The sequence below is a fragment of the Scyliorhinus canicula genome, chromosome 2, assembly GCF_902713615.1.
Source record: "Scyliorhinus canicula chromosome 2, sScyCan1.1, whole genome shotgun sequence".
NCBI classification, from domain to species: Eukaryota; Metazoa; Chordata; class Chondrichthyes; order Carcharhiniformes; family Scyliorhinidae; genus Scyliorhinus; species Scyliorhinus canicula.
The window spans coordinates 119,764,817-119,908,995 of record NC_052147.1 but is presented as its reverse complement, the minus strand read 5'-3'; the positions used below and the strand labels follow the sequence as shown (position 1 = coordinate 119,908,995).

The 144,179-nt window shown below is 47.1% G+C and overlaps 1 protein-coding gene across 2 annotated transcripts; it reads left to right on the top strand.

The window, feature by feature from the left end:
* Nucleotides 1–25,726: 25,726 nt before the first annotated feature.
* On the top strand, nt 25,727–89,901 carry LOC119957720 (rho GTPase-activating protein 11A-like). 2 transcript variants are annotated; one of them, XM_038785811.1, is made up of 14 exons: nt 25,782–25,904; nt 28,161–28,278; nt 35,315–35,403; nt 43,197–43,293; nt 48,580–48,833; nt 49,988–50,151; nt 60,768–60,914; nt 61,154–61,228; nt 62,578–62,674; nt 68,826–68,923; nt 73,813–73,975; nt 76,862–76,967; nt 85,267–85,414; nt 87,220–89,901. In XM_038785811.1, exons 5-14 carry the CDS (start codon nt 48,613–48,615, stop codon nt 88,944–88,946), a joined length of 2,946 nt encoding a protein of 981 aa, XP_038641739.1. In that variant the 5' UTR covers nt 25,782–25,904; nt 28,161–28,278; nt 35,315–35,403; nt 43,197–43,293; nt 48,580–48,612; the 3' UTR covers nt 88,947–89,901. The 2 variants fall into 2 exon arrangements, with proteins under 2 accessions (XP_038641731.1, XP_038641739.1); XM_038785803.1 differs by lacking the exon at nt 28,161–28,278 and having other exon boundaries at nt 25,727–25,904.
* The last annotated feature ends 54,278 nt before the right edge of the window (nt 89,902–144,179 follow it).

Sequence of the window (144,179 nt, the reverse complement as noted above, 5' to 3'; positions counted from 1 at the left end):
TGTGAGCGGGGCCACCTCCTGAGGCCCCCCCCCCCCCGCCACCGACGCTGCCATTCCTGGAGGCCCGCTCTGATCTCGACCAGGGTCTGCACATTCACAGCCGTGGAGTGCAAGCAGTGGCCCATCTCTGACTGGGACTGTGCCACCACACTGAGGGTGTCAAGCCACATCAGCCAGTGACTGGACCATGTCCCTCTGGGTGTGGGCCACGTCCCTCTGGGTCTGCGCCACATCAGCCAGTGTCTGGGTCATGTCCCTCTGGGTGTGGGCCTCATCCCTCTGGGTGTGGGGACCACCTCCTTCTGGGTCTGCTCCATGCCGGCCAGCACCTGGGCAATGCCGCCGATGTTCTCAGCCATGGCCTGCTGTGACTGGGCCATGCTGAGGAGCAACGCTGCGATATCCAGGTGGCTCTGGCATATGGCTGCCTGTGAGACGGCAGCCCTCTACTGGGCCTCGGCCCCCGCCTGCACAGAATGCCCCAGGCTTTGCACACACTGACCCATATCCAACACTGTTGCCCCCATAGCCTCCACCGGGGACGGTCGGGGCAGGTGTCATGCGGTGTCAGCCTGGGTGGCATGCATGACTGGCACCATGCCCTGCTCCTGCACTTGGATGGACTCCTCAACCTGCGCCTTCAGGTGCTGGAAGCCGGCCGCCATCTCCTCCTGTAGTCCCTGGGTCTCTGACTGCACCTCCACTATGGGCAGGACTGGATGTTCCAGGAGCCTGGGACTCGACTGGGTGGCAGCTGGTTCCTAGGGTCGGCCTGCCCTACGCCCATCCAGCCCCTCGGCTGCTCCTACCTCCACCTGCTGTACTGGACCGATTGTGTGGTGCGCGCCAGATAGTGTCCCAGGAGCCTCTTCACTAAAGTGCCCAACCGAGGTGATAGTCTCTAAGATGGAGGAGGGTGTTGGAGACAGCTGTGATGGAACGTCCAAGTCCTCTGGCCGGAGATTCAGGGTTTCCTGAGACTCAGGCAGAGGGCTGGTGTTCAGGCTGCTCTCCCCATCAGTGCTCGGCCACCTGGGGCTCAACGGCTCCGGCATTGGCTGGGGTCTCTGGATGGACCGGCCCCATCTCTGACAGGTCCTCTAAGACACAAGACAACATATATGGTTAGACAGTGGGACAGGGGGGGGAGGGGTTGGAAGGGTGGTGGGTTGGGGGGGTGTAGGATGAGGGGGGAAGGGGAGTGAGGGTGGTGTGGAGTTGGTCACACATATGGCATGGAGATGCGCAACAACTCAGGATCTCACTTGCTCACCAGCCACTGACCTTTTTGTCTACGATCTCCCTTTCCTCCGGGCCCCGACCATGTCCAGTGGTCTTCCCCCGCTCCCGGCGGTTGTGCGCGGCCTTTTCCTGGGACGGGCAAACACAAACAACAACAACGACATTCCGACGCATGCAGTCCAGGGATTGGGTAGATGATAGCATCAGTGGCCACGGCAGCCGATCATTGCCTCTGGCGTGGGTGCTGACATGTGGGTCAGGGTATGGGTTCGGCCGTTCCCCCGGGGGTGGGGGGTTCCAGGATACATGTGTGGGGGGGGGGGGGGGGGGGGGGGGGGAGGGGGGTTGGTGCCAGGGGCACAGCATTGCCTACTCACCCTGGCTGCTCTGAGGAGGCACTGGATGCCAGTCTGAATGATGTATCCAACGACGCTGACCGCCTCTGCCACCTGCGCCCAGGCATGGCGAACAGTGGTGCCTGATGGCATTCCTTCTCTCCTCCACGGCATCCAGGAGGGTCTCCACCTCAGCATCCCTGATCCCTGACGCTGCTCTCCTTCCAGCCATCTTGTTGACCGGGACGGTGTGGGTGGAGGGAAGGATCGGTTAAGTGCGGCTGCAGCGTATGAGTCTCATTTACGGCAATCCAGGGCTGTTTTCCTTGGAATCGGTTGTGTTCCCATGGCGAAGGTGCTAGCCCATTTAGAATTGCTGAATCGGTGCACCTGTTGAACTGTCGTAAAACACCACTGTTTCCATGCCGGCGTCAGCACTTAGTCTCAAAATGGGAGAATCCAGCCCCATATTCGGGGTATCAGATCGGCCGGGGTTGGAAGCGGGTGCGGAGGCAGATGTCTTAGTCTTTGCCTCATTGATCGCCCAAAGACGGCTCCTGTTGGGGTGGAGGTCAGCTTTTCCACCCCGTACCCTAGCGTGGCGGGGGGATCTGCGGCAGTTTTTAATACTCGAGAAAGTGAAGTTCGAGCTGAGGGGAAGGATTCTACACTTCATGGGCTTTGTTTGTTATGCACTTTCAAGAATTGAATGACATCAAACATTAGGGGAGGGGGATTGTGGGAGGGGGATTTGGAGTGTATATGTTGTTGGTGACTGTATGGGGTTATGGTGCATTCCTGATTCTTTTTCTTTGGTGTTTTGTATTTAAAATGTTGTTTGGGGGTTGGTGCGATGAAGGGATTGCTGGCAGGGGATTGCCATTGTATTTGTTACTGTTGATTATATTGAAAAATTCTCGCAATGTATGTTGTTTATTTCTTTTGTCTTAACATGGACATCATTAGTCTTGCACGAGCCACCACAGAACATGTTTACATTACTACTTGAAAGTGAGTTAACAGAAAACTCTACTCCATCGTAACAGGAAGAAATCAGATAATCCAAAAAACACTAAAAATAATTTAAAAGAAGGAAGCCACTAAGAAAAACAAGGCCATGTTTAACAAATGTTATGTTTCTTACCTTTCATCCATCAAGCATTTCAATCTTTGTTCTACTAACTTTGAATACTTGCAGCAGAAAACTAGTCAGGTGCTCAGTCTGTGGTCAGGCAATGCATTTTTCAGTGGTTTAAAACCTGCGACTAATAGGTCAATGAAACTGTAAAGTTTCTCACTATTGCTTTCTACTCCAATTGCAATTAAACAGAATCTAATCTTGAACTGAGTATTACTTTTAACACGTGGAATTTGAGGACTACATCTTTGCTTTCCCCATGGTTCACTGCAGTTGCACCTTAATTCTGAGTCTATTGTTACCAAATGTTCTAGCTGTGCAACATGCCATGTTGCTGGTAAACACGTCAGTATATAATTGTTCCCTCTTGATACATTAACATCTTTATTAAGGAAAAACCACCAGTTCAAACTGTCAATGTAAACAATGACAGTTTTATTGAGGAATGTGTCTTTTCTCACACAAATACATATATATTTATGTGTCATATATATATTGCATTGGATTAGGCAGACTAAATTCAGAAAGAATGTTCCCAATGGCAGGGGAGTCCAGAACTAGGGGGTCGTAGTTTGATGATAAGGGGTAAACTTTTTAGGACTGAGGTGAGGAGGAATTTCTTCACCCAGAGAATGGTGAATCTGTGGAATTCACTCCCACAGAAAATAGTTCGGCCAACACGTTGTGTGATTTCAAGAAAGAATTAGATATAGCTCTTGGGGCTAAAGGGGTCTGGGGGAAAGGCAGGATAGGGGTGTTGAGCTTGATGATGAGCCATGATCATAATGAATGGCAGAGCAGGCTTGAGGGCCGAATGACCTCCTCCTGCTTCTATTTTCTAACATGTATGTTTCTACGTATTGTCATTAAAACTAAATCCAAAAATGAATTAAACAATTCTCACTTTAAAATACTGTCGTTGTAAAATGATTCATTTATTTTTTGCAGGAAGCCAGAATAGACTGGTGGTCTCTACCATTTACCACAGGTGCAATGGAAGATTTAAATAACAGGGTGCATTTTGAATAAGTCAGTGAAACAGTAGCTAGAAGCCTGCAGTTGCTGTTTCCGATGCTTTTATGTGCTTTTCCTACATTGGTGTAGAGAGAGTTTTTTGATGAAACTATATCACTCTGAGAAACATTTGCCACAAGTAATGATGATCGTGCTGTGCATTGTTGATATAAAATATAAACATAAATTAAAAATAACTTGCATTCCACACCGACATTGATTGACCATCACTTACATGGTATCTCCAATACTTATTCGCTTTTTGTTTGTTAGCAGATATTCAAAATCAGAACCTGGTATGTGCACAGCAATGGTAATGGCACCTCTAAACCACTGCAGACTTCTAGATGTCAATTAATTCTGTACAAAATTATATTTTTGAGGTACCATATGAGAATAGTGAAGTAGCAGAATATAAAACATCAAAAGGCTATTTGGCTTATGTGCAACTTATGCTGTCAGATGTTCCCTGGTCATAAGAACTAGGAGCAGGAGTAGGCCAAATGGCCTCTCGAGCCTGCTCTGCCATTCAATGAGATCATGGCTGATCTTTTGTGGACTCAGTTCCACTTTCCAGCCTGAACACCATAAGCCTTAATCCCTTTATTCTTCAAAAAACTATCTATCTTTATCTTAAAAACATTTAATGAAGGAGCCTCAACTGCTTCACTGGGCAAGGAATTCCATAGATTCACAACCCTTTGGGTGAAGACGTTCCTCCTAAACTCAGTCCTAAATCTACTTCCCCTTATTTTGAGGCTATGCCCCCTAGTTCTGCTTTCACCCGCCAGTGGAAACAACCTGCCCACATCTATCCTATCTATTACCTTCATAATTTTATATGTTTCTATAAGATCCCCCCCTCATCCTTCTAAATTCCAACGAGTACAGTCCCAGTCTACTCAACCTCTCCTCATAATCCAACCCCTTCAGCTCTGGGATTAATCTAGTGAATCTCCTCTGCACACACTCCAGCGCCAGTTCGTCCTTTCTCAGGTAAGGAGACCAAAACTGAACACAATACTCCAGGTGTGGCCTCACTAACACCTTATACAATTGCAGCATAACCTCCCTAGTCTTAAACTCCATCCCTCTAGCAATGAAGGACAAAATTCCATTCGCTTTCCTAATCACCTATTGCACCTGTAAAACCAACTTTTTGCGACTCATGCACGAGCACACCCAGGTCTCTCTACACAGCAGCATGTTTTAAAATTTTACCATTTAGATAATAATCCCTTTTGCTGTTATTCCTACCAAAATGGATAACCTCACATTTGTCAACATTGTATTCCATCTGCCAGACCCTAGCCCATTCACTTAACCTATCTAAATCCCTCTGCAGACTTCCGGTATCCTCTGCACTTTTTGCTTTACCACTGTAGCCACCTAAAATGGATGCTGAGCTACAAAATTAGGTCAAGCGCTAAGACTGCTGGGAAACAGACAGTTTAGCCAGAACAGCAGTCTGCAAAGAGCATTTTGCATTCTGCAGCAGCAGAAACCAGTTTGGGCTCAGGTGAGAAGACCTTAGCTAGGTGCAAATGGCAAAACGCTTTGCATGCTAATGAGGCCATCAGACTTGAACACCCACACAATAGATACATTTGGTTCTGAATGGACACATTCTAATCAAGGCCCAGACATCGAGGCACCAGAAACCTCCAAACAAAAGGACATAAGAAACGCCCCCCCCCATCACGGAGACCCCCTCGCATTGGGGAATTAATCCAGTATCGATAAGAAATTGATCCAATAGGTAGAGCCCGCCCGAGAAGAGGGAAGGACAATGGAACCCCTATAAAAGATAGGGACCTCGTGTTGTCCGGTCTGTTTTTTCCGTGCTCCGGCTCTGACCAAGAACTTGAAGATCCACTGACTCCAGCCGTTGAGCACCAGCCGCCGAACCGTAAGTGCCAGTATGACGCTCGCTACGCGAACTAAGCCCGCTAGAACCCCCAGTGACCAGAACGCTTGCTGGAGGTTGCAGCCCAAGACCAGGACGAAGGCCTCGCTCCCTGACCTTGCCTGTTCCTGTTAGATAAGTATTCTGATTACTTTAGTTTAGTCATAGCTTAGTCTCTTAGTGTGTGCATGAATATTTATTATTACTGTATAATAAATATTATCGTTTGGACCTTACTAATCGGTGTACCGTCTTTATTACTTTGAACTTGACCTTGGAATACTAGTGACGTTGTCTATACGGCAACTGGCGACTCCTAAAGCTGAATAAATACATACAACAGAGCCTAGCGGTGTTAAGCACTTGGAAGTTAATACACCCCAATAAACGCGTTTTACGCCCATAGTAAAACGTGCAACACCACTCATCTTAGTGTCGTCTGCAAACTTGGACACATTGCCCTTGGTCCCCAACTCCAAATCATCTATGTAAATTGTGAACAATTATGGGCCCAACACTGATCCCCGAGGGACACCACCAGCTACTGATTGCCAACCAGAGAAACCCCATTAATCCCCACTCTTTGCTTTCTATTAATTAACCAATCCTCTATCCATGCTACTACTTTACCCTTAATACCATGCATCTTTATCTTATGCAGCAACCTTTTGTGTGGCACCTTGTCAAAGGCTTTCTGGAGATGCAGATATACCACATCCATTGGCTCCCCGTTATCTACCGCTCTGGTAATGTCCTCAAAAACTTCCACTAGATTTGTTAGGCATGGCCTGCCCTTTACGAACTCCTGCTGCATCTGCCCAATGGGACAATTTCCATCCAGATGCCTCGCTATTTCTTCTTTGATGATAGATTCTAGCATCTTCCCTACTACCGAAGTTAAGCTCACTGGCCTATAATTACCCGCTTTCTGCCTACCTCCTTTATTAAACAGTGGTGTCACGTTTGCAAATTTCCAATCCGCCCGGGACCACCCCAGAGTCTAGTGAATTTTGGTAAATTATCACTAGTGCATTTGCAATTTCCCTAGCCATCTCTTTTAGCACTCTGGGATGCATTCCATCAGGGCCAGGAGACATGTCTACCTTTAGCCCCATTAGCTTGCCCATCACTACCTCCTTAGTGATAACAATCATCTCAAGGTCCTCACCTGTCACAGCCTCATTTCTATCAGTCACTGGCATGTTATTTGTGTCTTCCACTGTGAAGACCGACCCAAAAAACCTGTTCAGTTCCTCAACCATTTCCTCATCGCCCATATTAAATCTCCCTTCTCATCCTCTAAAGGACCAATATTTACCGCAGCCACTCTTTTTTGTTTTATATATTTGTAGAAACTTTTACTATCTGTTTTTATATTCTGAGCAAGTTTACTTTTTGATCTAAAAGCAGGTGGGGGAGGGGAGTCAACTCAGGCCAATTTAAAAGAGCAACTTGTAACTCACTCCCAGTGAGTTCTCCCAGTGAGCCAGAGAAGACACAGCCAGAGCGAGTTTGGGAATTTGAAGCTAGGTGGGAATTCAAAGCTGGGTGGGGAGGAGGTGCTTTTTAATCACTGGTAGGTGACTGGTACGTAGTTTTTCCTTTTTCTTTTTCTTTTCATTGGTATATTTATTTATTTTTTCTTCGTGTTTTTTTTTGAAATTGTAGTTGTTGAAGTTAACCAAAGGTTCAAGACATGGCAGGAGATCCCAGACCCGTGTCATGCTCTCGTGTGCGATGTGGGAGCTCAGGGACACGTCCACTGTCCCTGGCTCCTTCACGTGCAAGAAGTCATCTAAGGGAGATGTAGAATTATTTATTCTTATTGACAGATAATAACAAAGTATAATTCTGTTTAAAACAATACCCATTCATTTATTTATTGCCCAGAATTTCTGATTAAACTGGAATAAAAAGTCCACAAATAGTCAATTTTTACATTACAATACACAAAATGTAATCAGTCGCCTGTCAGACTGCATCCAAGGTGTTTTGAAATCTAAATGCTTCTGTGCATAATATAGGCTATTAAATTGCTTTTGCTGGGTTAGTTTAGATCAAAGTGTTGAATCAAAGTGTTGAATCAATGATTAAATTGGTGTGTTTAAAAATGAGCAATTTTGGTAATTCTGAAGCTTCTAGAAATTATGGTTTCAAGCATCTGTGTCATGAATTACTGTAAAAATAACCATGAAGCTAATGGTGGTCTGTGGAGAGAGAAACAGAGTTAACATTCCAGATTGTGACCTTTCATCAGAAAGGTTCTAGAGATCTAGAATCAGGGGCGGGATTCTCCGACCCCCCCGCCGGGTCGGAGAATCGCCCGGGGCTGGTGTCAATCCCGCCCCCGCCGTGTCCCGAATTCTCCGCCCCCCGAGATTTGGCTGGGGCGGGAATCGCGCCGAGCTGGTCGGTGGGCCCCCCGCGGCAATTCTCTGGCCCGCGATGGGCCAAAGTCCTGCCGCTGACAGGCCTCTCCCGCCGGCGTGGATTAAACCACCTACCTGACCGGCGGGATTGGCGGTGTGTGCGGGCTCCGGGGTCCTGGGGGGGGGGGGTCGCGGGTTGATCTGACCCCGGGGGGTGCCCCCACGGTGGCCTGGCCCGCGATCGGGGACCACCGATAGGCGGGCGGGCCTGTGCCGTGGGGGCACTCTTTTTCTTCCGCCTTCGCCATGGTCTTCACCATGGCAGAGGTGGAAGAGACCCCCTCCTCTGTGCATGAGCCGGTATGACGGCAGCAGCCGCTGACGGTCCGGCGCATGCGCGGACTTACGGCGGCCAGCGAAGTCCTTTCGGCCCCGGCTGGCGTGGCGCCAAAGGCCGTTCACGGCAGCCGGCGGAGTGGGAACCACTCCGGCGGGGGCCTAGCCCCTCAATGTGAGGGCTTGGCCCCTAAATGTGCGGAGAACATAGAACAGTACAGCACAGAACAGGCCCTTCGGCCCTCAATGTTGTGCCGAGCCATGATCACCCTACTCAAACCCATGTATCCACCCTATACCCGTAACCCAACAACCCCCTCTTAACCTTACTTTTATTAGGACACTACGGGAAATTTAGCATGGCCAATCCACCTAACCCGCACATCTTTGGACTGTGGGAGGAAACCGGAGCACCCGGAGGAAACCCACGCACACAGGGGGAGGACGTGCAGACTCCACACAGACAGTGACCCAGCCGGGAATCGAACCTGGGACCCTGGAGCTGTGAAGCATTTATGCTAACCACCATGCTACCCTGCTGCCCCTTTTTTTTTTATCAACTTAGAGTACCCAATTATTTTTTTCCAATTTTAAGGTGCAATTTAGCGTGGCCAATCCGCCTACCCTCACATCTTTTTGGGTTGTGGAGCGAGACCCACGCAGACACGGGGAGAATGTGCAAACTCCACATGGACAGTGACCCGGGGCCGGGATCGAACCAGTGTCCACGGTGCCGTGAGGCAGCAGTGCTAACCACTGTGCCGCCGTGCCGCACCTTTGGGGGCGGCCCGACGTCAGAGTGGTTCATGCCACTCCAACTCGCCAGGACCCCCCGCCGGGTAGGGGAGAATCCCGGCCCAGAAGTTGGTTGTTGCAGGAGTCAGAGCCGGCGAGCGAACAGTCCATTTCTGTGAAACTAATTTTTTTAAACGTTTTACCAATTAAGGGCCAATTTAGGGAGAATGTGCAGGTTTGCTGGTTTGAATGTGATGGGGCTGGTTTAGCAAGGGGATGGTTTAGCACACTGGGCTAAATCGCTGGCTTTTAAAGCAGACCCAGGCAGGCCAGCAGCACGGTTCAATTCCCGTACCAGCCTCCCTGAACAGGCGCCGGAATGTGACGACTAGGGGCTTTTCACAGTAACTTCATTGAAGCCTACTCGTGACAATAAGCGATTTTCATTTAATTTCATTTTCATTCAGACAGTGACCCGGGTCCTCAGCGCCTTCATGGAGCAATGCTAACCACTGTGCCACCGTGACGCCCTACTAAATTATTAAAAACTGGGAAACAAAGCTTAAAATTATTTGGAGAGAGGAAAATAATTTTTAAAAATGGAGACTAATTCGGTGGATACTGCAAGGGAAGAGAGAGAGAGCTCCAAAGGTATGATGCTACAAGCTGATGTTGGGCTAAAGTAAAATTTATAATCAGGATTATAGGATTTTATTTAGTCACGTGTAACAAGGTACAGTGAAAAGTATTGTTCTGCCTACAGTTCAGACAGATCGTTTCATACATGAGAAAACATAGGACATACATAAATACACAATGTAAATACATAGGCACAGGCATCATTTGAGAATAAGGATTGCAATACTACTCAATAGAGAAGATCTGTGAAGAGATCAGTTCAGTCCATAAGAGGGTCACTCAGGAGCCTTGTAACAGCGGGAAAGAAGCTGTTTATGAACTTGTTAGTGCGTGTTCTTAGACTTTTGTATCTCCTGCCTGAAGGAAGAGGCTAAAAGAGAGAATAAACCGGGTGGAAGGGGTCTTTGATTATGTTGTCCGTTTCCCAAGGCAGCAGGTGGTGCAGACAGAGTCAATGGATAGGAGGTGGGTTTGCGTGATGGACTGGGCTGTGTTCACGACTCGGTAGTTTCTTACGGTCTTGGGCTGAGAAGTTGCCATACCTGGCTGTGATGCAGCCAGATAGGATACTTTCCATGGTGCACCTATAAAAATTGGTAAGAGTCAATGTGGACATGCCGAATTTCCTTAGTTTCCTGAGGAAGTATAGGTGCTGCTGTGTTTTCCTGGTCTCAGCATCGACATGAGTGGACCAGGAGAGATTTTTGGTGATGTGTACACCTATGAATTTGAAGCTGTCAAATATCTCCACCTCTGCACGATTGGTGCAGACAGGGGTGTGCAGGATACTTTGCTTCCTGAAGTCAATTGAGGGAGAGGTTGTTGCTGTTACACCATGCCACTAGGTTCTCTATCTCCCTCCTGTGCTCTGACTCATCATTGTTTGAGATCCAACCCACTACGGCTGTGTCATCAATAAACTTGTGGATGGAGTTGGAGCCAAATTTTGCCACGCAGTCGTGTGTGTATAGGGAGTACAGTAGAGGGCTAAGTATGCAGCCTTGCGGGGTCCCGGTATAGAGGACTATCGTGGAGATGGTGTTGTTTATCCTTACTGATTGTGGAAGTTGAGAACATATGACAAGCTGGGCAGTAGATTAGTAGATAAAGACCAATTTTTCACTGATATATTTATATCAAAGTTTGCTTCAGTGGATTAGATTTTTAGCTTCCATCCAAATACTGAGGCACTGGAATAAAATGTTATGGGATTTGTGCATCGCCACTCAGTGGTTTTATTGTGCAATTGCATGCTGACTCTCAGGCAACAAACAGAACGACTAATGTTTTATGCAACTGGTATTATGACAATTATTTTAACATTACAATTACTGATCACATGCCACCTACAGGTGTACCTGGTGCTTCATCCAAATGTTGACACGTTTGCAATAAATTCTACCATAAATAGAGCCTGACCAATAAATTTAGAACTTAAATGTTCCAACACAATCAGCATATTTAATAAATAACTGATATATTAACATGGTGCAAGTAACAATGATATGCATGTCGCCTTGCGCTCACCCGGCAATTTAGGAGTGGCCTACATTAATAGGAACGGGTTCCACTCCCAGAACATTCAGCTTGTATGTGAGTAACACATGAAGATCATCCACATGTGTTCACGCTTCCCAGGTAGTGTCCACGACAGCTACATCTTGGGGTAGTCGGTCAGAATGGAGGAAAGAGACCAAAGTGGAGGCCCAGTACAATGGGACCCATGTTGCCACCCGGGCTGCATTGAGCAGTACATCAGACTGCTCAAAATGTGGTTTCATGCTTCGACTGCTTCAGTGGTGCCCTGCAGTACACGCCCCAGAGGGTCACCCGCTTTGTGGTGGTCTGCTGTGTTCTCCACAACCTGGCACAACAACCTGGAGGTTGCGGATGAGGAACATGTGGCCACCTCTGAGGAGGATGATGAGGCAGCACCGGACCATCACGGGCTGGGGGACGATCCAATGGAGGAACCAGAGGTCCAGCCGGAGGCTGCAGGGAAGATGGCAGCAGCGAGTATCCGGCAAGCCCCCAGGGCCAGGGAGGCCCTCATTCTTGCCTGATTCACTTAGGACGTGGCCTGGTCTGACATTGATACCTTACCCACCATGGTGAATTATAAACCTAGTAATTCACACTGTTATATGTATTGTGTCCTTGTGGGCTCTGTATACGAGCCGTTGTGCGGCTCTGCCCATAGGGGGAGATGAGGAGTTTGTATTGGGCTCCACCCTTGGCTCCGCCCATGGCCCCTCCCACTAACCAGAAGTATAAAGCTCTGCAGTCGTGAGCCTGCTGCCAGTTCATCTCGTCGCAGGCAGGCTCTGTTGTAAGATTATTAAAACCACTGTTCACTTCCAATCACGTGTCTTGTGAATTGATGGTTACATCAATTTAATAATCTTAGGAAATTTGAAGAAAACTACTTTGGAATCAACCCTCAAACCTGACCGACTAGAACTCGACCCGCAGGCTGCAGAGGCGAAATAAATCTTTCTACACTGGCTCAGATATTTCAAGGCCTACCTGGCTGAATCAAGCACTTCAGAAACTACGGAGGAGCAGAAACTCAGCCTACTGCACGCAAGGGTGAGCCACCGTATCTCTACTCAACTTAACAGTACTTCCTCGTATACGGAGGCCCTGGCCATGCTCGATCGAATGTATGTGAGGCCCATCAACGAGGTCTACGCGCGCCACGTTTTTACGACCCGCCGCCAGCGCCCCGCGGAGTCGCTGGAAGAATTCCTGCGCGATTTAAAAGCTTTAGCTCGGGACTGCAATTATCAAGCTGTATCAGCCGCCCAACATATGGAGCTCGCTGTCCGAGATGTATACGTGTCAGGGCTCAGGTCCAACTATGTGCGCCAGCGGTTGCTTGAAAAAGGGGCCCAAAACTTGGAGGACACTGTAGAGTTAGCTACAACTATGGAGGTCTCGTTCCGTAGCCTCACCTCGTTCCCCGCGGACCAAGCGACCCAATCATGGGCCCCCGACCAGCGACTGCCCCAGGCCTGTGCCACGCGGTCACCCACCCACTACGCAGCTCCAGTGTGCCATTTTTGTGGGCAGCCCCAACTCCCACGGCAGCACTGCCCGGCCCGCAACGCGACCTGCACCAGCTGCAGTCGCAAAGGACACTATGCTCGGGTCTGCCTGGCAAAGAAAACCCCCACTCCAAACTCTCCCTCAGTCCAAAGCACTCGCTTCCCAAACTCACAGGCCCGCAGGCCCCGAAATGCTGCAGCCTGTAAGCCGACTCCGCCCCCACCTGACACGTGCGACTCATGGGGGCCGCCATCTTGGCAATCCTCCTCCACACGGCCGGCCACGTGCGACTCATGGGGGCTGCCATCTTGGACGCCATCTTCCTCGCCGCCCACCACGTGCGGTCCACGGGGGTGGCCATCTTGGGATCCATCCTCTTCAAACTCTGAAACCTCACCTCAAAGGCTACGATCTCAGCGGACAGTTATCACGGGGCCACTCCAGCACAGCTGATTGAGCCGCCGACTACCCGCAACTCAGCGCGGTCACGTTGGACCAGTCGTGTCCGAAACACCTCCGCAACTCGATGATGACCGTTAAAATCAACGGGTACAGGACACCGTGCCTCTTCGACTCCGGGAGCACCGAGAGCTTTGTGCACCTGATCTGGTAAGACGCTGTTCGCACCCTATTTTCCCTGGACGGCAGACTATCTCACCTCCAAGGGCACACCGCCGTGACCCTAACGATTCAGGGCGCCAGCTACTCGAACTTCCAGCTATACGTACTCCCCGAACTCTGCGCCCCACTCTTACTGGGACTCAACTTCCAGTGCAACCTCAAAAGCCTCACACTCAGCTTCGGCGGGCCCCTACCTCCACTCACTATCTGCAGTCTAGCGACGCTAAAAATCGGCCCCCCTCCACTCTTTGCTAACCTCACTCCGGACTGCAAACCCGTAGCCACTCGCAGCAGGCGGTACAGCTGGCAGGACAGGGTGTTTCTCAGAACCGAGGTCCATAGGCTCTTACGTGAGGGGTCATAGAGACCAGTAATAGCCCCTGGAGAGATCAGGTGGTGGTCGTCAAGACCGGGGAAAAATTCCGAATGGTAGTGGACTATAGCCAAACCATTAATCGGTTCACACTCCTCGATGCGTACCCCCTTCCCAGGATTGCAGACATGGTGAATCAGATCGCCCAGTACTACATTTTCTCCCCGGTGGATCTGAAGTCTGCTTACCACCAGCTCCCAATCCGCCCGGAGGACCGCCACTACACGGCGTTCGAGGCAGATGGCCGCCTCTTCCATTTCCTCCGGGTTCCCTTTGGCGTCACGAATGGGGTCTCGGTGTTCCAACGAGCAATGGACCGAATGGTGGACCAGTACGGGCTGCGGGCCACGTTTCCGTACTTGGATAACGTCACCATCTGCGGCCATGATCAGCAGGACCACGACGCTAACCTCCATCAATTTCTCCAAACTGCCCAGAAACTTAACTTCACGTATAACACGGAGAAATGCGTTTTCCGCACCACCAGGCTAGCCATCCTCAGCTATGTCGTGGAAAACGGAGTCCTGGGCCCCGACCCGGACCGTTTGCGTCCCCTCTTACAACTCCCTCTCCCTCATTGTCCCAGGGCCCTCAAAAGGTGCCTGGGATTCTTCTCGTATTATGCCCAGTGGGTCCCTCAGTATGCGGACAAAGCCCTCCCACTATTTAAGGCAACACTTTTTGCTCTGTCAGATGAGGCTCGCCAGGCCTTCACCTGCATCAAGGACATCGCCAAAGCGGCCATGCGGGCGGTGGATGAATCCGTCCCCTTCTAGGTGGAGAGCGACGCCTCAGAGGTCGCTCTCGCAGCCACACTAAATCAGGCAGGGAGACCAGTCGCCTTTTTCTCCCGAAATCTCTCCGCTTCAGAACTTCGACACTCCTCAGTCGAAAAGGAAGCACAAGCCATCGTGGAAGCTATACGACACTGGAGGCACTACCTCACAGGTAGGAGGTTCACCCTCATCACTGACCAAAGATCGGTTGCCTTCATGTCACAAAGGGGCAAAATTAAAAATGATAAAATCCTGCGGGGGAGGATCGAAATCTCCACCTACAAGTACGATGTTATGTATCGACCGGGGAAGCTCAACGAGCCCCCAGATGCCTTGTCCCGCGGCATGTGCGCCAGCGCGCAAGACGACCGCCTGAAAGGTATCCACAATGACCTCTGCTACCCGGGGGTCACCCGGCTCGCCCACTACATCAAAGCCCGAAATCTGCCTTTCTCCACCGAGGAGGTAAAAGCCATCACCAGGGATTGCCCGATCTGCGCGGAGTGCAAACCGCACTTCTATAGACCAGACAGGGCCCACCTGGTAAAGGCATCCCGGCCCTTTGAACGCCTGAGCATCAATTTCAAAGGGCCACTCCCCTCGACTAATCGGAATGTGTACTTCCTGAACGTCATCGACGAGTTCTCCCGCTTCCCCTTTGCCATCCCGTGCCCCGATATGACCTCCCACACAGTCATCAGAGCTCTACACAGTATCTTCACCATGTTCGGGTTCCCCAGCTACGTACACACGACAGGGGTTTGTCCTTTATGAGCGACGAGCTGCGTCAGTACCTGCTCAACAAGGGCATCGCCTTGAGCAGGACTACCAGCTACAACCCCAGGGGGAATGGGCAGGTGGAGAGGGAGAACGCGACGGTCTGGAAGACCGTCCTACTGACCCTCCGATCCAGGAATCTCCCGACCTCCCATTGGCAGGAGGTCCTCCCCGACTCGCTCCATGCTATTAGGTCCCTCCTATGCACAGCCACCAACCAGACCCCTCACGAACGGCTATTTGTTTTTTCTAGGGGCACTACCACGGGGGTTTCGCTCCCAGGATGGTTGAAGACACCAGGCCCGGTTCTCCTCCGGAAGAACATCCGGGCACACAACCCTAACCTACTCGTAGAAAGAGTGCTCCTACTCCACTCCAACCCCCAATACACTTTCATCGAATACCCTGACGGCCGTCAGGACACTGTTTCCCTCGGGGACCTGGCGCCTGCAGGATCCAACTCCACCACCACGGCCGCCAAGGTACCCCTCACACTACACCCTACACAACCCTCCGCGCCCTACGCCCCCGCACCTACAGGTTCACGGCCTGTGCTCCGAGCCCCCGCGCCTATAGGTTTCCTGCACTCCCCGTCGCCGGACGAACCAGTCGAGTACAAAGCTTGGACCGAATCATCCCCGGAGTCCGCTATCGTACCCTCACCGACCGTCACCACCCAGCCACCCGAAGAGGCTGCAACCCCGGTGCTTCGCCGATCCCAAAGGACGACTCGGCCGCCGGACCGGCTCAATTTGTAGACCCATCACCCCCGCCGGACTTGGTTTTTTTACAGGGGGTGAATGTGGTGAATTATAAACCTAGTAATTCACACTGTGTTGTATTATATGTATGGTGTCCTTGTGGGCTCTGTATACGAGCCGTTGCGCGGCTCTGCCCATAGGGGGAGATGAGGAGTTTGTACTGGCTCCACCCTTGGTTCCGCCCATGGCTCCTCCCACTAACCGAAAGTATAAAGCTCTACAGTCGTGAGCCTGCTGCCAGTCCATCTCGTCGCAGGCAGGCTCTGTTGTAAGATTATTAAAACCACTGTTCACTTCCAATCACGTGTCTTGTGAATTGATGGTCACATCACCCACCCCCCACCCTCTCACGGTATGCTACGTCACTCCAGGGTGCTGGGACCGTGTCGGCATTGTTAACGGGTCACTGTCGAGGGCAGGGGAGTGATGATAACTCGCAGAGTGCTGAAAGCAAGTGCTCCTCAATCTATGGCATGGTCTGACCCCTGCCTATCTGCTGAGTGCTCGCTCACAGCCATCAACTGCACGCGATGTGCCCGAGTAGATGCCTAGAGAGATGGGCCAACGGTTTGGAGGTCGTCCCGCATAGCGGAAGAAAGTGACAGAGGCATCATACTGGTTGTACCCAAGGGTTTTTAATGTGTTGCAGGTGTCATACAATACCCCACTCTCCCGATGGTGCCGCCCCACTCACCCACCACCTCCTTACCCCCCCCCCCCTCCCCCGCCTTCACCCCCTGCCTATGCTGCGACATTGTGCACCAGGCACTCCATTGTGGTCACCATCCTAGTAGTGTTGGCCTCGGTGCCACACATTGCTACAGTAGACAGGACTAGGACTCCTCCAATCGGCAATGAACCTGCTGGAGTGTAACTGGCATCTCCCACTGAATGTCCTGGCTGCACCCTAACGTCTCGATCAGCTCCGGGTGACCCAGTACCACAGACCCAGCATCAGAGCATCAGGCTGGGACCCAGCTGGGTCCTGGGATCCAGTAGCCCTCTGACTGCTGTCTCGGAGAAACAGGGGGGGGGGCGGGAGGGACATTGGTGTCAACTCACCCGAGCTGGCCTTCTTACGACACTGGAGGCCAGTCCTCCTGTTCACACTCCCGAAGTTCTTACGCCCACTGCCACCTCATCCTTGGCAGCACTGGCTGCCCTGTGGCCCACTGTCCGGGACCCTCGGGGCAACAGGACAAAACTCATGGTCTCCACCGCATCGAGGAGGTTCCCCAGGTCTGCATCGCCGAATCTTGGGGTTGGTCTTCACGGTGCCATGGCTGTGCAAATGCTGCTTGATCTTGCTATCGGGAGACTGGCGAGCGCGGTCCGATGAATTAGCTGGTGAGCCTTCATTTGCGAGAAGCCCATGGGGCCTCACTAAGTGGGCCAATTAACGCTGAATAGTGTTCCCAGTCTCGCCGGGCTGAGCGCCAGGAAGCTCACGGCAGTTCCCGCTCGTTACCACACAGAATTCACTCAGGTAAATCACGCCCCAAGTGGTGACGCCAGAATAAAATCGGTGGACTTCTATGACAGCAAAATTGGCGCCGGTCCCAGCAATTCCGGAAACATTAATGGGCTAGCACCAGCGCCATGTGGAACACAAGCAATTCCAATGAGAAACGGTGTCAGATTTGCTGGGGTTGGGATTGGCACTCGAGGGGCTGACAAGCTACAGCCGCATATTAGCACTCCACTCCACACACACACCCATCCCAGCCACAACATGGCACTTGTTGCAGTGGAACGTGCCCATCCTGACGCATTGATGGGTCAGCTGGGGCCAACGGGGGGGGGGGTTGCCTGGGGGGGACATCAAAACGACCAATGGCACTAAGTTCACAGTGGGAAATCAGCGGCGTGTGCAGTCGCGCGGCTGCCTTGCAGGATGTGGCAATGGTGTTCCGTACCGTCCACCCCAACTCCACGGCCCACCACCTGGCTGCCCTCCACTAATCCCCCGGCCATGGCAGAAGGCCCCCAGCCAGCTACACAACTGTCAGCACACTATGGTTGGATACTTTTCATACCACTTTTCTCTCCCTCAGCAGTCACGGCGCCTGTTTCCCGTTTTCTAAAACCACAAGTGAAACTCGCCATCAGTAATTCCTCCCGGCGGAGGCAGAGCATCGTAGTGAGCCCGGAGAATAACGGGTCAGGCTTGCTCGTGATATGCAAACGGCATTTACCGTGGATGAAGAGTGGAACTCATTGCCAGTGTTTTCGAAGCACCGCAGCATGGCATTCTGTTGGTGCCTGCCGTCGGCCACGATTTTGTCCTCATGAGCGATTCTCCACCCAGTCACCTATCCCGATTCTGCTGTCGGCTATCGGAGAATCCTGCCCGATGTTTCTCAAAATATTTGCGACTTCATTGCTGTGGTAAACCACTGTTGCACTTGTATTAGGGCCTGTACTACAGGTTTGCAGTCTCTGCCTGCTGTATAAATATGCGTGTCCTCCAGCTAGCAGCCATTTCGCCAGCTGCTGTGGGAGGCCACACATCTTATAGCAATAAAACCTCAGTTGGATTCAACTATCGTCTTTGTCCAATTGATCGTGCCTCAATAGCAAAATAGTAATTTCAATAAGCAGATCTGCATCTCTGATAATTTGAAACTTACAACCATATTTTCTTCATGTGTGGAATAGCTTGATGCAAGCTAAAAATTAACAATTTGCTACAACGGTAAGGAGCAAAAGCCCATATGGCCACCAGTCGTCTACAAAAGGTGGAAAACATCCTCGTCCAAACTTAATTACTATTAATCTGTAAAAGAAAATATTGAGAACAACACTTGACTTACACAATATTTTCAATTGTCCTGAAGCAGTAAATCCAAGATTCGAGTTTCCTTTCAAAATGTTTTAACTGAATATTTGATCGAAATACTCCTTATGGGAGGCCCTCATGACTGAGAATAATTTGCTTCCATTTCAATTTGATGGGTACTGAGATGGCTGAGAGTCTAGTGTGCGACTGGCAGACATTTCTTGGAGTGTTGGGCAGGTGTGTTGCTTGGAGGACTGTGCACTCTCTCTGATGCCTCAACTTTCTCTGCATGTTCCCTATGAAATCTCTTGATCTGTTCACCATCTTCCATTTGGAAACTTCTCCATTTTGATTATTGACAAGTCAAGGCCTCCTATGAGTCAGCAGGAATGTCTGTTCTCTTCAAAGGATTCTTTGAGGACATCCTTAAAGAGTTGTCCTCGTGGGAGTCTTTTGCCACAAGTGAGTTGCAAGTAGAGCAATGGCTTTGGGAATCTGGTGTCACGCTTAAAAACACCATATCCAAACACAATCCAATACAGTAGAGCTTCGGAGAGGTGCTACTGTTTAGATGACTTTGTTACACCGTGCAAAGGCAATGTTGCCGATTTTTCTCCAGTGTTTTGAGTTGCCTGCTGTAAATTGTCCAAGTCTGTGAAGCACATCGGAGTGCAGGATGACTGCTGTCAGGTGAACCATGACCTTAGTCTCGGCTTTGAGATCCTGGTCCTCAGATACTCTTTTTCTCAGTCAGTCAAAGGCTAAGGTGGCATATCAGAGGCAATGATGAATTTCATTGTGCGGCCTGGTGATACAGTGGTTAGCACAGCTGCCTCACAGTCCCAGGGACCCAGGTTTGATCCTGGCGTTGGGTGACGCTATGGAGTTTGCCCATGTCTGCATGGATTTTCTCCAGGTGCTCTGATTTCCCCCCACAATCCAAAGTTGTGCAGGTTAGGTGGATTGGCCATGATCAATGCGTGGGGTGTTATGGATGCCTGGTCAGATCCCAACAGTGACTAAGATACTGAACCAGAATTGCAAAGTTTTTTGACTTTTAAGACTGTGCCGAACGATGTATTCGCTCCAGGAGTGATTACATAAGAAATAGGGCATAGTTATTTTTACAAATTAAACTTTATTAAAACAAAAGAAAAATTATATTAAAACTTTTAACTTCAAACCTAACAAGAACAGCCTACATGTATCTTTTAACCCTAACACAGGATTTCCCATTAAACAGCATGTAAAATGAACATACAGCTCTCAGCTCCACTTAGGCAGACAGGCAACAATGATACTTGCATTTATAGACCATGTCCGGGATTTTCCGTAGCCCTATGCCAAAATTGTGTTCGGCAATCGAGCGGAGAATGTATTTTCGCGCTGAAATCGGGGCCGGCTTTTCATGACCTCTGTTGTTACGAATGTGCAATTAACCTGCCATTTATGGACAAAAGAGGCCATCAGACTCTGTAATGGGTAAAAGCTGGTCAGATCCGAGTATCCCGGAGGACAATGGATCTTGAGTGAATCACCCTGGCTGAACAGAGGTATCCTGTTTATTCCCATTAACTAGTTTACGTCTGTTTAGGACAATTCAGGTCAGGTGTGGCATACATCTCTAACTCTGTGCTAGCAGTTTTACCCTCAGTCTGTTAACCCCTAAATTGCCCACTACATCTTTAATTCCATTTCTGGATCCAATTTCCTAACATTTCCCTATTGTAACAGGAGTTACATGGATCTGACGGGAGAGTGGGCGGGGTAGGGTGCTCTTTCGGAGGGTCAGTGCAGACCTGATGGGCTGAATGGCCTCCTGCTGCACTGCAGGGACTCTATGGATTCTGTTTGCAGACGTTGAGAGGAAGGTCCCAAGATACAGATAAGGATCCATATCCATTTGGATCTTAATGGATGGGGGAGCTGTACTGTGGGCATTAGTTCAAAGAGGACCTTAGTTTTCTGACTCGGCTGGTGGAGCAGATGAAGGGAGACTTTAAAAGTTGGAATGTGCAGTCGCTGGGTGCAGACAATAAAAACGAGGGTGCTGCCAAAGTTTCTGTTCGTGTTTCAGAACCTCCCAATCTTCGTCCCAAAGTCATTCTTCAAAAAAGTTAATGAGCTGATCTCTGGGTTTGTGTGGTTGGGGGAAGACCCCACGGGTTAGGAGGGCGTTCTTGGAGCGGGGGTGATGAGTGATGGGGGGGCTGGTATTGCCGAGCATGATGAACTCCAACTGCGCGGCAAACATTGCCATGGTTAGGAAATGGATCGTGGGGGACGGGTCGGTGTGAGGTCGATTGGAGGTGGCATCGTGTAGGTGAATAGGTTAACGGCTTTGTTGTCAGCGCCTCTGCCGTTCTCGCCGGCCAGGTACTGCGTAAGGCCAGTGGTGGTGTCAGCCGTAAGGGTGTGGGGCAGTTGGGACTGGAGGGTGCCTCTGTGTGGGCACCGATGTACGACAATCATAGGTTTGTGCCGGGGAGGTTGTACGCGAGGTTTCGTGGGTGGCAGCGAGCGGGGACAGAGCGATTTGGTGATGTGTTTATAGGGGGCAGGTTTACAAGGTTGGAGGTCCTGGAGGAAGTGTAAGAGCTGCCCAGGGTCTGAGGAGGGGGCCCTGGTGGGGGACATAAAGAGTAAGTGGGAGGAGGAGCAGGGAGGGAAGGTGGAGGCTGGTACGTGGGCTGAGGCCCTGCGGAGGATGAGTGTGTCCTCCTCGTTGTGTGAAGTTAAGCCTCGTTCAATTTAAAGTAGTTCATAGGGCACGTATGACGGTAACACCTATGAGTAGGTTTTTTGATGGGGTAGAGGATAGGTGCGGGTGATACACAGGGGGCCTGCAAACCACATCCACATGTTTTGGGCATGTTCGAAGCTGAAGATCTCTTTGCATGGGGTCACGGACATAATGTCTGGAATGTTGGGGATGAAGGTGGGGGGGACGGGGGGGGGGGGTGCGGCGGGGGGGATGTGCTGTGCACCAGCAGCACAGCTGGGGCAGAGTGGGTGTTGGTTGTTTATAACATTGTATGGTTGTTCTGCTTTTGTTGCTTATATGAAAATGCCTTGAATAAAACATTTCTTTAAAAAATCAGTGAATATCCACACTTATGGCAATACGATGGATGAAAGGTCATTGAAGTAGCTGAAAATGGTTGGGCCTAGGTCACTAACCTGAGGGAACTCCTGCAGTGATTTCCTGAATCTGGAATGACTGACCTCCAACAAATACAACCATCTTCCTTTATGCTAGATGTGACTCCAACCAATGGAGTTTTCTTCCCTATTCCCACAGTTTTGCTAGGCTTCTTGGTGCCAAACTTGGCTACATGGGGTCATACGTATGGCAGATTTCTTTCCCTAAAAGGCTTGAGTAAACCAGAGGAGCTTTTACGACTATCAGTTGTCATGGCCACCGTTACTGAGATTTGCTCTCAATTCCAAATTTATTAATTAATTGAATTTAAATTCCACCAGCTGCCATGTCACTAGAGAATTAGACTAGATTAATATTCCAGTGAAATTACCACTACACCATTGGCTCCCCCTCTAAATCGTTACTTATCAACTGAATCTCATCTGTTCACACCCAAAATTTACAGATTTTGAATGGAACTCTGTTTTGTAAGTCTAAATACATGATTTAAAATGTGCTTACCATAGTTGACACGCTATCCATTCCCAAAATAAGTTATATATCTTTCTTGTCCAAGTTGCTTTCAAATTTGCTTCTGATGATAAATGCCAATCCATGGTCTTCCCGATTTAGGTTGGACCAACCGGTAGTTCTGAAATCTAACAGTCTGCCAGAACAGTCATTGGGTGCAAACTATTTGGATAAACATTGAACAGGCTAACAACACATATCTATTTATTGTGTGAAACACAGCTTAGGCTGCTGCACAGCACATCCTCCAACCCCCGCTCCCCCAACATTATTTTCGAAAAAACAAAGGCCCCATTGCAGACTAGTTCATGATATAGTCCTGGATCCACTTATTTGGTTTAGTCAAATGCCTGAGCATGTGATTGTGCCAATTGGCTTTGCTGGAGATGCTTTCAGGTTGGTGTCTTCAGTGTGGATGGCATCAGTTGACCTTTCAGTGTGCCCAGGGGCTGCAGGAGTTGCTACATAAGCCTCTGGAGGAGCCTCTATTTCCATTGATGTAGGAGGCCTGGATTGTAGCTTGGATGGCTGGGGTCTGGTGCTGCATATGGGTCTAGTTCACGCAGCACTTGCCTATGCAGTATGTTACATTTGCTCCAGTATCAATCTTTACTTTGAGTTTAGCGCTGCCACAGACAATGTTCAAGGTGAAGAAGATTTTGGTCTTCTCTGTGACGGTGTCGACACTCCACATGTGTTATTGGAGGCTCAGTGGTTTGGTTGTTCCGATTGAGCTTGTTTGTTTAACTTGTTCGTGCTCTGGACCTTGGAGGAATGACCAGCTGCATTTTGGCTGGTGTCATCGGAAGGCTGTTGTGGTTTAGATCTGCAGCATTTTGCAAAATAGTTTAATTTGCCATTTATCGGGGCAGCACGGTGGCCTAGTGGTTAGCACAACCGCCTCATGGCGCTGAGGTCCCAGGTTCGATCCCGGCTCTGGATCACTGTCCGTGTGGAGTTTGCACGTTCTCCCCGTGTCTGCGTGGGTTTCGCCCCCACAACCCAAAAAAATGTGCAGAGTAGGCGGATTGGCCACGCTAAATTTCCCCTTAATTGGAAAAAATAATTGGCTAATCTAAATTTAAAAAAAAGAATTGCCATTTATCGCAGCGTTTACCGAGTGCAGAACATGCAGTTCTGTTCTGTGGGTGATGGCCACCACAGTTGGGGAGGGCATGTCTGTACCATGAAAATTTTGGTTTCCTACCTTAAATCCTGTCTACTTTTTTCTGACTGCTCATTCCATATGCAGATGCTGGTGGTTTATTGCAATACTAGATCTTTCTCACAAAGGAGCTGCTTGCAGGCTAGATCACTATGGACCCCACATACAACACGGTAGCATTGTGGATAACACAACTGCTTCACAGCTCCAGGGTCCCAGGTTTGATTCCAGCTTGGGTCACTGTCTGTGCAGAGTCTGCACATCCTCCCCGTGTGTGCGTGGGTTTCCTCTGGGTGCTCCGGTTTCCTCCCACAGTCCAAAGATGTGCAGATGTGGATTGGCCATGAAAAATTGCCCTTAGTGTCCAAAATGGCCCTTAGTGTTGGGTGTGGTTACTAGGTTATAGGGATAGGTGGAAGTGTTGACCTTGGGTAGGCTGCTCTTTCCAAGAGCCGGTGCAGACATGATGGGCCGAATGGCCTCCTTCTGCATTGTAAATTCTATGATAATCTATGAACACGAACCCTAATTGGTACAGATGCCAAACACATGTTTTTTCGAATAAGAGTCATGGTGTAGGACTGTATCCATTCATCGAATCTTTGGTTGGCAGTGTTAAACGTGTGTCTATCGAGTGTGATGTTCCTCACTGGCATGCAAATATTCTCCAACTTCTTTTAAGGGATTCTTTCTCCTTCTCCATTTGGAAAATGAAAGATTCAAATTTCTCATTTTCCTCGGGGTACGCTGAATGTAGTAAAATGTATGCCTGTACCCTTTCGGATTTGTATGACAAACCGGCACCGCAGTAGATGCACCACTCTTTTTCAAACATTGCCCAGATGTCGCAGTGTTTTAATCGAACACCAAGTTGCTCAATGCAGCAAAGTCTCTGTTGCTATTCCGCCAACTCCTGACACCATGCATAAAGTACTGGGTTCCAATGACCGGTGACCGAGGACTTGTGACAAGAAGTTTCTGAAGTACTCTGAGCAGTGATCTGCAAGCTCTAACTCTGCCCACGCACCAGGGAGACTCCCGTGCTGTCCATAGGTGACCCTTTATATCGTTGCACCGTCCAGGTATCCATGTGATCACCTGGTCCACACATGTAAAATGTAAAATGATTAAAGTACATTATAAATAAAAACAGAAAATATTGGATAAACTCAGCAGATCTGGTAGTATCTGCGGAGAGTACAACGGTTTTAGCGTGTCAAGTCTGTATAATCCCCCCCCCCCCCGAAGAGTGAATATCGAGTTTGATTAGCTTTTCATTTAAATGTATATCACTATAGCCTATCCCCCACCCCTCGGAATGATTGCCAATTCGGGTTTTGGTGAAGATTCACTGATGAAATCCCTCGTGGGTTCTCACCCTCTCCCCCGCTGAAACCTCCCCGCCGCCCCGCCCCCACTGACCGTTAGACTGCGCGCGCAGCCCGCATTTCAAATGGCTTGACCAATCAAAAGCGAGCACTTTAGGAGCGCCACCGTTTGAGTGGCGAGAGCTGGAGCTTGAGCGTGGAGGCAGAGGGGATAGAGGGGATAGAGGGGCCCGGAGGCTGAGGGAGGGGGGATTGAGGGGCCCGGAGGCTGAGGGAGGGGGGATTGAGGGGCCCGGAGGCTGAGGGAGGGGAGGCTGAGGGAAGGGGGATTGAGGGACCCGGAGGCTGAGGGAGGGGGGATAGAGGGGCCCGAGCGTGGAGGCTGAGGGAGGGGAGATTGAGGGGCCCGAGCGCGGAGGCTGAGGGAGGGGAGATTGAGGGGCCCGAGCGCGGAGGCTGAGGGAGGGGAGATTGAGGGGCCCGAGCGCGGAGGCTGAGGGAGGGGGGATTGAGGAGGCTGAGGGAGGGGGGATTGAGGAGGCTGAGGGAGGGGGGATTGAGGGGCCCGAGCGCGGAGGCTGAGGGAGGGGGGATTGAGGGGCGCGGAGGCTGAGGGAGGGGGGATTGAGGGGCCCGAGCGCGGAGGCTGAGGGAGGGGGGATTGAGGGGCGCGGAGGCTGAGGGAGGGGGATAGTGGTCCTGGGGAGGGGGGGTACAGAAACGGCCCCGATTGAAGAGCTGAAGGGATCTTGCCTCAATCGGACTCTCAGCCGACATGAAGGCCGACAGGAATATGCTGAGACTGGCTGCCGTGCAGCAGCTCCGATCGTATGGGATCAAAGTGAAAAACTGGAACAGGATCAACAGCAACAACCGGGCACAGAGCCGGGTAAGCGATCAGGGCCAGAAAGGAAATTGAGAGAGAGAGAGAGCATGGCCTGTTACACTGTTTACTTTGGGGGGCGGGGGGGAGTGAATGGCAATGTTTACAACAGAATGGAGGTAACCCCTCCGATCTATTGTAAATATTGTTCACTAACCCCCCCCAATACATTGTTCACTAACCATCCCTCCAATCTATTGTAAACATTGTTCACTAACCCCTCCAATCTATTGTAAACATTGTTCACTAACCCCCCCCCATCTATTGTAAACATTGTTCACTAACCCCTCCCCCAGTCTATTGTGAACATTGTTCACTAACCCCCCCAATCTATTGTAAACATTGCTCACCAGCCTTCCAGTCTGTTGTAAACATTGATCATTAATCCCCAAGTCTTTTGTAAACATTGTTCACTAACCCCCAGTCTATTGTAAATATTGTTCACCAACTGCACCCTCAGTCTGTTGTAAACATTATTCATTAACCCCCAGTCTATTGTAAATATTGTTCACTAACCCTCCCCCCAGTCTGTTGGAAAGATTGTTCACTAACTACCCCTGTCTATTGTAAACATTGTTCACTAACTCTTCCCCCCCCTCAGTTTCTTGTAAACATTGTTCACTAATGCCCCAGTCTGTTGTAAACATTGTTCACTAGGTAGACAACACCTGGTATACTGTGAACAGGTTTTGATGTCCGTATCGAAGGAAAGGCATTGGAGACAGTCCAGAGAAAGTTTGCTAGGTTGATTATGATTTGATTTATTGTCACATGTACCGAAGTACAGTGAAAAGTATTTTTCTGGGGCCGAGGGTAGTAGACAAAAGAATAATCAACAGAGAACATTGACAAATGGTACATCGGCAAACGGTGATTGGTTACAGTGCGAAACATGGGACCAAAGAAAGCAAATACATGAGGAGGAGCAGCATAGGGCGTTGTGAATAGTGTTCTTGCATTATGGAATTTTGCAGTCAGCAAGCAAGCTTAAATCCATCGGGAATACATGATGTGAGCGGCACAATGGTTAGCACTGCTGCCTCACAGTGCCACGGACCTGTCGTGTCTATGTGTGGAGTTTTCACTTTCTCTCCATGCCTGCGTATGTTTCTTCCCACAGTCCAAAGATCTGCAGGTTTGGGTGGGTTTACAGGGTTAGGGCGGGAGAGTGGGCCTGGGTAGCATGGCTCTTTCAGGAGGCCGGTGCAGACTCAATGGGCCGAATGGCCTCCTTCTGCACTGTAGAGATTCTATGGCGAGCGTGGGAGCAGTTGGTTTTTGTGAGCACCGGTTCTGCTTGTCTTTTAATCTGCTATTTGATCCTAATGCACATTTCATACTTGTTCTTTGAAGGGGGCTACATGACTTGTGCCATATCATTAGACCATTTTGGAAGGAAAGCCAAAATAAAATGGTAAAATCCTTATTTGCAAGTGGGCTGGCCCAGCTTGTAGAGGTGCGGTTGTTGCTGTGTGGCTCTCGCCTTGGCAGTATGGTGTGCATTGGATGATGGCCGCCGTTGAAGATGTTGCCTTGACTGAGATTTTCAACTGTGGGTGCAGGTCGTTAGAGCTCACTTAGAGGGATTGCAGGGTACCTTTTTTATTTTGTTTTTGTTTAGAGTACCCAATTTCTTTTTTATATTAAGGAACAATTTAGTATGGCCAATTCACCTATCCTGCACATCTTTTTGCATTGTGGGTGAAACCTACGCAGACACGGGGAGAATGCAAACTTCACACGGGCATTGACCCGGGGCCGGGATCGAACCAGGTCCTTGGTGCCATGATGCAGCAGTGCTAGCCATTGTGCTGCCCTGCAGGGTACCTTTAGAACAGAAGTGGAGGCACACAAGCGGGTTCTTGCACTCGTAAGAGCACTATCCCTGGATAGGGACTGCCTTCATGTCATTGATGTCCTGCTGCATGGTGCGTCGTTTATCCTGACCGATTCGAGAATGGGGACCAGGCGGAATGTCTCCATGAGCCCAATGTTATGATTGGTAGAGTTAGTTCAGTTCCCACTAAGATTGAGGAGAGCCTCCCCATTTAGAGCTATCAGTTTTGGATTTTTCTTTTGGATTTGGAACATACTGGGTGTTCCCTCTCTTATCCTTTTCTTCTCTTCATCCAGGTGAGCATTGTGTTGTTTCTTATCCTGATCAGGACCAGTGGTTTGGAGGGGTTTCTGTGTTTGTGTCGGGGGGATTCGGCCTTTCTTTTCAGGGCACCTAATTATTCCTTCTCTCTTTCTCTTGGGCAGGGTTCTGTGCCTTGGTGGATATCCTGTTGCTCCCCCTGGGAGGGTGGGACGCCGTATTGTTGATTGAGTAGCCTGTTCTCTTCACTGATGTGTATTGTCATTTGGTGGGATAGTTCTGGTAGGTCTGTTGTTTTTGCACTTCTGTTCTACATTGGGAGGCAGGATTGATCATAGACTGAACACGTTGTTACTGTCACCCCTAGATCCATAGAATCCCTACAGTGCAGAATGAGGCCATTTGACCATCAAGTCTGCACCAACCCTCTGACAGAGCACCCTGCCTACACCTACTCTCCCGCACGATGCCCGTAACCCCACCTCATCTGCACATCTTGGGAAACTAAGCAGCAATTTAGCATGGCCAATCCACCTAACCTGCACACCTTCGGACTGTGGAAGGAAACCGGAGCACCCAGAGGAAACACCGGGAGAATGTGCAAACTCCACACAGTCATCCAAGGCCAAAATTGAACCCGGGTCCCTGGCACTGTGAGGCAGCATTGCTAACCACTCTGCCACCGATCTGGGATCTCCGTGCATTTTCCTTTTTATTTTTCAAGGATGGGAATGACAAATCCATCCTGGCTCCTACATTGGTGCAGGTTATCTGAAATCTGGAAAGAGAAGGCTGTGTTGGGTCATTGGTGCCATTAGCACCACCGGCGTTGAGGGGGGTGTATGTTTGTGTGCACCCGATCATTAGTTTATCGTGCTCTCCATGATTAATGCAGGCTTTGCAGCATTAGAGGGCGTGTGCCCTTTTGTCTTTTGCCGTGGGGGGGGTGGTCACCTATACGATCCAGGGCACCAGGTTTAAATTGGGCTGTCCGAGCGGCATGTGCAGCTGCATGGCTGCCTTGCTGGCTGCAGTAATGGTATTGCATTCCTGTCCTCCCTGGTTTAGCTCACCAGGCTAAATCGCTGGCTTTTAAAGCAGACCAAGCAGGCCAGCAGCACGGTTCGATTCCCGTACCAGCCTCCCTGGACAGGCGCCGGAATGTGGCGACTAGGGGCTTTTCACAGTAACTTAATTGAAGCCTACTCGTGACAATAAGCGATTTTCATTCATTTCATTTCATTTCCCTGACCCCACAGCCCACCTCCTGGCTTCTCCCCATTACTCCCCCAGCCCTGACAGAAGCCCCCACGACTGTCGGTGAAGTATGGCAGTGCTCTCTCTCTCTTTCTCAGCAGCCATCATGCCAGGTTCACAATTTGTGAGAACACACGTGGACCACGCCTTCGGTAACTCGTCCTATCGGAAGCGGAGAATTGCGGGTGGGCCCACTAATGATATGCGAATGGTGTTTCAACTATGCGTGGCGTGCATCGTATTGTTGCTGTTTTCGGGAAGGCTGAGCATCATGATTCAGTGTCAAACTGCCGCGATTCCGGTGTCGGAGGCTATTCTCCACCTGATTGCACGCCCCGATTTTGGCATCGGCCAATGGAGAATCCCGTCCCATGTATTTGGAGAACTGTAGAATCGCAGTTAACACCATCCGGATGCCTGTGTTTAGTTGTGCCAATGCAGACTCCAGAGGTTGTTGTTAGTTTCAGTGGCATAGTGATGACTAATGCAAACAATTTTGTTGTTCCCATTGCAAAAGTAAGGCCCTTAAAACTTTTATATACCAAGCCTTGATGACATCTCTCTTTAGATGGGTTAGTTTCTACCACCGTGATCATTTATTTTTACTACAGAATCATCAACACTGTGGAAATTTAGTGATATGATTAAAAAGATGTGTTCAAATTTTACACCGATTCTAGTATAATAAGCTACTGTGTAGAAGTGTGGGACAGGGGGCATTTATTTGTCGCATTTCTCTTCTGGATCACCTGCTATTTACATACCCACATTCCGGAAACCACAATGTATGTCCTTTATCTGGCTGTGTTTCTTAGCTAGATCTTTTGATATGTTTGTGCTGTTGGTGTGAATTGTCTTCCTTTCCACACTGCTGACTTAAAATACTTGAGTGATATTTAGAATGTGATATGAATTTGTTAGGATCACATATTGTAGTTTATAGTTGTCGTGCTCTGTTGATACTCTAGGGTGGCTGTTTCAATAAGGACGGGAGCACATGTTCACAGTAGTTGAATGTACTGAAACGTCATAATGACATATTATAAAGCCTCATTGTATAATACTGCTTGTGCACTGATTGTCTGTAGCTCAGTATTAAGTTTACAATGGTATTTTGATTGACCTTAATCTCTGTTCGAAAACAGCGTAATATTTTGTGCATCCTGTGTTAAACTGTATTTCAGATTTCCAACATTCATCTTTGCATTTATTTTTTTAAAATATTTTTTTATTCTCCTTTTCACATTTTCTCCCACATTTACAACCAACAATAAACAATTATCAGTAACTAATATAATGCCAATCCCCATATCAATAACAATGATTCGACCCTTCCACCAAATCCCCAAACATTAGCCCGCATGTTAACATGAACAAATGACAAAGAGGAATCGGGAGTCACCCATAGTCACCATTAACACATACAGTCTCTTTCTCCCCCCCCCCCCCCCACCCCCAAAAAAAACCCTAATGTTCGATGTGATCCAATTCTCAAAAGTGCATAATGAATAACGCCCATGAATTGTAGAATCCCTCCATCCATCCCCTCGGTTCAAATTTGCATCTTTGCTTTTAAATGTGTATGTAACGGTGCTTTTTCTGTTTAAACATGATGTACCATATTGATTTGTTTCTGCTCCTGAATTGGCTTCCTGAGAATCTTAAAGAAGGCTGCAGGATTGGTATTTAAAAACTCCATGCTTCATTGAATCCCTACAGTGCAGAAGGAGGCCATTCGACCCATCAAGCTGACACCACTCTCCAAAAGGGCACCCTACCCAGGCCCACTCCCCTGTCTATTCCCGTAACCGCACCTAACCTGCACAGCTTTGAACATTTAGGGGCAATTTTAGCCTGGCCAATCCACCTAACCTGCACATGTTTGAACTGTGGGAGGAAACTGGAGCACCAGAAGGAAACCCACGGAGACATTGGGAGAACGTGCAAACTCCACAGTCACGGGCTAATACCACCAGCTTTAAATACTTCCAATTGCACAAGAGGTGCGAGACATTGATGCCCATGGTCCCAGCTGTTATTCGCCCTGGCAATTGAGCCATTGGCAATCAGCCTCAGATCGGCAAATGGCTGGAAGGGCATCGTTTGGGGGGGGGGGGGGGCGGTGCAGACAGCATCCGATCTCGCTCTATGCGGATGACCTGCCCCTCTACATCTCGGACCCACAAGCCAGCATGAAAGGAATTATGAAGCTCTTAAAGGACTTTGGAGCTTTCTCAGGCTACAAACTCAACCTGAGCAAAAGCGAGATCTTCCTGGTAAACCCGCAAGGGGCAGGGACAAAGCTGGTGAGACTACCATTCAGACAAATTCTGCTGCCTGGAGATCTTGCCCACGACTGGAAATGGATCCACAAATAGAACCTGGCATGTCTGGTGGAGGAAGTGGAAAGGACCTGCAAAGGTGGGACACACTCCCAGTCTCACTGGCAGGGAGAGTGCAAGCGATCAAAATGAACGTACTGCCCAGGTTCTTCCTCCTTTTCAGATTCTCCCCTACATCCCCACGGCCACCTTTAATATGGTGAACAAACTAATCATGGCTTTCTGTGAGCATCCAAGGATCCTACAAAGGAAAAGAAGTATGGGCGGCCTGGCCTTCCCAAACCTACAGTTCTACCACTGGGTGGCCACAGCAGAAAGTTTGAGGAAATGGATGAAGGAGCTGGAGGCGAAATGGGTGAAGATAGAGCAGAGTTCCTGCATAGGGACATCCCACCGAGCACTAGTCATGATGGCACTCCCAGCCCCTCCAACCAAATACCTAAGCAGCCCAGTGGTAGTGGCCACACTCCAAAAGTGGTATCAAATGAAACAGCATTTTGCCTTAACCAAAATGTTGGCTAGAGCCCCATCTGTTTTGTTTTTTTAAAAAAGACTTGAGAAAATTAAGTTTGTCCTGAGAGGGTCAACATTGGGGTTCATCCAGAGGTGGCAACTCTGCTGGCTTGTGGGTCCGAGATGTAGAGAAGCAGGTAATCCGCATGGAGTGAGATCCTATGCTGTCTGCACGCACCCTTCCCCCGCACCACCAATACCATTCAAGCTATTTGCAGATATGAGAGTGATGAGGATTTGCAGATCTGAGGGCCACCCTTGTTTTAAGTACCGTGGACATGCAAATCCCTGCCAGTATCCCCTAAGCTTTGGGCTGTATCAGGGCTTTGCCTGATACAGCAACTGAACCCAGTCAATAAAACCCTTCGCGAACCCGAACCGTCCCAACACCTCCCACAAATAATTCCACTCCACCCGGTCGAAGGCCTTTTCCACGTCCATAGCGACCACTACCTCCATCTCCCTCCCCTCGGAGGGCACCATGATCGCATTTAAGAGCCTTCTAACGTTGGCCGTTAGCTGCCTGCCTTTAACAAACCCGTATCACCTCCAGGACAAAATCTTCTATCCTTGAGACCAAGATTTAGCCAGCAGTTTGGCATCCACATTCAGTAGGGAGATTGACCTGTATGACCCACATAGCTCTGGGCCCTTCTCCCACTTCAGGATCAATGATATCGAAGCCTGTGACATTGTTGGGGGTAGGACACCCCGTTCCCTGGCTTCGGTAAATACCGTCGCCAGCAGCGGGCCCAGCATCCCAGAAAACTTCTTAGAAAATTCCACAGGGTATCCTTCCGGGGCCTTGCCCGACTGCATGGCCTCCAATCCCTCTACTACTTTTGCAGTCCTGATCGGGGCTCCCAACACTTCCTCCACCTTCGGAAACTCCAAACCCTCCAAGAATTGCCTCATCCCCTCCACCCCAGCTGGGGGTTCCGACTCATCCAGCCAACTACAAAACTTCTTAAACACCCCTGCTGGGTCCAAGACCGTATTCCCTCCTCCTTCACTCTTCCTATCTCCCTGTTCGCCTCCCTTTTCCTTAGCTCGTGTGCGAGCATCCTGCTGGCCTTCTTCCAATTCTTGTATATCGCCTCCCTAGCCTTCCACAGCTGCTCCACCGCCTTCCCTTTCCCTGTAGTAGATAACAAACCAAACTCCATCTGTAGCTTCTGCTGCTCCTTCAACAACCTCGCCTCCGGGCCCTCCGAATATCTCCTGTCCACCTGGAGTATTTCCCTAACCAGCCTATCTATCTCTGTTCGCTCCGCCTTCTCCTTATTGGCCCGTGCGAGTCCAGGTCCGCAATCTTCCCTAACACCCACCTCATAAACTCTGGATCGTACCAGTTCGGTGCGTATATATTTACTAACATAACTGGCATCCCCTCCAACTTCCCACTCACCATGATATACCTGCCCCCCCCTCCCCAAGTCCGCAAATATATTCCCTGTCTCAAATGACACCCGCTTATTCATCAGGATCGCGACCCACCCCTTCCTCAGTCTAGTCTGATCCCCGACCCTCGGGTGTGTTCGCTTGGAGCATTGCCATGTCTGCCTTCAACCTCCTCAAATGCGCGAACACGCGAGCCCTCTTGATCGGCCGATTTAGCCCTCTAATGTTCCATGTGATATGCCTCGTTCGGGATGGGGAGGGGGGCTGGCGGCCGATCAACCATGACCCTCCTCAGGCGCCCACAGTCCTCAACCTCCAATTTGTCTCCCAATAATAGCCCCTCCCCTGTCAGCAGAGCAATTCCCCCCCCCCCCACCCCCAATTTGGAGCCCTCATCTGCAACAACCACAGAGTCGTGCCTGCAGCAATAGACAAGGGGACACCGACAGTTAGCGACATGTAGTGATGACAGGTTAGTGACCCTGGACGAGTTCACCGAAAAGTTCCAACTACCCAAGGGGGTACGAGATGAGGTACATACAGGTCCGGAACTTCCTCTGCAGGGAGATGATGGTGTACCCCCAGATACTGAGATACGCACTGGTTGAGGAACTGTTGGAGGAGGTACGATTCTTTCCCCCCCCCCCCCCCCCCCCCCCCCCCCCCCCCCTTGGGGGGGGGGGGGGGGAAAGAGGAGATGAAATGGGAGGAGGAACTGGGCACCGAATTGGGGGGGGGCTTGCACCCAGAGTGGTGGGCTTCTGGGCAGCCTTTTTTTTGAGGCAATGTCCAAGTTAGTGGGGTGAGGGTGTTGCCAAACCCAAAAGTTGCAGTCTTGCGGGGGGGGTGTATCAGACCAGCCAAAACCCTTTATGCGGAGTGGGACAATGCCCCCGCCTTTGCCGCCGCTCTAATCGCCCGCTGAAGAATCCTGCTCGGCTGTTGATTGGTGGCACCACCCAGACTGGGTGGCCGACCTGGCGGAATTTCTCCAACTGGAGAAGATAAAATTTGCCACCCACGGGTCAGAAGAGGGCTTGCACAAGCCGTTCATCAACTTGTTCCAAGACCTGTTCGTAGATAGCACCAGTAGAGCAGAGGAGGAGGTACAGAGACACGGAGTATAAAGGGAGGGGGGGGGGGAACAAAGGCCTGCAGAAAAAGAACAGCCGCGGCACAAGCGCAGGAGATGGGGGCCCGAGGGCAGCAGAGAGCCAGCAGGAGCAGCAACACATGGGGCAACCCGGGCTAGGGCCAGCGACAGGATCGGTAGCCATGTCAGAACAACAGTATGGGGCCCACGACCATGGAAGGGGAAGAAATAAGTAGTTGTAAATGTTTCTAGTGATCTATGTTTGTATGTTCTCACGCATTAGTCTATATTTGTCGTGCTATGTCAGCCTTTCCTTGGTTGCCTCCCCAACACTGTGGCTATGAAACCTTTTAAACTAATTGTGCAAACTGAAATATGTAACATGAAAATTATGAAACCCAATACAAACATTTTTATAAAAAAAAGTATTTGGATTGATCTTGCTACACTTTGAAAAAGAATAGCCTGATTTCAAGAAGTGAAATGTTACTCCAAATTCAATAATGTAAATAAGACTAGCAGATTTATTGCATTCTTGTGTTTACAGAATAACCTGATAGCCTGATCATTTTATTTGATGCAGTGGGTGACTGAAGTTTCCCTCTCGTTTGTAAGATAAATGGCATTTCTTTGGGCTATTTTGGGAACATAAGTAATAATAATACTAATATCTAACTTGATGCAATTGTGCACTCTTTGCAAATTTTTTTAGGACAAGAAGATAACATGCAATGAAGTGTTTGGCACCCCCCTGCATGCTCTGCCACAATGCACTGCTCTTGAACATGCCACCGTTCCACAGTGAGTAGGAAAAGAGGTTGAATTGATTTTTCACATGTTTAAAAGACTGAGGGCGCAATCTACTGGCCGCGTTGCAATTGAAAGTCAGTGCACTGGGGTGCAATGTTGGGAGACGGTGCTTTAATGTTTTAATGTATTTTGTTCCGAACATATTCAAAAGTACAAAACATGAATCAAAAAACAATATCAACACCCCCACAGTTCACAGTTTGTGCAAATATCCCCACCCCCTCACCCCCCAGCGACAAACAGTTCCTCAAACATCGTCATGAACAGTCCTCACCGTGTCTCAAAGCCCTCCGCTAATCCCCTCAACTCAAACTTATATTTTCCATCCAGAGGAAATCGTACGGTTCCCCAGCCAGGCCGCCACCCCCGGTGGCGTTGCCAATCCAATAATAACCTTCACTGAGCAACAAGAGAGGCAAAGGCCACAACATTGGCCCTCCATCAACTTCGGCATTTCCGTTACCCCAAAAATCACCACCATATGGTCCGGCCTGGCCTCTACCCCCACAAGGAAGTTGAATTTACCCTATGCATCGCCTCACTCCACACTCCCCATCCTATCTCCATTCCCCCCCCCTATTTAGTCTTAATCCGCACCGCCTGCGCTTCCCCGTGCTCCCCCAGCCACCTATATTTTTCACCAATCCTGCCCTCCCCTTCCAAATTATGGAGCAGCAACTGGCAGCTTGGAAAACCCTCTCCATTCCTTCCACACACAGTCCTTCACTTGCATATACCTAAACTTGCTTCCCTTCGGCAGCTCCACCCTCTCCCGCAGCTCTTCCAGACCTGCGAACCTCTCCTCCAGGTACGAACACCTCGCCCTCACCAGCTTCACCTCCCTCCACTTCCTATACATGCCAACGTCTCCTCCCACTTAAATCCGTGGTTCCTCTGCGACCACCCCTGGAATGCATCCTTCCACCCTCCCTGGATCACTAACTTGGCCAACACTTTCACATCTGTGTTTAACAGTGAAATGGGCCTAAGGACCTAAATGTGCCAACTCCATTACTAATTCTACATAGGGCCGGACGGCTACCTAAGGCATTCCCCGACTTCATCCCCCTTATACGATCCATCACCTCTTTCAATCCAAGTGGTTCCTCCAGCCCTTGAATCCTCTCTTCCTCCATTCTAACCCCATTCCTTTCCACGTTTCACCTCCACATTCGCAGTAATGCAGCAGCTTTGGTAGTGTCAGCCCCCCTTTCTGCGTCTGTAACAAGGCCCTCTTTACCCCAAGTACCTTCCCCGCTCATATAAACTCTGAAATGTCTGCATCCAGTTTCATGAAAAGGGCCTTTGGGATGAAGATCGGGAGGGTCTTGAATACAAACAGGAACCTCAGCAAAACATTCATTTTAGCCACCTTACCAGTGGTTGCTTAGCAACTGGTGGGCCTTGTAAAGTAGAAAAGCTTCAAGTTTTAGTTTTAGCTGGATATATTGCAGTTGAAGAGAGACATCAGGGAGTGAACATCTCTCAATTCTGCCAGGCGAAAGACTGGTCAGGACGGGAGCTGCAAAGGCAGGCTTCAGTTACTGTTCAGATAACCAGGGAATTGGGGCACAAAAATGTCTTAAGGTGACTGAAATTAAGAGAACCGAGAGCAGGGTATTGTTCAGAAGAATTCAAGGAAGAGTAAACAAATAATGTTCTGAGTTAAAGAGACAATTGTAGTAATCAGATTTAAAGTGGGAAAGCAGACTTCAGAAATAAATCAAAAGCTTGATACCATTTTAATAGAGGTGGGAATCGAGAGTTGTACCAATTGTGAATAGTTTGTACTGCAATCGAGACAATTAAATCCTAATGGGGGTGATATAAAGCCTGTATGCTGGATCCACTTTTAAAAGTGGAGCGGATGCCTTGTTTAAAAGTCATTAGGGAAACCTAGGCTGGACATCTAAATGCAAAACACTAATGACAAGCATTGTTGTGAAAGAAGATTTCAATTTATTTTTTAAAAATATTTTTATTCCAGGCTTTTCAACAAAATATAAATATAGAAAATATCAAAGGAACAACCAAAGACAATCAGAAGAACATCACATCAACCCAACCAACAACCGCAACCCTCCAACCCATCTAACACCGACCACCCGCCTTCCCCCTTTTAACTCCCATTACCTCCTCTCCTGAACGCCCATCCCCCCACTGACCCCTCATTCCTCCCTGAAGAAATCGATGAACGGTTTCCACGTCTGAGTGGAACAGAGCGAACTTGATCTTCTCTAACTGCAGGAATTCTGCCAGGTCGCTCACCCACACCCCCACTTTGGGTGGCTCCGAGTCCCTCCAACATAACAAAATCCATCTCCCGGCTTTCAGCACCCTGCGGACCGCCCAAATGTGTCCTCCACCCTCACAAAAAACCCGCTCATTCTCGCCACCGTCATGTAGGCCCAATGCAACACTTTAAACTGGATGAGGCTTAACCTCACACATGACGATGACGCATTCACCCTTTGCAAAGCCTTAGCCCATGTCCCAGCCCCCGCCTCCTCTTCCAACTTCTCCTCCCATTTACGCTTAACATCATCCACCAGGGCACACTCCCTCTACACCAGTTCCTCGTAAATATCCGACACCTTCCCCTTCCTTATTTCATCCTCCGACAGAAGCTTATCTTGCAGCACCGGAGGCGGCAACCCCGGGAAAGACGACACCTCTCCTCACAAAGTCCCGAAGCTGCAGATATCTAAACCCATTCCCCTTAGGCAACGCAAACAATTACCCCAGCCCTACAAATTTGCCCACTATAAACAAGTCCCTGAAGTACTCAATCCCTGCCTGCCACTACCCTGTGAAGCTTCCATTCAGTCTCGCTGGCACAAACCTATGGTTATCGCAATCAGGCGCACACAATGACATGCCCTCTAGCCCCAAGTGCTGCCTACACTGCCCACACACCCTCAAAGCCAATACCACCACTGGACTAACGGAATACTTAGCTGGCGAACGGCAGAGGCACCATCAACAAAGCCCTGAAGCTTGTCCCGCTACATAATGCTGCCTCCACCTGTCCCCAAACCAACCTCTCCTCCACGACCAGTTTCCTCCCCCTCGCAATGTTTGCAGCCCAATAATAATTTATCAAATTGGCAACGCCAGCTCCCCACCAGCCCCCACTCCAGAAAAGCCCACCACATCTGCGGAGCCTTCCCCGCCTACGCAATCCTCGAGATCAGCTCATTAACTTTCCTGAAAAATGACTTGGAGACAAAGTTAGGGAGATTCTAAAACACAAACAGAAACGTAGGCAGCACCATCATTTCTACTGTCTGCACCAGCCCTACTAGTGACAACGGCAAAACATCCCACCTCTTAAAATCTATCTTCAACCTCTCTACCAAATGGGCCAACCTGTGCAGCTGGGCCCAGCCCCTTGCCAGCTGAGTACCGAGGTATCTAAAGCTCGTTCCCATCACCTGAATGGCGACTCCTTTAACCTCCTTTCCTACTCCCTAGCATTGATCGGAAATACCTCACTCCTTCCCATATTCAATTTATATCTCAAACTGACCAAATCCCCCCAAGAATCCACATAATCCCCCCAACGCAGCCCAATGGGTCTGAAACATATAACAGATCATCTGCGTACATGAAACCCTATGCTCAAACCCATTACAAAAAAGTAACGGGGAGAGCAGGCACCCCTGTCTCATCCCACGGTGTAACCCAAAGTATCCCAAGCTCACTCAGTTCGTGCGCACACTAGCCACTAATGCCTTTTACAGCAACAATCCACAAACCCCTGTCCAAACCTCCCCAACACCTCGAACAAATACGCGCCCACTCCACCCGATCAAAAGCCTCCGCATCCACCGCCATCACCTCCCGCAGCCCAATCGGGGCCTCCAGATCCTGCACTGTCCCCTCCTTCATCTTGGGGAAACTCCAACCCATCCAGAAAATGCCTCATCCACCACCTCCCCGGGCTCCGACTCATAAAGCCTCCTATAGAAGGCTTCAAATGTCCCCATTCACCCCCTCCGGATTCATCACCACCGCACATCCCTCACTCTACCGATCTCCCTTGCCGCTGCCTGTGCTTACTCAACTGATGGGCCAGCATCCTACTTGCCTTTTCCCCGTATTCAGACACTGACCATCTGCAACTGCCCCACCGCCTTCCCTGTCGGCACTAACCCACACTCCATCTGGAGTCTCTGTCTCCTTCAACTACCCCATCTCCAGCACCACTGAGTACCTCTGATCCACCCTCATCGACCGGCCTTGCCCTATCCTCCTGCTCCGCCCTCTCATTGTGCACCCAAATCGAAATAAACTCCATTTAATTACAGCCTCCCATAACGTGGTAGCTGTGACCCCCCCCCCCGCCCGCACCCGGGTCGGCCACAATGCACTTCACCTGAACAGCCACCCTCCTATTGAGCACCACAGTCACCTTGTCTTCATATCCAGCCTCGAGTAGAACATCTGCCCCACCCATCCTTTCCTCATCTGCTTACTCCCTTCCTGGTCTGCCTCACCCATTGCAAAATCTTTTCCTTGTCCAACAAAATATGCAGCAGCACCACCATCGCACTCGCCCCATCCACCTCGAGGGGCCAATCAAAGGCCCCCTCCCCCATCAACTGCTCCAACATCCTCACCGCATACTTGGCGGCATCTGCTCCCTCGCTCCCCTCAGGCATTCCGACTATCCTCAAATTTTGTCGCCTAGAACGGTTCTCCAGGTACTCCAACGTCTCTCTCTCGGCCTCTTCTGTCTGTCCACCGCCATCCCCAACTCTGCCGCCAATGAGGCCATCTACTCCTCATGTTTCCCCACCGCCTCCTCCACCTTCTGAATTGCCAAGCTCTGAGCCTCCAGCCTCTGTCCCACTTTCTCACTCGCCACCCTAAGCGGCACTACCACCTTAGCCAAATTCTCCAAGGCCTCCTTCCTCTGCTGCTGGAACTTGTTATTTAAAAACTCCACCAGTTGCTCCATCGACCACTGGGTGGGCAGCGCTGCTCCCTTGCCCTCCGCCATCTTGACCTGTGGCTCACCATGAAAAGTGCCCTGCTCCAGCTGCTCTCTCTTTTCCGTAGCACTTCTCATTCTCTGATCCATGCACCAGACTTAGCAGAGGAGTATTACCTTCTCTGGGCACTCGCACACCCCTCATCCTCAAAAGATCCCCATATGGGTGAGGAAGGACCAACAAAAACCACTGAGTGTGAGCCACCAAATGTACGACCACTCCATGGCCGCCACGGGAAGTCGTGAAAGAAGATTTTATAGCTTTCTTTTTTGGAGTGGAGTTTGTAAACTCGTGTGACAATGATTAGGGGGAATTTGAGGAGAAATCCACAGACACTAACTTTGGTTCAGAGCGGTTGTGTGTATTTGACCATGGGCAATCTGCACATAAAAGGACTTTGTGTTAATGAGACCATTGTGTCAATGAGACCATTGTAGTTTTAGATGTACTTTGTAATCCTGGTTCATCTTAAAATCTGTGTGTAACTGTTCAGCTGTATTTGAATACAGTTCGAATAAATTGCTTGTAGCATGCCACCAATGGTTGGATTTAAAAAAAAAAAAATGTTTTTATTCTCCATTTTCACATTTTCCTCCAAAATGCACACCCCACCCACAAACGGTAAACGGTAACAAATACAAAATGAATCCCCTTAACAATAACAATGATCCCATGCACCCACCACCCCAAACAACGGCCCCCCTGTCAATATATTCATCCAATAAAACAAACCCTGCCACGGTGGAAACAAAATACAAAGGAGAAAAAGAAAAAAGGAGTCCGGGACCACCCATGGTCACCCTAGAGTCAACTCTCACTCTCTCTCTCTCTCTCTCTCTCTCTCTCTCTCTGTCTCCTCCTCCTCCCCCCCCCCCCCCCCCCCCCCCACACTCAACACCGTCCAACCTCTGAAAGAGTACCGTACATGATACCCAAGAGTTGTAAACCACCCCGCCCCTCCTCCCGCCCACTGCCTCTTGTAAACCCCCCCCCCCCCCCCCCCCCCCCCCCCCCCCCCACCCTCTATTCCTTTCCCCCAACTTTCCACCCCGGATAGATCACTCGGACCCAGTTCTGCCAGGCTCCGATGGCCGCAGCCCCTCCCCCCACCTCACTCACGTTCACTGGCCGGCTTAAACCAGCCAGTGCGGAGGCCCCCACCTGGGTCCCTTTCCCCCTTGCCCGGCCCTAGGAAAACCCAGAAATCCCCTTTTAGCATACGCACCCCGCATATCCACGTACACCCCAAAGAGCCCTCACTTCTAGTGCAAGTCCCATCACTTCCCTTGTCCAAATATATACACCATTGGCTCCTTTAGCCCGTACACCCGCACGCAGTGAAACAAAAAAGAAGAAAATACAGTCCTGAGGTTACATCGACACATGGCCATTTCTCAGTTCTGCCACAGTTCTTTTGCCTTCGCAAACTCCTCCGTTGCTTCCGCCGTTCCAAAATAAAAGTCCTTGAGCTTATAAGTCACCCTCAGCTTCGCTGGATATACAATGCCACACTGCACCTTGCTAGTGTACAGTGCCTTCTTCACCCGGTTGAAAGCACCTCGCCAGATCCACTGTAAAGTCCTGGTATACACGTATACAAGCTTGGCCCAGCACAGGACCTTCTTCACACTGTACCTATGGAAGCACAAAGTCACTACTCTTGGCGGCTCACCCGCCTTTGGTACAGGCCCCCACGACCGATGAGCCCGATCCAGTTCATACCGGGAGGGATCCTCCCCCTGCCCCAATAGTTTCGCCAGCATAGCGGCAAAATACTCCATCGGCCTCGGCCTTTCAACTCCTTCGGGCAGCCCCACAATCCTCAAATTCTGTTGCCTGGATCTGTTTTCCAGGTCTTCCAATTTTCCTTGCAGATCCTTGTTCACCTCCATCACTTTGAGCATCTTCTTCCCCATCGAAGTAAGCTGATCACCGTGCTGCAACACCGTCTCCTTCAGCACCTCCCCTTGCACCCGCATCTTCGCCACTGCGCTCGCCACCGCTGTCGTCACCGGGGAAATTGTCTCCTCCACCACCGCACTCAAAACCTCCCTCATCTCCTTCCTCATTGCCTCCAAGTGTTTTGTAAACTGCCTTTCGAATTCTGCAGCCATCACCATGGTTATTTCTTCAGCCTTAAGCAATGCGGCCTCCTCTGGTGCTCCAGCCTCCTTTTTCCCTGGTGATCTCTCCACTCCCCGACGGGCCCTCAGCTCCTTTTGTAATGGCCGTTTTCTTACTGACCTTTGACAAATGCTTCTGCTGTGCCTCCTCTGCGCCTTCTCCGTGCCTTTGACGCCTCCGTGGACCCTGGGACCGGGCTTAAAGCCCCGAAGATGCCGTTCCCGAATGGGCCCAATGGTTGGATTTTGAGTTGTTGGAAAGTGGGGTCAGTGGCGAGCACAATTCCTGATCAATTAAGCACATCTGCACAGCAAAATCGTAGTGTGCCCGCCTTTCCACATCACGTGAGGTTGGGACTCAGAAGTCATCGCAACATTAGACCTTTGACCCACAATTGAAATCTTGCTCCAGAATTTAAAGCTTCCATGGTGCATTTGATAGCCCATTTTATTTCAATTTTTTGTGTATGAAATGGGAGCATTTCAATGAAAATTGCTTTGTTATGCAATTATCACTGTTCTGAAGCTCATTTAAATAAAGTGTGGTTTTTGTGTTAGCTGAAAAATGTATAACTTGAAAATATTCAAAGATATTAGAGATATCAACGGTAGTGAATTTTAACAGTTATTGTTTTGTAATGATCAGTCATGATCTGACTTTCAGGTTTTTAGTTGATGCCTGTGGCTATTTAGAAAAGCACATTCACACAGAGGGACTCTTCAGAAAATCAGGATCTGTGATTCGCCTTAAAGCTTTAAAGGTAATGAAGATTAAAGAAAAATACTACTTTTAAGGTCAAAAGCTAACTTTACACCTGAATTGCAATCAAATTTGAGTTTTTCTCAGTCCTTCAGGGGCACCTCCATTATTATGGAATATTGAGATTCCAATATACGTGTGGGCAGAATTCTCCCAAGCCCCTTCTGGTGCGTTTGATGGCAGACATGGTGAGAGGGCCAGAAATCGATTTCACGCTGACTTGAATTTACAGTATGATATTCTGCAGGTGCCTGCCATGGCGGGTCAGAAAGCCCGCCAGAGGCTGGTGCAAATCTCATTTGCGTTCCATTCGCATTGACGCAATGTGGCATGCGGATGTCTGGATTCATGTGAACAATGTCTCCAGAGTTCATGGTGGAGGCTGTCCTCTACCCTGGAACACCACTGCAGTGGGTTGAGGGAGCATCCAAATTAGATGTCCGGGAGGTATCCATTTTTCTGCCACGGAATGTTCCATATTCTTTTTCGGGGTCCACCTTGGTTCTTCAATAGAATTTACAGTGCAGAAGGAGGCCATTTGGCCTATCTAGTCTGCACCAGCCCTTGGAAAGAGCACACTACTTAAGCCAACACTTCCACCCCATCCCCATAAAACAGTAACCCCACCTAACCTTTGAGGACACTAACGGCAATTTATCACGGCCAATCCACCTAACGCACATCTTTGGACTGTGGGAGGAAACTGGAGCACCCGGTGGAACTCCAGGCAGACGGGGAGAATGTTCAGATTCTGCCCAGACAGTGGCCCAAACCAGGAATCGAACCTGAAACCTTAACGCTGTGAATCAACTGTGCTAACCACTGTGCTACCGTGTGCGCCTGGGCACCGTTTCAATATGCTATTGGATAGGCACATGGAGCACACCAGAATGACAGGGAGTGGGATAGCTTGATCTTGGTTTCGGACAATGCTCGGCACAATATCGAGGGCCGAAGAGCCTGTTCTGTGCTGTACTGTTCTATGTTCTATACCACTCGGACACAACAGTGGGCTAAAGGCACGCCTGCCCTGCCACTGAATACAGTGTGAAACACTCTATAGTTAATGAGGTTAAGGCCAGAAGATTTGGCGTGTTTCCCGCCGGCAACCACAGCGGGAAACGCCCCACGTTCCCGCCACGGCACCTAGTCTCAAAATGGGCGAATTCCACCCTGTGTCTGTCTTTGTAGTGTACAGTAGTCACTTCGGTGATTCTCCGAAGAATCTAGAAAGCTGAAATCTGTCCAGCTAGGGGTGCTAGAGTAAGCAGTGATGTTAACTTTGTTTATCAATTTATATTAAATTGTTTATATAGCCTGAAGATTACATGTTAATCTCCAGGTTCAGCAACATTTCAATTTTAAAATCCTCATCCTTGTTTTCAAATCCCTTCATCGCATTGCCTCCTACTATTTCTGTAACCTCCAGACCCACAACCCTTTTGAAATCTCAAAGCACCTATGATTCTAGCCTCTTGGGGCTGGTTTAGCTCACAAGGCTAAATCGCTGGCTTATAAAGCAGACCAAGCAGGCCAGCAGCACGGTTCAATTCCCGTACCAGCCTTCCCGGACAGGCGCCAGAATGTGGCGACTAGGGGCTTTTCACAGTAACTTCATTGAAGCCTACTCATGACAATAAGCGATTTTCATTTCATTTCATTTTTCATTCTTGCACTTCTCCAATTTTGCTTGTTTGACCATTAACAACCATATTACAGCTGTCTAGGCGTAAAACTCTGGAATTCTCTCCCCACGACTTTCTGCCTAGCTACCTCTCTCCTCCACTCTTAAGACACTTTTTAATATCTTCTTCTTTGACCATGCATTTGGTCATCTACCTGAATGGCACTAGCCATGGGCGCAAATCCTATAATGGCCGCTAAATCTCACCAGAATCCCGGACGCGATCTTTCTCACCCACCACCGATGATGCTATCAGGTTCATGCCCATGAAGGGAGCAAATGTGATTAGCATATTTAAATTGAATTTATGATTAATGGGCGAAACACTGCTACTTCCACCTCACTCCGTATATTTCCATCCACCTGGCGTGACGTCAGTACTGCCTGCTAAAAATTAAAGCCAGTTATGATGAGAATGACAGGGGGCCTACTGTGAGGTACAGCATCCGGGTCGTGCAGTACATGGCCAGGCACTGCCTTTGGCACTAACCTGGCTGTGCCAAGGTGGCATTACCAGGGGACAGTGCCAAGTGTGGACCCTCTGGCAAGCACCATGAGGAAGATCCCTGAAGGTATGGGGTGGGGATGGAGCGGCTAGTGGTGCCTGTATTGGGATGGGGGTGGGGGAAACTCAGTGCCTGTAAAGGGGAAAGGTTGATGTGGGAGATGGTACCAGTGACAAGGAGGAAGGGGATGAGTCGCCAGTAACGAGGAGGGAGGGCAGTGCCAGTGACTAAGAGGGAGGGTGGTCTCATTGAATGGGAGGGAGGGCCGACAGTGCCAGTGTCGAGGTGGGAGGGAGGGCCGGCTGTGCCAGTGTCGAGGTGTGAGGGAGGGCCGACGGTGCCACTGTCGAGGTGGGAGGGAGAGGCCGACTGTGCCACTGTCGAGGTGGGAGGGATGGGCCGACGGTGCCACTGTCTAGGTGGGAAGGAGGGGCCGACGGTGCCACTGTTGAGGTGGGAGGGAGGGGCCGACGGTGCCACTGTCGAGGTGGGAGGGAGGGCCGACGGTGCCACTGTCGAGGTGGGAGGGAGGGGCCGACGGTGCCACTGTCGAGGTGGGAGGGAGGGCCGACGGTGCCACTGTCGAGGTGGGAGGGAGGGGCCGACGGTGCCACTGTCGAGGTGGGAGGGAGGGGCCGACGGTGCCACTGTCGAGGTGGGAGGGAGGGCCGACGGTGCCACTGTCGAGGTGGGAGGGAGGGCCGACGGTGCCACTGATGGGAGAGGGTGGTGATCTCAGAATTCCAGCGTTTCCGGTGTATTTAGGCCTTGCCCTTCCAGCTGGCTGTGTGATCCTTGCCAGCATGTTGGAATTGCACTGAATGCTGTCAAATCTGGTGAGAAAATGCATCTGAACCTCGCGAGTTTCACACTGCTGCTCTCACCTGATTCAACATTCTGCAATTTTGGGAAAATTGCACCCTTGGTGTCAAATTCTGTTTGAATTTATGAGGACAGTTTGCCTCACTAAAGGCGGTGTATAAATCAAAGATGCCAAAAGACAGTACCGGATCAAGCTCGAGTCCCACACGGACCCCCGCCAACTATGGCAAGGTCTGCAAGACATAACAGGATTCAAGATGAAGGCATGTAAAATCACCGGCTCCAATGCACTCCTCCCTGATGAGCTCAATGCACGCTTTGAACAAGAGGTCCACGAGAGCAAACCCTCCACCCCAGGAACCTCGGATGAACTTGTATTTGAGATCACCATTGCAGACGTCAGAGCAGCCTCCTCGAAGGTCAACCCTCGAAAAGCCACTGGCCCGGATGGGCACTCGGGTCTTGCACGGATCAGCCGGCAGGGGTATTCGCAGACATCCTCACCCTCTCTTTACAACAATTTTGAGGTCCCTATCTGCTTCAAGAACACGACCATAATATCTGTACCAAAAAAAAAAGCCAAGCAGCGTGCCTTAATGACTATCGTCCAGTGGCTCTGACATCCATCATCATGAAGTGCTTCGAAAGGTTAGTCATGGCACGAATCAACTCCAGCCTCCCGGATTGCCTTGATTCACTACAGTTCGCCTACCGCTGCAACAGGTCCACAGCAGACGCCAACTCCATGGCCCTGCACTCTACCCTGGAACACCTAGGTCACAAAGACACCTATGTCGGACTCCTATTTATTGAAACAGCTCAGCCTTCAACGCCATCATTCCTACGAAACTCATCTCCAAACTCTGTGGCCTTGACCTCTGCGAGTGGATCCTGAACTTTCTAACCCACAGGCCTCAATCAGTAAGGATAGGCTACAAGAACTCCTCCACGATCATCCTCAACACCGGTGCCCCACAAGGCTGTATCCTCAGCCCCCTACTATACTCCTTGTACACCTATGACCGTGTGGCCAAATTCCCCTCCAACTCGATTTTCAAATTTGCTGATGACACCACAGTATTGGGTTGGATCTCAAACAATGACGAGACAGAGTACAGGAATGAGATAGATAATCTGGTGAACTAGTGGGATGACAATCATCTCTCCCTCAATGTCAACAAAATGAAGGAGATTGTCATCGACTTTAGGAAGCGTAGTGGAGATCATGCCCTTGTCTACATCAATGGGAACAAAGTAGAAAGGGTCAAGAGCTTCAAGTTCTTAGATTTCCAGATCACCAGCAACCTGTCCTGGTCCCCCCATGCCGACACTATAGTTAAGAAAGCCCACCAATGACTACTTTCTCAGAAGACTAAGGAAATTTGGCATGTCATCTACGACTCTACAGATGCACCATAGAAAGCATTCCATCTGGTCTGGTATGGATCCTGTTCTCTCCAAGACCGCAGGAAATTACAAAAGATCGTCAATGTAGCCCAATCCATCACACAAACCAGCCTCCCATCCATAGACTCTGTCTACAATTCCCGCTGCCTCGGAAAGGCAGCCAGCAAAATTAAGGACCTCGCGCACCCTGGACATACTCTCTTCCACCTTCTTCCGTCAGGAAAAAGATACCAAAGTTTGAGGTCACTTACCAACCACTTCTTCAGATTTTTGAATGCACCTACCTCGCATTAAGTTGATCTTTTCTGTACACCTTGCTATAACTAACATTATATTCTGCAGTTTCTCCTTCTTTCCCTATGTACGGTATGCATTGTTTGTACAGCATGCAAGAAACAATACTTTTCACTGTGTACTAATACATGTGACAATAATAAATCAAATCCAAAAAAATGCACATTGTTGCAAAAAAAATGCAAGTTGTTGCAAAGTGTATTTGTAAGTTTTGAATCATTAAAATGCATGTACGATGTTCCTTTCTATTTCTATGGCATTTTCCCTCACTTGTCATAATGATACTCTGCTGCTTGGTAATGAAAGAAATGGTGCTTTTGTGAAATAACAGGTGTGCACTGTTTTCTTTTGCTGGATATTTTCCCATGTGTTCAGGTTAAAGGAAATTGGCATTTAACAAAAATGTTGCTTATTTAAAATCCCCCACGGTAACTAGTGTGATTGTACTTCCAAAAAATATTTTAATGCAAAAAAAAGTATGGTGGGGGTTGGTCATGTGATATTATCCAATTGCCTTCCTATTCTATATTATATTGGTACATGTATGCAATGTTCTAATTGTTTGTCTCACCAGGCTAAAGTGGACCAAGGTGAAAAATGTATTACAATGGCGCCCCCTTGTGATGTTGCAGGGCTAGTGAAACAGTTTTTCAGGGAGCTACCTGAGCCTGTGCTTCCAGCAGAATTACATGAAGCATTCTTCAAGGCACAACAACTACAAAATGATGAGAACATTACTGCTACAATTCTTCTATCCTGTTTATTGCCTGAGAGAACCGCAGATACACTGCGCTACTTCCTGAATTTTCTTAAAAACGTGTCCCTCAGGTATATCTTGTAGAAATACTATGTCGTATCCATGAATCAAGATGGCTGCCAATGTATAAAGAATTGAATTGCATTTTAGTGTGAATTAGTTCGCTGCAAACATGTATTTCTCTGCATTTTGCCCAATCTGGTAGCTATCACTTTTATCTCTTGACTCTGCTATTTCTAAGCTGTATGTGTTAATGCTAGACCAGTTGCTATAATTTTATTTGAGAAATATTTAATATTGAAGAATGGGATTCTTACTTTTGGCACTCGCCAAAACAAATGGATCAGTTGAACATTCGTGTACAACATAAAAATGTGCTTGGTTTTTTTGAGAGAAATATTGTGATGTGCTCACACCAATTTAAATGTGGATATCCATTCATTCATTCTATTTTCACTGTCTTCCTCTTCTAAACTGAGAACTAGAGACATAACATTTTACAGCACAGAAAGTGAAGACTTGCTGGCATTAAAAACTGCTCATGTGTAGGTCCTTCTTCATGTTTGCAGAAGAAGATGGAACTTGGCTCTGAAACTCTTCACCTGTCGCTTTCTTTCTTTCTCTGCTTAACAAGAAGAGAGCCCAATATGCAACAAACTTCAAATATGTTGTAGCATTGAAGTTTCGAAACTTATATTAAGCAGCAGGTGATATCCACAAGTCACAACAGTAATCCTTGAGTGTTCAATTAATTTTTTCCAATAAGGGGCAATTTAGCGTGGCCAATCCACCTGTCCTGCACATCTTTGGGTTGTGGGGCAAAGCCCATGCAAACATGGGGAGAATGTGCATACTCCACACAGTGACCCAGAGCCGGGATCGAACCTGGGACCTCGGTGCCGTGAGGCAGCAGTGCTAACCACTGCGCCACCATGCTGCCCGCCACAACAGTAAACCTGATTTTTATGCAGCAGAGGAACTGGACTGGATATGGAGGGAAGGCATAATTGAATACATCACCCTAGACAAGTTTTTCTGGTGAATAGTTATTGAGCACTACTGAAGCATTCACATGAATTTAGCCCCTCAATCAGGGAATTTAGCTGTGTAAAGCCTTTTGAAGGCAAGCTGAAAACACTATGCAAAAGGGAAGAAGGGTAGAGAAATAAGATGGTTCCGAGGATTGTTTAAAATCTATTTGGTGAACTTTTTATTCCCTATATAGGTCAGAAGATAACAAAATGGATGCCAGTAACCTTGCTGTAGTGATTGCACCAAATTTATTCCATTCAGGTGATGGAAATGAAAAAATAACTACCCTCACCGAGAAGCAGCTCCACCTTCAAGCTGCAGCTGTGCACACACTGATTGACAATTTTGACCGCATTGGTATGTATCGTCTGCGCGTGTGGTTTTTTCTGTTTCTTCGCTACTTTTTTCTTCCTGCCACCATTACCATTCTAAATTGACGGTTTAAAGGGTGGTGTAAAATCAAAATACTGAAAATACTCTGCAGGTCTGGCAGAAATCTCTTGTTTCTCCATGGATGTTGCTGAGTATTTCCAGCACTTGTTGAATTTGCTTTACAGATTTTCAGCATCCGCCGTATTTTGCTTCTATTTTCTTCATCTTTATTATTGTCACAAGTAGGCTTACATTAATTACATTAACATTGGAATGAAGTTACTATGAAAAGCCCCCAGTCACCACATCCCGGCGCCTGTTCGGGTACATAGAGGGAGAATTCAGAATGTCCAATTCACCTAACATGCACGTCGTTTGTGGGAGGAAACCCGGCGTAAACCTACACAGACATGGGGAGAATGCAGACTCCGCACAGACAGTGACCCACGTGGGATTCGAACCTGGGGCCCTGGCGCTGTGAAGCAACAGTGCTAAGCACTGTGCTATGGTGGTGTTTGGAGGACGATGTTTGCTATTTTCCCCAGGGTAAAATGTAAGGTCAAAGACTTGGCAAAGTAGCTGGCATCATATTGCTTCATGACACGAGTTCTATTTATTGTTATGCCTCAGGCAATTGTCTATTCAAATGTAAAAATGCTACTTATTTTACACCTCAAATTTTTTGGACCTCGGAGGATCGCTTTTGTAAAAAAAATCCATCTTTAAGGGCCAGTGAAATAAATGCAATATTTTTACTGCCAGTGAATGCTGGGTTTCTGAGTGTGACCTGATCATTTAGACCTGCCAGTGCAAATTTTGACACCTCTATTCATTAGCCAAAGAAAAACCGCACCATTGTTTGTTGTCTTGACTTTTGTTATGATGTGGAGATGCCGGCGTTGGACTGGGGTGAGCACAGTAAGAAGTCTTACAACACCAGGTTAAAGTCCAACAGGTTTGTTTCAAACACGAGCTTTCGGAGCACGGCTCCTTCTTCAGGTGAAGAAGGAGCCGTGCTCCGAAAGCTCGTGTTTGAAACAAACCTGTTGGACTTTAACCTGGTGTTGTAAGACTTCTTACTTGACTTTTGTTGTAATTGTTGGGGTACTGTTGCAGTGTGATCTGACTAGCGCCAATTTTGTACAATCTGTTTGTGCATGTGGCAAGTTCTTTTCAACTTTGTGTTAGTTGTTGTTAACCATATTTCATCAACCTTTGGATCCCTGTGCCTTTGCTGATTAACGTCGTATGATATAAACACAATTACTACTTGTAAACTGTAGAATATTAAGTGATTCATTGGAGCAAAACTGTACTGTAGTTTTATAAGGAAAAATAATCCATACCTGAACATTTTAAAAACTAATTACCAGTGCAATAATCTTTTACATGTAGATCATATTCTATTATAAATTCAAAATGGCTTTTTTCCCCATTAAGCAGATTTTTAAACTCTCTTTTAAACTTCTTCCAGTGCCACAATTTTTAAAGGTCAGGTACTTCTTAGCACGCAAGAAATACATTTTGGATCTGTGCCAGCCTTTTAGATGGCCGAGTTATTGGCAGAATTTAAACATCTCTCCTCTAGAATGCTCACTATTTTTTTTTTACAAAGAATAATAATGTAGAGTGCAGCTTGTTTAAAAAATATAACTTGCAACTACCTACCAAGAACTTTATGAATCCTGCTGTCTGCTATTCTCGGAGCGTTACATGACTTCTAGATTGGGAAATCCCATTGGGCAGCAACTGTATCAAATTATTCACTTAAAAAAATTTAGAGTACCCAGTTATGGGGCAATGTACCAATCCACCTACCCTGCACATATTTGGGTTGTGGAGCTGAGACCCACGCAGACACTGGGAGAATGTGCAAACTACACACGGACAGTGACCCGAGGCTGGGGTCGAACCCGGGTCCTTGGTGCTGTGATGCAATATTTATATTATGTAGAGCAACAGTTTTTAACATAAAAATACCAAACGTATATCAATTTTTGTTCCCTACAAGATCAGTAGGTAAGTAACTCTGCCATGTGTACTAGTAGCCATTAATACCAGGGATGTTGAATTGCTAACTTGTGTTGATTTAATTGACGTTAGTTGTGGAGTTGTTTGTACGAATGACCTCTTGTATTCTGGTTAGAGTGGGGAAAGAATAGAGGGGGGAACCACATGATTGTGGTCCGAAAAATACATAATAATAATCATCTTTATTAGTGTCACAAGTAGGCTTACATTAACACTGCAATTAAGTTACCGTGTAATTAAATTAGTGTGAAAATCCCCGAGTCGCCACACTACGGCGCCAGTTCGGGTACACTGAGGGAGAACTAAGAATGTCCAATTCACCTAACAAGCACATCTTTCGGGACTTGTGGGAGGAAACCAGAGCACCCGGAGGAAATCCACGCAGACATGGGGAGAGCGTGCAGACTCCGCACAGACGGTGGCCCAAGCCGTATATCCAGGTCCCTGGCACTGTGAAGCAACTGTGCTAACCACTGTGCTACCGTGCCGTCCATGTGTGCAAAAATCAGATGAGGGAAGAATGAAGCTGGACTGGTTTTCTTTCCTTCCACTCCTGTATCCTGATGGTCAAATACTTTTCAGCATCTAAACTTGCAAGATAAATTACCAACTAGACTAGCCAGTGGAGAGATTTGTTAATCGTGATTTAAGCTGCTGTTATGATAGATACTCTTGAATTACTGGAAATAATCTGCATCGTGTTGTTTTAGTTACACATTTCCCTTGAGGAAAAAATTACTGCGGGGTTTGTTTCATCAGAAATCACTTCAGCAAACCGCTTTTTGACATTGTAGGATTGGGTTTTATAGTTTTGGGCTCAAAAGGTTCCCCTGGCTCCCTCTAGGTTTTCCACTGTCTCTTGTGCTTTGGGCTCTCCTTTTCAAAGTTGGTTATTTAGCGTAAGTTTAACCTACTCAGTTTCATAGAACTTAGAACAGTACAGCACAGAACAGGCCCTTCGGCCCTCGATGTTGTGCCGAGCAATGATCACCCTACTCAAACCCACATATCCACCCTGTATCCGCAGCCCAAACCCCCCCCCCCCCCCCCAACCTTACTTTTTAGGACACTACGGGCAATTTAGCATGGCCAATCCACCTAACCCGCACATCTTTGGACTGTGGTAGGAAACCGGAGCACCCGGAGGAAACCCACGCACACACGGGGAGGACGTGCAGACTCCGCACAGACAGTGACCCAGCCGGGAATCGAACCTGGGACCCTGGAGCTGTGAAGCATTTATGCTAACCACCATGCTACCGTGCTGCCCACTGCATTTAAAAATCTCACTGCATTTAAAAATTCCTGTTTAGCATTACAACATTTCTTAAATATTTTTTCATTCCATTTAAAAAGAGAGAAAATAATATGAGCACAAGGCTATTTTTTAAAATTGAAATTAACTTCTCTGCTAGTTGCCAATTATGCCATTGAACTGCATTTTGAATTGCAATATTTTGGCTTTATTACCTTCCTTGAATTTTTTGCTCTGTGTAAAGATGTTTCAAAATCTGTCAATTTATTCATATTCATTATGTCCTCTTTTCTACATTTCTGATGTACTTGCCTCAAGCAAGGTCCAAATTTTGCTGGGTGCAGTGTCTCTCTGGAGACTTGCCCATCTTTAGGTTTTAAACATTTTGCCCATATGTTTGCTAGATGTGCGAGCTAGTAATGGTAGCCAGAGAAACAGCATCTGGGACCTTGGTGAGCACCAGGACAGTGCCCCTCCTTAAACAGTGTGATTTGATGATTGAGAAGTAGATCTCAAAAAGACCCATGAGTTAGGATAGTTGAACTCGTCCAGTCAGGTACAGAAAGAGAAATAAAGAGGGAGACAAAGATGACATTGGGAGAAAGGGCAACAAAGGAAAAGTAAAAGCTAAAATTAAATAGAGATTATGAAGGGGAAGATCCCAGTCAAAACCTTTTACTTTACTTTAAAAAAAAAATTTTAAACTCGAAGGAACAGCGTCGCAGATTGTGGGGGGAGGGGGGGGGGGAGTTATTAAGCATAGAAAAATTAGATTATAATATTCACATGGATGACAAATTTGAAGCTACAATGGTCCCATTGACACAAAAAGTTTATTTTTAAGACCCACAAATTGGCGATGGTCAAAAACACACTTCACTCTGAACCAAAGTTAGCACCTGGATTTTTCCTCGGACTTCTCCCAGTTGATTTTCATGAGTTTCCAAGCTCCACTCCCAGCAACACATTTTAAAACCACCTCTTGTATAAAGCTTTCCATTAGCAATTTGTATTCCAATATTCACTCCATGTTTCCAAAAGGTCTCTTGAACGGAGCTTCTACTTCATCTCAGGGGACCTACGTGCCAGTTTCCTGGAATGTTCCTGTCTCCAGCCCATTTTGGTAGAGAGCCCATTAAACCTAGCGTGCTGAAGTTGCGTGGAATTTTTCCAGTTGATCACCTGTCAACAGTTCAAGCCTGACGACCCTTGGCAGGTGCCATTTAATTGATCACCTCCTCAAAAACCAAGGTCACTGAGGCCCCCATATTTCAACTAATAAGGGCAGGTCACCCCTGGGCCCAATCCCTGGTGTGGGTAAAATGCCACCTGGCACTTTTGCACTGGCACCCTGAGTGCCCCTGCCAACCTGACAATGCCAGGATGACACCCAGATGGCACTGCCAAAGTGCCAGACTGGCAATGCCAGGGTGTTTAGGTGGCATAAAGGGTGCCAGGATATCACTCTGCCCAGAGCACAGCCACGCAGGTGTTCCCAATCCCCTGGGAGATCCCTCAGGTTCTGGTACGCCAGGTCACTGGAGACCAGTGCTAAATGGTGCTTGTCTGGGGTCTCGGAGGCAAAGGGTAGATCGGGCGAGCGCATATTAAAGTAAGCCAAGTTGCTCATTTAATATGCAGATTTGCCAAATATGGATCCTGCCGTCTAGCGAGATCCCGTCAGAGCTCTTGAGACGTGGCGAACTGGGTCAATTCCAGAAGAGACCGTTTCCAGGATCTACTGGCCAAGTAGCGTTCCCATTTCGGGTGTGACGCAGCAGGAAGATCGAGCCCTTGATCATTTTGAGCTTTACAAAATGAGTTTTACAAGTGGATGTCAAAGCACAACACAGTATGAAACGTTGTAAATTTAGAGTATCCAATTATTTTTTCCAATTAAGGGGCAATTTAGCATGGCCAATCCACCTAACCACATCTTTTAGTTTGTGGGGGTGAAACCCACGCAGACAATGGGAGAATGTGCAAACTCCACACGGATAGTGACCCAGGGCCAGGATACAAACTTGGATCCTCAGGGCCCTTGTGCCAGTGCTAACCACTCTGCCACCGTGCTGTCCATGAAACTTGGTTTTGATGTTTAAAAGTTGAATATTGCACCTGAATTCCGTTTTACTTTTGATAAGTACCTTTCGTATACTGTAATTTATCTATAATCTTGCCTCCCCGGTTTTATATTCAAAATGAAATTGGTTATGAACTCCAGTTCGTAGAATCATGGAATACTTGCAGCACAGAAGGAGACCACTTAGCCCATCAGCAGTTTGCCAGTTGAAGGGAACAGCAACAGGTGGCTCAGTTCTCCATGCAAATTATAACTATATGAATGATTGAACAGGGTTTAACCCAAACCTGGGGTGAAGCTAAGAGCAACATTATACATTTTAATGGAAAACCCCTAAGTCATCTTTGACAGTACAATCAATCTCTGCTCAAACCTTGCAATTTCGGGCCCAAACATGAACTATTTGACAAGAATTTTCCAAAGTTCTTTTTTTAAATAGTTGAAACCGTGGCAAATTGGCCTAAAGTTACTGAATGGTGTGGTGACGCTAACTTCATTTCACGATCTGTGGCAAATTTCCCATTTATAATACTTGCGTAGGTTTAAAAAAAAATTCCAGCAGAGAGAGAATTTCTTTTTCCAGGAGCTTTGTGGAGCATTTAAAAGTCTTCTCTATCCAATTGATCATAAACGACATCTCTTATCTTCTCTTCAAGCATCTTCTCTGTAACTGACATCAGACTATTGTTCCTGCAACTTTCTTGTCATCCTTTTCGAAAATCAGAACTATATGGCATTTTTCCAATCTATGGCAGTCCCAGACATCGGTGAGCTGCCATAGATTTGGCAAAGAGGCTCAAAGCACAGGTTGTGCCTTGGTAGAGGTCACCTGGACCAGCAGCACAATCTATCTTACATGGGTGAAAATTGAGTGTTGCCCACAAGACTAAAAACTTGTAAACTTAGCATTACTACCACAGCTTGAGAGTTGATTTGAATCTGTCTACGGTGTCTTTCAGTGCACTATAATCTCTAATGGTCGTCTAACTCCTTACGTAGCTAAAAACAGAAGTTTGCAATTACTATCATCATTGTCTACTGCCTAATCCATTAATCTCTTAGCTGACTTGATAAATAATTTTGTTGTGATTATATTCCTTTAATCTGCAAAAGTATTTTTTGCTGTTTTTAATTTTACCATGAATCCTCTTAACCCTAAGACATAGATTACTTTTTTCTCTTGGAATATTTTCAAACACAATGGGCAGGATTCTCTGATAATGGGGCTAAGTGTTGATGCCGTTGTACACGCTGGAGTGTTTTACAACTGCATCACCTGGCCCCTAGGAGCGCCACACAGGGGGCCAGCACGGCACTGGAGCGCTTCACGCAGTGCCAGCACAGGCGACGGGGGTCTACGCATGCGTGCCACGGCTGGTGTGGGTCCGCGCATGCGCGTGAGTTGACTTCTCCTCGCCTTCCCCCGGGCAACATGACGGAGCCCTACAGGGGCCAGATGTGGAGGAACATAGCCCCGCCCCCCGGATTAGCCCACCCGCCGCTCAGCAGGCCCCAATCGCGGGCCTGGATGATGCACCGTGGAAGACCCCCCCCCCCGGAGTTGGATCCCCCCTTCCCCCATGCCAGGACGTCCCCAGCAGCCAGAACGCAGAGGTCCCGCTGGGTAGGTGCAAACGCGAACAACGCTGGCGGAACTCGGCCAAACTTGGTGGGCATTCGTCCTGTTGAGCGAGGAGAATCACCCGGGGGGGGGGGGGGGGGGGGGGGGGGGGGGGGTGCATTGTGCAGCATTGGTGCCAATTCTCCGGTCGCCGGAGAATCGGCGGCCCGGCATCGTGGGATTCACGCCCTCCCTGCATGATTCTCCAACCCGGCGACGTTCGAAGAATCCTGCCCAATCTATTTCTCGCTCATTAATTTCCCTGCCGAATGGAGTTGCCAGGTAACATTTTCTAAATCCTAAATCAGTTTTATAAAATTAGTCTCTTTGAAATTATGAGCTAACATTAAATTGCCAGTGTCCATTGTTTGGCTAACCAACGTTTCCCCATATGGAGATCTGTTACAGCGATAGTGTCACCGCTAATAACTAGATCATTCATTTTATTATACCCCGATTTCATCACAAACATGCTGAATTAAAAAATAATAATTAATGATATTAGCAGAGAGGTTAAACAAGACCCCAGTTGCGCGCTCAGGTAGACTTTGCAGGCTTGGAGGCGGGAGAGGGAGTTGTGAGTCAATATGTATCTCTAATCAACGTCACTAAGACAGATTAAGTGGTCATTATCAAATTGCTGTTTGTAGGAGCTTGCTCTGTGCAAACTGGATGCCACCAGTAACACCATTTTGAAAGTACTCCACTGGCTGTACAAAACTTTGGGACACCCTGAGATGTCGAAAAGGAACTAGATAAATACACAGTTTCTTCACACAGCTTGGCCTACCATCAGACTATTTAATGTTCAGAAAATGGAAAATTCCCATAACAGACATCACCCAATGCAAACAAACAAAGAAAAATACAGCACAGGAACAGGCCCTTCGGCCATCCAAGCCTGCACTGACCATGCTGCCCATCTAAACTAAAGTCTTCTACACTTCCGGGGTCTGTATCCCTCTATTCCCATCCTATTCATGTATTTGTCAAGATGCCCCTTAAATGTCACTATCGTCCCTGCTTCCACCACCACCTCTGGCAGCGAGTTCCAAGAGGAGGTGGTGGCACTCGTCTCCTACCCTCTGTTTAAAAAACAAAACTTGCCTTGTACATCTCTAACATCTGCATTATATTAATAGTGCCTCCCTGTTTAGTGGGAAACTTGGAATGATGACCTTTAGATGATGGAAATACAGTACCATCCTTTTGATCTATGTCTAAATTGCCCAATCGTGACCAAAGTACCTTGTTACTAAAGGATACTATTGGCTAGCTACAATAGGTGTCAAAAGTTACTTTGAAACCATTACCATGAACTAATTGTATTGAAATAAATCCAGCTGCCACTGAATGACTAATATCTCTTACGAGGGTTTATTTAACAAATGAGGCTATATCTCCTTTTTCTGACCTCCGGAACGAAAAGAAATACCCAGCTTCTGTAGAGCTGAATGAAATGTAAATCTGCATATGAAATTACTGTCCCAGGATCTGAATTGTAACATAAAATAGTTGTTTTTTTCCTTAAAGTTCTGGAAATTTGTCATTCTCAGATGCGCTCTGTCTATGTCTATTGATTATCTTATGAGTATTCTACCATGTCAGCAATGTCATTTAAAATAGTGGTATTAGTCAGGAGTTTGAAGTTGGAATCCTTTTAAATGTATTTGAAAGTTTTACAATGAAAGTCTTTCTGATAAAATATTGAAAACCCTCATGCAAAAGATTCTTGGAGACACGAGGGGTGGGATTTTCCAGCCATTCCCACCACCGGATCTTCTGGCCCTGCCAAAGAAGACCTCCTCCCCCTGTGGCGGTTCCCCAGCGACACGGCAGGCGAGCCATACTAAATGTTTTTGATCTCGGTGAGACCAGAAGATCCTGACAGGAGCTAATGGTGAACTGCCTCCTGACCGAGAAAAGATGCTGCGGGTGGAATCCCAGACAAGATCTTTTAAATGGGAGAAACTTCTAACTCTTTTAATCCCTGCCCCATTTCAACGGTTCCAATTTTCACATACTTAAAACCTTGGAAATGTTACTGTGTTATCAACTAATCAGGCAACTGCAGGATTGTGCCTCAGTCTCAGCTTGAACTGTTCATAACCAATTTCAGTCTAAGCTCTGTTTCTGACCCCAATTCTGCTTAAATCCCCATCCATGTCACTGTCCCCTCCAGACCTAACTAGTCCTATTGCCTCTTGCTACACCATCCACAAAATAGCTAATCCAAAACTCTGCTGCCATCATCCTATCCCCCATTAGAATAGAACCATAGAATTCCTACAGTGCAGAAGGAGGCCATCAAGCCCGTCCTGACCCTTTGAAAGAGCACCTGCCCTATCTCTGTAACCCCACCAACCTGCAGATCTTTGGACACTAAGGGCAATTTAGCATGGCCAATCCATCTAACCTGCACATCTTTAGGCTGTTGGAAGAAACCGAAACACCAGGAGGAAACCCATGCAGCAATAGGGAGAAAGTGCAAACTCCACACTGTCACCCAAGGCCAGAATCAAACCTGGGTTCCTGGCACTGTGAGGCTAATCACTGTGCCACCATTCTGCTGGTCACTATCATGTTTGTTGACCTACATCGCCTTTCAAGTCCCCTAACACCTCAACTTTAAAATTCTCATCCTTGTAGTCAAAGTCCTTTATCACCTCACACTACTTAAGTCTATAACTATCTTCAACTTTACAACTCTTTTTAAAAACTCTACGTTCCTCCAATACTGGCCTCTGACATATTTAAAAATGTCTTCACTACACTAACGGTAGCACAGTGGTTAGCACTGTGTCCTCACAGCGCCAGGGTCCCAGGTTTGATTCCTGGCTTGGGTCACTGTCTGTGGAGTCTGCGCGTTCTCCCCGTGTCTGTGTGGATTTCCTCCGTGTGTTCCGGTTTCCTCCCATAGTCCAAAGACGTGCAGGTTAGGTGGATTGGACGTGCTAAATTGCCCTTAGTGTCCAAAAAGGTTAGGGGTTATTGGGTTACAGGGATAGGGAATACGGGGTGGGTTTAAAGTGGGCCGGTGCAGACTCGATCGGCTGAATGGCACCTTTTGCACTGTATGTTCTATAAGAAGTGAACTAGAATTGACATGTGTACTAAACCATCAAGTTCTGCAGTTCCACTGTTGTACCTCATGTATGTATGCTCCTCCTTAAACTCACCTCTTTGACTTTAAGTTTTTAGCCTCCCTTCCTGCCTCAGTAATGATTCTTTTTACCTGTTTGCCCTTCTGCAAAGAGTGTGCGGACATTTTCCCACATTTTCTGGTGCCATATAAATACACATTGTGAAGTGATATTAAAATTTTATCTTGTACGGCTCATAGCGTATTGAAATATTTGAAAGTGCTTCACAGAATGAAGTTATTTTGAAATACAATGACTGTCTGCATGTCAACGCAGTAACAATTCTATCAGCAATAACTCAATGTAGCTCCAAATGTGGTAATCTAATTGGGGCTGCATCGTGTATTCATTTTATGTTGAAATTTAACTCTGATGTAGGCAGCAATTCCGGCATCTATAATACATTTTTGTACTGGCTAATAATTTAGGGTTCAGTACGTTATTAATAATCATTCTCATTGATTTAAGGTCATGTTCCAAGATTTGTCTTGGAAAAGATTCCAGCAATGATTGGTGTTTGTGTAGAATCTAGCACACCTTCATTAGAAAATTTGGAAGATGGCGATGGCTCAACAATGGAGGTGCACAAGAGACGAAGGCGACGTAGTGTTGGAGGTTAGAATTCTGTTCCTTTGGACATTTTTAAAAATAAAAACTGTTTTTGAGTAGTTTGCAATTGGATTCTGAAGCTTATGTTGCCTATGCTACAACTAATGAGCACGTTTTCTTTAATATTTCATGTTTATGTTGCATATTTATGACGAATGCACAAAAATGGGCAGAGTAGCATGGAGTTTAAGTATTGTTGAAAGATTGATATGGCTATTAACCTTATTTTGTATCTTGCATTTCAGATATAGTTAGTGGCGCACTAAGTAAACTTAAAGCAAATCGAACACCTACTGCTACTCCTCAACCTGACACATCTGGTATGTAGACAAGAAATGTCTACTGTTCATATTATTTATACAAACAATGAAGCAAATGTTGGAAATATCACAATGGGATTTTTTTGTTTGCAGGCCTACTAAGCTGTTGTAAATTCATAACCTGTTCTAACCAAACTTGGGATCATAAATCTCCCAATCTATAATTTAATACTTAAATTAGTGCCTTCATTTCAAGTAGTGCCCCTGATAGCTATCTGGTATAAATTTGGATGTCTTATAATCATTGGCAAACATCTTCATTGCCTGGAAGTTTGAGAATGGCTGACTGCCTAAATGCAATCATGAGAAATATTGTATTAATCTAAGGTAGTTGGGTGTTGAGGCCAACAGCAGCAGAAAGCTGTGTTTCAAAAGTTATTCTGAGGTTGAGTTGTTTTTATGTCAATAATTGACAGTTTGAGGAGAATAGTGTTGTTTGTTAGTACCGTGAATGTATTGTTTATACTGATTGCTGTATTTCTATCACTTAAATGTTCAATAAACCTGTCCTGCAGTCTCGGTTATGGTCTGATGATGTTTATACTTGTGCCTACCAATGTTAAGGGTATCATGTAGGAGCAGCATTGTGTCCATCAAGGAAAACCACAGTGATGGTACTCTTGACATTTGTGTGAATATTGCTGCTAAAGCCACACTCTGGTTTCAAAGGAAGTACAAGTTTAGATTATTGGAGAGATCTGTGATTGAATCCACGGAAATATCTGTAGTAAAACTCAAAAGTATTAAAGATGGTGTACTGGAAATATTAAATGTGAAGGAAGGGCTGGGTGGGGTAATGTTTCATTCCATATACTTGTTGTTCCTCTTTTTCCAATTTTTATGTCTAACCTCTAGTTGGATGGAAACCAATTAGGTTTGATAGTCTCTTCACAGCTGGGGAAGCGGAAACCAATTAGGTTTGATAGTCCCTTCACAGCTGGGGAAGCTTGTGAAATCAATGATGGATAGCCTCGGAGGACAGCTGCATTGCACTGTAGAGACGGGACAAAACCAAAGTTGCAGGCTCCTGTTGTGTTAAATGGAGCTTTCTTGGATGTCTTCCCATCATAAGTCTCCTGGGACTGAGGCACACCTAACTTGACCAGATACTTTAATTAATATTTTTTCATTTTTAAATGGGAGTGCACTTTGGATAATATACTTCTGACATGAATTTCCATAACTTTTTAAGTGTATGGAACAACACATCATCATACTTTTCCTTTGTACCATTTATAATCTTAAGGAAAGAAATGAAATACAATGGCAAAGTTTTCAAGATATTTTAAGTATTTCATATTTGTGATTGTCATTAAGCAGCAATAACTTTTTTTTAAAAACTTGATTAGGAACATCTTCAGGAACTCCAATAATTATGACTCCAACATGGAAGCGGAAAATACTAGCAGATTCTTCACACAGCCTTCGGTTTTCAAACAAAAAAAGGTATGTTTTTCTATTGCATATGCTTGCTGACCTTGACTGGGGGAGATTTGTGTAGGGATGGAATTTTTCAAGTGCTGGCTCGGATGCAGGCTTCTCCCACCATATTTTCCAGCACTTTGGGAGGAGGAAAATTTTGTATACCCAGGAGAAGTATTTCAAAAATAATTGGTTTTATTTTGTGCACTTTGAATTTATATCTTGCTGCAAGAGCTGAAGTGCAGTAGTCATATTAACAGAAGCTCAGACGAGCGTTAGAAGCACAACAGCAAATGTTCAGCATAGATTTTAAGCAAATGTATAATATATTTGATAAAATTTGGATATGAATTTTTATTGACTGCTGATGTGAATATTTGTAGCCTGTCTTTTCCTGGTCTATTTAATCATGAAGCAATTCATTTTGGGGCAGCACGGTGGCGCAGTGGGTTAGCCCTGCTGCCTCACGGCGCCAATAGGTCCCAGGTTCGATCCCGCCTCTGGGTCACTCTCCGTGAGGAGTTTGCACATTCTCCCCATGTTTACGTGGGTTTCACCCCCGCAACCCAAAGATGTGCAGGCTAGATGGATGGGCCACACTAAATTGCCCCTAAATTGGGTACTCTAAATTTAAAAAGGAAAAAAAAATGAAGCAATTCATTTTGAACAAAAACGGGTGAAAAGCAATAAAAACAGATATTTTACACAAATGTTCAGCATTGTAAAATGCTGTGGCTTTGATTGGAATTCAATGGAAAGACTAGAACTGAAGTTCAATTCTGTGTTTTGATCGTATGCATTTATTTGATATCAGCCTACTGTTTGATTAAAGTGGGATCCACATTTTGCCCTCTGAAAAAGAGTACAGAGGATTTTGTATGCTTCACATTTGAGAATCTGCTCGATTTGAAACTGAATTAAATACATTGCTCAGATTTGATCTAAAATAAGCATTCTTAGAATGACAGAATTAGAGATTTTTGCAGTCTTCATTTTCTTTTTTTTTGCAACTATATCAACAACTTCAGCACTTAAGTAGCAAACTGGCTGTAAGTAGGTTTGGATATCCTTATGATATGATAAGTTGCTATCTAAATGACATTCATTCTTGGATTGGGATGTGTAGTCTTATTTCTTTGAAATATGTGTATTAACTTGATCCATATTACGGACTTCCGGAGGTGGCCATGGAGTAGGAGGTCGCACATTTGGTAGCTCCCACTTGTGATGAAACTTTTGAAGCATTTCTCCTGTTTTTTTTCGGAATTTCACTTGATAAATCTGTGGAGAGTGAGACAGTGAGGAGAAATCCCCCACCAGTGTTTGGAGCAGTGGACTAGAAGTGGCCATGTAAGGAGACATAGTGAAGCAAGGAAGACGCGTGCAGAGCCGGCAGCTCTGGAAAGCATGGCGGAGTCGCAGAATCCTAGTGCGGTGGCAAAGTGGTCGACGGTACAGCTGGTGATGTTCTTTGAGGAGAGCTTCGCCAAGCTAAAGAAAGATACGCAGGGCCCGATTTTAAAGCATCGATCGTGTAGAACAGGGTCTAGAAACCCACGGACGCGCGATTCAGAGGTGGAGGAAAAGGTGTCCCGAGTATTTAACCGCTTTGCAGGTCGAGGTGGGGCTGATGAAGGACCATCAGAAAAGGTTGCAGGAGAAGTTGGAGGGTTATAGAACAGGTCCAGGAGACCGAACCTGAGGATCGTCGACCTCCCTGAGGGCAGTGAGGGTTCGGACGCGAGGGCATATGTGGCAAGTATGCTGGAAAGGATGGGAGATGGGGGCATTTATGCAGCCCTTGGAAGTGGACAGGGCACATGGAGCTCTTTCAAGGAAGTCGGAGTGAATGAACCGCTGAGGGCGATGGTGGTGCAAATGCACCGGTTCCTGGAAAAGGAATAGGTTTTGCGGTGGGCCAAACAGGTACAGAGTTGCATGTGGGAGAACTGTGAGTTGCGCATCTACCAGGACCTGGGTGCAGAACTGGCCAGAAGACGAGCCGGATTTAACAGGGCAAAATCGGCCCTCTTCAAGAAATGGGTGAATTTCGGGGAGTTGTATCCAACACATCTTTGGGCCACGTTTGAGGGCCAGGAACTTTATTTTGAATTACCGGACGAAGTTATGAACTTTATCAAGGACTAGCAGGGGATTAAGGTCACTAAACCCTGGGGGAGGGCATTGTGGTGGCGATTTGGTCAGAATCACTTCTGTGTTGTTTTGAATGTGCAGTACTCTGTAACAAGTGGTTATTTTTGTTTGCTCCGTCCTTCTTTCTTTGGTTTTTGTTGTGATAAGATGTTTGAGCAGCTGCTCACAAATATAAGTTAACTCTGTTCCATTGGAAGGTGGGTGGAGGGATTTGTTTCTACTTTTTACGAGGGTGGGGAGGGAGAACAATGGGGAGATGGGATGTCTTGTGCCATGGGTGGGAGCTACCACGCTGGCTAGGTTAGCTAGCTCACAGAAGCACAGTGGGGGGTGAGCAGGTGATAAGTTTGATATGGGGGTTGGGTTTCTGGTGCTGTTACAAGGCGGGGGGGAGTGGAGGATACCAAGTCCTCGGCAATCGCGGTGTCAGATCACAGCCCACGTTGGGTGGATCTGCGGGTTAGTATGGAGAGAGGGCTGCGCCCATCATGGAGGCTGGATGTGGGACTGTTAGCAGATGAGGCAGTGTGTGGGCAGGTGAGCAGGTCCATCAGAACTATTTGGAAATAAATGATACGGGGGAAGTCTCGGCAACAACATTGTGGGAAGCTCTGAATGCTGTGGTTAGAGGGGAGTTAATTTCGATACGGGCCCATAGAGAAAAGGTGGAGCGAGCAGAGAGGTATAGGTTGGGGAGGTACTCCAGGTGGATAGGGGATATTCTGAAGCCCTGGATGCGGGGCCACTGAAGGAGCGGCAGAGGTTACAGGTTGAGTTTGGGCTGTTGACTACAGGGAAGGCGGTGGAACAACTGAGGAAGGCAAGAGGAGCAGTGTATGAGTATGGGGAAAAGGCCAGTAGAATGCTAGCACACCAGCTGAGGAAAGAGGAGGCGGCCAGGGAGCTAGGAAGAGTAAAGGACAGGGGTGGGAATGTGGTCCTGGACCCACTGGGGGTGAATGAGGTGTTTAAGGACTTTAATAGCAAGTTATGAGTCGGAACCCCTGGCTGGGGTGGAGGGGATGAGGCAGTTCCTGGGTCAGCTGAGGTTCCCGAGGATGGAGAAAGAACTGCTGGAAGGTCTGGGAGCCCTAATTGAAATTACAGAAATAATGGGGGGGCTGGAGGTCATGCAGTCGGGCAAGGCCCCAGGCCCGGATGGCTACCCGGTGGAATTCTACAAGGAGTTCTCGGAGATATTGGGCCACTACTGGTGAGGACATTTATCAAGGCAAGGGAGAGGGGAGTCCTTCCTTCAACAATGTTGCAGGCCTCCATCTCATAAATTCTGAAACGGGAGAAGGACCCTGAGCTATGCAGGTCATACAGCCGATCTCCCTATTGAATGTGGACACCAAACTGCTGGCTAAGATACTGGCCACAAGGCTATAGGATTGTGTCCCGGGTGTGATGGTGGAAGACCAGACGGGGTTTGTATGTTAGAAGGCTCTTAAATGTTATTATGATGCCTTTGTTAGGTGGAGGTGGTGGTTGCGATAGATGCGGAGAAGGTCTTTGATCAGGTGGAGTCCAATTATTTGTGGGAGGTGTTAGGAAGGTTCGGGTTTGGTCAGGGCTTCATTGATTGGGTGCGGTTGCTGTATCAGGCACCAGTAGCAAGTGTGTGTACGAATCGGCGGTTGTCGGGCTATTTTAAACTGCACCGAGGGGTTAGGCAAGGGTGCCCCTTCTCCCCGCTGTTGTTTGCTGTGGTCATTGGCTATGGTGTTAAGAGCTTCCAGGAACTGAGAAGGGCTGGTTGGGGGGGGTGGGGTGGAGCATCGGGTTTTTCTTTATGCGGATGACCTGCTCCTGTACATTTCGGACCCATTAGAGGGAATTGGGGAGATTATGCGGATCTTGGGGGAATTCAGGCGAGGGGGCAGGAGAGGAGATTGGGAGAGCTGCCATTTAGAATGGTAGGAAGGAGCTTCCACTATCTGGGAATCCAGGTGGCACGGGAATGGGAGACATTGCACAAGTTAAACTTGTCCCAGCTTGTAGAACAAATGAAGGAGGACTTTAGGAGATGGGACATGCTCCCGCTGTCACTGGCGGGCAGGGTACAGATCGTTAAAATGATGGTTCCCCCCCAGATTTCTATTTGTCTTTCAGGGTCTCCCCATTTTATCCGGGGGGCCTTTTAAAATGGCTGAATAAAGTGATTTTGGGCTTTGTGTGGGCGGGCAAAACCTCGCGAGTGAAGAAAGTGATGTTGGAGCGTAGTCCGGGGGGGGGGGGGGGGGGGGTGGCGCTGCTGAACGTTTGTAACTACTGCTGGGTGGCTAATATAGCCATGATTGAGGGGGGGGGGGGGGGGGTCGGTGTGGGAGCGAGTAGAGGTGGCATCGTGTAAGAATACCAATTTGGGGGCACTGATAATGACACCTCTGCCGTTCTCAATGGCCTGGTACTCCACAAGCCCGGTGGTAGTGACGGCTCTGAGAGTCTGGGGGCAGTGGAGGAAATATAGGAGAGCGGCGGGAGCATCGGTCTGGGCCCCGATTTCCAACAACCAGTGGTTTTTTGCCGGGAAGCCTGGATGGAGAGTTTCGGAAACGGCAGAGAGTAGGAATTGAAAGGATGGGATATCTATTTATAGGCGGGAGCTTCCCTAGCTTGAAGGATTTGGAGGAGAAACTTGAACTGTCAGCAGGGAATGGGTTTAGATATCTGCAGGTACGGGATTTTCTGAGAAGGCAGGTTCTGACCTTCCCGCACCTGCCACCATGGGGAATACAGGACAGAGTAGTTTCCAGAACATGGGTGGGAGAGGTGAAGGTATCAGATATCTACAAAGAACATATGGAGTCGGAGGAAACCCAGATAGAGAATTAAAGGGCAAGTGGGAAGAGGAGCTAAGGGGAGATGGAGGCGGGTCTGTGGGCAGATACCGTAAGCAGCGTTAACACATCCTCATCATGTGCCAGGCTTAGTCTGATACAATTTAAGGTAGTTCACTTGACAGACATGACGGTGGCCCGGATAAGCAAGTTCTTTGGGGTAGAGGACAGGTGTGCGAGGTGCGCGGGAGGTCCAACAAACCATGTCCATATGTTTTGGGCATGCCCAAAGCTTGGAGGGTTTTGGCAGGGTTTTGCTCAGGCTATGTCCGTGATACTTAAAACGCAGGTGGTGCTGACTCCAGAGATGGCGATCTTTGGAGTGTTGGAAGACCCGGGAGTCCAGGGGGTGAGAGAGGCTGACGTTTTGGCCTTTGCCTCCCTGGTAGCCTGGAGACGGATACTGTTAATGTGGAGGGACACAAAGCCCCCAAAATCAGAGACCTGGGTTAGCGACACAGCTGGGTTTCTCAGTGTCGATAAAATGAAGATCGCCCTAATAGAGTCAATATTAGGGTTCGTCCGGAGGTGGCAGCCGTTCGTCAACTTTCTCAGCGATAATTAAAATGTCAGCAGAGGCAGAAATCTAGGGGGGGTGGTTAGCTATTGTTTCATTAATTGGGGGTGCGAAGAGCATGATAGGGATGAAAATGTTTTGTGTACCACGTTTATGTTGCTGTTATTATTATAAAAACTACAAATACCCTAATAATTTTTTTTAAACTTTACCCATATTACTTGTGAATTTTGACACAAAAGTATTTGCATGCAAAACATTGGATTAACCATTTTAAAATGTGTGTAATCTGTCGAGTAAAACCATATGCTGCAACAGGAAAGTAGCCTTCCATGCTGTTGAATTACAACTATTAAATATTGAATGCTTTCACAAAGTTGGTAACTTTGCTGCAGAGTTGTGCACATTTTGAGTGCTTCTCCCATTCCTGCCTCCCTTAACCTGCCCCTCCTCTCAAATAAAATATAAGAATTTCCTGGATTTTTGAGAGTTGGAGCTTAATGAAAGACTACATCCATACAATATGGAAAACTATTTTGTAAGTAACATTGCATACTGGCAGTTTTATTGTCTCCCGTTAAGCTCACTGGTGTGTTTTGTTTTGCTCTTTGGGATATAGGATTTGTTGAACATAAATTGAAAAATTAATTCTTGTTCACAGGCGATCACTTAGACACAACATAGCATTGGAATTGTTACCCAGTGGTTTTCTGAGCCAGAATTCGACACCAACATCAGATGGGGTCAAGAAGGATGATGGTATGAATAGAATATTCAACTCCTTTTATGGAAAATGTGCTTCTACACTTAGCACCTAGTGTAAAGCCTTGCTTTTCATCAAAGAAAGAGAAAATGTAGGGGATGAAACTGCAGGATGATAAAACAATCAAACCTCTTATTTGTAGGGAATATTATAATACTCAATTCAGGCATTTTGGGCATGCACCATTTGCCCGTCATTGATGCTCATGCCTTTAGCTGCCTTAACTCTAAGCACTGTATTTCCCTTCCTAAACTCCATCTCTCTCTCACCTTTAAGGTGTTCCTCAACATATAGCTCTGACTAGATATTCATCCTAACATGCCCTTATGCGGCTTGATATCAGATACTGCTCCTGTGAAGGGACATTTTACTGCATTGAAGACGCTTTGTAAATGCAAGTTTTTCGTCCTGGTTTGTTTGGTTTCTATGTACAAATAGAAATGCCCTTGACACAATTGGTAAAAGTTACTGATAAAAATGGTTTTACTGATTTAATTAACTTTGGTACATTATGGCCTCAATTTGTGCCAAACTAATAGAAATGCTGCAGATGTTGGAAACCTGAAATAAAAACAGAAAATGCTGGAAATACTCAACAGGTCTGGCAGCATCTGTGGGAAGAGAAACAAGTTAACATTCGTGACCTTTCATCAGAATTGATTCTCTCAGGGCAGCACGGTGGCGCAGTGGATAGCGCTGCTGCCTCACAGCGCTGAGGTCCCAGGTTCGATCCTGGCTCTGCGTCACTGTCCGTGTGTAGTTTCTACATTCTCCCCATGTCCGTGTGGGTTCCGCCCCCAACCATAGGCCCGTCGCGATCTAGGCCCAACCATCTTCTGCTGCTTCATCAATGACCTCCCTTAAGGTCAGAAGTGGGGATGTTCGCTGATGATTGCACAATGTTCAGCACCATTCCCGTCTCCTCAGACACTGAGGCTGTCCACGTGCAAATTTAGCAAGACCCAGACAATATCCAAGCTTGGGCTGACGAGTGGCAAGTAATATTCGCGTCACAGAAGTGTCAGACAATGGCCATCTCCAATAAGAGAGAATCAAACCATTGTCCCTTGACACTCAGTGGCATTATCATCACTGAATCCCCCACTATCAACATCCTGGGAGTTATCATTGATCAGAAACTGAACTGGACTAACCATATAAATACTTTGGCTACAAGAATAAGTCAAAGGATGGGAATCCTGCGGCGAGTAACTCGCCTTCTGACTCCTCAAAGCCTGTCTACCACCTACGAGTCAGAACTGTGATGGAATGCTCCCCACTTGCCTGGATGAATGCAGCTCCAACAACACTCTAAACGCTCGATACCATCCAAGACAAAGCTTAATTGGCACCCCTTGCACAAACATTCACTCCCTCCACCAACGCACAATAGCAGCCGTGTGTACCATCTACAAGATGCACTGCAAGAACTCACCAAGGCTCCTTAGGCAGCACCTTCCACAACCACTACCATCTGGAAGGACAGGGGCAGCAGATACATTAGAATACCACCACTTAAGGGTGGCACGTGGTGCAGTGGTTAGCGCTGGGACTGCGGCGCTGAGGACCCGGGTTTGAATCCCAGCCCTAGGTCACTGTCCGTGTGGAGTTTGCACATTTCAAGACTGATTTCAGCAAGACAGATATTGTTAATTTAAAATTAGATGAAATTCCCACTCTCCAAAGACCCACTATTTCAGTTTGTCAATTCAGAAATCTTTCTCTGGCAAAAGATAACTGGTAAAGAAAACAATTAATAATACCACCTCTAACCTGTTCCGCTCATCAAAAATAAAGACAGTAACTCTTCTCTCCCATGCTCTGAACATAAAATAAATCCTAACAGATTCCTAGAAAGGGATCTGCCATCAAACACATCTGGATGTGCTCCACAACAGCAGGAGATAAGAAAGATGGCTTTGCTCTGTTCATTCCCAAACTTGATGAAGGATTTCTCAGATCAAGGCTTTTTTCGTAAACCACTGAGGCAATGTGATCTGCAACAATTGGTGTAAAGATTCCAACATCTCAAAATTCTGGAAACCATAAATAAAAGAACAAGATTCAGACATGTGAAGATATGGGTCGGGATTCTCTGTAGCCCGATGCCGAAATCGAGAACGGTAATCTGGTGGAGAATGGATCACGACACCAAAATCGGGGCAGGTGCGGTTTGCGATGCTCCGCCCCCTTCAAATCGACGTCATCGGGCCACATGCAGTCGCAACCCCGTCAGTGCTCCATCAGCCGGCTCACCCGAGATGCTCCCCCATTGATGGCCCAAGTTCCTGACGGCGCGGACCACATGTGGTTCCAGCAGTCTGGCATGCTGGCTGCGGACAGTGTTCAGCGCTGCCACACTTGGCCGAGTTCCGTGCCGTTGGCCTGGGGTCATCTGCTAGGGCTGGGAGAAGTGGTGGGGGGTGGCCAGGAGGTGGGCTATGGGTTGGGATGGGCGGGTTTGCAGTCCAGCACGGCTGACGCCATGTTTTCCGGTGCATGTGTGGGAGTGGTAGGCATGCACGGCTGCAGTTTGTCAGCCCTGCGCATTGCGGCCCGGGACCCAATGATTCTCCGACAATTTTCTGCACGTTCCGTGGGTGTTTCATGCGGCGGGCGGTGCTAGCTCCTCACCGGTATTGGAACCGGTGAGGGTTTCATACGGATTTCCCAGCGTGGTATGTTTAAAAACTTAACCTGAGCCTTTTATGGAAAAAGGGAAAGCAGAATAGGAGCACTTTACATAGAAAGTAGACCATACAAGTTTATGCAACATCTATAGTAATGCTATGCTTAACATATGTGAAAAATTGTCACACTGTGAAGGAACTGTTTACTACTTTTGAATATATAATTAGTGAATTTTGACCACACCCCCTCCTTGCAACCTGCAAATGGGGAATTATAAACTGTCCCACACCTGTTTTAAATAAACATTTGAATTTCCATTGCTAGACCATGAATTAAAAAAGTTATATAGATGAGTGCCTCCATATTTCATCCTCTTCTACAATGCTAAAGGTGGTGAATGTGAAAAGTTATGGAAAAATAGTGGTTATACTATTGAAAGTTAAGGATGATTCTGCACAATATCAGACAAATGTTTAGATTATAGATTTAACTTTGTAATCTCTGATTGGAGGTAATGGCTAAATCATAGAATTGTAGCATGAGGCAAATCCCTGGGTGGAATTCTCCCCAAGTCCCACTGGAGGTTTCAATAACAGGAGTCCAAAAATTGATTACACGCCAGCGTAAATTTCCCACAGTATCTTCTGCTAGTGCTCGCCATGACAGATCAGGAAATCTGCTGGAGGCCAGTTTGAACTCTATTTGCATACCACTAATGAGATGCAGATGAAGGCTTGAACACCAATGTCTGATTTTCCGTGGTGCCAGTGGGAAAACAACGGTAATATGGCATTGGTCAGTTCCATCCCCACTTGACAACACAATTGAAATTAACCCTTAATTTTAAAAATACCCGAAGTCTTTGGCCTTCGGCTGCCTAATAACTACAGTCACCAGGTTTGTAAATTTAAACATAGTTTATTTTTATTAATAACATAACTATAAATAAATAGGCAACAAATACAACTGGTTAACTACTATCTACTTTCCACCCACCCCTCCTAACTCGTCCCACCCTTATATACACATACAAGACAGACATACACAGGGGAAAGAGAGGTATAAAAAAAAAAAGCACTAAAAGTAAAAGGATTAGAATCCCCGTTTCAGATGGACTTCTTCCAGTTAGAATCTTTTAATCATGACTTCCAGTTGGATGACTGTGCTTTCAGTCTGTAATGGTTTTCACTGTAGATTCATCAGTGTCTCGAGATTTCTCTCCAGACTCAGAAACAGCAGGCAAGAAACATTTGTAGGGGAGAGAGCAACACATAGCCTCTCCTCTCAACGTCCAGAAGCTTTCTCTGCTGGGTCCTCAGTAAACTCCAACCTGGCAGAACCCAATCGCTGTCGGTTGCAGGCAGGTAATGTCCTTGGCCAATCTATTGGAAAACAGCCAACCAATTGAACTGAATCCCTCCAAATTCTCGGGTGCCATAAAGTATGACTTCTTCTGTTCAAAATATAAATCTTCATAACACAGTATACTTTTTTGCAACTTTCGAGTTCCTCACTTCCCCTGCTCAACTTAAAGGTATATGTCCATTATAGATCCATGGACCGAAATTATAACAGCAAAGTAAAAGAAATAGGAAATAAGGGAATCAATAGGATGGGGCCATTGCACCAGTGCGAAACACACGTGGAACAATGTGATGTGCAGATGTCAGGACTCCCTGAACGATGCCTGTGGCTGCCACCGGGAAACCTGGACCCTGGAACACCCACAGCAGTGGGTGTGGGGAGTGTCTGCAGATGGACCTCCCAGATTCGGTGTCCTCCAGGGGGTCCATTTAACAGCCTCAGAATGTACCTTTATGGCCCCAGAGGTCCAGCTTCTTTCTTCGATACTGGGTCGTTGATGTTGGGCTCCTTTTTCAGTAAGTTGTCCGGATAGGACAGAGGACTACTTGCCATTGGACCTGTCCCGCCATGGAATATGACGCAAAGAACCTGAATGCATACTTATTGATGTTGGGTCCGGAGCATTTGGTGTGTTTACCCGCCAGCCTCCACCGTAGGAAACACTGCACGTTCCCACGCTGCCACAAGATTTGCACTCCGGATGGGAGAATTCCACCCACTGTTGCATGTTGATGCCCAGTATTCAGTAAGCTTTTGTTATGGTTGTGTCTACTTGAGCTGCTACTTTTAACCTTGTGAACTTGAAAAGCCAAATCATTTGGGTTAATAAAAACTTTGAAATGGTTGTAGAATTAGTTTGAATGAATTTGTGATGACTTTTTTTTCTTAGTTTATTACCAGGCACGATGTACTTTTGCTGAAGGTAGTCCTCAAATATCACTGGAGTCATTGCAGGGCCCTCTATCGTTCTCTGCTGGAAGTGTTACATTTCAGTCGGCTGCATCAGCTAATCGGCGGAAAAGTAAAAGACTAGAAAACAAAGGGGTTGAGAGGTACTTCGTCAAATATGTTAGCAAATTAAATTAATGTTCCTGATGTTTAATGAATCTATTAATAGCTTTTGTTTTGTATATACTTGATTTTGGGAATGAGTAACTGCCAATATGATTTTTTAAATTTTTGTAATTTAGTTTACTTATAAAATCAGATCAATGTACAACTGGTTTATCCCCAAAACATTTGTATCAATAAGATAGATTTTAAATTGCAAGGAAATAACAACAGCAAATATTCTGTAGCTTTCAGTTAGGTATATACTTCTGCAGTTGGTAAATATGTACACACAATTAGTGTTGCAAAGAAATTTAGTACACCATTAAAGTAGGTATATGATTGCTAAGTTGCACAAATATTCACTCATCTCACTTGCTGAAATTGTGAACCTGCAACCCTGATTTTCTATCCACTAATTTAGTTTACGATTGGGGACGCTGTCCACCATTCTCTGAGTGTCCGCTTAGACCATGGAAAAATGGGCAGCAGCGCAATAACAGGTTTTCTTCTACACTTCAGCATTAGACATGACCAATAGGAAGAACAATTTCAGGTGATACCTTGCATAAGAAATATAATTGCATAATATTAAAATACTTAAGGTTCACTTTTTGATACTTTAAATCAAGTCTTTTGACAAGACAGCGTCTATCTATATCTCTTAATATTTAAAATTTTAGTCTATGTGGGCTCCCTGTCAGCTTTTCCTATTATAAATTCTTGTATCCACATTTGCAATGGGCAATTTGTAATTTTTACAGTTTTTACATTTTCATTTTTAGGTTTTAAATTTATTGTTGGGTCTGCTGCAATCTCCATAGCCACTTCCAGGTATTCTGTACTGGACACACTTCCTAGTTTGCCCAGCTGTTGTCTTTCCCCTAACCTCTAGCCCTGCTTCCAGGCCTCCCACGCTGCACTGCCATTTGTTCCTGCTGACATTATTGCTTATGACTGCAAATTGAAGGTAAATTCATTCCGCATGGGAGCCGGTTAGGAGCAAATGAAGATGCACTTGAAACTAACCTCTCTTGCAAGCTCCTTCTCCTCCTCCTCCTCTTAATTCATTGACTGTGTGTTCATCAGTCTGTCTCACTAATGTACTCATTCAAATATAGCACATGGTTTTTAGAATTTATAAGTTTCCTGTGAGAAAGCCAAGTGGCAAAATCACGTATCACACGTCAGTGCAGTAACTTTAGTTTTCTACGCTATTCCCCATTAAGTTAAGACCATTGCTGCAAGTGCCTGCACTCTGCCTTCCTCCTGGCCTCAGCTTCCCAACCACTCATTCCCTGAGCTCTCATGCTTTTGTAGTATCTCCCTTTACTCTTTTCAAGCTCACCTTTTCCATTAGACCCACCACCTACTTTTGATCCCTTTCCACACCCAACATGTTCTTGGGTTATATGTACCTGCTGATTACATACATAATCCTCACTTTCCAAAAACTGTCCTTGTGCTCTACGGCTCTCTCGTTCCCAATAAGTCTTAAGAAGCACTTTGTAAAAGCTGCCTCAAAACCTCTCTTCAACCAAGCTTACAGTCGCCTCTTTTTTTTTTATCAGTCTGGGCAGGGTGGTACCCTGGCTATCCCATTGCCACCATAGCACTGTGGGGCTGGCAGGGGTACTGCCAGGGATCAGGCGCGGTTGGGGGCTTGAGGATTCCCAACGTGTAAATTGAGTGGGGGGGGCAGAGATTGGGGCGGCATTTAATAATGGCACCCCAATCTCTTCCGTCAGTGCAGGAAATGAAGGTAGGTGCGACCTTGGTGGGGCGTTGCTTGCCAAGCCCAAAAAAACAGTCCCGTTTGATAGCAGTGTAGTACTCACTGCTACAGGTGCCGAGAAACATCCCGCTAAACGTGCCAAAACAGGATTCTGTTTTTTATCCTGTTAAATTGCACCCTTCATTTCTACTAATTTCGACCTAGTTCGCCAGCCCTGTGAATTTGTTGCACGTCAGTATATTCACTGGGGAGGATTTTGTTTTACCTCATTGGATGTACTCAGAACTTGCTTTTCCCTAAATGAAATCTTTAGCAAGTATTTTAGCCATATTAACCAAGCAAATCTCTCCACTCATTTCATCTGGTTAGTAATGGGACTATTTGAATTGTACTAGTTGCCCTACATTAGATTGGATTGGATTGCATTTGTTTATTGTCACGTGTACCGAGGTACAGTGAAAAGTATTTTTCTGCAAGCAGCTCAACAGACCATTAGAAAAGGGAATTATAAGTTAAGTTAAAAGTGGATCTGTTGGGGAGAGTTTGCAGAGTGTCGCCTCGCTCCGGCGCCATCTTGATTGCCCCTAGATCTAGCAGCTCCAACAGTACCCCAGCTCGACACCATCCAGGACAAAGCAGCCCACTCGATTGCTACCTCTTCCACAAACATTCAATCCCTCCACCACCGATGAACAGATGCACTGCAGTGACTCTCTAAGGTTCTTTGGGCAGCACCTTCCAAACCCATGACCACTATCAGTTAGAAGGACAAGGGCAGCAGATACCTGGGAACACCACCACCTGGAGGTTCTCCCCCAAGCCACTCACTATTCTGATTTGGAAATATATCACTGCTCCTTTCCTTTTTCTGGGTCAATATCAGGGAACTCGCTCTCTAACTGCACATTGGGTGTACCAACACCTCGGGCATTACAGCAGTTCAAGAAGGCAGCTCATTAGGAGCTTCTGAAGGGGAACTAGATAGGCAATAAATGCTGGCCCAGCCAATGACGCCCACATCCCGTAAATGAATAAAAAAAAAAGAAAGCTGACACGAAAAGAACAAAGAAAGCTGTTGACAATAAAAAATCTGGAATAATTATTTCCCAACATTGACAAAATTCCATAAACATTTAGAATTTATGTTTTGTAGGATGGAATCTGGAAAAGCTAATTGCTTTTCTCCCAAGCTTAATCGAAAAGGAATGGTCCGCAAATCCTTGCGCTTAAGGTTTAGCCTTGGAAAAAACAGAGACCCAGTAAGTAGTTGATGTATTAATCATTTTAAATTGGTAACCTATTGGTATGTCTGTTCAATTCGAATGCTCCATCAGGGTTTACATATCTCTCTTTCCGATGCAAGCTATATTGTTGAAAAAACACATTGTTGAATATTGTTTTGATTTAAATGAGAAGCCTAATTGGAGCCTGCTCTATGATTAATGCCGAAATGCTCCTCTCACTATTCATCATAAAGTAAAAGTCCACTTTAAAACATAAAACTGATTTACAATGTTGCCTATTGCTAATCAAGGGTTTGTTGTGCTATATTGATTATATCTTAACTATTTGTTATACTAAGATAATATTGTACAGACCCATTTGATGTTAGTTCCCCTGCTAATGCCCCATCTTCAATATATTTGTGACCAGCCAAAGTCCAATTTTTGTTCCCCTTGCTTCCAAATGCTTTTGGTATTTTGCTTTAGTGTTAATATCTGTGCTCTTGATTGAAAACAGATTGCTCAGTTAAAATGGATATATCTGGAATTCTTGATCTGGTTGGTAGTATTCTACATTAAATTAGGCTGGCAAGTATCAAGATTGGAAAGTTAAAGGTTATTGGTGACGTTCAATAAGTATTTGATGTACAAATAGATTACTGTAAGATGAATGACATTTCCTTGTATGGCATTAAAAGACTAATGGATCCCAGAATTTAATTTTTGAGGGAAATGCTGTTGCCAAATCATTGTTTCATTTTTTTTTCTAGTTTGATGGAAATTTATTTTATAACACAGCAAATGCATGTCTTTTGCCCTGACTCTGCTGCCTGCACATTAAGGGAGAGGGGAGGAGAGATGGGTACATTCTTTTAATAGCTAGAAGTAAACTGAAAACATTTTAGAATTATGCTCATTATATTCAAACAAATTTAAAAAAAAACTAGACTGAGCAGTAGAATTGCACTTCTGGCATTTTAAAATGAGCAACCTCGTTAGTGTGAAAATGTAGCGTAATGGGGACTTCCTGTTCCGGTTGCGGTGATGCGGAGCTAAGCCGCACATTCGGGGGCTCCTGCTATTTTCGAACTTTTGGGCTCTTTTAAGGGCCCGTAGCAGCGCTTTTTCCCGGTGTGGGAACACATCTGCTGCGCCTATCTACCGGTGGATGGACTAGACCAGGAGCGGGGCGGTCAAAAAATCGGCTTTGGAGCAGAGAAAGGTGCGAGGCAGGAAAAACAAGATGGCGGCAGGCGGGGAACCAGCAGCGTGGCAGCAGTGGGCGCAGGAGCTGCTCCAGCGCTGCTTCAGAGAGCTGAAAGCGGAGCTGCTGGAACCGCTAAAGGCCTCACTGGATAAGCTCATGGCGACCCAGGGTGCAGAGATCCGCGAGTTACGGCAAAAGGCCTCTGAGAATGAAATCCTAGGCCTGGCAGTGAAGGTGGAGTCGCACGAGGCGCTCCACAAGAAATGGCAAGCGAGGATGGAGGAAATGGAGAACCGCTCGCAGCGTAAGAACTTGCGGATCCTGGGCCTCCCGGAGGGGTTGGAGGGTTCGGACCTGGGGGCCTATGTGGTCTTGATGCAGAACTCGCTGATGGGAGCGGGGTCCTTCCAAGGGCCCTTGGAGCTGGAAGGTGCCCATCGGGTGTTGGTGAGGAAGCCCAGGCCGAATGAGCCGCCAAGGGCGGTGCTGGTCCGTTTTCACCGCTTCGTCGACCGAGAATGTGTGCTGAGATGGGCTAAAAAGGAGGAGCAGCAGGTGGGAGAATGCAGAGGTTCGGATTTATCAGGACTGGAGCACGGAGGTGGCGAAGAAAACGGCTGGTTATAACTGGTCGAAGGCAGTGCTGCACAAGAGAGGGGTGAAGTTTGGCCTGTTACAGCCGGCACGCCTCTGGGTCACTTATAAAGATCGCCAGTACTACTTTGACTCTCCGGAAGAGGCCTGGGCCTTTGTCCAGGCAGAGAAGCTATACTTGAACTGAGGATTGAGTGGGGGTTGGAGGCTGGTGTATATTGTCCGGACGCTCTGTTCTCCCTTGTACTTTTCTATTTTCTGTTGGGTTTTTTTTGGGTTTTTAAAATTTCGGTTCCTTTCTTTCTGGTGGAATGCTGGGGAGATGTTTTGTAGGCCCGTTGGGGCGCATGCCTTTTTCTTACCTGCGTTTTGGGTTGGGGCGGGGTTTAAGTTGGAAGCGTGGGCTTTTTCTGCTGGAGTCGGAATGGAAAGAGTCTGTACCGGTCGGGGGGGGAGGGGTGGTTGGCTTACACTGGGGGGGGGGGGGGGGGGGGGGGGGTCGTTGAAGTGGCGGGAGCAGACGGGGTCAGCAGGAGTCGGCTGACTTACGGAGGTACGATGAGAGGGGCAGCGCAGCTAGGGGGGGGCCTAGCTGGGGGGTGGGGGGAGGAGAGAAAAATAGGGGGGGCCCTAGCTGGGGGGTGGGGGGAAGAGAGAAATAGGGGGGGGGGGGGAGAGAAAAATAGGGGGGTGTTTGGGGGGGGGAGGGAGTAGGGGGGGTACTGGATTGCTGCTGGAAGGGCCGTAGGGGAATAGATGATGCTGGGGGGGGGGTCGAGTGAGGATCTGCCATTGTGGGGAACGAGCAGTGTGGGTTTTGCGGGCACGTGGTTGGCCGAGGGAGAGTTATGGCTGACTGGCGGAGAGAGAGGGGGAATAGCCCCCCGATTCGGCTGGGCACATGGAATGTAAGGGGGCTGAATGGGCTGGTTAAGCGGGCCCGGGTGGTTGCGCATTTGAAGGGGCTGGAGGTGGATGTGGCTATGCTCCAGGAAACGCACCTTAGGGTGGCGGATCAGGTAAGGCTGAGAAGGGGGTGGGTTGGGCATGTGTTCCATTCGGGGTTGGATGTGAGGAAACGGGGGGGGTGGGGGGGGGGGGGTTGGGATTTTGGTGGGGAAGAGTGTGTCGTTTGTGGCGTCGAGTGTGGTAGCGGATAGCTGTGGCAGATACGTTATGGTGAGCGGTAGACTCCAAGGGGAGCGGGTGGTGCTGGTTAATTTGTACGCCCCAAATTGGGACGATGCAGGCTTCATGCGGCGCATGCTAGGCCGGATTCCAGATCTTAAGGCTGATCAATTAAGTGAGTGGGCAGCGCATCAGAAATTGGGAGCTTGATAATGGGAGGAGATTTTAATACCGTGCTGGACCCAGCACTGGATCGTTCTAGGTCCAGGACCGGTAAGAGGCTGGCCGCAGCCACAGTGCTGAGGGGGTTCATGGACCAGATTTGGGGGGGTGGGGGGGGGGGGGGGGGGGGGGGGGGTAGGGAGTTCTCGTTGTTCTCCCATGTTCATAAGGCTTACTCACGGATTGACTTTTTTGGCCTCAGCAGGGCACTGATTCCGAGGGTGGTAGGGGCGGAGTATTCGGCGATAGCCATATCTGACCACGCTCCGCATTGGGTGGAGCTGGGGGAGGGGAAGGACCCATGCCCGCTGTGTAGGTTAGAGGTGTTGCTGTCGGACGAGGATGTATGTGAGCGGGTCCGGAGGTGTGTAGAGGGGTATTTGGAAACTAATGACAATGGGGAGGTGCAGGTGGGGGTGGTCTGGGAGACGCTGAAGGCGGTGGTTAGGGGGAGGGAACTGATTTCTATTAGAGCACACAGGGAGAGGGGGGAGAAAAGGGAGAGGGAGAGGTTGGTGGAAGAAATGGTAAGGGTAGACAGGAGGTACGCGGAGGTCCCGGAAGAAGGGCTTTTGAGGAAGCGTCGTAGTCTCCAAGCAGAGTTCGATATATTGACCACCAGGAAAGCGGAGGCGCAGTGGAGGAGGACGCAAGGGGCGGTATATGAGTACGGGGAGAAGGCGAGTCGGATGCTGGCCCACCAACTCCGGAAGCGGGAGGCGGCGAGGGAGTTAGGGACGGAGGAGGGAATCTGGTGTGGAGTGCAAGGGGCATTAACGGAGTGTTCAGGACCTTCTATGCGGAGTTGTACCGGTCAGTGCCCCCTGGGGAGGAGGGTGGAATGGACCTCTTTATGGACAAACTGGAGTTCCCGAGAGTAGGGGAGGAGTAGACAGAGGGTCTGGGGGCGCCAGTCGAGCTGGAGGAGCTGACCAATGTGATGGGGAGTATGCAGTCAGGGAAGGCACCGGGGCCTGATGGCTTCCCGGTGGAATTTTATAAGAAATTTTCAGACCTGATGGGCCCGCTGTTAGTGAGGACCTTGAATGAGGCAAGGGAGAGGGGGGCTCCAGGGCATTAATTTCATTGATTTTGAAGCGAGATAAGGACCCCCTCCAGTGTGGGTCTTACAGGCCGATCTCGCTCCTCAATGTGGACGTGAAACTGCTGGCCAAGATACTGGCCAGGAGGGTGGAAGAGGTGGTCCAGCAGGTTATTCACGAGGACCAAATGGGTTTTGTGAAGGGGAGGCAGTTGAACGTCACTGTGCGGCGGCTTCTCAACGTCATAATGATGCTGGCGGTGGACGGAGAGGCGGAGATAGTGGCATCGATGGATGCGGAGAAAGCCTTTGACAGGGTGGAGTGGAGCTACCTGTGGGAGGTATTGAGGAGGTTTGGGTTTGGTGAGAGATTTATTAGGTGGGTGAGGCTGTTGTATACAGTAGTCCCCCTTTATAACGCGGGTGTTGGGGTCCAAGACAGCCACCCCCGTTGCAACCGAGCCGCGGATATCCACGATGGGGGTTTTAAATTTATTTAAAAATCTATGCTAGCGCTTCCCATTGAGAGTCGGCGGGGGGCGGGGGGAGAGGTCAGACCCCCGTAGACTCACAATGGGAAGCGCTAGCATAGATTTTTAAATAAATTTAAAACCCCCATCGTGGATCTAATTAAAACAGTGTCAATTTCAGCGGCCGGCTCACTTTGATCCGGAGAGGGAAGCTGCTCTCTCACTGAAACAATCAGCCGGCCGCTGAAATTGACACTGCTGGCTGCTCTCTCCCTCCAATCCAACTTTTAAGTTTTAATGTTTCTGATTGGAGGGAGAGAGCAGCGGGCAGTGTCAATTTCAGTGGCCGGCTGATTGTTTCAGTGAGAGAGCAGCTTCCCTCTCCGGATCAAAGTGAGCCGGCCGCTGAAATTGACACAACTGACAGTTGGGGTCCATAAGCCCCCCCGCGGTATATCGCGAATTGCGGAGCGCGGTATAACGGGGGACTACTGTAATGCTCTGTTGGCAGCGTGGTGACGAACGGGAGGAGGTCGGAGGATTTTCGGTTGTACCGGGGGACGAGGCAGGGATGCCCCTTGTCTCCCATGCTGTTCGCGTTGGTGATCGAGCCCCTGGCCATGGCGCTGAGGGAATCGAGGAACTGGAGGAGGATTGGGGGGGGGGGTTTATTGTACATCGCAGAGATCCGGCGGGGGGGATGCCGGAGGTGATGAGGATTCTCGGGGAGTTTGGAGACTTCTCTGGCTATAAGCTCAATGTGGGAAAGAGTGAGCTGTTCGTGGTGCATATGGGGGACCAGGAGAAAGAGATAGGGGGGCACCCACTGAAAAGGGCAGAGAGGAGCTTCAGATACCTGGGGGTCCAGATTGAGCTGGGGGGCCCTGCATAGATTAAACTTTGAGGCTGGTGGAGCAGATGGAGGAGGAGTTCAGGAGGTGGGATGTGTTGCCACTCTACCTAGCGGGCAGGGTCCAGTCGGTTAAGATGACGGTGCTCCCGAGGTTTCTGTTCCTCTTCCAGTGTTTACCCATCATGATCCCGAAGGTTTTCTTTAGGAGGGTCAGCAGGAGTATTATGGGGTTTGTGTGGGTGCAGAAGACCCCGAGGGTGAGGAGGGTATTTCTGGAGCGAGGTAGGGAAGTGGGTGGATTGGCGCTGTCCAACCTGTGTGGGTATTACTGGGCTGCGAATGTAGGGGGAGCGAGCCGCATGGAAGAGGATGGAAGCGGCGTCCTGTGTGGGCACAAGCTTAGAGGCGCTGGTGACGGCCCCGTTGCTGCTCCCCCCAGCAAGGTACTCTACGAGTCCGGTAGTGGTGGCTACCCTCAATCTGGGGGCAGTGGAGGCGGCATAGGGGGGAAGTGAAGGCCTCAGTTTGGTCCTCGATATGGGGGAGTCACTGGTTTGTACCAGGGAGGATAGATGGAGGGTTTTTGAGCTGGCACAGGGCAGGTATAAGGCAGATGGGGTACCTCTTCCTTCACGGGAAGTTTGCGACCATGGAGGAGTTGGAGGGAAAGTGGGGTCTCCCCCCAGGGAATACCTTCAGGTATATGCAGATTAGGGCGTTTGTTAGGCGGTAGGTGGCGGAGTTTCCGCTATTGCCGCCAATGGGGGTTCAGGATAGGGTGCTCTCGGGGACGTTGGTCGGCGAGGGCAGGATCTCGGCAATTTATCAGGTGATACAGGAGGCGGAGGAGGCCTCGGTGGAAGAGCTGAAAGCGAAGTGGGAGGAGGAGCTGGGAGAAGAGATGGATGAGGGGACGTGGGCAGACGCCCTGGGGAGGGTGAATTCCTCCTCCTCTTGCGCACGGCTTAGTCTAATTCAACTAAAGGTTCTGCATAGGGCGCATGTGACTGGGGCCAGGCTGAACCAGTTCTTTTGGGGGGGGGGGGTGGGGAAGGAAGAGAGGTGGGGGGAGGACAGGTGTGGCAAGTGTTCGGGGAGCCCAACGAATCACACCCACATGTTTTGGGCGTGCCCGGCGTTGGAGGGCTTTTGGAAGGGGGTAGCGGGGACCTTGTCAAAGGTGGTTGGCTCCAGGGTGGAACCGGGCTGGGGGTGTGCAATTTTTGGGGTAGCATCGGAGCTGTGAGTGCAGGAGGCGAAAGAGGCCCCCTTTGCGTCCCTGATAGCCCGGCTCAGGATTCTTTTACAGTGGAAGGACGCGAAGCCCCCGAGCCCGGAATCCTGGATTAGCGATATGGCTGGGTCCATTAAACTGGAGAGGGTCAAGTTCGCCCTGAGGGGGTCGGTGCAGGGGTTCTTCCGGCAGTGGCAGCCTTTTCTTGATTTCCTGGCGGAGCGTTAGAGGGTGGTTAACTTCAGCAGCAACCCAGGGGGGGGGTTACGGTTTTGTTACGGGGGTTTGTTTTCATGGTTCTATGCCTATTTATTTTTCTTGTTAATTTATTGTTTTTGTATTTGAAGGGGGGGGGGTTACTGTTTTTCTTTGTTGTGATAAAATTTGTTATTCAAAATTTGAATAAAAATTATTTAAAAAAAAAAGAAAATGTAGTGTAATTCAGTTGAGATTGATTGAGACATTGATGCATCTTTAAAGCTCCAGATTTTTGTTATATTGCAAAAAACACTCTTGCTATCAATGTGCTAATGGCCCTTGCATCTTAATTTTTGATGTGCAATTTACATTTGCATTTGTTGCTCAATGTTGAAGTTCAATGCTGACAAATTTAATCAGTACATTTCCGGATCTATAGATTACAAGGCTATAATTTTTAGAATATACAAAGAATTCAAATAGCAAAAGATCTGATTTATACACGTAGGTCCAACTTTTGCAGGCAAAAGCTCTTGCTGTTCATTTCACGGACTGCTGTGCACAACGCTTGGTGGGTTTTTCAGCAACACCTTCTCTAATCTGGCATCTAATTAGTGCGTCACCCTCTACGACACTACAATGTGTATGAGCATGGTAAGAAACAGCAAGGTTCTTTAGCTAATCAGATGGAAGAATCCTTCACTGAGACATCCAGAGTCTAAACCAGAAAACATAAATTAGGTTTAAATCATGTACAGAAAACAAAACAAAGATTATGAACGATAGTGCGTATTAAATGGGGTAAGTGCGTATTAAGAGGGGTAAAAGATTAACAGAAAATAAGAAAATAATCTCCATCACTAACCTCCGAAGGAATGAGACTGCACATTTTTTAAATTTCAGGGCCAGAGACATTATTTGGCAATGATCATTACCAGTGATCACACCATTAAAAAATCATTCACTCTTCTATGCACCTGCCTAAATTTTTATGGTGTCTGTAGTGGGAAACTAATGGATAGATACTTAAAGTTCATGTCCGTAAATGCCGAATCTGGAGTGGGGGAGGAATGGGGTGTCTCCGACTACACCCAGACTTCGATATTTAAATGTGCTTGTGTAGATGCCTGAAGTTGTTGTCCAGTTGACTGCATAGTGGCTCTGAGCACTGTTAGTCTCACTGGTATTATTACTGCAAAGTCTGGGCCAAAGTATACTTCTGGCTTACACAAAATTTGTGTTGTATCCCAGAATGTTCCATTACTGACTTTGACAGAAGTTATTTAGAAATAGTTCTGCTGGTGCACAAGCCAATATTTTAACCTTGGGTTATATACAGTGCATTGTTTCAAGTTAAATGTTATATGAATATTTTAATTTTGCACAGAATACCTTGCCATCTGGAGGCCCAGCTCCAAATGGATCAGAAAACATTGGCTGGCGACTTGCAAATCAGCGTGACGTTCACAAGTACAATTGGTTCTCAGCGGAAGATCTCCCATTTGCTCCAGTTGTAAGACACAGAGATACAAATGGTAAATGTTGGTAAAATTCCCCACTTTTTTCATCATGCCCCTCCAATACCGAGCATGATGGGTTTTGGGAAAGTCATGGGCTGAGCACAAAAATATAGATACGGTGGTGTTGCAAGTAGTTTCCTTATTATGCAAGACCCCAGATCTTTTTTTTAAATATAACATGTTTTTTATTGAGTTTTCATATTTTATATCCAACAAATTACAAATTACTAGAGAGGGGAAAAAAAACACGCAAAAATTAACATGTATATTTACAGGTAAGCATCTTCATAATAACAACTGTGGCCGCCCCCTTTAGCCGGCATACATATTTTACATTCCCCAATATGGCCGAGGCACATGTTTATAGGCATTTATTTACAGTTTGGTTTTGGGCCTTAGCTAGCCATCAAACCCCCATAACGAACCCGTGGCCCTCCATTTGGAGAGATTCCGAGAGGTCGGACAGCCAGTCTGCAGCTCTGGGCGGTGCTGCTGACCGCCAGCCAAACAGGATTCTACGGCAGGCGATCAGGGAGGCAAGGGCGTCCGCCCTCCTCCCCAGGAATAGATCTGGCTGGTCTGAAACCCCGAAGACCGCCACTATCGGGCATGGCTCCACCCTCACCCCCACCACTTTGGACATAGCCTCGAAGAAGGTTGTCCAGTACTCCACAAGTCTGGGGCAAGACCAGAATCCAGATCTTTTTTTTTTGGAGTTTTATTTATCCCCGGTTTAAAAATTGTTGCTCCTTCAGTTGGACCTTTTTACTGCTACAATGTTGTTGTTAAGTACAGCTGTTCTTTTGTTTTTGGGATGGAATCCAATCCAGCTCAGACTAATTAAATGGAAGTCTCTTCCACAAGAATCTTAAGTGAAAATAATTTAAGGCCTTTTAACTTTCGGCACAGTAGGTATGGATTTGGCACACACCATTGTCGACAGCTTTTCATATTTTGCACTTTATTGCTATTTGGTCAGGTAGACTGGAAAAATAAACAATTTGAGGTTTGGACATTTGAGGGAACTTTACTCCATGTGCAGTGACTTGATCTGCAAATGTTTGATGATGACACTAGGAGGGGGCGGGGGGGTGGAATTGAAGCTGTGAAGGTTATAGTTCCGGTGCATCAGCAAGGCCGGCTTCAACCTGCCAACATCCAGGTGTGGTTGAATTAGGAGTAGGGCAGGCACCTGATGTGTTCCCAGATGGTAGGTTGGCAATTCAAATATGTTAGTGAGGCTGGAGACCTCCGATTTTACCTACTTTGCAGGTTTAACTGTGCCTTTTAAGAGGGGAAATCCTGTTAGCAAATGTGAATTTTCTTTCAGCAGTAAAAAGTATTTAAAATACTCAACCCAAAAAGTTCCTTCTGGTCTCATAATTAACTTAATTTTATTTGCATAATGGTGCACCATTATTTATTAACGTTCAAAGGTAGAAATGAAAATTGCTGTGCTACATATGATACCATGCTTCCAGTATGGTAGGCCTTTTAAACTGCTCATGATTCCTGGCTTCATAATAGGTGAGATACATTTTCTAGGTTCTGTGTTCTTTTTGCTATTATTTCCCATTCCTCCTTGTGCTGGTGCATCTAATTTAAAACTGGGTTTCTTTTTTTTAAAATTTAGAGTACCCAATTAATTTTTTTTCAATTAAGGGGCAATTTAGCATGGCCATTCCACCTAACCTGCACATCTTTGGGTTGTAGGGGCGAAACCCACACAAACACTGGGAGAATGTGCAAACTCCACACGGACAGTGACCCAGAGCTGGGACTGTAAAACTGTTTCATGATCACTCTTTGTTTCCTTTCAGCCTCGAAGCGCATAAGTAAATCAGAAGAAAATCTTCTCACTCCAAAGTGCACTAAAGATATTCACCGAATGTCATGGAATGGTGCCAGTCCTACAGAGTCGCAAGTAATTTGTAGCCATTCCAATATGGAAACTCCATTAGAGTGTTACCTCAATTCTGGAAGTTATCAGTCGGAGCCTGCACTCGTCATTGGAAAACCACCCACCATACCAGGGGATTTCCGGAACCAATGTGCAACTCACAAAAATAGTAGCAGAAATAGCGGAGAGTCTTTAGGTGAGGGTGCAAACATTGGGACTGGAGAAACTGTGGTGAAAATTAAAAGCACATTTTCTGAATCAGGGAGTGACATGTGTTCAGTTATTGGAGAATATAAACCTTCCACTTTGAATAATTTGTGTAAAAGTGACTTGCTTTTCCAGCAAATTCAAAATGTGGCTGCCCCTCAGAAACCTGATAACATATTTGGAGATTTGTCAGATCAAAAATATTCCTGCTCAGAATTGCCATCCCAACAAGTTTCTGAAATAAAGCATCAAAATGCCAAAATAGCTTCCTGCTCAACAGAAATGATCATAACACATGGCATGAACAGTAATCTAGATTGCATTAGTAATTTGGATCAGCAAGATGTTAATGGAGCTGCAGTTCTACAAGCCAAAAACGTGCCTTTAGATGCCGATCATAGTAATCTAAACAAAACCAAAAAATCCATTAAGTGTGTTACAGTATTTTCATTCACCGGGCTGCCATCTCCTGATCAGGTGCCATCAAATGATAAAAAATTGAAAGAACAAAAGGAAAATACTATTCCTGTAGAAAAGATAACTCTGCCAGATTCTGGTGGCCCCAGTGATAATCATCATCGTCCCTCTGAATTGCACCAGTCTGTGTTCTTGCATAATAAATTGGAATCTACTTTAGATAAGATAGATGACAACTTATTGTCTATAGATGGAACTCGAGCATTAGAATTCCCTTCAAAGATACATACTTTGGATGTTCCTTTGAGGAAGGTTTCAGAAGAAGTTGTGAAGGAGACTGAATGTGATCGTCACAAAGTGGTTGAACATATTCAGTGGTTCAATAGTCTTTCATTAAATGATCAGAATCCAAGACACAAAACTGTCCAAACCCCTTTAAAGTTTAAGCGTATCCCAGTTCGTCAGTCTATTAAAAGGATGAATTCACTATTGTATGGAAATGACAAATCAATAGCAACAGGGACCAGATCATGTAAAATTGCAGCTGGCTCTACAATGGTTAAGTCAGTAAGTCATAAAAGTGCTCCGTCATTTAATCCAAATTCATTTTTGTTCACACAAAACACAAATGTAAAGCAGGGTAAACACAGAACTGATGTACACCAAAATAATTTACCTGTTGAAGGATTTTGCAAAACCAAACCAGCATCACAAACCCAAGATTCTGCTGCCTTTCAGCAAGAGCATTTAGTTAGACAGCAGAAGAATTCATTTGATCAGAATATTAGCCAGTCAGTTTTTGAAGATTTGACTAATGGAAAAATGTCAAGAATCCATCAAGTTGATTGTGTGCTGCCAAAGCATAGTGGAACTATTGAAAAAATGTCTTGTGTAACTCCAGAAAAATCCATTTGTAACTCCATGTTGCATAAAGTTGCAGAAAAAGAGAGACACCGTTACAAAGGTTCACCAAAGTGTCCCATTTCATCAGCAAAACTCTCAACTAAAGCCATAGACCTATAAATGTGTGGGATAAGATAGTTTTGTTGTCATTCTTCATTGCTGCTGTTTGATGTCTCGAATTGCACAAGTTGAGCTCCTAAAATTAGCTTCAACATTGATATTCAGGTTATAAGTACTTGGAATGCTGGAATTTGATAAAAACTAAATTAAGTTACTATTTTGTAAAATAATGCACTTCAGTGTGTTGTGCTGAAGTGTATGCCATAACTGAGTTCATGTCCTTTTCTTTGAATGGTATCAGGCAACTAATAATTGTTATATTTTGTGGCGGCAGCTTTCTTTTAACTAAAGTTTGTTTTTTATTTTCTTAATGCTTTTTAAAAATTCACTACTGAGTAAATCTCTACGGCTTGTTAATATTTAACTTCGTGGAATGATGGAGAATTGAAAATCATTTTGCAACTTAAATGTAAAGATTTTAAAGTAACGAATCATTGTAAAAATTTACCTGCTTCCTAATAGTGTCCAATATTGTGCTAATGTGTATGGCAGGTTGACGAGCTAGGCTGGATTTTTGTTTTCTCATGCTGATTCTGTTTAAAAAGATTTCTCACTGTACATTGAAATCTCTTATTCTTCCAGAAATCCCATTAAGCACCTTTAGTTTATTGTACTGTAATTTTTAATACAGTATATTGTACTGTAGTTTATATTCATTTAAAATGAACAGAATAGTTTAAGTTGTACTCTATAAATTAAGATTAACGTGCTTATCATGAAATACACATGTAAAGTTGACTGTCTCAACTTGTTGCTACCAATCCTATTGGGTTGGGTTTAATTTAATACTGCAAGTGTTCCAATGAAATCATTGTCGGTTGATTTGAGCAGAAATGTAAACGGTAAGAAATTGTTCATGTATTCTCTGAAATTTATTTGAGCATATGTGTGTATGTTTACAGCATTTGACTTCAGCGGAGCAGAATTTGAAATAAAATATTCCCTTCTATTTGCAGTCTAATTGTTGTAAAAATATTGTGCTGGTTTGCAGTGCAGTTAAGGAGAATGTAGGATAAACAAAGCCAGAGCTTGAAATGAAATGAGAAATGAGAGAATCGCTTATTGTCACGAGTAGGCTTCAATGAAGTTACTGTGAAAAGCCCCTAGTCGCCACATTCCGGCGCCTGTTCGGGGAGGCTGGTACGGGAATCGAACTGTGCTGCTGTCCTGCCTGGGTCTGCTTTCAAAGCCAGCAATTTAGCCCAGTGAGCTAAACCAGCCCCACACAGCTTACTGGATGACAAAGGAGTTAGTAGGTAAAATGAAACAGAATGGCAGATTTAAGAAATTTGATGTTGAACTTGACAAAGGAATAGACAGCGAGACTGGTCAACTTGTTACAAGTCAGAAAGATTTATTAAGAATAAAACTTTAATAAATCTAGGCAGTAATTTACCAGCTTTACTTCCCATGGTTTTAACCATGGATAGCAGAGCATGCCATGGATTGCCACATGGTCTTCCCTTGTTTCTAATCTTATCTTTCTTGCTTCTCCCAGGTTAACTCTTGGTCTCCTTCCCTGTGACTACGGTCTTTGCCTCAATCCTTCTTTACGGTTTCCGATGCCTGAGTCTACGTGATGGGATTAATCCTGGCCCATACCAAGTTGATGCGATTTATACATTGTCAGTTACAGATCAGTTCAATCTGTCCTTGTGATTACACAAATCATTATTTTAAGGCAGCATTAACCAATTTCCAGTAAATGCTGTTTTTAGTCAACAATTTAATCCAGAGCTAAAGATTCACCATTTCAAATCAAATATATACTTGATTTTCCCACAAAGATGTCAAGTTGATAATACAAGTGTGAACCACCCGAATTGCAGAACATACTCTCTTTTTCACCCCTGTGTGTGAAAAGAGACTGGCAGTTAATGTGAAAGTGAATCCAAATGTCATCTTTAGTATAGTAAAAGAGGAGTGGGACCGATTACGGGCCAGAGTTAATTTTCACATGGAGGTAGTGGGCTGCCCAAGTCATTGTGAAAGAGAAGGTAATTGAGACACTAGATGAGCTAAAAATTGCAAAAAACAAAAACATGTACACGCGTTGCGCCTATTTCAACTGAACAAAATGGGTGACAGCCATTCTTTGGCTAGGGCAATGCTTTGAGCAATCCAAATCAACCTGCCTTTTATTTGATTTTAAACAAAGCTTAGTAGTTCACTGTCAGTCATCCATTAACTGGTTCATTTTCTATGACTCTGCTTCAACCAATCAGCACTCTTAAGAAGTATAATTTCCTTTACATTTGGTATTCATGTAAATGACCTGGCGAGTGCAAGACGAAAAGCTTTGATGTCTTTTTTCAGCAATACCCAAAGATGAGGTATTATAAAGCTGGCTTCATTAAGTTGGTAAGTCACCAGACCCAGATGAGATGAAGTAACAGTGGAGATTGCAGAAGCACTGACCACAACCTTCTAAGCTTGCTTGGATCAAGGGGTGGTGCCAAAGGACTGGAGAATTTCAAATGTTAAGGATAATGACAGGTCAGTCAGTTCGACCTCAGTGGTGGAAAAACTTTGCGAAAAAACCAGGCCAGTGTGCATGAGGAAATGTTTATGAATAACTCCTCTTGACCAATGTCCACAGAAAAATTACAGGAAAACAAGATCAAAATAAGGTGCTATAGAAACAGTCTTGTGGTTTTATGCGACTAAATTTATAATTAGGCGCAAGGTGATAAAGTAAGTTGATGAGGGTATGAAATGGCCATTTCTGGATAGGCTGACTCCAGTCAAGAAATGAGGGAGTTCTGCACAGTTAGAGGTGTCTGCCACCTTGGGGGAGGAGGGGGGGGGGGGGGGGGGGGGGAGCTGTATAATAGATCCTGCGGCAATATTTTGAAGAAGAATAAAGGAGTTGTTCCCAGTGTCCTGACCAACTCTCATGCATCAACCAACTTTGCTTAAGCATGGGTGGCACAGTGGTTAGCGTTGCTGCCTACGGCGCTGAGGACCCGGGTTCGAATCCCGGCCCTAGGTCACTGTCCGTGTGGAGTTTGCACGTTCTCCCCGTGCCTGCGTGGGTTTCACCCCCGTAACCCAAAGATGTGCAGGTTAGGTGGATTGGCCACGCTGAATTGCCCCTTAATTGGAAAAAAATAATTGGATATGCTTAAAAAAAAAACTGTTTTTTTTTTTTTTTGAAACTTCGCTTAAGCATGAGCTAGTTATTTATCACATTGCTGTTTGTGAGACTTTGGTGCGTCCTCATTGGCTGTCGCATTTCTTATATGAAAGCCTAATAGTCTTCTGCATTGTGAAGATTCTGTGAATGCAGTGGCAACACTTCAAAAGTACTTCATTAGCTATCATGGACTTTGGGACAATGAGGTTGTGAAAGGCACTTTTTCTTACGCTTAATTATATATGAAAGCATTATTTTGATTAAGATGCCTCGTGGCTGGCTTAAGGTTTTCCTTCTATATTTAATAATTGAGGGTGGAGGGTGAAGTTAGACAATAGTGCAATGAGAAGGAAAGGGTTATTGAAAGTTTTATGATGTTTCAAGAATACTTGAAGTCAAAAACATATGTTTGTTATTTTGTTCAATTTTTTTAAAGTGCCAACTGTGCTGTCCAAGTTTAGTGCAAGTATTAGGTACTCTCTTGAGACAGTCCAAATGTGAGCAATTTAAAAAGAATTTAAGAGAAGTAGAGTTTATGGGGTAGACATTTACCTCAATTGACTGCCCATTCTACACAGCACTGGTGGTTAGTTCCATTGACTGCAAATAAATTATATGTTGGGCACTGTGTATAAGGGGTGACATACTGCCTATTATGTGCCACTCCAGATTAATTCTGATCGCTATCTATTTTCTCCTAAATGGCCATAGTAGAAAATGGTTCCTTCTGTGCTGTAAATGAATCTATGAATCTGATTTAACATCTAGTGAGATTTTTATACATAGAAACATACATAGAAAAATAGAAGCAGAAATAGGCCATTCATCCCTTCAAGCCTGCTCCATCATTCATTATGATCATGGCTGATCATATTCAATACCCTGATCCGGCCTCTCTCTTCGCCCTCCCAAATATCCCTTTAGCCCCAAGGGCCACATCTAATTCCTTTTTGAAATCGCAATGTTTTGGCCTCAACTATTTCTATGGTAGTGAATTCCACAGATTCACTACTCTCTGGGTGAAGACATTTCTCCTCGCCTCAGTCCTAAAAGGTTTACCCCTTATCCTCAAACTATGACCCCTAGTCTGGACTCCTCGCCATCAGGAACATTCTTTCTGAATCTACCCTGTCTAATCCAGTTGGAATTTTATACGTTTCTATGAGATCCCCTATCACTCTTCTAAACTTCAAAGAATATAATCCTAACCAATTTAGTGTCTCCTCATATACAAATCCCACCATTCTAGTAAACTTTTGCTGTACTCCATCCATAGAACAGATAAGGACACTAAAATTGCACATAATTGGTGTGGCCTCGCCAATGCCCTATACAATTGCAATCGAACATCCCTATAACTATCAAATTCTCTCGTGATTAAGGCCAACATATCCTTTGGCTTCTTTACTGCCTGCTGTACCTGCGCTTACTTTCAGCGACTGATGCACGAGGACACCAAGGTCTCGTTGAGTATCCACCCCTCAATTTACACCCATTCAAATAATAATCTGCCTTCCTATTTTTTGCTACCAAAGTGGATAGCTTCATCGTTATCCACATGCTACTGCATATGCCCACTTACTCAGCCTATCCAAATCACATTGAAGCATCTCTGCATCCTCCTCCCAGCTCACCCTTCCACCCAACCTTGCATCATCTGCAGATTTGGAGATAATACATTTAGTTTTCTCGCCCAAACCATTATATGCAATGTGAACAGTTGGGAGTCCTAGCACAAGTCCCTGCAGTACCCCAGTCACTGCCTGCCAATCAGAAAAAGACCCATTTATTCCAATTCTATGTTTCCTGTCTACTAACCAGTTTTCTATCCATCTCAAGACACGAGCCGCAATCCCATCCGTTTTAAGTTAACATAGTAATCTGTTATGAGACCTCCTCGAAAGCCTTCTGAAAGTTTAAATAAACCACATCCACCAGTTCTCCCTGGTCAATCCTATAGATACATCTTCAAAGAATGTCAGTAGATTTGGCAAGTATGATTTCCCTTTTGTAAATCCATGCTGACTTTGTTTGATTATATCACTGTTTTCCAAATGCTGTGCTATGAAATCCTTGGTAATGACTCTAGCACCTTCCCAACTACTAATGTTAGGCTCACTGATCGATAGTTCTCTGTTTTCTCTCTCCCTCCCTTTATGAATAGCAGGTTTATATTAGCTATCCTCCAATCTGTAGGAACCATTCTAAAGAATTTCGCTAAATGACCACCAATGGATCTACTATTTCGAGGGCCACTTCCTTAAGTACTCTGGGTTGAAGATTATCGGACCCTGGAGATTCATCAACCTTCAATCCCATTAATTTCTTCAAAACCATTTCTCTACGAATACTGAATTTCTTCAACTCTTCCGTGAAACTTGTGTTTCTCAGAACTTCCGGTACATTATTCAGGTTTTCTCTTTGTGAAGACAGAAATAAAGTGCAAATTTAGTTCCTCAGCCATTTCTTTGTTACCCATTGAGTTACTCGTTTCTAAGGGGCCTACATTTATTTTTGTCAATATTTTTCTCTTTGCATACCTATGTAACCTTTTACAGACAGTTTTTATGTTCCCTGCTAGCTTACTTTCGTATTGTATTTCCTCAATTAATCAATCCCTTAGTCTGCCGTTGCGGAATTTTAAACTGTTCCAAATCCTCAGGTCTATTGCTAATTTGTATGCTTCTTTGAATCTAATATTATTTGTAATTTCCCTTGTAAACCATGGTTTGGCCTCTTGTGCCAAATAGGAATAAACAACTTTTGAAATTCGCCTATAAATTCCTTGAATGCCTCCCATTGCCTATCCACTGTCCTTCCTTTCAGTAATGTTTCCCAGTCCATCATAGCCAACCCATGCCCCCATATCATCATAGTTGCCTTCATTGAGATTCGAGACCATGGTCTCGGAATCAACTGTCTCACTATCCACCTTGATAACAAATTCTATGGTCACTCATCCCCAAGGGTTCTCTCACATCTAGATTGCCAACTGATCCTTTCTCATTGCACAATACCTAGTCCAAGATGGCCTATTCCCTAGTTGGTTCTTCCTCAACAATACAGTAGAAAACGTCCTCCTCTACTGTGACTAATTTGACTCACCCAATCTATATGCAAATTAAAGTCACCCATAATGACAATGTTACTTTATTACATGCATCTCTGATTTCCTGTCAAATGCTATTCGCAACATTACCGCAACAGTTTGGTAGTCTGTATATCACTCCTATGAATGTTTTTTTTTGCCCCTTGCTGTTTCTTAACTCTACCATACAGATCAGATGTGCTGATATCAATATTGTATCAATATCTTCTTTAATCAACAATGCAATTCCAGCACCTTTTCTTTCTGTCTGTCCTTCCTAAAAACTCAATACCCTCAATGTTTAGTTCACATCCTTGGAGCCTTGCCTCTGTAATCTCTTTTTTTTAAAATAATTTTTATTGAAAAATTTTGAATTTATACAAGAATAACGCACCATAGTAAAATACCAAAAATAACAATCATATTAACAATCATAAACATTCGCCCCACCCCCATGCACAACACAGCATTTTAACAACAATGCAAAGTAACACAATATAAAGTTACAGATTAGAAACTACAATAAGGAACACCCCCCCCCCCCCCCCCCCCGGTTTGCTGCTGCTATTGACCAAGATACCTATCTTTGCGCCAGGAAGTCCAGAAAAGGCTGCCATCGTTTATAGAACCCTTGTACTGATCCTCTCAGGGCAAATTTGACCCTTTCCAGTTTTATAAATCCCGCCATGTCACTGATCCAGGTCTCCACACTTGGGGGCCTTGCATCCTTCCACTGTAGCAGGACCCTTCAACGGGCTACTAGGGACGCAAAGGCCAGGACACCGGCCTCTTTCGCCTCCTGCACTCCCGGCTCTACCGCAACTCCAAAAATCGCGAGTCCCCACCCTGGTTTGACCCTGGATCCAACCACCCTCGACACCGTCCCCGCCACCCCCTTCCAGAATTCTTCCAGTGCTGGGCATGCCCAGAACATATGGGCGTGGTTCGCTGGACTCCCCGAACATCTGGTGCACCTATCCTCACACCCAAAGAACCTACTCATCCTAGTCCCGGACATGTGGGCCCGGTGCAGCACCTTAAATTGGATGAGACTAAGCCTCGCACATGAGGAGGAAGAGTTGACTCTCTCCAAGGCAACCGCCCAAGTCCCGTCCTCTATCTGCTCCCTGAGTTCCTCCTCCCATTTAGCCTTCAGCTCCTCCACCTCCTGCATTACCTTATAGATGTCCGACACCTTCCCCTCTCCGACCCACACCCCCGAAAGCACTCTGTCCATCGTCCCCTGCGAGGGCAGCAAAGGGAATCCCTCTACCTGTCGCCTAGCAAACGCCTTTACCTGCAAGTATCTGAACATGTTCCCTTGGGGAAGGCCAAATTTATCTTCCAGTTCCCCCAGGCCCTCAAACCTCCCGCCAATAAACAGGTCCCTCAATTTGCTGATGCCCGCCCTTTGCCACCCCCTAAATCCCCCATCCTTGTTCCCCGGGATGAACTGATGGTTGCCACCCAGTGGAGCCTCCATCGAGCCCCCTGTTTCCCCCCTATGCCGCCTCCACTGTCCCCAGATTCTTAGGGTCGCCGCCACCACCGGGCTCGTGGTAAACCTCTTGGGGGAGAGCGGCAACGGTGCCGTTACCATGGCACCCAGGCTCGCCTCTGTAATCTCAACTATATCATACCTCTTTACATCTATATGCGCAACTAATTCACCCATTTTATTTTGAATGCTCTGAATGTTCAGGTTTTAAACCCTTTACCGTGCCTTGTCCCGTCTCTACTATTTCTTACTGTCATTATCTGATTTTGGCCCATGATTTTTTTTGCCTATCACTTTCCTTATTATCCTTGCAGTCTTTTTCTCTTGTTCTTGATTTCCCCCTGCTCTGAATCCTTATCTAGGTTCCCATCCCCGTGCCACATTAATTTAAACCTTTCCCAACTGCTCCACCATACGATAGCTTAGATATTCAAATACCGTTTGTTGCCAAATAAATTTGATATCTTTCATTTTTTGTACGTCCTGATGAAAGATTGCATCCACCACACGAGCATTTTTGAAAATTCCTCTACCTTTGTTTCATCTCTCCCTTCCCCAACCTTAATACCAGGGGCAGAATTCTCCAGTCTGTCTGCCGCGTGTTCCTGAGCTGCGGGCCCATGCCCGCAGTGGGATCTTCCGTTCCTGCACCTGCCAATACGATCTCCCATTGTGGCTACACTGCCGGGAAACCTGTGGGCATGGGTGCGCTGTCAGCGCAACAGAGAATCCTGCCCCAGATGTTTATAAATATATTAGTCGATCCGTTCTTCTATTTCATTGGGTGCCTTTGTTTTCTATAAATTTAGAGTATCCAATTATTCTTTTTCCAATTAAGGGCAATTTAGCATGGCCAAACTACCTACCCTGCACACCTTTGGGTTGTGGGAGTAAGGCCCATGCAGACATGGGGAGAATGTGCAAACTCCACACGAGCAGTGACCCGGGGCCGGGATCGAACCTGGTTCCTCAGCACCCTGAGGATTTGATTGGGTGCCTGGCCAGTGATTTTCCCCCCACCTTCACTGAGAAGGAAGAATTTATCCATGAGTTTTCCAGTCTCTAAAAGTCACTGAGACAGCAGCAACCAAGATAGAATTAAGATCTCCTCAAACACAAATGCAACTGAGATACTTCTGCGAGGACAATTTTATGCATGAAGGCTCTTGAGGTGGGTAACTCTTGGATACCCTTTATACTACTGGGCTTTTCAAAATTCTGGGTGATTCTTCACCAACACTACAGTTTTCAACTAAAAGTTTCCCTTATTTTTTTACCCATCAATGTTTCGTAGTTATGTCTGCATTTTAACTTGTTCCCATCTATCATACAAGAGATGCACAGCAAATATTTCTCCTGATTTACTACATGTAGAGGCTTTCGCACAGTTGTTGGCAGTGAGGGGATGGGGTTGGTATGTGGAAGGGATTTAAAATCCCTTCCATGATTTCACCAGATATCTAGAGAGGTTCTTCGCAGCTGTCTTTCATGTCATCTTACAGATGGTATGTCACTCAGGTGATCAACAATGATATGACATATTTTGGTTATTTTCAGGTTTCTAAGATGAGGATTTTCTAATCCTTACCATCAAATTGGAACGAGTGCATTCCTGCTCGTGGTTTTCATCATATCTGCAAATGGTTTGTCTCAGAAGAGCTGGTAACCATTCAGTGGTCAGCAAAGTGTTCCCCAGTATGTTCCTATTCTACCAATTGGCAATGAAACAGGACATGACTATTTCCTTCACATTTCCAATAATATCAATAATAGTGCCGAATTGGCATTGTGAATTAATACAATCTCTTTGGAAATCATTTTAATTCCATCCAAGATTAATAAAACAAAATTTGCTTCTTTCTGGTGTTCATGACAGGTGAAAATGTTTTGCCAATGTCAATTCAGATTGAAGGGAATGTGTAGGTGTGAATCTTCAGTACAAATGTGACAAGAATTTGGCACTATATTTGACCAGGCAATGTTTCAAAGATGGCTAGTGCTATATTGGTGGGTTTTAGCTTAGTCAAAACCCACCCTCTTACACAGTTAAAATTAGACCCCTGGTATTACACAGCATAAGCAGCACAGCAACAGTACATTTGGACCAACAGTCCAGAGAGGATAGGATCAATTGGAGAAAAGAAATGCATGATGAAATTGCAGAAATTGTGGTGTACTTAGCCTCAGCATAGTGTAAGTGTAAATGAAAGGTGAAGCAAGTAGGCTACTACAAGGATATTGTATATAATAATTTAATAGAATCGTTATGCTCATGAGTTATTTGTGTATCATGTTGTAACAGTGACATGGGCAGTCACGTGCTATAGAGCACTAGAGACTGTAGAGCAGATGGAATATTTTGTACTCGCAATGTGCCTACCTAATAGTTCATCATGTGTATAATGTAAATAAAGCTGTTTGAAGTACCTACCCGAGTTCGACCAGATAAAATTGACTAACATACGAAACAGACGCTCAGGTAAGGAATTAGTTGGTGGACCTCAAATTAGTAAATGCTGACCGCATTTTCCCTACAATGCTAAATGAGACAGAAAAAGTAGCAGAAGTTTCGATTTGGTGTTTTAGACATTGCTGGTTATGGAAGTTGTGACTGAGAAATGGAGGGTGTGATGCAGAGGGTAGCCCAACAGCATAGGTTCAGTTCCCAATATAACCCCCGGCTGAAGTTATTCATGATCATCTGGGGGGGGGGGGGGGTGAGGAGATCCTCAGGTTAAATTCCCACCAGTCAACTCTCCCCTCAAAGGAGAAAGCAGCCTGTTGTCATCTGGGACTATGGCAACTTTACTTTTATTATTTCTTCCAATGCTGTCACTTAGACCAGCAGACTATAGTCACAGTTACTGCCCCATATGGATTTTAATTTGACTGCAAGGGTTGATATAAGTAAACTGGATCTCTGATAAACATCTTTACATTGCCTTTAGAGCCACTGAGTTATTTTTTTTTCTCTTGGACCATAACAATTATTTTTTCCTTCAAGTGAACACCGAGCATGGTGAATATGGTGCTGTGCTATTCCATGTTGCAATGATGAAGCTAACTGGATGACTCAAAATGTTATGTAAAAATATCTCATCAAAATCTAGTTTACCATTCAGTCCCTGCAATTAAACTAAAAACCACCAGGAGGCAGCAACTATGACTAGAGTCTACTGGTTGAAGTGACATAACTACGACAAGATGTCAGCAAAATATTAAAACAAAGTCATTTAAATATTATCAAATGTGAACAAACTTTAATCATATCAAGGCTAATGTTGGCACCTCAGTATCAGTACTTTGATACAGGGCGGAAGTAATTTAATGTAACAAATTAAGTATCTATTATTGAGGAGCTGTGTTATTTCTCTTTTAAATATACCTTATCAAATTAGAAGTTTGCAATTGACTAAGTTATTAAAATGATTGGTGAAATTAGTACTGTTGCATTATAAAAACTTATTGAAATTGAACATTTTCTATTGAAATAGAACCATAAAGAAGTTACAGTGCAGAGAGGCCATTCAGCCCATCATGTCTGTGACAGTCAAATTAGAAAAAAAATAAACTAGCCGCTCATTTTAATCCTGTTTTCCAGCACCTGGTCCATAGCCTTGCAGGCTTCAGCACTTCAGATGTGGATCCAGGTACCTTTTTTAAATGAATTGAGTGTTTCAACCTCAACCACCAACTTGGGCAGTGTATTCCAGATGCTCAGCATCCTCTGGATGAAGAGGTTTTTCTTCCTGTCCCCTCTAATCCTTCAACCAATTACCTTAAATCTATGTAACTGACCCTTCAACTAGGGAAGCCTAGCCTTTCCGGTCTACCCTGTCTAGGCCCCTCAATTTTGTAGACCTCAATTAGGTCACTCCTTAGACTCCTCTGCTCTAAGGAAAACAACTTAGTCTATCCAATCTCTCCTCATAGCAGCAATTTTCAAGCCCTTGGTAACAGATGTCAACTTTAATCAGTTTAAAATCAATCGCCAATTCTTTTAGTCATCTTGATGAAGATCAGTTTATTTTAAAGAAACATGAACCCAGGAAAGAAGAGCAACAGTGGGGAGAACCTAATGTCCCACCCGACCTGGAGGTGAGTTTGGAGGTGGGTCACATTTAATTGAGTGGGAGGGTGGCAGATAGGGACCACATTGCCTTCCCATCTCTGACCTAATAAAGTCCTGATGTGGAGATGCCGGCGTTGGACTGGGGTGAGCACAGTAAGAAGTCTTACAACACCAGGTTAAAGTCCAACAGGTTTGTTTCAAACACGAGCTTTCGGAGCACGGCTCCTTCTTCAGGTGAATCATTCACCTGAAGAAGGAGCCGTGCTCCGAAAGCTCGTGTTTGAAACAAACCTGTTGGACTTTAACCTGGTGTTGTAAGACTTCTTACTAATAAAGTCCAGGTTGGGAAGGCTCACGGATGGCCTTTCCATCCCGAAACCAATTGAGGCCCTTAAGTGGCCTCACCCTTCCACTTACACCCTGCCCTCACCTTGTATAGTGACATCCTTAGGTAGTCACTACTCAGGGAGCAAGAAAAGCAAATCCTGTCAAGTTTGCTTGCAGGCTCCTGGGAAATGGGGGGGTCCCCATCGCTGTTATGCACTCGGTGCCTGATTGAGGCACCCAATGTTGGGTAAGAGTTGGGGAGAGGAGCATGCTCAGAGTCACCTCATGTCCTTTTTTCTGACCCCATTGTTCCTTAGGCAGTAATCCCCTCCCCATGACACCACATTCTACCCTCACTCACCTGTGACACACGTCCCTCACATATCTTGGTCCTCTGGTGGGTACATTTTGGCAAAATCACTCCCCGGCAATGAAGAACTCCCAGCCTCTGACTCTGATTGAGCTAAAAAAAAAATACATGTTTGCTAATGTTATCGCGAGTATGTTAAAGAGCACAATATCCAACCATTCTTACATCGAATTTTATATTAATAATTTAATTTTAGCAACTATCAATTAAAAAATTAGATGTTTTGATTGGTTAAATGCAAATAAACAGCTATAAACTGGTTGTTAAATGTGGACTAGATTTTTCAAGCCTTCAGATTATGCAATGCATTTGCAATGCTTATTTGTGTAAAAATACCAAGTTTTTACAAGGATTTCTCAAGTGGGCCTGTTGCAATTTTAAACAATAAAATAAATCCAAATGCCCTAACTACCATAAAGAAGCAGTAAGAAGTCTTACAACACCAGGTTAAAGTCCAACAGGTTTGTTTCAAACACGAGCTTTCGGAGCACGGCTCCTTCTTCAGGTGAATGGAAAGGCTTGTTCCAGAAATGTTTATATAGACACAGTCAGAGATGCCCCGGAATGCGAGCACCTGCAGGCAATCAAATCATCAAAGATGCAGAGAGAGAGGTAACTCCAGGTTAAAGAGGTGTGAATTGTCCCAAGCCAGTTCAGTCGGTAGGCCTCTGCAAGTCCAGGCTTGTTGGTGGGGGCCGAATGTAATGCGACATGAATCCCAGATCCCGGTTGAGTCCGCATTCATGCGTGCGGAACTTAGCTATAAGTTTTTGCTCAGCAATTCTGCGTTGTCGCGTCTCCTGAAGGCCTCCTTGTAGAATGCTGACCCGGAGATCAGAGGCTGAATGTCCTTGACTGCTGAAGTGTTCCCCAACTGGAAGGGAACAGTCCTGCCTGTTGATAGTCGCACGACCTGTTGGACTTTAACCTGGTGTTGTAAGACTTCTTACTGTGCTCACCCCAGTCCAACGCCGGCATCTCCACATCATGGCTACCATAAAGAAGGTTCATGTCAACAAGGAGCAGGCTAGCTGTAAAGCTTTAAACGTAAGATGTTACTGTCATTAATAATAGGTGGCTGGTGTAGCTCACCAGGCTAAATCGCTGGCTTTTAAAGCAGACCAAGCAGGCCAGCAGCACGGTTCAATTCCCATTCCAGCCTCCCCGGACAGGCGCCGGAATGTGGCGACTAGGGGCTTTTCACAGTAACTTAATTGAAGCCTACTCGTGACAATAAGCGATTTTCATTTCATTAATAAATAAGAGAGCATATTCAGGCAGTAAAATATTGATTCTCTAAATAATTCCGCACCTATTTCTGCGTAACTCATTTATTTAAAAAGAACGCACGGCGATAATTATACTAGCGTGCCATACCACAATGTAATTAAAGGTTTATGTTGCCAATTCAAATTGGGTATTCTCTTTGGCACAATGGCAGCAGGTTACTTCCATAAGCAGTCTAAATTTCTTGCATTTAAGTGTTTGCCATGCTACCAATATCTTGCCATAAGATAGTGTAACCCAGAGATGTAACAGTAAGATTCCAATGGTCTTTACTGTATATCTGGGGCAGAAATTGGTCTGCCCATTTTCAGGCATAAAACAGTCATAAATCATTCCTACTTAGCAATGGAACAGCCTGTGTGCAGTCTGAGCAGGTGGAGACCCATGGCTAACTTAATGGGGCAAATGATTTATGATGATTTTGTGTTTAAGCCATAACATTCCCCAATTCTTACTAATCTTTGGGATCCCTGCCTCTGAGCCAGAAGCTCTGAGTTCGAGTCCCACCCCAGGATTTGATGGCCATAATGCCACCAAACAGGTTGAGTATCAACTTGTAAATCCTTCCAAACACTTCAGTAGCTGGTGGTAAGAGTGGGGAGAGTCCTGGTCAGCCATGCTTGATGGGGAGTGGTGCCCCTCAAGCTATAAGCCCTAGTGACAGACCCGTGACCTGTTGTGGGAATAACTAGCTATGGAAGCCTTAATGCACCACTAGGTGCAGGAAGAGAAATTCAAATCTTATATTTATGATCCCTAGGTTTGGCCTCCCCTGTAATAGATTACCTCTCTTAAAAAGAGAAAAGGGCCTTGAGCTGTTTTAATATTTCCCAGTGGGTATATCCTCTTGGTTCTGATATCATCTTGGTCAATCTTTTCTGCACTCTCTCCTTTGCTTCTGTAACCTTTTATAAGAAGGAGACCAGAACTGTAAAAGGAATTTGAAGGTGGTCTTACCCAAAGAAGTATATCCCCAAGTCACTCTTACCCCTCTACCCGATTTAGATTTTTTTGTCCAAATTCGTCACTTTGGTATTCTTCGTATCTGTGTGAATGTATTGAAATTTATCTGCCAGTTAGGTGCTCATTTTGCAAGTTTAGCAATGTATTTTTGTATCCTAGAAACTTGCCCGTCATTAGCCAGGGATCAGAACCAGCGGCTTCACCACTGAAATTAGGAGCTGATCCAATCTGCCATGGTGCCATCTTTGAGCTTTTATGAGGGGGGTGGGGAGTGGTGGAGGCACATCTCCTTTTAATGAACCTGGAATGAGGTTTTATTAACTTTTAATTAATAATAATCTTTTATTGTCACAAGTATGAAGTTACTGTGAAAAGCCCCAAGTCGGCACATTTCAGCACCAGTTCGGGTAAGCCGGTACGGGAATTGAAACCACGCTGCTGGTCTTGTTCTGCATTACAGTCTAGCTGTCTAGCCCACTGAGCTAAACCAGCCACTGATTTACGAAAAATAAATAGGTTGCATTTGTCTTGCCAATTGGTGAATACATACGTTGTCATGGATCTGCCCAGCAACAGGTAGAAATTTGCCTAGTAATAGCAATAACACAAATGTTACAAGGCATGATGAGATGTGATCTTCCCAGCCACAGAAGTCATGGGTATGCTCAGCAATTCGTGTGTTCAGATAGAAATCTGCGCAGTGACAACAGTAGCCAGCACTCAAAGGCATAATGATCGGGGGAAGGGAGACCCTGGAGTGCCGGGATACATCCATGAGCCGTGTACATAGTTGGTGGCCATGTTGGGTGCCCCCTGGACAATGGGAAACCCAGGAGCGCTGGGGCCTGACCACATGGTGAGAGTAGCGACAGTGGCCATTTTGGATGGCCTCTGAACAAAGGGAAACCCTAGAGTTCAGGGACTCATCACCAGGTAAGTATGGTTGATCCCGCAGGTCCGGGGAAGTTAGGGACCCCCCACCAGGATTTTTACCTGCAACGTAAGGGGACTCAGCCCAATGAAAAGAGCCAGAGTCTGCACCCATTTAAGCCCAAAAGCTGACATAATTCACTTACAAGAGACGCACCTGAGGGAGAAGGACCAACTCCTGGTAAGAAAGGGCTGGGTGGGACAGATATACCACTTATGTTACAGGACGAGGGCTAGGGCAGTAGCAATACTAATTAACAAGCGGACGAGGTTTACAGAAACCAAGAACGTTACGGACCCAGGGTCAGCGGTGTTCCTGCATCCAGGAAAAAAGGAATTCTCATACTTTTCACAAGTGCACAAGGTATACACCCACATAGACTTCTTTGCAGCGGGGTAATTGGTGCTTCCAGGGATCAAGGGAACGGAATACTCCGTGATCATTATCTCCGAGCGTGCTCCACATTATATGGATGTGAGGTTGGAGACAGGCCGGGCCCAGCGCCCCACATGGAGGCTGGACACGGACCTCCTGGCCGACAAGGTTTTCTGTCAAAAAACATTGCGGGCCATAGGCAATTACATTAGTAACAACCAAAATGGGAAGGTCTCAGCCTCCACGCTCTGGGAGGCACTGAAGACTGTGATTAGAGGAGAGATCATAACCTACAAGACGTGCAGAGACAGGGAAGAAAGGGCAGCCAGGCAGCAATTAGTGGACTCCATTCTGAAAGTCGACAGAAAGGATTCCAAGTCTCCGACCGTAGAGCTGCTGGCGGAGCGGAAAAAGCTACAAATGGGCTTTAAACTGCTATCCACCAGGAAAGCAGTGTACAAACTCCACCAGACACGGGGACCTTGTACAAACACAAGGCAGGCCGCCTATTGGCTCACCAGCTGAGAAAGCAGGCAGCCAAGAGGGAAATAGCCCTGGTAAAGAATAGCAGACAGAACCAAAAGAGGTCAATCAGGCATTTGCGACCTTCTACTGGGGACTGTGCGCCTCCGAGTCCTATTACGGGGGCGCGGGGATGAAACAGTTCCTAGACGGCTTGGAACTACCAGCGGTGGGGGAAGAAAGTAGGGGGGAGCTGGAAGCACCAATAGATCTGGGAGAAATCATGGCGTACATCAGTTCCATGCAGGCGGGGAAGGCACCGGGACCCAACGGGTTCCCGGCAGACTGCTATAAAATATTTGCGCCAGTCCTGGCCCCACACCTAAGGGACATGTTTGCAGGCAAGGGGCATTTTGCCCCAACCCCCCCCCCCCCCCCCCCCCCCCCCCCCCCCCCCCCCCCCCCTCCACGCTAGTGCAGGCCAAAAATTCACTGCTGCCCAAAAACTGGACATGACAGAATGTGGATCATATAGACCCATTTTACTGCTGAATGTGGAAGTGAAAATACTCAAGTCCTGGCCAAAAGGCTGGAGGGCTGCTACCGGAGGTGGTCGCGGAGGACCAAGCGGGCTTTGTCAAGAGTGGGTTGCTCACCGCGAATGTCAGGTGGCTGCAGAATGTAATAATGCCCTCTTCCCCCCCCCCCCCCCCCCCCCCCCAGGAAGAGAGCACCAGAGTTGATCGTCTCCCTGGACGCAGAAAAGGCCTTCAACAGAGTCAAATGGCAATACCTCCTCGAGGTACTAGAACGGTTTGAGCTAGGAGCGGGATTCACCGCCTGGGTGGGGCTCCTATACAACGCTCCCAAAGCAAGTGTCCGAACGAACACCACCAGCTCTGAATACTCCCAGCTACAGAGAGGAACAAGACAGGGCTGTCCCCTGTCCCCACTCTTGTTCACGCCAGCAATCGAATCTCTGGTGATAACCTTACGGGATGCAAAAAGCTGGAAGGGAATCCGGAGAGGAGACAGAGAGCACAGCGTCTCACTCTATGCAGATGACCTGCTCCTCTATGTCTCAAAGCCACAGGAGGGACTGAAGGCAATACTGTAAATACTGAAAGAGTTTGAAACCATCTTGGGCTACAAACGTAACCTGGCAAAAGTAAGGCATTCCCAGTGAACCTAAAAGGGGGAGGGACAGAGCTGGAGGGGTTCCCGTTTAAAATGGCCCAGAACAGATTCCATTACCTGGGGATCCAGATAGCCAGAGACTGGACACAGAGCCACAAGTGGAACCTGACCAGCCTGGTGGAGGAAGTAAAAATGGCCCTGCAGAGGTGGGGCTCACTATCACTCTCCCTGGCGGGAAGTGTGCAGACGATCAAGATGAACGTACTGTCGTGGTTACGCCTCCTGTTCAGATCCATACCGATCTTCATCCCCAAGACCTTTTCCAAAATGTTGACAGTCTAATCATGGCGTTTGTGCGTGTGTGGGGGGGGGAAGAACCCGAGAATTCCCAAACTACCGACACTGCAAAGAAGGAAAATCAAAGGGGGCTTGGCTTTATTGAACCTACAATACTACCACTGGGCAGCAACGGCAGAAAGAGTGAGGGGACGGGTACACAAAACCGACACTGAGTGAGTACAGATGGAGGAGACTTTCTGTAAAGGAACGTACCTCCGGACCATGGCTATAGCAGCACTCCCTTCCCCTCAACAACATACACAACGAGCCCAGTGGTAGCAGCCACACTGAGAACATGGGCCCAATTGAGACAACACTTCGGGCTAACTAACATGGCCCCCATCTGCGGCAATCACAAATTCCGCACAGCAATGCCAGACACCACCTTCAAAAGATGGAGGCAGGACAGGGGTACACTGACATCAGAGACTTTTACATAGGGCACAGACTGGCGACACTGGACGAACTGACGAAGTGTAAACCACCAAAAGGACAGGGAATGAGACACCTCCAAATAAAACACTTCCTAGACAAAGAGACAGTAGGGTACCCGAGGGCCCCAGAAAACACACTACTAGAGGAACTGATAGGCACAAGCAGCAAGGAGGGGGACTATGTGATTTGATTTTTGATTTTATCACGTACCGAAGTACAGTGAAAAGTATTTTTCTGTGACCAAGGGAACGTACACAGTAGTACGTAGTAGACAATAAAAAGAATAATCAACAGAATACATTGACAAATGGTACATTGACAAACAGTGATTGGTTACAGTGCGGAACAAGGGGTCAGCAAAGCAAATACATGAGCAAGAGCAACGCATCGTGTAGCGCATTGTGGATAGTGTTCTTACAGGCAACAGATCAATCCGAGGGGGAGTCGCTGAGGAGTCTTGTAGCTGTGGGGAAGAAGCTATTCCTATCTCTCGATGTGGGGGTCTTCAGACTTCTGTACCTTCTGTCTGATGGAAGGATCTGGAAGAAGGCAATGCCTGTGTGGGAGGGGTCTCTGATAATGCTGTCTGCCTTCCTGAGGCAGCGGGAGGTGTAGACAGAATCAATGTGGAGGTTGCAAGCTTGTGTGATGCTTTGGGCTGAGTTCACCACACTCAGCAGTTTCTTGCGATCTTGAACCGAGCAGTTGCCAGACCAAGCTGTGATGCAGCTGGATAGGATGCTCTCTATCGCACATCGGTAGAAGTTTGTGAGAGTCGATGCAGACATGCCAAATTTCTTTAGTTTCTGTAGGAAGTAGAGATGTTGTTGGGCTTTCTTGACTGTTGCATCAATGTGAGTGGACCAGGACAGACTGTTGGTGATGGTGACCCCCAGAACATAAATCTGTCAACCATCTCCACTTCGGAGCCATTGATGCAGATGGGAGTGTCAGTCGTGCTACACTTCCTGAAGTCGATGATCAGTTCCTTGATCTTTCCGACATTTAGAGAGAGGTTGTTTTTGGTACACCATGTAACCAAGTGTTATGGGCCAGGGTTTAGAGAACTCCAAAGTATATCATGGAGTTCACCTGCCCTACAACTGTTTATAGATTTTGTTTATGAGGAGCACAAGTGTAATGCAACAGAGGCCTTAAGGACTTTAAGTCAAAAACAAAGTTTATTCTACAAATTCAGTTAACATTTTATAAACACACACAATAAGCATTTTTATCAACTACAAACATACATCCCCCACACAGCTATAGTACTCTATATTTAACCCTTAATAACTTCCCTTTTACTGATTCAATCAAGTAACACCATCCATAAATCAGACAGTCCCTTTTTCCACAAAACAATAGGTTTGAATTCTTTACAGAAAACAGGTATCACTTTTAAATTATCAAGTGATCTGGACACCTTTTAACTTATATAGAGAGAGGACTTCCGGTGGCGTGGGCGCGCAGGGCGGCTGCAACGCGAAGAGCTCCCGCTGGTGGGGCCAAGAGTCGCGGCGATTTCATGGAAATCCCCCAGTTTCTACGCACGCCCCCCCCCCCCCCCCCGAATATCGTTGGCCCTTGAGGCCGTCGTGAGCAGCCAGCGGGGCCGGTTTTAAAACCGGCGAAGAACCCCGCGCGGGTGTTGGGCGGCGGGGTCTGAGGCGCTGGGCCCACCGCGGCATCGGGGCCAGAGCAGGGGCGGCAGGCCCGAGTCCAGGGCACGAAGTAAGTGGGGTGTCCCACATCGGATGGCTCTCACTTAGGAGGAAGAAAGAACAATGAAGCCTGGTCCCAGGGAAGCTCTGGATGAATGCAGAGGAGAAAGAAAGAAAATGTGAAGATTTAAGGAAGTTTGGTGAAGTTTTGTTTTCTCTTCCCCCTTTTTTTTTCAAAAGAAAAAAGAATAATTCAGATTGATGAAGGACAGAAGGGTGGAGGGGAGAGAGGAGAAGAGAAAGAAAGTAAAAAACAATAAGCCGCTAAAGGATGTGAAAAGCAGCGTCGAAGAAAGGAGGAAACGCGGGTTCGCCGCTGAAGGAGAAGACGAATAAAAGTGTTGACAGCATGGCGGAAGCCGAACTGCAAAGCAGGGCCGCACTACTTACGCTGGAGAAGATGACCGAGGTGATGGTGGTGGAGCTGGAAAAACAGTTTGCGAGACACATGGAGGCCTTGAGGAAGGAGACGGCGGTCGTATTGAAGTCATTGGTGGAGGAGGCAATCGCCGAGGTGGCGGTGGCAAAGGCATTGGCCGAGGTGAGAGTGCAGGGTGAGAAGATGAAGGAAGTGGAGGAAGCCATGTCACGACACAGTGACCAGGTCACCTCGATGGGGGACGAGCTGCGGAGGGTTGTGGAGGTTAACAGAGGACTCCGAGCAAAGCTTGAAGACTTGGAAAACCGCTCAAGGTGGCACAATTTGAGAATTGTGGGCTTGCCCGAAGGGACAGAGGGCCCAAGGCCAACACAATACTTCGCTAAGAAGTTGGCGGAGCTGATGGGGGAGGGTGAGAACCCCTCCCGGTACGAGCTAGACCGAGCTCATCGGTCATTAAGGCCGAAGCCCAAAGTGAACGAGCCGCCAAGACCAGTAATTATCTCTTTCCTTAAGTTTTGCATGAAGGAGAAGGTATTAAACTGGGCGAAGCAGAAGCGGGAGGTGCTATGGGATGGTACTGCGGTTCGGATCTACCAGGACTTGATGGTGGAGTTGGCAAAAAGCCAAGCGGCATTTGGGCGAGTGAAGGCGACGTTGTACAAGAAGACGGTGCGATTTGGTATGGTGTACCCAGCGAAGTTGAGGGTAACATATAACGGCAAAGACTTTTATTTTGAGACAGCGGATGCGGCTGAGGCTTTCGTGAAGGCAGAAGGCTTGGGACAGACATGAAGAGCGGAGCTGGAAGAGAGACTGTGGACTGTGTTTGAACAGCCGGAAAATGTATAAATGTTATAACTTTCTTTTTACGGATTTGTGTTGTAATTTACGTCTCTTTGCATTGTTATAGAGTTCAAGTTAATGGCAGGTTGATTGGCATTTTGTGTTGCGACGGTTAAATGTTATGTTAGGGGTTGGATTGTTGGGTTTGTTTTGTTTCTTTCTCTGGGACTGGGTGAAAGGGGATGATATGTCTTGGAGGGAGGGGGAGCCACCCGCACTAGCTAGCTAAAGTCAGCTAGTGAACGGAGGTGAGGGGAGAGGAGGGCTGCGGACGTTGGAGCCTTGATAGCAGGCTTCAATGGGCCTACGAGGCGAGCGAGAGAGGGGGACGGGATGGATGTTGGGGGGTGTTGTTTCAGGGGGAAATGTAGGGGGGGTTATCTGGGGGGGGTTCTCGGGAGGGGGGAAAGGGGTTCGATGTTAACAATGGACAGGGGCGGGTCAGGCTTATGGGGCAGGGCCCGGGGGTATGATGATGGTGGATAAGGAAGGTGGGGGTGTGAGAGACCCCCAGTAAGGATAGTCACGTGGAACGTGAGAGGGCTAGGAGGTCCGGTCAAGGGTGCTTGCGCATCTTTTGAAAACCAATGTGGCAATGCTGCAGGAGACTCGCTTGAGGGTGAAGGACCAGGTGGGACTTAAAAAGGGCTGGATTAGCCAAGTGTTTCACTCTGGATTTGATAGAAGGGCTCGAGGGGTAGCGGTGTTGGTCAGCAAAAGGGTGCGCTTCCAGATGGAGAAGGTGGTGGCAGATTAGGGGGGGTAGATATGTGATTGTGGCAGGGGCGCTGGAGGGGAGATTAGTGGCGCTGGTAAGTGTATACGGTCCCAATTGGGACGACGTGGGATTCGTGAAGAAGGTGTTTGGCGCCATTTCCGACTTGGACACACACAAGCTGATTGTGGGGCGGGGGACTGGAATTTGCTGCAGGAGCCATGGTTGGACAGATCACGGCCGCGCTCGCTGGTCCCATCAGGGGAGGCGAAGGCGCTGGCTGGGCTAATGGTGGAGATGGGAGGGGTGGATCCTTGGAGGTTCCTGCACCCAGGAGAACGGGAGTACTCGTTTTTCTCAGCAGTCCATAAGGTATACTCGCAGATCGACTTTTCTGTGGTGGGAAAGGCTTTGCTGGCTGGAGTCAAGGGGTCGGAATACTCTGCAATTGCTGTGTGAGATCACGCTCCGCATTGGGTGGATATGGTGCTGGAGAAGGGGGTAGCGCAGAGGCCGGGGTGGAAACTGGATGTGGGGCTTTTGGGGAACCAAGTATTCTGTGAGAAAATTGAAAAGGTAATTAAGGAATATGTAAGATTCAACTGTATGGGTGAGGGGTCGAAGGCAGTCGTCTGAGAGGCTCTAAAGGTGGTGGTGAGAGGTGAGGTAATTTTGTTCAAGGCCAGGGTTGCCAAAGAGGAGAGGTTGGAGCGGCAGAGGGTAATAGATGAGATGTTGGAGGTAGATAGGAGTTATGCAGAGGATGGGGACCCAGCGAAGCTGGAGAAGAGGAAGGAACTACAGGCGAGCTTCGATCGACTGTCCACCAGGAAGGCGGTGCGCCAACTGAGACGAGCAAGGGGTTCAGTTTATGAACATGGAGATAAGGCGGGTATGTTAGTGTTGATTCCTGGTTAATTTGCTGTCAGTCTAGGTTCAATAAAATCTGAGATGGATTTGCAGGTATCATATCATTTAATAATAATTAACTTGCAAGGCTGCATCAATCCATAGAGCTACAGAACACACGCTGTCTTCTGCAAGCTCCAGGACTAAAGAGAGAGTATACAAAGAAACTTCTGCTGATATATTCAAAATCACAGTAAGATTCACATATAAGCTTCCCATTGGTCATTCTATACACCTCCTGACCTGGCCCTATATCCTAATTGGTCACTTTGCATTGTATCCCCAGCATCCTTTTCACCATGCTCACCACGAGGCAAAGCTCCCCTCCATCCCTTTGTTCTCTGTCTGTGAACACAGTACCCTCAGGGTCCTGCGGTCCACCCCCTTCGTTTGTTCACTTCCTCATTCCCCCCTTTTATCATTTCATGATAACCCATCATTCCTACCTGTAGTTATGGCCCCTCAACTAAGAAAACTTGTTGCTGCATTTCTAAATCCTACTGCAGCACCTCATCGGCCGCAGCATGCTCGTAGATCCTAACAGTCAAGACTCTAGGGGCGGCTATCTGTTCCAGCGCACCCTGCATTTTACCCATCACGCATTTAAGGATGGCCATGCCCACAAAGATGCAGGTGAGATAGTCAAGAGCATACCGGTTCTGCATGGCAACCAACCTGAGTTGAGATAATTCCCTGGTTATTGCCCCGAGGGCCCCTAAGGTCTCGTTTCCCAGGATGGTAAGGCCGCAAATAAAATACTTCCTATCGTTGACCGCCAAGGAACCCCCCATACCCCCCAGTGTCTAGGCGCTCAGAATTCCCCATCCGGCGGAGTGGCCCCGGTTGGGTGCTGGAACCTGAGGTTTCTTCCAACCTTTGCAGAATTCGGCTGAGACTGACCGACGCGCCAATTTATGGTGCAGTATCCACTCAGTGGGGCAGGGGGCCGCAGTATCCACTCAGTGGGGCAGGGGGCCGCAGTATCCACTCAGTGGGGCAGGGGACTGTGGTGGGGACGAGAGTCCCGATAGCAATTTGGCAGGGAAATGGAGGTGACAAAACATTGGTTGCTGTACCATTAAAGAAAAAGTAGTATCCTTGCTCCATGTACAGGCTAGCATCACAATCAGTATATAGATTGAGCAGGGAACCCTCAGTAGCCCATTTCATCCAGCTTTGGAACGCCCATTCGGGCCTCCTAGCAATGCGGAATGCCCTAGACCCAACAGTGATATGAGAGACATTCGCCCAGCCACAAAGGAGCTGGATGCCTAGCGTCAGCGGGACACAAGTGGCATTATAACAGGCACATTGACCTGATGTCAGGGTTATGCAATTATGCAACACTTTGGATCAGTACAAGTGGAGGACAGACATGTTATATTCATTTTCATCTCCACCAGCAACAGCCGTACCTCTCACTGCTGAAACATTCTCGTATGACCGGGAATCTCTATTGGGAGTGAAGGGGCTAGGTATATATGCCCTCCACCATTGAAGCTTATCCTAGTGAGAGTGGGAATTATCCCGAGAAAGGGGAAGGCGAATAGCCGGTGGGCCGAACCTGGATCGTAAGGAAGAGTGACTTGCTCGAGCGGTGGCTCGGAACGCTGACAATGAACCACAGTTTGGGGAGTGCCCCAAAGCGGTGAAACAGGAAATAACCTAGACACCGATGTGGGGTTTGGGTAGCAGACAACCCTCCCCTGGCCATACAAGCGGTGGTAAATCTAGTAGAAGAGATTCATACCGTCCAGGTTTCCCTCATTCCGGGTCCTAAATAAATTAAGTACATCTCCTGATAACCTACGTCTGGTTGTACCTCCCTCCTTACACAGCCCTTCCTCTGTCTAGTCCCTCTCCTCACAGTCTGATTTTACCTGTAAGGCATCAAGGTTAACACATCCAAAATCAAATTTACATATACTCCAAAAACAAGGCAATATCCATGCAGTCTTCCCTTCCCATCGTTGGGACCGGTGCAATTGCTTCATAAGTCCTGCATGGTCCGTTAACCGGATGACCTTCCATGAGTCGATACCACGTCCTCGTATATGGGGCAGCGAAGTACGTCACCTTTGCAGAGGTGGAATGTCCGGGTACTTCGGTTGGGGTTACAGATGTAGATGATATTCCCCTGTTCCATTTCCGCCGCCGATGTCACTCCAAGCGAGGCGATGCCGAAGATCACACAGGCGGCGTGTAGCCACCCCATCATGCTTCACACCTGTAAAATAGCGCTGGGGAAGGGAGGCAGGTTAGTGACCGACCTTTTACAGTGGTGGAGGTGGACCCAAACACTCCACCCCTCCACTTTAACTGCAGTGGGGGTGGTAAGGAGAACTTGGAAAGGCCCCTCCCATCGTGGCTCTGACCCTTTCCGAGTCCAATTTTGTGACCATGACATAACTACCAGGCTGCACTGAGAGCAAGCTATGTGATAGGGACAGTGACGAGTGAGCTGCGCGGACATGGCCATGGAGTTCCTTGAGGGCATTAGTGAGGGCTAGAACATAGTTAGTCCTTTCTTTAGTCAGATGGTGAAACTGGACCAATCTGGGAACAGGCAGGTTCCAGGGTGTTCCAATGGGCCTGCCGGAAAAGACTCGGCAGGAGAGAGCCAGGCCGATCCTGCAGGTGTGACCTACAGCTGAATGAGGACACCGGAGAGCAACTTAAGCCATGTCGGCCCCGTGTCCGCTCTTAATTTAGCCAATTTAGTTTTGAGGGTCTGATTATGTCTCTCAACCAACCCGGCTGACTGCGGTCAGTCCACACAGTCTAACTGCTGGCGTATGCCCAACTGAGAGCAGAACTCCTTGTTAACCTATCCAATAAAATGAGGCCCGTTAACAGAACTTAACTGAGCTGGTATTCCGTACATAAACATCTCATCACATTTTTACAGCCTTTGGCTCTCCGTCCTCTTCCGTCTGGTGTGATGGTCACCAGTAACGAGATGTCATCTTTGGTGAATAATTATGGGCCAAGCCTATCGGCATCATCCGAGCCATAGCCAGCGTACAACACATATCAAGGCATCCAATGATTGTGCAGTCTACAATTATAATAACAAGTATTATCAATCCATGCATCAGGTAAAACCCCATGACCAAGCTATGAGAGATAACCCCGAACTGAATCTGACTAGATAGATAGCCATCCTCAATACTACCGTGTTGCCCTTAGGATTTATATCCTTCGTATAGTTATACTGACTAGCAACTATCCCTCAGCCTTGTCATTCGTGTTTACATGTCATGATTTGTAAACTGTGCAGGAAAATCAATGGTAAATGCATCCATATCGCAGACCAGTGTCAATAGACCCTTTGTGATGTGCTTTCCTCAAGTCCAATCACCGTGAACCATAGCTGGCGCCGCTCAGGAAGGTAACACAATAGCTATTCGGTCGTTCCACTACCTCCAAGGCATCTGACTACCTCGGGGCAGTAGCACCATAAAAGCATCCTCATGTCCCTTAGAAGCAGCACACAACTCAGTCCATCAGCGACCAAAAGGTCCTTATCCCTCACTGGGGTTTTTTTTTTGTAGGAAGTGCTTTCCGTTTCCCATAGGAATGGTAACTGATGATATTTTGTATCATGCACGGATTATCTTGCTTTATTAATTGCAGTAGCTTCAACCAATCCTGTTTCTATTCCTGACTTCCTGACTCTGACGTCGAACATTGTACTGAATCATGTAGCCTGCCCGCCCTGGCTTACTTGAGACAATAGCTCAGTTTTCTTCAACCCCCCTGTTGTCTATTCTCATTTTCCTTACCGCATGGAGTGTATACTTGTCATTATTTGTTTTTTCTTAAACACCACGCACGCACTTAGTACAGTTAACTTCTTGTGGTTACAACCCAATTGAATTTATACATAACAGTCCCTAACAACTTACAGGACATTTAGTCTGTAATAACTGTTATACTCTCCAATGCTATATTGGTTACAAATTTCCCCTCGCGGCAGCAAGCTGCCAATATTCTAGACCAGTGCCTCTCAAAGTGTGGTACGCGTACGTACCGGTACGTGGAGTGTTTCCAGAAAAGAAAGAGACAGTAATCCTGGATTGGCTTGTTTCGCTCACCGGTCCCTGGCACGTTAGAAAAAACTGCCGGTACGCCACATCAGATAGTTTGAGATGCATTGTTCCAGACTACTGTCATTTAAAATACGGGGGTTCCTCGTCAGTCACTGCTGTCTGCCAAGACCCTTAATAACTCCTCCGTGTAATATGTCCCTCCTGGAGACCACAAATCACCCATCAGCTAACATCCCGTTAGAGATGTCTGACCGGAGGTTTCAGTATTCAGTAATAATTTGATATTTTGATTTGTTGCTAACCCGTAAGGTTTTTCTTCCGGGCTCTATCATTCAATTTCCTCAAACATGTAGCCAATTGTATCATTAGTTTTTTCCCATACTGTCTGAAACATTCTTCTGCAGAGTGTTGTTCAGGTTCTTCATCTGTATGATCGTTGCTTCATCTGAAACTAAAACGAACAGGTCAAAGGCGGAGAGGGCCCTATTTCTTAATTTGTATCTTCCTATCCGTGCTTGGATATTCCAGAAGTACCATCTAGCATAGCCCACATACTGCCTCACAAATCGATACCATAAGTCTGTCACTTGTCTACAAGATTGCACAGCCTTTTAGAGTCACATTGTTGTCGGCCAAATTATCCTTTCAGTAATTGCACGTTGTCATTAATCTATCCCACTTACACTGACACTTGTGTAGCATGGTGGTTAGCATAAATGCTTCACAGCTCCAGAATTCCAGGCTCGATTCCCGGCTGGGTCACCGTCTGTGCGGAGTCTGCACGTCCTCCCCTGGTGTGCGTGGGTTTCCTCCCACAGTCCAAAGATGTGCGGGGTTACGTGGATTGGCCATGCCAAACTGCCCGTAGTGTCCCAATAGCAAGGCTAAGGGGGGAAGCCCTTGGGCCACGGGTATAGGGTGGATACGTGGGTCTGAGTGGGGCGATCATTGCTCGGCACAACATCGAGGGCCGAAGGGCCTGCCCTGTGCTGCACTGCTCCATGCTCTTGGATTCAAAATGCCCCCTGTGGTCACAAACCTCAATCATTAAAGTTGCCTGATATTCCACAAAACAATCAGGACAAACCTGAATGCCCCAAATCTCCCTGGGGGCTGCAGCATCCCATCGCTGTCTTTGCAAATGCATTATCCATTCTCCTGAATACTCAGTGTCTGACCGTCTCCTGGGTTTCATATGACTACTACCAGTCCAAACAATCGGCTACAGAATGCCCCACAATCCTAACTTGTGGTTTCCCAATACTCACTGTGAACCATTTTAAACTGAGGGCCATTAAGCACCGCCCTTGTTCTATCATTCCATACATTTAAATCTTTACTGATTACATTCCTACGCTCATTGCCCGTAGGCTGCCGATCGAGTATCATAATTCCTCTGTATTTGTACAATGTGACCAGATTTCTAAATTCTGACATAACTTCTTTTTGAACCTTTTTATTTTCCTTATCCTTGATTTACATCATACAATTAAGGCCTGTTAAGCCTCCTCCTTCTGTTATTGCACCCCTGAGTGAGATGCGAAGAATCTCAAACTCCTCCTCTTTTGCTCACCCAGTGATCCAATCTGGTCAAAACCTTCCCTTGATACATTCCTGATAGTGCTACTGCATTTACTTTAATTACTTTATTTTGATGACAACCGGATTTGTATGAAAGTAAGATCCAAACATGATATTTGAACTTTATCAGCTGTCCAATCAATGCTGCTAACAGGTTTTAATTCACTGTCTTCTCCCCCATCGGATCATGTGTTTTAATTGTGATACAATTTCATTTGCTCCAGACACCATGCTTCTCTAATTCAACTGTATGTGTACTCAGAATCTGAACTAATCTTGTCTTCACATCTTACAGCTTCACGGATGATGTTCCCTGCAGTCTTAGTTGGTAGCTTCACCCAAACTTCCTCTAAATTAGCAATTGGTTTTAATATCTTAATTTTTCTGCATCAATTTTTTTATTAAATCTTTTCCTGCAATCAGATTCTCATTTCCTGATACTGCTCTTAATCTAACTTCTGGTCCAATATCTTTATTCTCCAAATCTCCTTCTTCAATGTCTATAACATGCTAAACATCATTATTTCTGCAAGTGACTTTTCGTGCTCGTCGGGCACTAGGACCCTGCGGAGCCATGCAGTACAGCTTACACAAAGCTGACTGCTTGGAAATCTCTTTGTGTCCATTTAGTGCTGAGCACATTGCTCGCCGGCCATTTATAACTTCTAATTGATGTGAAACTATTTTATTTATTTATTTATTTTTAATTTTTTTTTAGCAGCCAAGACTATGCCGAGTTGCAACTAATCATTTACAAATCCCAATTTATACAGTTTGATTTCACTTTTTGTTTTCTTCCTGAGAATTATGTTTAATTAACTCCCACATCATTATTACTAAGGTTCTGAAGAACTTTCAAATACTTACTCCGTTTTAAATCTCACTTTAATACCTCCTAAAACACAACATTTCACAAAACTAGGAACAGAGGTTATCACATTCTTATCAAACAGACTCATTCATTCATTGGAGATCTCCATTCAGACAAAGGAATTCACATCCGTATACGTTCATTCATCAACACACAAGTCATTTATAACCCAATTCTGTTTCATTCAAACAACCCATATCTTCGCGAAGCTATAGTTGAACGGAATTGAACTGTCCGCAAACATTCCATCAGCGGTCCTTCACTGAACTGTTTCGCGACATCACATCAACCCGGTACGGACCTTAACCAATTTTTTCATCAAATTAGAATTGAACGGAATTGAAGTGTGCGCCAACATTCGATCAGCGGTCTTTTACTGAACTGTTGCGCGACATCACATCAATCCGTTAAAGACCTTAACCGAATTAAAGTATAATTTAATAGAGCCAATTTTTTAATTTGCTACTCACATGCAACTGAGTAACCAGGCAACATCCCATCAGACACCAACTGAACTGTTTCCCTCATGCAACTGAGGAACCAGGCAACATCCCATCAGACACCAACTGAACTGTTCGCCCCATTCCAAAACTTAACCATACCTGCAATGACTGAAATAAAATCTTTGAATCCATCAGACTGACCTTTGATTTCGTCGAGGCAATCGAACCTAATCAAATGCGAGTGATTAGACTGTTAGCAGAATACGAGACAGAGGAAAATCGATATAAAAATATTGTGGGCCCATTATCCCTCTCTCACCGTCTGAGAGCATTCCAATTCTGATTTCGCAGATGAAAGGCAAGATAGTCGAGAAATCCCGGGTTTCGGCACCAAATGTTGATTCCTGGTTAATTTGCTGTCAGTCTAGATTCAATAAAATCTGAGAAAGATTTGCAGGTATCATATCATTTAATAATAATTAACTTGCAAGGCTGCATCAATCCATAGAGCTACAGAACACACACTGTCTTCTGCAAGCTCCAGGACTAAAGAGAGAGTATACAAAGAAACTTCTGCTGATATATTCAAAATCACAGTAAGATTCACATATAAGCTTCCCATTGGTCATTCTATACACCTCCTGACCTGGCCCTATATCCTAATTGGTCACTTTGCATTGTATCCCCAGCATCCTTTTCACCATGCTCACCACGAGGCAAAGCTCCCCTCCATCCCTTTGTTCTCTGTCTGTGAACACAGTACCCTCAGGGTCCTGCGGTCCACCCCCTTCATTTGTTCACTTCCTCATTAGCAGGTCAGCTCCGGAGGGAGGCAGCGGCAAGGGAAATTATTCAGGTAAGGGATAGGGCAGGGAAGTTGGTGGTGGCTCCGGAGCTGATTAACAAGGTTTTTGAGACCGGGTTTGGGGGGGTGGGGGGGTTCGATATATGCGTGGCTACGGTCTTGGGGGTGTTATGCGTATTATGTTGTTTTATTGTTGCTTGTTACTGTTTGTTGTTATATACTTTGTAAAAAATTTTCAATAAAATTTTTTTTTTTAAAAACAAGGTTTTTGAGGAATTTTACAAGAGGTTGTACAGGTCAGAGCCACCCAGGGGAGACCGTGAGATGCTGGACTTTCTAGATGGGTTGGAGTACCCGAGGCTAGAGGAGGGGGACAGGGCTATATTAGAAGGAGCAATAGTGGAGCAGGAGATAAAGGATGCGATTGGGAGGATGCAGTCGGGGAAGGTGGCAGAGCCGGATGGGTTTCCGGTGGAATATTATAAAAAATTTAAGGATAAGTTGGCACCCCTGATGGTGGGGATGTTTGAAGAGGCAATAGGGAACGGAGTGCTGCCGCAAACCTTGGGGCAGGCATCGATTTCACTGTTGCTTAAAAAGGATAAGGATCCGACGGAGTGTGGGTCGTATAGGCCCATATCACTTCTGAATGTGGACGCAAAGGTATTGGCGAAGGTACTGGCGGGTCGGCTGGAGGAGTGCCTCCCGAAGGCAATAGGTGAGGATCAGACAGGGTTCATGAAAGGGGGGCAGCTGTTTTAGAATATTAGGAGGGTTTTGAACGTCGTTATGGCACCGGCGGAAGGGAAGGAAACAGAGGTGGTTGTGGCATTGGATGCCGAGAAGACGTTTGATCGGGTAGAATGGGGGTACCTGATGGCAGTGCTGGAGCGGTTTGGGATTGGACCAAGATTTGTGAACTGGGTAAAGCTATTATATAAGGAGTCGAAGGCGAGTGTCCGCACGAACAATATCAGTTCGAGATACTTTTCTCCACCGTGGGACGAGGCAGGGATGTCCTATGTCCCCCCTGCTGTTTGTACTTGCGATTGAGCCGTTGGCCATCGCATTAAGACGTTCGGGAGCCTAGAAACGAATAGTGCGGGGGGGGGGGGGGGGGGGGGCGGGGGTGGGGAGAGAGCATAGGGTGTCCTTATATGCCGACGACTTGCTGCTGTATGTGTCGGAACCGAGTGCGTCGATAGGAGGAACATTGGAGTTACTTCGAGTATTTGGGTCTTTCTTGGGGGACAAGCTGAACCTGGACAAGAGTGGGTATTTTGTGGTGTCTCGGCCGGGGGTGGGGGCAGGGGTGGGGGGCTGCCATTCTGTGGGGCAGGGACTCACTTTAGGTATCTGGGGGTGCAGGTTGCCTGGGAGTGGGGAAGGCGTTGCAGATACAACATTTCTAGTTTGGTGGGGAGAGTGAAAGCCGATCTGGCGAGGTGGGGTGGTCTCCCTTTGTCACTGGCGGGTCGGGTACAGGCGGTTAAAATGAATGTGTTGCCGAGATTTCCGTTTATTTTTCAATGCCTACCGATTTTTCTGCCAAGTCTTTTTTTAGGGAGATTGAGGGAAGGATTACCTCGTTCATATGGGGAGAGAAGGTGGCCAGAGTGAGGAAGGTGCTGCTACAGAGGGGAAGGCAGGCAGAGGGTTTGGGTCTCCCGAACCTGATGTACTACTTGTTGGAACCAACAATTCTACGGACACGTGCTTGTAGGATTAGAATAGCGGTTTTTAGATACTCACAACAGAGCCAGCCTATTAGCCATTGAACTTTCGGTGAACTGGCCGGCTGACCATGTGGCACTGATCTTTTATACAGCAGCTTCCGGGGGAGGAGTACTGGGCAGAGCCAAGGGAGAAGCCCCGTACAACTCGAGCATTCCCAGAGCTACTCCCCCTGGAGGACAGGTAGTGCAACTGCACTTACAATACAGACACATGTATATACAGATTATAATCCGGTGTGAATCACATTCACCACATTACTACTGGGCGGCGAATGTGGAGAAGGTGCGGAATTGGAAGAGAAGGGGATTAAGATGCGAAAAGATTTGTTTCTTCAGGGTCGATTTGCAGGATTGAGGGAGCTGGAAGCGAAGTATGGGCTGGAGCAGAGAGAGGTGTTTAGGTATATGCAGGTTCGGGACTTTGCCAGGAAGGAGATACAGACCTTCCCGGAGGAACCGGCCTCCACATTGCTGGAGGAGGTGCTGACGACAGGGGGACTGGAGAAGGGGGCAGTGTCAGTGGTATACGGAACTTTGTTGGAAAAGGATAAGGCACCACTGAGGCGATCAAAGCAAAGTGGAAGGAAGAGTTGGGAGAGGTTATAGAGGAGGGGGTCTGGTGTGAGGTGCTCCGGAGAGTGAATGCCTCCACCTCATGTGCGAGGTTGGGGCTGATACAGCTGAAGGTGGTGTACAGAGCACACCTCACGAGGGCGAGGATGAGCCGATTCTTTGAAGGGGTAGAAGATGTGTGTGAACGTTGCGGGGGGGGGGGGGGGGGGGGGGGGGGGGGTGGGGGGGGGGGGGGCGCTAATCACGTTCATATGTTTTGGTCCTGTCCAAAGCTAGGGGAGTACTGGAAGGAGGTGTTTAGGGTAATTTCCACGGTGGCGCGCGTGAAACTGGACCCGGGTCCCCAGGAGGCCATATTTGGGGTGTCGGACCAGCCAGGGTTGGAAACGGGTGCGGAGGCAGATATCGTAGCCTTCGCCTCGTTGATCGCCCGAAGGCGGCTCCTGCTGGGATGGAAAGCAGCCTCTCCACCCTGTGCCCTGGCGTGGCAGGGGGACCTGTTGGAATACTTGACCCTTGAGAAGGTTAAGTTCGAACTGAGGAGAAGCTCGGAGGGGTTTCCGAGAAATGGGCACTATTTATTATGCACTTTCAAGAACTGGATAACATCGAACATTCGTTGGGGGGTACGGGTGTGTGTGTTGGTGGTGGTTCTGTATGTTGAAGATGGCTATGGGTAACCCCTGATTCCTTTTTTGCCATTTGTTTATGTAAACATGCGGGCTGATGTTTGGGGGTTGGTGGGAGGATGGGATTGTTGTTATAGTTACGGGGTTTGATATATTTGTTGTTGATTATTGTTTGTTGTTGGTGGGTGTAAATTCGGGAGAAAAATTGTGAAAAAGGAGAATGAGAATATTTTTTTAAAAAACATATATCGAGAGAGAGACCAAAATCAACCTTCTTTGTCTGAATGCAGCTCCCAACTGTCTAAAACGAAAGTTAAACACAGAGCCACAAACAGCTCCCAGCTCAAAACGAAAGTAAAAGACAGAACCTCAGTCCAGCTCCACCCACACAATGACATCACTGAAGCTATTTGATAAACACACATTTCTTAAAGGGACATTCCCATGACACAAGTGAATTATCTCCCTTCTGTCGTCTGATTCGTCGTTGTGTCATCCGCAAACTTATAGATTGAGTTGGGGTTAAATCTTGCCACACAGTCATGTGTGTATGGGGAGTAGAGTAGAGGAGTGAGCACACATCCTTGCTGGTGTTGAGGACTATTTTGGAGGAGGTGCTATTGCCTATCCTGACAGATTGCGGTCTGCTGGTGAGGAAGTCGAGTATCCAGCTGCACAAGGAGGGGGTCAAGTGCAGAGTTTGGTTATTAGTCTTGTCGGGATAATGGTGTTGAAGGTGGAGCTGTTGTCTGATGTCGGTGTCCTTGTTGTCGAGGTGTTCGAGTGTTGATTGTAGAGCCAGGGAGATAGCATCTGCTGTGGACCGGTTGCGGTGAAAGGCAAACTGCAGTGGATTGAGGCCGTCTGGGAGGCTGGCAGTGATCCGTCTCATGACTAGCCGCTCAAACCATTTCATGTTAACAGATGTCAGGGCCACCGGTCGGTAGTCATTGAGGCAGGCGAACTTGTTCTTCTTTGGTACTGGTATTCTGGTGGGAAAATATACGAAGTTACTGGACAGAGCTCGGACACCACTGGATAAGACCAGACAAAAATGGGAAGACAAGCTGGGGATGGAGCGAAGCACTGAGCAGGGCTAACTCCACCTCCTCCTGCGCAAGGCTCAGCCTAATGCAGCTCAAAGTGGTGCACAGAACGCACCTGACCAGAACCGGAATGAGCAGGTTCTTCCCAGAGGTGGAGGACAAATGTGAACAGTGCCAGAGGGGCCTGGCCTACCACACCCACATGTTCTGGGCATGCCCCAAGCTTGCTGGGTTCTGGACAGCTTTCTCTGAGGCAATGTCCAAGGTTGTGGGGGTGAGGGTGAAGCCATACCCAATTGCGCCAATCTTCGGGGTATCTGAGCAGCCAGAGCTACACATGGGGAAGAGGGCTAACGCCCATGCTTTGGCTTCCCTAATCGCACGCGGCTGGCGATCAGCAGCACCACCCACAGCTGCAGACTGGCTTGCAAACCTTTCGGAATTTCTCCACCTGGACTAGAATAAGTACACCACCCGAGGATTGGAGGAATGCTTCCTAAATACATGAGGGCAGTTTGTCGGCCTGTTCGAGGCCAGCAACATGTGTAAGTTAAGAATACGGAAAAGAGAGGATAGAGAAAAAAACAAGATAGATGAGAAACCAAAGGACTGCACTACCCAGGAGGAAGGAGGGGAGGAGAAGACGGAAGGAAGATGGGAAAGCCACAAAATAGGAGAAGGGGAGGGAGAGAGGTAGGTAACCCCCGCCCGCCCCCTCTCACTCCCTGAACACAAAAGCAAAGCGCAGCCGAAGCCAACCGGGGGTGGGGGAAGAAAGGGGAGGGGGGAGGGATAGGGGGAGTATGCAAGGTGGGAGGGGAGGGGGGAGACTGAAGGGACCATAGGCCGAACCAGAGGGTGGTGAAATGTATATAGGGTCAATTAAAGGAAGGACAGGATAAACTTTTCAGCACAATAAAGTAAATTAATACGGTTAAAAAAAATGTGATGTGTATATATACAATTGTTTATAAATATGGAAAATGGCAATAAAAAGATTTTATAAAGAAAAGGCATAATGAGGTGCGTTTTGAATGTAATGAGATGCAGGTGGCCAGACAAATGATATATAATTGCCAGCACCAGAAGTAGAGAACAGTTTACACCTAACAGCCAGAAAGGCTGGAATCTAACAGTCAGGACCCTAGGTTATCTAAGCCTTAGAGCAAAGGTTGTGCAGAAACCTTCAAAAAGGCAATTTCAATATCTTTGTTGGACCAGGAAAAATACATTTCCTAGACTTGAATATCTGCACTGTATTGTGTAGTAACTATAAGCTGGATTTGCCTCATAAATTTATTTAATTTGGATGTTGTTTGGGAAAGGGGAAGTCTTAGAAGGTTCAGGGATTGTAAACTTATCTTGGAATAAGGGGTACATTCTACATAAACTATAAGTATGTTTAGTGATTTATAATTTTAAAAAATTAACTTTTAATAATTGTTACATAACAACTAAGTTGGTTATTCTCACTGAGGATTGATCTCTTGATCCCTCACACCATTCCAAAAAAAATCAACACTATTCACCACCACAAATCAATATTCTTAGTTGGGATACCCTTGCAGGTACCATCAGCGTGGTTCATGACATCATCTGTTTCCTCGCAATCAGTAGTTCCATAAATAAACAAATTATCATATGCTCTTGGCAAATCTGTTTGGAGCATTGCTTTTTATAAGAGGCCAAATAGGAAACATAATCTCCATTTCTGAATTACATTTTTTCTTATCAAAGAGTCCTGCAAAAGCTTTTAGTGAATTTGTATAGAATCCTTTAGGAAAATATTTTTAAAAGTAGCAATTATTACACAAAATCTCCCTCCAAGATTAAGTAGTGATGCAGTCCTCCCAGCATTTGCTACCTTGAGACATGAACCAAATGTTTAAGCATTCCAAAATTAAAAGATGCTGCTTTGATATCTGGAGTTGCTTAAAATATCATTTGTGATACACATAAAATGCCATAAAAATCTATTGAATATTGGAAAATTTCCTGATGAGAAATGAAAAATTTCTGCTGTTGCATGGGTGATTACATGTTAATACCAAAAAAAGTCCTTGGAACTCTCATTTTCCTAAAACTGGTTTCTCAGAGTATTTTGTTCTCAGTATACTTTCCATTAATACAGAATAGCAAGAGGCTTGGCTTACCAGCATCGTAAAGTTGATGTGTGTTGAGAGCTTTAGCCATATAGTTTTGCCTCTCATTCATTAATTAATTTTATTTTTTAAAAATCTAGAGTATCCAATTATTTTTTTCTAATTAAGGGGCAATTTAGCGTGGCCAATCCACTTACCCTGTACATCTTTGGGTTGTGGGGGTGAGACCCACACAGACACAGGGAGAATGTGCAAACACCACATGGACAGAAACTCAGGGCTAGGATCAAACCCAGGTCCTCGACGCTGTGACGTGGCAGTGCTAACCACTGCGCCGCCATGCTGCTCCGCGTCTCATTTATTAATAATAGTGGTTTGAAAACCTGCACATACACAAGAAACATTAGAAATATTTCAAACACAGAAACTAGTATTGACCAGTTAGGTTTAATAATTGTGTTGTAAATGTACCCATTTTAATGTCTCCTTTATAACCCAATTGTCAACTGCACAGTTTAGAGGAAAAGTACAGAATGATGACCAAAAGAATTTTCAAGCAAGTGTTTGGAGCAAAATGATTAATTTTCCTTCTTTCTTTCATTGCTAAATTTTGCTGACTGTACCTGCAAAACTCACATTTCTAGGGCTTTGTAATGTCAGGTTGCCAAAGCTTTTCATCTTGCACTCATCAGGTCAGACACAAGAATGTCAAATTTGAAAGGAAGCAAAAGTTTATACTGCATGAGGAAAGGGTGCAGGCAAGTCAACTCTGATTGGTTGAGGAAACGCCATGGTGAATGCACCAGGCAATTATTGTCCCCCACGCTTTAGTTCAATTCAAAAAAAACTGCTATGCCCGGTCATGTTCCCTCTTCCTGTGGAGTACAGATCCTTGCTTATGAAAACGTGCTGCTTCTAGCAAGTGTAAGTGGGGACTTGGACTTCCTAAATTGAAGTACTTTCTATTTGGTTAAAATGCTACTGAGCTTTATTGTGACCTTTTGCAATTTTCTAAATATGAGGTTTGGAACAGTGGTCTGAATTCTCCTCCGCCCGCCATCGGTAATGGGGTCCACGATGTGTCTGGAATGCGCTATCTGGGAGTGTGGTGGAGGAAGGTTCCATTGAGACAATCAAGAGATTAGATGAATACTTAAATAGAAACAATGTGCATGGGTACGGGGAAAAGGCAGAGGAATGGCACTAGGTAAAGATGCATGTTTGGAGAGCTGGTGCATACATGATGGGCCAAATGGCTTCCTTCTGTGCCGTAACAATTCTGTGATTCTATTGTTGTAATGCTCATCTATTTTAATGAGAAATGCAGGAAAATATTGACCCAGAATTTTCTGGTAACGTATTGGCGAGTTTGATGTGATTTGTGTATAAATAACCCTGTAATTTGTGGTGAGGGAGAGATACACCAATGATTTTCTGGGTAATTTGTGTTGCTCTACTCTTAGCCACACAAAAATGGGATTTCATCATCAACCTCTCCACCTGTTTCAAGAAATTGCTGCATCTGCACAGTTAAATACAAATTAAACATGCAATAGGAAGTTAAGACAAGCACTTCAGTAAGAACCATTTTAATGCTCAGATTGTCCCTGCAATGTCATTCAACCTCTTCAGCCCAGAAAGGCAACAACTAAAGCTGCAGTCTCATTCCTGCAGGTAGTAAATTCTTCCTAGAGACTTTTAAAAAAATTTTGAGTACCCAATTAATTTTTCCAATTAAGGGTCAATTTAGCGTGGCCAATCCACCTACCCAACACATCTTTTGGGTTGTGGGGGCAAAACCCACGCAAACACGGGAAAAATGTGCAAACTCCACACAGACAGTGACCCAGAGCCGGGATCGAACCTGGGACCTCGGCGCCCTGAGGCTGCTCTGTTACCCACTGTGCCACCGTCTTCTCCGAGATTTTTTTATTAAATTAGAATTTTTTATAATTTTTCTTACTTATTCGAACTGTCTCTTTTTCCTTCACTTAAACTTCTCTTTCTGTGACTAATTTGACTCAAATTCAGCTTATTTCCTTCATGATCCACTCTTTGTTTATTTTTCTAGCCTTAAATCTGATTTGTTAAGGCAATAGGCTGTTGGTTCCATTATGTACTCAGGTACCAGAGGCCCTTTGTGTGTGTTTGGTACTTGCAATATTATTATTTTTCAGCTCATTGTTGAGGGAGTATCATTGAAACCCTACAGTGCGGAAGACGACCATTTGGCCCATCGGATCTGCACTGAACCCTGAAAGAGCATCTTACCAGGCCCATTGCCCACCCTATCCCTGTAACCCGTAACCCCACCTAACCTTTGGAAACTAAGGGGCAATTTAGCATGGCCAATGCACCTAACCTGCTCTTAATGTTTAACTAATAGGGCATGCCTCCAGATGCCCTGCTTGAAATTGGTACACTGGACTACAAACTTTACCCTGTACATCACATTGCAGCAAAAATCAGCCAATTGGAAATTGAAAGGCATATATAGTATAAATATTTAAATGCATTAAAAATTGATGGCCGTTTTATTTATCTTGACCCTAAAGTCCTGGCCGATTTTGTGAGACCTATACCTACTATAATGTGGTGGTCGCCGCATTATAGGAAGGATGTGGAAGCATTGGAAAGGATGCAGAGGAAATTTACCAAGATGTTGCCTGGGATGGAGGGAAGATCTTATGAGGAAAGGCTGACGGACTTGAGGCTGTTTTTGTTAGAGAGGAGGTTAAGAGGTGACTTAATAAGAGGCGTACAAGATGATCAGAGGATTAGATACGGTGGACAGTGAGAGCCTTTTTCCTCGGATGGTGATGGCTAGCACGAGGGGAGATAGATATAGGACAGATGTCAGAGGTAGGTTCTTTACTCAGAGAGTAGTGGAATGCCCTGCCTGCAACAGTAGTGGACTTGCCAACATTAAGGGCATTTAAATGGTCATTGGATAAACATATGGATGATAATGGAATAGTGTAGATGGGCTTTGGATTGGATTCACAGGTCAGCACAACATCGAGGGCAGAAGGGCCTTTACTGCACTTAGGGCACGATTCTCCGAGTACCATGCCGAGGTGCGGGGAATCGGTGCCATTTGCGCCGGTGCATTTGGCGCGACGCCGGTTACGGGCCGCTGTACGAGGCCGGGCCGCCGATTCAACGGCCCAAATGGGCTGAGCGGCCGCCCAGAAACGGCAGAGTCCCACTGGCGCCGTTCACTCCTGGTCGCTGCTGGCAGGCACTCTGTGCGAAGGGTCGGGGGGGGGCGGCCTGTGGGGCGGGGAAAAGCGCTCCTTCACCGGGGGGAGGGGGCCTCCGATGGGGTCTGCCCTACGATCGGGGTTCACCGATCGGCGGGCCGGCCTCTCTTCCACCCCCCCCCCCCCCCCCCTCTCCCCGGCCTACTTTATTCTGCTACCGGCCTGCTTCCAGAACCCTTGCGCCATGTTGTGTCGGGACCGGAGGGTTGAAGAAGACCCCGCGCATGCGCGGGTTGGCGCGGCGCCCATTTGACGCCGGGAAGGGAGACTGGAGTGGCGTGAACCGCTCCAGCCTCGTGCTGGCCCCCTGTGGGGGACAGAATCGGTTATCCCCGCCCCCATTTCGCGCCATCATGAAACGCAACGGCGTTCACGACAGCACAAACACTTAAGGTGCGATTCTCCGCACCCGCGGTAAATCGCGAAGTTGGCCGTGTAAACGGCAGAATTTTGCGACGGCCCGACACGGCCCATTTCCCGAGGTATTCATGTCCGGGAAATAGGCTAGGAACGGGGCCTCGTCAATCACATGCGCGATGACGCCGGAACACGGAGACGCTACGAACACGCCCACGTGACGCCGCCCGACGCCGTAAAAAGGCGCGGGCGAGCACAGAAACTAGGCCAGGATGTTGGAGCTGAGGAAAGCAGCCCCTCAATTCGTGGAGGCTGATGTGGAGATGCTGCTCGAATCAATCGAGCAGAGGAGGGGCATCATCTGCCCGCGTAGAGGGCAGCGCCACCCTGCCAGCAAGGTGCGCCAGGCCTGGCGTGAGGTGGCTGCTGTCGTTAGTGCTGTGGGGCAGACCCCTCGCTCTGCTGACCAATGTCGGAAGAAGATGCACGACCTCACCAGGGCTGCCAGGGTAAGTGCCAAGGGGGTGCCTCCGGGTCACAACCATCCCTCCCCCCCCTTTACTTAATCACCCACCTCCCCCCCCGGCGCGGACCCAGCGCTCTGGCCCCCGTGGAGAGATGCAATGGTCTTATTACAACTTGACCCCCAAACTGTGCCAGTATCTGAACGGACTGCTGATACCTGCCGTATTGTAATGATCTACCTATGCCCCCTCCCCCAACAGGACAAGACCGCTCACAACACTCGTGAGCGGAACAAGACTGGAGGGGGTTCGCCCATCCTGCGGCCCCTCACCACGTTTGAGCAGAGGGCACTGGACCTTGTTGGGGGATCTGCCACCCGGGAGATCGCGCAATGCGAGGTTGGCGGAGCTGCAACAAGTGAGACAACCCTGCATGACAAACACCCCCCCCTCCCCCATCCTCTGTCCCTTCACACCCTGCCCACTGGGTCACCTCCCCCATCCTCTGTCCCTTCACACCCTGCCCACTGGGTCACCTCCCCCATCCTCTGTCCCTTCACACACCCTGCCCACTGGGACACCTCCCCCATCCTCTGTCCCTTCACACACCCTACCCACTGGGACACCTCCCCCATCCTCTGTCCCTTCACACACCCTGCCCACTGGGTCACCTCCCCCATCCTCTGTCCCTTCACACACCCTGCCCACTGGGACACCTCCCCCATCCTCTGTCCCTTCACACACCCTACCCACTGGGACACCTCCCCCATCCTCTGTCCCTTCACACACCCTGCCCACTGGGGCACCTCCCCCATCCTCTGTCCCTTCACACACCCTACCCACTGGGACACCTCCCCCATCCTCTGTCCCTTCACACTCTGCTCACTTGGACACCTCCCCCATCCTCTGTCCCGTCACACCCTTCCCACTGGGACCGTCCAGCGCCCGGCTGAGCGAATCTAAATAACTTGTTTCATTCTCTTCCCTAGGACGTGATGCCGAATGACCAGGGCCGTCTGCCTCCAGGCGGACACAGGCATCTGCCCCCACCTCACCCGGGGCCGCAAAACAGAGGGTACCCGATCAGCAGGGAGTCCCATCCTCCCCAACCGAATCTGTGGAGCAGGACGCCCAGAGGGCGGCGACACAGCCAGAGAGAGAAATGGCCCGCGAACGCCCTGCGGCCTCTCAGCGGGTCGATGACATAGAGGAGGCGTCACAACAAGATGACCTCGAGCTTGCGGCACAGCTATCTCCCACACCATCCACCATCCCAGAGACACTCACCCCGGTGGGCCTATTTAGTGTTGAGGCTCCTGGGTCACAGTCTGGGTCGCACATCACAGCTGAGCAGGTACAGCAGGTGGAGGTCGGAGCAGCCGAGGACCCGGACTGGCGGAGGCCAGGCCAGGCCCAGCATGCAGCTGGCTCCCAGACGTTTTCCGAGTTCCTGGACTTTCTCAACCCACCCGCACAGCCGATGCATCAAGAAACCCAGGGCCACAATGACGGGATGAGGGCTGTCTTCCAGACTCTGCAGACGCTGTTAGAGGAGTCGAACCGCGTCCAGGAGCAGGGAGTGGTGCCGCTCATGGCAGCAACCCAGGCCGACACCACACGGGTGGCATCCGCGGTGGAGGCAATGGGTCAGGTTATGCAAGGCGTTGGGCTTAATGTGCACGCGTCATCCTCGGCCCTGGACAGGGTTGCCCTCTGACAGGCAGCAATGCGCCAGAGCCAAAACGACATTGCCGGCGCGCTGCGGGCCTTGGCCGAGTCTCAGCAGGTCATGGCCCAGTCGCAGCACGCCATGGCACAGTCCCAGCAGTCAGTCGCGGAGAACATCAACCGCCTCACACATGTGCTGGATGCTGTCGTGCACTCACAGGTTGAGATCGCATAGTCCCTGGCGGGAATGTCTAACTCCTTGGACTCCGTCTCTGCAAACCTTCGGATCCTGGTGGATACCGTTGCAGGCCTCCAGGACTGGCAGCGCCAGGTGTCGGTGGCGCGACGGGGCACCTCCCCGCTCGCACTTCTGTCCCAAAGTGAGGCCCGGGGGCCACCGGGCTCCCCGAGAGAGGAGGAGGTTTCGGGGCCCGTCCCATCAACTCCATCACGGGACGTCCCGGAATTCTTGGCCTCCCCCCATCCCATCCCTGTGCATCGGGTGGGCAGCAGGTAGAGCAGGGTGGCACAACGTCACCCGAGACGCCCGCAGAGCAGCCTGGCCCATCAAGGCCGGGTCGCCCCAGGAAACGCTTGCCGAAGGAGAAACTAGTCGAAGGGGGCGATTCGCAGCAGTCCTCCTCCACTCCTGCTGTATCATCTGGGGAATCACTTAGATGTAGTGGTAGGGCCCGTAAGGCAACAACGTGAGACACAGAGTAAGTTGGCACGGGTGAAGGGCACAGTTTAGTTGTAGGGGCTAGGGCACCTGTAAATGTTTGTTCACATTAAACGCACTGTTCCACCTTACTTGTAATACCGTGTGATTGTTCCACAGCCACAGGAATCGTGATGGTGACCGAGTGTCGCTGGGGTTGACGAGCGGTGAAACTTCGGTGCCGGGTGTGCAGTCCCTGCCCCCCCCCCCCCCCCCCCCCCAACCCCTCCCACAGCTAGCCCACGCGGGCACGTGATAGAGTGTCCGTGACGATCTCAGCGGCCACCAAGGTGGATGGTTCAGCTATTGCCATGGGTCAGACTCTCTCTAACGATTCTGAGCTCACAGCTCATCGCAGAGTGGGCTGTCATCATTCCACATGGCACTGATCACACCCACTGACACAGCCATCGATGTTGTACCATACCGTCTGGACCCAGTGGTAAGGGTGATGTCTAAGTGGAGCAGTGTACACTGAGAGGGGGGGGGGGGGGGGGGGGTGGGGGGGCTGTGGTGGTGGCAGTTGTGTGTTGACCCTCTGCACGACTAGCGATGCAGGTGGTGGTTTGGTGTTCAGCGGGGACGTCGTATACGACACGTGAACCGTGCTGCCACCAAGGTGTCGCGTGCCCGCCATCCTCGCCGGGTCCGTCGTGCTCCTCCTCCTCCTCCTCCTCCTCTGTGCTGGCACCACTGCCACTGGCTTCTCCCTCCGCCTCCTGCAGCAGGTCATCTCCCCTCTGCATCACGATGTTGTGCAGCGCACAGCAGACCACTACAATGCGAGCGACCCTGTCGGCCTGGTACTGCAAGGCCCCTCCGGAGCGGGCCAGGCACCTGAATCTCATCTTCAGGAGGCCAAGGCAGCGCTCCACCACACCCCTGGTTGCTGCATGGGCCTCGTTGTATCGTGTTTCCGCATTGGTCTGAGGTCTCCGTATAGGCGTCATCAGCCAAGACCTCAGCGGATAACCCCTGTCGCCTAGCAACCAGCCCCTCAGCCGGGGGGGACGCCCCTCAAACATCGCAGGGATGTACGACTGCGCCAGTATGTAGGAGTCATGCACACTCCCTGGGAACCTTGCACAGACGTTCATGATCCTCATGTGGGGGTCGCATACCACCTGGACATTAATGGAGTATGTCCCCCTCCTGTTTGTGAATACCTCCCTGTCCCCTGCAGGCGGGCGCATGGGGACGTGAACACAATCGATTGCCCCCTGCACCATCGGTATCCCGGCCATGCTGGCAAATCCACGAGCTCGTGAGTCTTGAGTTGCTCGGTCCTCGGGAAAGGTGATGTAGCGATCGACGATGGCATAGAGGGCGTCGGTCATATCCCGGATACACCTGTGGACCGATGACTGGGAGATCCCGGAAAGGTCCCCGCTCGGAGACTGGAAGGAGCCGGTCGCATAGAAGTTAAGAGCGACCGTCACCTTGATGGCAACCGGGATCGCGTGTCCTCCCCCCGTTCCACGTGGGGCGAGGTGCGCCACGAGGTGACAGATATGTATCACCGTCCGCCTACTCAGCCGGAGTCTCCTCCTGCTGGTGATGTCCGTCATTGTTAGGAAAGAGATCCGGACACGGTACACCCTCGGCCTTGGTCGTCGCCTCTGGCGCCGTGGCTGCACCCTCACTCTCTCCTCCTCCCCCTCCTCCTCCTCCCCCCCCCCCCCCCCCCCCCCCCATGCTGCTCGACGACTGGCAACTCCTCGGCCCTTCCCTCTGCTGCTGCAGCTGGCCCTGCATCCACTGCAGATTGTGGCTGTGGATGCTGCTGCATCTCCAAATGCAGTGCAGCGGCCCCAACCACTGCGCAGAACATAGGCTTTCTGTTCACAGACATTGTGCTAACCTACAGAAGGGTGGTGGGGGGCAGAGAAACGGGACATGTTAGACGGAGGTTAGTCGACACCTCGGCAGCCGCCTGCCACGGGATACCTGTGTGTCCCGGTGGCCTGGTCGCGCTGCTGACACGCGGGCAGCCTAACCCCTGATCACTTTCTGCATCCAACGGCCAGTAAACTATGTCCTCCTCACGGGTGCGTCAGTGGCCTGTGTCCGTAAGCCACAGGGCAAACAGCGGCCGTGTCCTCGTGACTGGCACACCATGGCATGGTGGCAGACATTTTGTAACCGGGGTTGGACGGGTCACTCGCTCACTCTCTCCCTACCCCACCACTCCCACTCCCCCCCTCAGTCTCCCCCACTCCCCTCAGTCTGCCCACTCCCCCCTCCATCTCCCCCACTCCCCCCTCAGTCTCCCCCACTCAGTCTCCCCCACTCCCCCCTCCATCTCCCCCACTCCCCCCTCAGTCTCTCCCTCCATCTCCCCCACTCCCCCCTCCATCTCCCCCACTCCCCCCTCCATCTCCCCCACTCCCCCCTCCATCTCTCCCACTCCCCCTCAGTCTCCCCCACTCCCCCCTCCATCTCCCCCACTCCCCCCTCCATCTCTCCCACTCCCCCTCAGTCTCCCCCACTCCCCCCGCTCTGGACCCCCCTCCTGTTCTCGGGGATGCCTTCCCCGTTGTGGCCAGACTCCAGCAGTGCACTGAGCGGTGCGCTGAGCGGTGCGCTCACCTACTCGAAGCTCTCGTCAGCCAGCACGACTGGTTGACGAACTTGAAAAGCAGGTGTGTTGGCCGGCGTGAAAACATTGCGTGATGACGTTGGGACTTCGGCCCATCCGGGCTGGAGAATAGCGGGGGGCCAATAAGTAGCAATTCTGGTCGTGTCGAGGGCGTATTCGAGGCCTTTGCCGGGAATCCCGACGTGTAATTTGTGCGGGGTTCGGAGAATAGCGGGAGGGCGTCGGAACTGCGTCGCCGTGAAAACTTGCGCGCCCCGCTATTCTCCGGACCGGCGTGAGTGCGGAGAATCGCGCCCTTAGTCTCCATTTTGGAGAATCGCGCCCGTAATGTTCTATTCTATTCTAAATGGTGAAATAAATGTGGGAATCTACAATCTCATGCACATCATCCTCATATTTCACATTGGTTTGAAAGCTATTTTGTGCACTGATGTACCTACTGTACGTTTGATAGGTGATTTAGAAATGGATACATTTTTATTAACTACCCCAAAATAAAATGTAATTAACTGTTCCTAAAATATAAAAAACAGGCTGCAGATTTCAGAGATAATAAGGAGGTAGTTTGATTAAAGTATGTGACAAATCTCTGCTGCTTCATACATGGTAAACGTTGGCGTTTGAAACAAAATTCTCCGGGCGCCCCTGTGCTAATTGATCTGAAGGTTGATTAAATGTAGTTCAAATGTTCGGTGGTCGGAAGAAACTCACGTTTCGGGCTCCCACACAAGCCATGAAGTTACACCACCTCCCTTACATTCCGAGGCTCCAACGGGTGAAATACTTTTGCATCGGGATCTGCAACACTCGGTATATTTTGAGCACAATAAAAATGTCAAATCGACCCAAACATTGGAGGCTGTAGCCCAGACAATGAATGATTGATAACACTTTTGGGTAGAGTATGTGTTCAAATCACAAGTGAGATGACCAGCCGGCGGATTGCAAGCGACAGGCAACAAGCTGAACAATTGTAAGAACCTCCACGTCTCCGAGACACATGGGGCACCTTAACTGGATTTCACCGTAAATTTAAAGTCAGCAGTAGAAATCCAGCAACCCATTTAATTCTTGTTTTTTTTAAGCCGCCAAAATAACTGATTAAATTGAGAAAGCGGTAAAGAAACCTCAATGAGGGATGCTCAATAAATGTTGGCATTGCCCGTGAAAGAATTCTTTAAAATGTTTTTAACATTCTCAAATTGAACAAGTAAGTTAGCAAAATTAGATCAAAAAGAATTTGTGAGAATTGCGTTTAACCGAAAAAGAAGTGAAGTTTTAATTTAGATTTATTAAAATAAAATAAAAAATCAAACTTGCTGATCTGAATTGGAAATATGCCCAGAGTCCTAAACACGAAACACATCGACCTCATTCGGCTGGAGATGAATGAGCGGGAGAATCAGTCTATCAGCCCTGTACCCCGAATTCACCAGGATCAACGCGAAAGAATGTTCCTGCAGTCCAACAAGACTCATGGTTGAAAGATTGCGACCCACATGATCATTTAAAACAACACGGCTGCATCTTTTTTCAGATGTGTTCCTATTAAGAAGCGCGAATTCAGTCGGATAAATTTCAGCCTGCATCTGCACAAACGCAAATTGGTAACATTTGTGCATCAGAGAAGCTTTGTTAGCCCCAGTGCTAAATTTATCAAGGAACCCAAACAAACACCAGCGCGATAGACCAAACGCAAAATGACCCCGGGTGCCTGAAATCTGAAATCAAAGCAGACAGCAGCCGTGCAAATGGAAATCAAAGATTCCAGGCATCAATAACCGGATACATTCAGTTCAAGCGCCGATGTTTTGGAAAAGACATTACAAATGCAAATGGACAACTCACTTTTTTTAGGGGTAATTTATTCTTTTTCGATCATTTCCAATTTACTGTCGTTTATATTGCATGTATTGATTTTTTTTCCCAAACTCAAGTATTTGAATGTTCTAGATGCGCTTGGTATAAACACATCATTGCGTGTGGCTGGAGCAACAGCCGTCTGAACTTCACGAAAGAGTTCTGAAAGTTCAAGAAATGTCTCGGATTTTTCAATCCTCAAACTGTAACTATTTGTTCGAGTAACTGAGAGAGGAAAGGATTGAAGGTCCATTGGGGTTTCGGCGATAAATGGATTGCAAATTCTTATCATCCTGAAATAAAGAGTTTCTAAAACAAACTTAAATGCATCGTCATTTTTCGCCTTGAAATAAATTTCGAATTCTATGATAAATACCGCCCAACAGTCAAGAGATCAAACGGGACCGTCTTGGGCTGCAAGTACTTTTGAAAGGAGTTATTCTCGTTTCTTGTGGGTGAAGCTGGTGAAATTCACTGCGGAAACTGGTAACTGAAGCGTGCGAGGAGCACACAATGTCCTTCACGTTTCAGCAGCAAACCATTTTAATAGATTCATTGAATCGAATATGTTCAGGCTTTGGGGGAAATGCATTTCCTTCCAGCATTTCTTTATGTCAGAATGCTGCTTTACATTAACCGATTTCCTTAATCAGAGGCTCAAAGAGACTCAGAACGGTTAAAGGGGCAGTTTGAAACTAACAAGGAATCTGGAGAAATCGAAGTTGCGCTTTGGGCTTGCAGTTTCCAACGTGACATTAAAGGAAATGTCAGAACAGAGTCCACGTGGAAATTCTCGGAAGCATTTTGAGGTTAAATACTGTGGTCCTACTTGAACTTTGCACTTTCTGGGTCCTGAATAAGAAGTAAAAGTTGAAGAGGCTGCATTTCTCTGCGGGGATGATACCGAAATAGTGTTTCCATTTCCCTCGTGTCAGTGGCGGACTGGCTAGGGTGTCAGCTTGCCCGATGGCAAGTGGGTCCCTGATGAAGTGGGCCCCCTATATCAAATAAAAATGCAATAAAGAAACAAACACAGACAACTGTTTTAGTAATAAAAAGGAATAAGAAAAAAAAAGAACAGGACACAAATAAGCAGTGCATGAAAAGGAACGAAGCAGGGGAGGTAGTGGAAGGATGTGGAATAGGGGGGCCGGGTTGGGCATAATTAAGGAAATTCCATGTTTTCAGCAAGAGTGTGTGAATTTAAAGATAAAGTTACAATTTGTGATTTGAGATGGTCGGCAACTTCAAAGGATATCAAGCAGTAGTCTTGGTTCAGCCGGTACATCGGTCCGGGGCCCGGAGAGCCAAGAAGGGGCCCGTGAATCTCTGAAGGGCCCTTAAAAATTATAATTAATTAGATAAATAAATCTCCAACTTCTTTCCTGAGGTTTGTATTCTAACTTAATAAAATATAATTGTTTTTAAAAAGAGCAATACCAAATAAAAATGCAATAAAGAAACAAACAAATAATCACTCAGTATATGAAGGAACGAAGCAGTGTTAAACGGATGTGAAAAGGAGTGGGGGGGGGGGGGGGGGGCTGGTTCACCCGGGTCGGACAGAGTTGGAAATCCACGTTTTCAGCAAGAGGGTGTGAATTTAAAGATAAAGTTACAGTTTGTGATTTGAGATGGTCGGCAACTTGAAAGGATATCAAGCAGTACATAGGGTCGTGAGGTCACCGAAAAGGAGAAGCGGTACCTTTGACCGTGAATCATGAGGTCAAAGATATTGAAGAGATAAGCCATGATCGGTAAACTCAAAGGGTTGCGACCTGTAACACTACACTGGTATCAAACTGGACATGTTAACTTTGGTCGTGGGACCATTCTTAATGTCTTACTATAGTCGGACCAAACTTCTAAGTTTCAACAGTTGTCTCAGTTGCTTGCTGGTGTGAACTGGACAGTGGATTGTCTCCTCTTCTGAAGCTGCATAGGCCGCAGTAGTATTGACTAATGAACATAGCCTTTTGAAGTGTAAGTAAGTTATTTTATATTTTTTCTCAAGTAGGGGTTTATCTGGCGTTCCTTCAAGTTATTCTTGCAATCATCAATATTCATTTTTCCCAATGTGGGCTATTTTTAATTAAGTTTTTATTTCAGGAATATTACCCCTACCAGCATGGAAAAGAAAAAGCATAAATCTGGTCACTAAAACACAAAGAACAAAAAGAAGCAGAAAGGAAGGAATCAGCCAAGCGATGCAGGCCTATTACCGAGTTTATAATACCACAAGCACAATCCACATCAATATCCAGTTCTGCAACAAATAATCAAGAAGCAAGAAACAATGCCCATGGTGATGATGCAATGACATGCGAGTTACAAGAACAGAGAAGAGCTACTTTGAATGTAGAGACAAATACAAGTGCATCCATTACTAATCAACCCAGGCCCAATATTTCTTCTGGCTTCCTTGTTCCGGTATCTGTACTGACTGTAGTTGCAACATCTGAACACATAGCTTCAACTAGTGACAAGGAATCAGATATTCCTTCAAGCATAAATGACTTGGTTTCTGAAGCACATCCTGTAAATGAACCTACGCAAGAAAATGAAAGATCAATTACTGGAATCTTCCAATATCCATCATGAGCAAAACTAAAACAGTTTTTTGCTGAACATCCACTTCAGCCACTTGATGATCTGCCATTTGATGCTCGTTTGTATGAGAGGAAAATTATGAATGACTCAGTCCCAAGAAAATGGCTAACATATAAGAAAGAAAATAGATGCTTATATTGTTCATACTGCTTAGCCTTTGAGTTTCCCAACACTTGTAATCCATCACCCTTCGTACGTGGCTTTAGTGACTACAGGCGTATTAGCCAGAGCTTGGCTTTACATGAATCGACGACAACACATGTCAGAAATGCTCAGCAATATATCAGTGTGGTTAATGATGGCACCTTAGATACATTTTTTGCAGCATCACTAATTAAAAGGAAAGAAGAAGTATTGAAGCAGAGAAGTATTGTCATGAGGAGGATTATAGACATCATAAAGATGTTAGGCAAGCAAGCACTTCCTTTTCGAGGTCACAGAAATGAATCGGCCTACACTCTAGATAATGAGGTTCTGAATCATGGCAATTTTTTAGCTACAGTGCAGTTGATGGCAAAATATGACCCCATTATGGCAGCTCACGTTTCTGCAGTGCAAAACAAGTCTAAACAAAGAATCAAATGATTAGAGCAACAAGGAAAGGCTCAAAGTAAAGGCCGTGGTGGACTTGTTACATACCTGAGTAAAACAACTATAAACATGTTAATCAAAATTATTGGCAGATTCGCACAATCATCTAGCGAACACAAGCGATTGCTCTTAATATAGTGGACTGCATGCGATGCTCTATTGTGCTTTTGAACTATCTGTTAATGTGTAAATTGTGCAGTAAACTATTAAAAAATATCAACTAATTACTTAAAATTTTTAAAAAATAAATTAAAAATTCAATTATAACATTCTGTATTTACATTTGGTATCTACTGCCAGTAATATGTACAGTACATGTACACTGTAATTACTAAGAAATACACATTTTTTCTACAAAAATTTTAATTGTACCCTTTTTTCCATATGTATTTTTTGAAAATGTTATTTATTCGTTATGAAAATTAAATGATAGCATTGTAGTTGTGGGTGGGCCCCCTTTGTCTCCTGGCAACCAATATTTTAGACCCAGTCCGCCTTCTGAAATACCAAATAATTGTTCAACAGTCCAATCCCTTCAGTGAATCTCCCACCTTGAAGTGCTGGAGAGGCTTGTGCACACCAACCATTCCTGGAGCCACGCCATCAGGGGTATCCTCTAGGGCGAGATGCCAGGCCAGGTGCGGTCCAAAAAGGCCAATGAAGACTCGAATAAAAGCAAAATACTGCGGATGCTGGAAATCTGAAATAAAAACAAAGTGGTGGAAAAACTCAGCATCTGTGGAGGGGAGAAACAGAGTTAACATTTCAAGTCTGCGTGGATTCTTCAGGACTGATGCAGCATGTTCTGTTTTTAGTCCCTTTCAGGCAAATGAAGGCTGAGTGTCTCACCAGCTGCAGACTGGGAGAAGGTTGGTGCTGGCCATCGTCACCAAAATCTGACCGCCAGCCCCATCAAGATCATGTGGACACTGATGGCGCCCCAAGGTCCTGCATTAAACAAAGTCGCACAAGCTTCTACCAGGGTCGGTTTGCCAAGTCCTGTGGCCATGGTGCAGGGTTGTTAACCTGTAAGTCATTAGTCAAGAATCTGCAGACAGGCGACAGATGCAGGAAGGTTGTTGGGTCGGGCATGCAGCATTTGTGACTGAGCAGTCCTTCACCAGGATATACTCTGCCCACCTCCAAAAAGCGAGCTGACTGGAAACGGTGTCCGAAAAATAGGCTGTCCCATTTTCTCCTGCCTGGAACCACAACTTGTGGGGTCACTATCTTTGTGCTGAAAGAAAGAAAATATTAGTTTGCAACTTGGAATGTTGGAACACTCATGGACAATCTCAAGAGTGGCTGTCAATAAAGAAGGGACAAGCTTGGGGGGTGGGGGGGGGGGGGGGGGGGGTGCGGTAAACCTTCAATCGGAAAGGAACAGCCGACATCTACCCTAGTGTTCATGGAGTTGGCTTTGCCAATTGGATGCACAGCCAGAACAAGACCTATGACACATCACCTAAAGCTCAGCCATCTGCCACCATAACTAGCGCTTCCGCCCGAACCTCGACATGAACATGTTAAAGTTCTATTCTGACATTGACGAGTTCCCCACTGCCATTCCAAAGAAAAAGCATCCTTCTGGGGAACTTCAATGGCATGGGTGGCCATGACTCTAATGCCTGGAGTGGAACCACTGGGAAAAATGGTATAGGAAAAGCCAAACAGCGCCGTCCTCCTGGCTAAGTGTGCTCAGCATGGCCTCATTATAATAAACACCTTCTGCTCCAGGACAAATACAAAAGCATGTGGAGACATCCTAGATCAGAGCATCAGCACCTCCTGGATTATATCATTGCTTGAGTCAAAGGTTTAAATTATGTCATTACCACATGATCCATGCTGGAGACCGATGCTTGCTGAACAGATCAATGATTTGTTCAATGAGTGATGAATATTCACCCAACACAAAGACATTGCAAGACCCAATAATCCAAGAGGAAGAAGATCAATATCTAAGCCCTAAAGCAGCCCAATTGAAGAGAAGGATTCCAAATACAGCTCACAGCTATTCTGGAAAATCTTCATACATCCAACTCAATTCCCCAACAGCGAGATCAAATAACATCAGGTGTACTGGACTCCTGTGTCCAGGCAATTGGGTTCAAGCCAAGCACTGGCACAATGAAAACAATGCGGAAATATATGACCTCCTAGAATAAAAATGAAAAGTCTCCATTGTTTGTTAAAACAACTGAGGGGTTTAAAGCAAGCAATCAGCATTTCAACAACTCAAGGTTGATGCCCAAAGATAAACCCAGAAGATAAAACACATGTGGTGGGAGGAGAATGCCAGAGAAATCCAGCAACATTCTGACCACCATGACATGCAACGTTTTTTGAAGCTGCCAGGGCCAAATATAGATCACGGCCGATTGGACAGAATCTCCTTCACTCTCAGGTTGGTGTTTATCTCCTTAAAGGTGACAATGCCATCCATCAACACAGGAGAGAATATTTTGAACAGTTCCCAACTGTGAATCTGCAGTGCCAGCTGACACTAGCCAGGCTATCCCCCAGTACCCTGTGGTAGAATTCATGGATGAACTGCTATCAACGGGAAAGTTGCAACAAGCAATCAAATGGACGAAAAACAGCAAGTTTGCGGCCTCAAACATTTCCTCACAGAGGCCTTTGAGAGGAAAATGAACTCTTCTCCCTCTCTCTTGATGTGACTCCATACCTATCTCAAAGAAGGGAAATTAATCACGCTGTGGAAACTATTGAGAAATTTCTCTTGTCAAGAGGAGGGAAAATCCAAACACACATTCTTCTGAATCACCCACTTCCTGTAGCTGAGGAAATACCATCAGCGACATTGGGTGGCTTAAGACCTTCCAGAGAAAACTCTGACGTGGGTTGGGATTCTCCGGTCGTTGTGATTCACTGATCCCACTGGCAGTGCACCCCCGTCAGTGCGTTTTATGGCAGCGTGGGGTGGTTGCAATGAGAAATCCTATTGACAAGTGGCAGGAAGATAGAATCCTACCTCCAGCGAGCACTGCGCCACTGGGAAACACATGGCTGGGGGATCGGAGAATCCTGCCCCTGGTCTTTGTTGCCAGACAAATCCATGAAAAGTGTTGAGAGTGACACCATGAACTCCTCATTGTATTCATCAACGTGACCAAAGCATTTGGCCCAGTAAACCGCGAGGCTCTGGAATTGTGCACAAAGATTTGGATGTCCAAGAAACTTTATTACAATCCTGCAGTTGCCTCACGATGACATGACTGTAACTGTTTTATGTGGGAGTAACTGTTTTATGTGGGAGTTCTGAAACAGGCACCTTCAAAACCTGGTCACTGGACCACAGTCTGAGTGGCTGAAAAATGTCTCCCCACCAGGTCCTATTTTCTCAACTCAAATGACCAACATTCCAGGGGAGGGCAAGGAAAATGTTTCGAAGGTCCTCAGGGCAGCATGGCAGCACAGTGGTTAGCACTGTTGCTTCACAGCTCCAAGGTCCGAGGTTTGATTCCCGACTTGGGTGACCATCTGTGTGAAGTCTGCACCTTCTCCCCTTGTCTGTGTGGGCTTCCTCCAGGTGCTCTGGTTTCCTTCACAAGTCCCGAAAGCGTGCTGTTAGGTAATTTGGACATTTTGAATTTTCCCTCAGTGTGCCCGAACAGGCGCCGGAATGTGGCGACTAGGGGCTTTTCACAGTAACCTCATTGCAGTGTTAATGTAAGCCTACTTGTGACAGGGCTGGTTTAGCTCACCAGGCTAAATCGCTGGCTTTTAAAGCAGACCAAGCAGGCCAGCAGCACGGTTCGATTCCCGTACCAGCCTCCCCGGACAGGTGCCGGAATGTGGCGACTAGGGGCTTTTCACAGTAACTTCATTGAAGCCTACTCGTGACAATAAGCGATTTTCATTTTCATTTCAATAAAGATTATTATTAATTAATTATTAAAATCCCCTTGGAGATGGCAGCATTGATATTAACAGCTGAGAGGAGCCTGCGACCAGTTGTTCAGAATGGTGACAACTTGTCCATCAAGGTGCATCATTCCGGTCCCAAGGTCTGAATGATGGGGCAGAGCAGCAGCAAGGAAGGAAAGAAAAGGAAGCCCATCCTGCAATCCTGATCCCGCTATCTGAGGGGACATCCTGCACCAATGTGCCCACAGATCCGCTGCTCCAGAATCGGCCTGTTCAGAGACATGAAGACCCACTGCAGAAAACCAAGGCCCCGAGGAAACGCCTTCCTCCAATTGGCAGCACGCCAGTAAAAGTTCAATTCACTCGAGGATCAGGTGGAATTAA

Bases quoted from the DNA above. Each gene is read 5' to 3' on its own strand.
- LOC119957720 (XM_038785803.1), top strand. From the start codon at position 25,791: ATGAAGGCCGACAGGAATATGCTGAGACTGGCTGCCGTGCAGCAGCTC. The intron at 48,834-49,987 runs GTATATCTTGTA...TTCCCTATATAG, and splicing joins CTTAAAAACGTGTCCCTCAG to GTCAGAAGATAACAAAATGG. The intron at 62,675-68,825 runs GTATGTTTTTCT...TCTTGTTCACAG, and splicing joins CGGTTTTCAAACAAAAAAAG to GCGATCACTTAGACACAACA.